Source organism: Pelodiscus sinensis, chromosome 19 (assembly GCF_052426305.1).
Source record: "Pelodiscus sinensis isolate ZL-2025 chromosome 19, ASM5242630v1, whole genome shotgun sequence".
NCBI classification, from domain to species: domain Eukaryota; kingdom Metazoa; phylum Chordata; order Testudines; family Trionychidae; genus Pelodiscus; species Pelodiscus sinensis.
Window position 1 is genome coordinate 21130937 of NC_143070.1, and position 101025 is coordinate 21231961.

The 101025-nt window shown below is 48.3% G+C and overlaps 1 protein-coding gene, 1 long non-coding RNA gene, 2 other non-coding genes and 1 pseudogene across 9 annotated transcripts; 2 read left to right on the plus strand and 3 right to left on the minus strand.

Moving 5' to 3' along the window:
- Positions 1 to 1079: 1079 nt before the first annotated feature.
- On the plus strand, positions 1080 to 1153 carry TRNAI-UAU (transfer RNA isoleucine (anticodon UAU)). Its single transcript has one exon. It is a non-coding gene; the product is annotated as a tRNA-Ile (tRNA).
- A 7395-nt stretch (positions 1154 to 8548) lies between these two features.
- Positions 8549 to 22417, minus strand: LOC102458018 (uncharacterized). Of its 6 annotated transcripts, none has more exons than XR_012898325.2 (5): positions 22217 to 22417; positions 19165 to 19364; positions 17779 to 17895; positions 17377 to 17557; positions 8549 to 15086 (listed from the first exon to the last, which is right to left on the minus strand). It is a non-coding gene; the product is annotated as an uncharacterized LOC102458018 (long non-coding RNA). The 6 variants fall into 6 exon arrangements; XR_012898328.2 differs by lacking the exon at positions 22217 to 22417 and adding an exon at positions 20887 to 22115; XR_003087778.3 differs by lacking the exon at positions 22217 to 22417 and adding an exon at positions 21875 to 22112.
- On the minus strand, positions 12983 to 13125 carry LOC149522256 (U1 spliceosomal RNA; annotated as a pseudogene).
- A 61-nt stretch (positions 22418 to 22478) lies between the features above and the next one.
- On the plus strand, positions 22479 to 46046 carry LOC102457762 (uncharacterized). The gene is given in 5 exon segments (XM_089770990.1): positions 22479 to 22609; positions 24346 to 24524; positions 28629 to 28742; positions 42984 to 44901; positions 44903 to 46046. Coding segments are annotated over 4 exon segments (2271 nt in total). The 5' UTR covers positions 22479 to 22609; positions 24346 to 24385; the 3' UTR covers positions 45003 to 46046.
- A 6446-nt stretch (positions 46047 to 52492) lies between these two features.
- TRNAL-UAA (transfer RNA leucine (anticodon UAA)) lies at positions 52493 to 52574 on the minus strand. Its single transcript has one exon. It is a non-coding gene; the product is annotated as a tRNA-Leu (tRNA).
- Positions 52575 to 101025: the final 48451 nt, after the last annotated feature.

Genomic DNA, 101025 nt, shown 5'->3' on the forward strand with positions numbered 1-101025 from the left:
CCAGGATTCTGTCTCTTGAAAGCAGCCAATTCCATGGCCCCAGAGGGTATCATCAGAACAGACAATTCTCAAGTGTAGCTACCAGCACCTTTTACATATGGGAAGGGCTTGAGGAGATTATTTCTTATTGGTTTGCACTTCACAAACCCTGCACTTTAGCCATGGAGCTGGGGGCCACAGAGAAGCACACACAGACCTGGTCCTTCTGTCTCCCTTTTCAGGCCTTGGGGAGGGCTTTGTGTCAGGCTTATGGCTGAGTGGTTAAGTTGTTGTACCAGAAATCTGTTGGATTTCCCTGTACAGGCTCAAACCCTGCTCGCAGCCAGGCCTGTGTTTTGGCCACAGCAGGTGGGTACTTGGCTCTGTGGCCCAGGCTGCAGGAGTTTGAGGTTCCCCCTTGTTTGTTGATGGCCAAGGGACCTGCCAGGCCCAGGGGAGGTGAGTGATGAGGCACCAAGTGGTGTTGGGCTGAATGTGGCTGCTCTTCACACACTCTGGTCAGTCTCTGGGGGAAGCTGCCTGGGCCTGGCCATGCGAATGTTTGGAAAGGAGACTGGCTGCTGCTTCTGACAGGTGCCATGTGGAGAAACATGAGAAATCTGGAGACAAGGCAAAGGAGACGTAATTGCAGCCACGATGCAGAGCACTGAGCGCTGTCCCCCACACAGAGCAGGAGGACTTTCCCAAAGGCTTTTTCCTCTCACAGGGTCCTGTCTACATCCAGAGTGCATGAGAACAGGGTCCCTGCAGGCCCCGGAGAGCTCTGTTTGGCATTTTTCTGTCTCTGGTCAGTTAGCACCTGCAGGAGGAGTTCAAAGGCTGCACTGAGAGGCCTTCCCAGGACAGGAACCATGGAGCCAAGAGTCTTTCTGGGTAGGAACTGAGAGAGGGTTTCATAGCTCCTGGGAGGAGGTTGACACAGTAGAACAGGCTCTTGACTTTGGCTACCTCCTGCCCTTGCTTCTCTCTTGTTAATTTTGTGCCCTCAGGAAGGGACCAAACCAAAGTTGAGCTGGGCCCCCATATGGTGATGCCAACCCAAACCCTGAGACCAGATAATCAAAAAGAGTGTCAAGGAGGGCACCATGGGTCAGCTGGCTAAAGCACCTGCCTTATAAGCAGGAGAGCTTGGGTTCAACTCCCAGTGGTGCCTTATTGCAGCCTTTTCTTACATTTTCCTATATCCTTCTGGGACACAGAAGAGGCCTTCCCTGGCCACCCATGGAACTGCTGGTTCAGGAAAAGGCTGATGGGAGAAGAGGGAGGCTCCTAAGAGATGAAGCTGCTGAAGGGAGGCAAGGAGAGTAGAGTATCAGCTACTAGCTGAGAACCTCACAGTCTGAGTGGTGTGATGGTCCCATGGTGTCAGGCTGTCACGTTACTGGATTTTGAGGGGAGCAGCCAGATCACTGATGCACCCATAAGTGGGGGTGTTGGCCCCAAAAATGGTATAAAAGGGGGCCATGTGGGGTGTTGAATAGAAGCTCACTGTCTGCTAATCCTATGTACGCTAGTCATGTGATTGTATGTCTGTGTGTGTAGTTAGGAGCCTGTAATCTGTGTAGATACTGAATATTTCTCTGCATGTGGTTGAGCACTGGGCAGAGCCCGGCCTATGGACATGCTAATCAGCGAGGCCCTGTGGGACAATAGCATTCAATGGGCCAAGGACACACCTAAAGAATGAGTGGTGACTCATACCTAAGGGCTACCAGCAGGGGACACAGGAAGAAGCCGTGGGCCAGGTGACCTGCTGTAGCCAAGAAGAGACCAGGAAGGAGGGATAAATAGGCCATGCAGTGGACTCCATCTTGGTCTTCAGCTCAGCACTTCATCCCAGAGGCAGCAATGCAGGGATTGAAGAGCCAGAAAGACCTGTGGACCCATCCTGATCCTAGGATGCGCAACAAGGACTTTTAAACCAGCAGCTGTAACATCTCTGCTAGAGCCTGCATCGAGTACTGGGAGATTCGATGCATGTAATGTACTATTCTTTAACAACCTTACTCTCATGCTTTTCTTTATTGTAGTAATAAACCTTTAGATGTTAGATGCTAAAGGGTTGGCCCAGTGTGATTTGTGGGTAAGGTCCAAAGGGTAAATTGACCAAGGATCTGTGGCTGGTTTCTTGGGACCTGACAAAACTTGTTCGGGGTAGGTGGGATTGGGTGCTAGGACCCCCCACCTGTGTATGAGGCCTGGAGCCATCTGGGGCACAGATATTGCTGGGGTGTCGAAGGGGTTTTGCTCGTGAGGCTTCAGGCAGGCAGCTGAAGTGCTCTGTGGGATTGGTTTGTGGCCTGTTTGGAGAGGTCACCAGGGGGCTGTAAGGAGCCCCGAAGTTGAGCAATTCACCCTGAGCAGATGCCCTCAGCAGTGCCCAGACCGGCCCTGACCGTCACAGGCACAACACTCAGGACTCTGAACCCTGCAATCTGAGCTCAGATCTCAATGGGACCTTCTGGTGAAATACTGGCAGTACAAGTGCTTGGCTTCTTTGTCCTTAAATGCCCAGAGCGAGGGTGTGACTGATTTTGGAAATAAAAGGCAAAGGAGCTTTTCTTCATCCTTGTTACAAACTTTTCAAATTTTGTAAAATATTTTTCTGTGTCTCCCCATTTCAAGTGGAGATTCTGAAACTCAGAGGGGGGTGAAAGAAGGGACCCCACCCAGCCCAACCAGCGGGCCCTGAGCAGAGGGTGAGAAAAGTGAGCTGTAGCATAGTGTGATGGAGGTATGTCTCTGTGCCACCGCTCACCTTTGTCATTGTCTGGCTGGGAGAAACAAACTGGGCTGAATTGGAAATACACAGTCAGAATTGGCTCCCTCTGGGGAAGCGGAGGAGAAAGGGGGGAGGCAGAGGACAGACACAGGGCAGCAGAAAAGAACAATCATGAATGTCAGTGAGAGGCAGAGGTGGCAAAGGGGCGGCAGCATTTTCTCCCACAACACTTCTGGAAAGGGGCAGCCCCAGGAGGCAGCTGGACTCTTCTTTGCTTCTCCCCACTTTTCACTTGCTTGTGTGTAGGAGCAGGCAGGTGCAAGCAGACCTGCCTGTTGGCAGAGACTCATAGCTCCTGGTGTCCAGCCCTGTCTTTCGACCCTTTCCTTGGTCCCATTGGGCCACATACAAGGAGCTGTCAGTTCTGTAAAAGCTGCTCCAGGAGTAGGCAGCTAAAGTGAGTTTGAACTCATAATCTTTGAATGACTGGTCTGGTTAATACACAAATTATCTTATTTCAAATCTATTTAGAAGTAGCTTATTTATCTCTGCCAGCTGAGTCAGAGGTGCCCAGAGAAAGCCCTGATATAATGGGCCCCATTCAGGGTTTTGAATCCTGCAATCTGAGTTCAGATCTCAGTGGGACCTGCTGGTGAGATGTTGGTTTGTGTCAAATCCTTGGCAATTGATGCGTTTGCCTTTTTGCCCCTCTGGCTCAATTCCACTTTCTGGCGCTTGGCTTTCTCAATCTAAGTACATTGGCTAAAACTCCTAAATAACTGCTCCAGTAGCACAATGCGTCAGCACACAGTACTTATATGGCAGTATCAATGGGAGATATGCTGAGGTTATGAGTTCCAGGGTCACCTGGAGCAGTGGTTTTCAGTCCCTACAGGGCTTTCCCTTTGCAGTGAGCCCTGTAAGAGCCGGGATTCCAGCCCAGATGAGGAGTGCAGTGAAAATTCCCCCTTCACTTAATATTGCCTCATCAGATAGATCCAGGGCTGGAACTCAAGGGTTGTTCAGACACATACAGGAGATTCTAATTAGAACAGCTGGGCAGGTACTAACATTAGGTCATATCACAGACAGGCTGTATTTAGGACGGCCACCTCAGATGTCACCCTCAGAAGGGCAGGTGGCGCCTTCATGGGTCCCTATCATTCACAGCCAGCCCCTTCCCCATGACCATAAAATGAGGTATACAGGGTCCTTTGAAAGTGTAGAAAGGGCCAAATACAGGAAAAGCCTCTTTCAGGAAGAAGAAAAAAAAAAGCAGGGAGGAAGTATGTAAATGCAGAGCACTATTTGCATACCTCTTCTGAAACAAAAAAAGCAGTGTAGCCCTACCTTTGGGTAGCCCCTTCCTAAAGCAAAGCTTTTCCCCCTTCCCCAACCTCCTTTTTGGTTCAGAGTTGAGAAAACAAACAGAAGGAATCCACAAAGAGCAATGGACAAAGCCTGCATAACTAGGCACATAAGCTTAAGGACACAATAATAAATCAATAGCGGTTAATCAAAAGAAATTGGAAAGTACTTTTATTATCAAAACAAAACTACTGTTGCAAGAATAGTAAATTACTAGGTATTAGATAGACATGAAGTGACATAGACTCAGGAAAAAATGCTTAGTACCAAGAAATAAAAATAATTCACCAGCTCAGACATGATTTCTAAATCCTTTAAACAAGGTAAATAATAAAACCTGATGGATTAGCTAAACTTTTCCTTCCTTACACTTTTCAAAAAGTCCATTACTAAAACAGCCCAGACTGTGTGGCTTAAAGGATAAGGCATCTGATTTTGGGTCAGAAGATAGACAGGTCAAGTTCCTTTACAGTTGTGTTGGCTTTGCTTTGTCTGGGCCCTGCTGTCTTTTGACTGGAAAGCTCCTATATAACAATATGCTTTCTCTGTAGTCATATGGGAAGGCCTGTATCCATATTGGTAAGCTGGAGTCACATGCTCACATTTCATCTAAATTGCTTTAAAATAGTGTCACACTGTTAGGCTAGGCTGTGAGAAGGGGATCCTATCCTAATGGCACCCACTGTCATCAGATAAGAAACAGATCTCAAGATGGGTGAAGAAAACTTAATTAACAGCATTTCGTCTGGCAAACTACCCCCCCCCCCAAAAAAAACCCACCTGCTTACCACCAGTTGTGGTTGTGGAATCCTAATTCAATGATTATTATCCTCATTTTCCTATTATTTGTCTGTGGGATCTCTGTCTAGGTTGTAAGGATACGTCTACACTTGCACCCTCTTTCAATAGAGGGATGCAAATGCAGACATTCAAAATTCTAAACGAAGCCAGAATTTAAATATCCCATGCTTCATTTGCATAATCACGTTATGGCGCTATTTTGAAATAGGGCTATTTCAAAATAAAAACGCTGTGTAGATGCAGTTATTTCTAAAGAAAACCCTTCTTCCAAAATAACTGTTAAAACTCATTTTATATTTAAATCCCAGCTTCATTTACAATGTTGAATGTCTGCATTTGCATCCCTCTATTGAAAGAGGGTGCAAGTGTAAACATACCCTAACTGTTTCTGTCTCCTGTATGATTAATTTTGCTAGGTGTTAATCAACCAAGATGATAGGGTATGATTGGTTAGGTAATTCTGTTACAATATGTTATGATTAGTTAGTAAAATTATACTAAAATAATTGGTTAAGGTAAAACAAAATACAGGACTATGTAGCACTTTAAAGACTAACAAGATGGTTTATTAGATGATGAGCTTTCATGGGCCAGACCCACTTCCAGGTAAGCGGGACTCAAGTTTTGCTATAAAAACTGGGGTCCAAGAAGGAGACCAGCAAGAAGGAGGAAAGGGGGAAAAGAGAAGAGGAGGAAGAAGGAAAAGAGAAAGGAAGACCAACAAGAAGGGGGGAAGACCTGGAAGAACTCACCTCCAAGACACAGCCTAAGACCAGAGCTGCCAGGATTCATCTGCACGACCGTGACATGCAGCAGCTAAGATCTAGAGAGTCTGACCTTGCCTGTCCAACAGGGGAAGTTAACCTGCCTGTATCAGGACTGGTGAGCATGACACTGTGTGCTTAGCATGTGTATTTGGCTTGCTTGGGAATTGTTAATACATAGAGAATAAGAATATTATCGTATAAGGCCCTTCCAGTGGCAAAAGATCCTGCAAACCCACAGAAAGTTCCGCCCTGAGTCCTAGGAATTGGGTAAGGCTGGGTGTCCTTGCAGTGTGGAAGGGATAGAAAAATGTGTGCGGGTACCACCTCTGACCATTGGTCTGGTGTCAGCTAGGCTAGGGGAAAGAGTTCCTGGTCAGGGGGATCTTTGGTTGCTCCCCCTGGAGCTTTGCTATTTTGACCTTGATAGAGAGAGAAGGGGAAGGACAGGCCAGTGGGTGGGGCAGTCTCTCTCTCCCAGATGGGCCCCTGGCCTTGAGGGGGCTTATTTAATAGCATGCCCAGGCTCTGTGTGTTTCTCTGCTTCTCACTTGTGGGGGAGAAGCCTCTTGGGGCAACATCTCCTGCCCTACTGAGCCCCTGGAGTGGGAGCAGTAGGGGGGCCTGACAGGGGCCTTTCCTGCTACCTTCTCACACTGGTCAAAGTGTCAGCAGCCACCCATGTGCTGGTGGGTGGAGCCTTCGCTCAGCGTTTGGCAGCCAGAGGGCGGGGAGCAGCCCGGCCAGGGTCTCTGGGGCTCTGCAGCCACATGTAGGCCTGGCTCTGCTCCCCTCTTGGCCTGCCTTGCTTGCTCTGTGGCTTTTCAGCCTTCCCTTGGAGCTGTCAGCACCAGCTACCCTGCTCAAGGTACCCAGGGGAGTAAAGGGGAGCTGGGCTCTAGCCTGGGGCTCTTCCTGCCTCCTGCTTTCCCTTGGCTCCAGCCTGACCCTGGGCCTCTTTCCTGTCAGCCCCATGGGGCCAGGGGAAAAGCAAGGGGCCATTTCAGAATATGGTTGGTGGCGGTGACCTGTGTATGCCGTGATGGGAGGGTGGGGGGAAGAGTGTCACATGTCTTTCTGCTAGAGCTGGTATTTACATAAAAACAATAAATAAATAAGCAGCTGAGATAGGGCAAATAGCAGGAAGCCAGGAGAGAAGAGGCCAGGTTGAGAGCTGATAATCACAGGTGCCCCCCAAAAGCACTAGCTGTAGGTCCCATGGTGTAAGGGGCAGCCCTCAGGGCTCTGAAATCTGAGTTGCAATTTCAGTGGGACCTTCCTGGGCTGTTTGCTGCAAAACCCTCCCAGTTCATGTGCTTTGGTTTCCTTCCCCTTAGGTTGGTGAAAACAGAATGTTGTGCTTTCTGCTGGGTGTCTTATGCCCCCTGCTCCTCGGTGTCTTGTCTGGTTGGCTCAGCCTGAGGTTGGGATGTGCTGGGGCCATGGAACCTACCAGCCTGGCTAGAGATGCAGGAGGGCTGAGGTGTTTCTCCCTGCTTCCCCTGATGCCCTCACGTCTAGTCCCATTAACTGCCTGTTGCTGACTGGCATTAAAAGGAGGGAGTCTCAGGACCAGGACTCGGACAGTGTTTGTTCCCTGCTTCTGAGAAGGGTAAAGAAAGCTCCCTGGGGTGGCTCTAGGCTGAGGTAAATTGAATCAACATATGTTGGTTGTGGAGCTATTGCCTTGGGTGTAGGAACTGTCTGGGAAAGCAAGCAGCACAAGAAAGACCAAGATTCACTCGCGTACTTTGTTTTTGTGGATCTGCCCCTCCTGCAATCCTAGGCTACACTGCAAGCTTTTTGCTCAAGAACAGCTATACTTGCGCAAAAACTTGCTGGGTGTCTACACTGCATGCGCATTCTTGTGTAAGTAAATTTATAGTACAGCATTGGAAAACAGGGCTTCTTCCTGAAGAGTTATTCCTCTCTCCACAAGGAATAAGCCCTCTTGTGCAAGAGCTCTTCCACAAGAAGGCAGCGTAGACAGGCAACATGAATTTCTTGCACAAGGAACCCCTATGGCTAAAATGGCCAGCTGAGCTGTCTTGTGCAAGAGAGCGTCCTCACTGCCAGGGACACTCTTGCACAAAAGCACATCTCTTGTGCAAAAGCATGTGGCAGTATGGACACGCTCTTCTGGAAGACCTTTTGCACAAAACAGTTCTTGCGCAAGAAGCCTGCAGTGTAGACGTAGCCCTAGAGACTCTGGAACAAAGAAGACACATGAGAAGAACCCAACTATTTTTCTTTTGCTGTGACATGGATGGAGCTAGCTCATGTTTTGATCAGGGGTCCTTCTGCCTGTGAAACACCTGGGACAACCCCTGTGCTCCTGGGTTCCTTTACCTGTCACCTGCAATGCCATCCACTTGGGGGAGCATGTGCCCTGACACTTGTAGAAGGGCCAACCTGGACAAAGCAGCACCTTTTAGGCCCCCTTTGCTAGCTCTTCCCACCATCTCTCCATGTGTAGTTGGAGTTGGCTTCCTTCAGTCGAGTTTGACGGTGTCCCAACAGCAGGAAGCCAAAGGAAGCATAGAGCAGAAGTACTGGAAGCTGGTGGGAGCAGCTTCTGGTTTTGATTGAGTCTTCGTTGGACTTGCTAAATTAAACTCCATAAGATTGATTGTGGCCATTCCTATCCAGCTGGACGTGGTTCTTGTTCTTCTGCATGGCACAGCCCATGGAGACCAAGGACTTGCCTGTGGGCATCCAGATCACACCCTTGTTGAAATGATGGGAATAGAAACCAGATACACGGGTTTGAACTGGTTTCAGCTGAGGGACAGGTTTGTCTGGTTTATGTGCATTGGCACAGGAAAGCATTATGGCTCTGTAGTCATTTTAAGAATTGCTGTACAACAGAAATCCAAAATGTGACACACCTGGATATGCAATTGTTTTATTTAAGATGATCAGCTTTTTAAGGAGGTATTTGCAGTTGAACTGAAAACCACTTGATTTGCAGTTAAACATTCTACCCCTGAATTACACCTCCATAGCAATCATGCGTTTGCATACAGTATTGGGGAAAAAAGCACCTGGCTGTACTGACTGCAGGAGCAGGTGGTGCCTCTCACACATGGCGGTGGGAGTCCTCTCTGGGGTTGGACATGTAAGGTGGCCCCCCCAGGCTGTGACCAGCGTGACGTGTCACAATAGCACTTCATCCCCTGTACTCCCACCTCCCCTGCCCTATGTAGGTATATCTACACTTGCACCCGCTTTCGAGAGAGGGATGCAAATGCAGACATTTGAAATATTAAATGAAGACAGAATTTAAATATCCCATGCTTCATTAGCATATTTGAGGACGGGTACTATTTCAAAATACTTTATTGCAAAATAAAAAAAATGCTGTTTAGATGCGGTTATTTCAGGAGAAAACCCTTATCCAAAATAACCTTTATTCCTCATACTACGTCCTGTGTCTGGGGGATTGGCTCCAGTGTGAGGGTCACGATGCTCCTGGAATTCTCCTACTTGTTCTGGAGTTGCTGGTCATCAGGTTTGTTGTCCTGAAGCTGAAGCTGCTGCTGCCCAGCTCTCTCCATCCCAGACTCCACAACTATCTCTGGATACAGGGGTTCCCCACCTGCCAGGATTCTGTCCAGTTCCTCATAGTATGCACAGTACTGCGGTCTTTCCCCAGAGCAGGAGCTGTGCTCACGGGTCCTCAGATACCCTGCCACAATTCCTTGACCTTGGCTCTGACTTGGTCTAGGATGTGGGGATGGGGCAGCGAAGTGGCCTTTCTTTGCAAGGCCATCAGCCATTTGGCCATAAATATCTGCATTCCTCCACCTGGACTTCAGGGCCTGCAGAGGCTCCTCATCGGACCACAGCTCCAAGGGGGTCTTTATCTCTGACCCAGACAATGACAGTGCCTGGTGTTTGCTGCCCCATGCTCGGTCCTGTGATGTCTCACTGAAGGGGTCTCTGGGGGCTTATGTCTGATCCCCAGGCCACACAAATGATCCAGAAGTCACTTCCCTACCTCTCCCTTTGCTGCTCTTGAGGTTTAGCCCAAAGGCCAAGAAGCTGTACTCTCCCACCCAAAAACCTCTGGGACTCCTCTCCTGCCCAGCTCCTCATTCCATGGAGAGTGGAGGTCAACCACTATCCCCACCTTGCCACTCCTGATCTTGTCCAAACAGCCAAGTTGTCCTTTACCCAAACCATACAGGCAGCCTTTCACCACCAGCTCGCCTCATGGCAGACATAGGCTTCCCTCACTAATTTTCCCAAAAACAACAAATGCAAGTATTGGTGGTATAGTGGTGAGCATAGCTGCTTTCCAAGCAATTAACCTGGATTCAATTCCCAGCCAATGCCATGTACAGAGAGATCTTGTTGCTGAATGGAAAAAACAGAGAGAGCAAGCTGAGAACCTCAAGTATGTAGTGGAGTGATGGTTCTATGGTGTAACAGGCAACACTCAGGACTTTGAATCCTGCAATCTGAGCTCAAATCTGATGGGACCTGCTGGTGAGATTATAGTCGTTACAAATCCCTGAGAATGGATCTTCTTGCCCCTCTCCTTCAATTCCACTTTGTGCTTCTTTATGTTCTCAATTTGAGGTCTTTGGAGAAAACTCTCACGCAGTGGTGCAATGGGTCAGTGCACAATACTTATAAGGCAGTACTCCTAGAAGACGTGCTGAGGTTGTGACTTCAAACCTCACCTGAAGCAGTGGTTTTCAGTCCCTGCTGGGCTGTCTCCTCCAGTAGGAGCTGGGATTCTAGCTCAGGGAAGGGGATTGGTCAAAATTCCCCCTTCGCATACTATGGCCTCATCAAAGTGAATGGTGGGTGGCCAAGAGCCAAGGCTAACTGGCAGAGAGAGGGTTGGACCCTTGTCCCTCTCACAGCCAGGTTATTGTTGCCCATCTTTTTCCCTGGCATCAGCAGCCACTATCCCTTTCAGCCACTGGGTCAGCTCAGGAAAAGAGGTGGGAAATGGGACAAAGTAGCCAGACAAGCTGAGGGAGGCAGGAAAATTCTGATCTCTGCCTCTCCCTGTGCAAGGAAGTTTGGTATGTGTTTGGTTTAATTGTTCTACCACATTAACATGTAATGGCATGGTGATGTGTAGGTCAGTAATTGGAGCCTCAAAATGGAGTCTGTGACCTTTGATCTAGGGATCCATGTTGGAACCCCTCAGGCATTGGCCACTGTCAGAACTGGACCAGTCGGAACTGGATTTTCCCACCAAGCGGCACAAGGGCTCTATTCTCCTCAGACTTGCCCCACCCTGGCGGCTTTATAAGGGCTGAGTTGCCTCAGCCTCAGGGCTGCCCCTCTCATGGCAGCAGCGCCTGGGTTCCTCTGCTCTGCCCTCTGACAAGGAGGGACAATCCCAGCAGTGCCGGGGGGGGGGGGAGGATTTTATCATCTTCACCCCCACACCCCCTGCCTGTAGCACCCACAACCTGCAATTCCCCTTCACCCACCTGTCCAGGGCAGGGCTTGTGGGACTCTTCAGGACTCCTCCCCAAGGGCCGCAAATGAGCCTGAGGGTAGAAGGTTCTGGGCACCCCCCAGCGCCACTGCCAAGTCCCGAGGAGAGAAAGAGCCCACTACCCGGGGGTTATTCTTACCATTTTAACATGCTGAGCCACAAGGTTAGATTTGGTGGGTCTGGGCTTCAAGTCCCTGTTTGCGCTGCCACCAGAACATTAGCTCTACATTGGATTATCTCCCCATTTCTCTCTTTGCCTGAAGGAGCCTGGAATAGGGGCTGGCATGAAGAAAGGAGGGTGGATTTGTGGATTTGAACCAACACTCTGGTGAGGAGATAGAGAAGTGAAGGGGCATTTTAACTGCTCCCTTCTTCAATGGCCTCTAGGCTAGGACTCCAGCTTTATAAGTTAATTGTCTGGGTAAGGTTAGCGTGAATCACTGCTTTAAGTCAGGCTTAAACTCATAACGAAAACACTTCTCTTCGGAGTCTTGCCCTACAACAGTGATCACCAACCAGTAGATCGGGATCTACGGGTAGATCTTGGAGCCTCTGACAGGTGATCCTGACTGGTTTGGCTAAGAGGCTGTCAAGTGCAGGCACTTCAGCTGCCTCTCTCCCTACTGCTGCGCATCTCCTGCCCTTTGCCGTGGAGCTGCCTCACCCACCCTCGGGAGCCTCCTGTTTGCTGTGCAGTGCAGGGGAGGGAGAAAGTGCCCCCTTTCCCACCCTGTAGCCTAAGTCCACAGACCAAAGAGGGAGCACGAACGCTTGGGATAGAGATTGCTGGCTGCTTTTGGGAGTGGTGCAGGGGCAGGGCAGGGGTTAGCCTGCCTTAGCCCCACTGTACCACCACCCAGGAGCCACCTGAGGTAAGCAGTGCCCAGTTGAAGCCCACATCCTGAAATTCTACTGCAGTCATGAACCCTCTCCTGCACTCCAAACACCTGCCCTCGCCCTGGGCACCCCTGCATCCAAACACACTCCCAGAGCCTGCACCTAGAACTCTCTCTGGCACCCCAATTGCCTGCCCCAAGTTCAGCTCAGAACCCCTCTCACACTCCAGATCCCTTAACCCAAGACCAGAGCCTGCACTCCAACCCTCTGCCCCAACCTAGTGAAAGTGAGGGAAGATGGGGGAGGGAAGGAGGATGGAGTGAGCAAGAGTGAAGCCTTGGAAAAGGGGCACAAAGGAGGCGGAGCAAGGGTATTTGGGTTTGAGGTAGATCTTAGGTTGCACTTAAATTCAAAAAGTGATCTCGTGCTTAAAAAGGTTGGAGACCACTGCCCTACAAGTACTGTCTGCTAAACATCTGGGCTACTGGTGCTAGCTCAAGGTGTTTGCGTGTGTGTGTGTGGGGGGGGGGGGGTGTTCACAGAGGCCTGAGCCAGGCTATTTTCTGTGGCATTAGATGGCAGAACAAGGCACAATGGTTTTGAGTTGCAGTGGGGAAGGTCTAGACTAGGTTGGCTATTAAGAAAAACAGTTTATCTAGGAGGATGGTGAAGTACTGGAAGGGGTTCCTAAGGAGCTGGTGGAATCTCTATCCCTAGAGGTTTTTAAGACCAGGCTTGTAAAAGCTCTGGCTGGGGTGATTTCGAAGAGTTGGGTTTGATTAGAGACCTCCTGCTATCTCTTCCAACCCTCGTGTTTCATAAGTCTCTGAACTCCCTGGCTGCGTCTATACTGGCAAGTTTTGGTGCAAAAACTCCCTTTTGCTCAAGATCCATTTTTCCTTATTTCAGATAGCAATATCAAAGCAGGTAGGAAAAAAAAACAAGTAGCTGAAAAAACAGAATAGCAAAAGCATAAGCAGAAAACAGCTCTATTCCCCCCCCCCCCCCCACCACCACAGTGAGCACCAAAGAAAAGCATGAATGTAGTCACCCCACTGCCAGAAATTGTACAGTCAAGCTTTCACCATTTGGGGAAATTACAGGAGTCAGCACAACCACAGTGCAACAGAGGAGCCTCACCCTGAGAAAACCACCTATTAGTTAAGTATAAGGTCCCCAGGCACAACCACTGCCTGACCCCAAGTACACAAACACTCTCACCTCATGGTGGGCACAGCCCCACATGACCATCCTACACCGCGTCCCTCCTGCCCATTCCCACCCTGCCACCACCCTGATGCCCCAGCCCGACCCTACTTTCCAAATTTGGGCCATGCTTGCCAACCCTCTTCTGCTCCCACAGGGCTGTTCTCATGACAACATCTGCATATGGGCTCACACAGCTCCACCCCTCTCCAGCAAGACCTGCCTCCTCTGCTGTTTAGAGCCTGGCCCCACTACTGCACTGTGACCCCTAACCCCATGGGCACTTGTTCTGCCCCGTTGCAGCCCACACTGTGGAGGTGCTGGCTCTGTCAGGGGCCACCATTTGGGAGGGACCAGGTGATGTGGTTCCCAGTCTCACCCCCACCATCCTCACCCCCAGCTCAGCCCAGCTGGGTATGTCACCCTCTTGATCCAGGCCTAGCAGCCCCTCAGCAGCCAGAGCAGAGAAGGGGCAAGAAGGAAGTGGGGGAGGGAGGAGCCCTCCGCTAGCCAGTCAGAAAGGGGGCACAGGGAGGAACAGGAACACAGACACCCTCCCTCCCCCTAAGAAAAAGCATCTGTCCCTTCTGCCCCTCCCCACGCACAGAACTTCTCCTAGCCTGCCCCAGGCATGTCACCTGACTCTTGAGAGCCTCCCTTCTCCGGTCAGCAAAACGGGGCTTATGAGGCTTCCTGCCCTGGCACGAGCCTTTGGTGGAGAATGACGCTGAAGAGCAGGAGGAGGCTCAGGCTGATGCTCCCAGGCTGAGGTGCCATTAGCGGAGGTTTGGGAAACAACTGAGAAACACCAGTAAGTCACCAGGCCCTGCGTCCCCATCTACAGCCGGATGTGACTCTTAGCCAGCAGGTAGAACAGAAGGTTTGTTACATCACAGGGGGACAGTGTAGAACAGACTTGTTAGCTCAGGTACCAGAGATGCATAATGCGCAGCTAGATTCAGCTTCCCTAGCAGGTTGGCATTTTGCATCCCTTAAGCCGACCTGCCCGGCCTAGTACAGAGCGGGCCTCAGTGAGTCACACCCAGAATTCCCATCCCCATCTAAATAGCATTGCGGTGACTAGGGAAACTGAGGCACACACAGAGAATTACCACAGAACAGCAGGGATCGCACACGACATAGCAGAGTGAACTGAGCTGTGTGCCACTGCCGTGTGACTGCCCCGTGCACATCTTCCCATTGCAGAGTGCTCCGAGCCAGACTGTGACTAGCCAGCCCGTCTCTGGGCACCCAGGGGGTGTTTGGGTTTGTTACCAGCACTGAGCTTTGTACAGTAGCCCGGGGAACATTGTGAAAAGCCAAAACCTTCCAGCCCTGGGTGTCCCTGGCCGGCCAGCAAGTGGCACAATGGTTCCCAGCAGTGCTGACTTTGGGTAATTTGAAAGAAATAACTACAGCTCAAGTGAGGTGGCTGAGTGGTGACAATGATGGACTGCTAATCTGTTGTGCTCTGCACACGTGGGTTCAAATCCCCCCCCCCCCAAATCGGGTGTTTGCAACCGTCTCATGGAGCTCTCCTCAGTTCAATGCCAGCCCCTCCTGTATCCCTGCCTTTTTCAGTCCCCTTCCCACTGCAGTCTGGGGAAAGGGGAAATCTCCACAGACACTCCCAGATGGGACCCTCAATCCCTTCTGCCCTCAGGGGGAAAACTCACAAAGGAGATTATATCAATCCAGAAAGTTCAGCTGGAGTGACGTGAGCACACAGGGCAAAGCAGATCACGCAAGAAATAAACACAAACACCATCTAAGCCTCAGAAACTAGATAGGCTGAGAATGAAGCAGCATCTCACCCTCATACACAGCAGGAACAGTCCCCCAAGCTTTGATACACAGGCAGGCAGGAGCTGAGTTTGTCTGAGACCTCAGGGACCCAGCATGAGGCACCATCCCTGGCATCTCTCTGAAAGTGGCAGAAGGGGATTTGTTACGTTATTTGAAACGGGGATGGGAAGTGTGAAGAGAGTGTCTTGGGGGTTGTGCAGCTTGTGTGTGGCCAAAACACAGACCTCACTGGGAACAGGATTTTTAATCTGCACCGGGAAACCACAAACTCCCACTGTGCTTGGGGAACCAGGTGTGCTGTTTGACTTCTGTGTGGCAGGTGACGTCAGGCCTGGGCACTGGGATTATTTACCAGTTTTCCTTGCCCTAGGGCACTACTGCACTCATAGCTGTAATGCCCGAGTGGTTAAAGTGTTGGAATTGAAATCCAATAGGGCCACAGTTCCCAAACTTTTTGGCATCACGTCCCCACCCTTTTTGATTTTTGACAAACCCTCAGCCCCCCTCCCCCAATAGCAGGGAAACTTAAGCAAAAAAAAAAAAAAGAACTGAGCGGGGCAGCAAAACTTGATGGGGGGAGGCTCACCCCCCCCCTAGAATTTCTTCAGCCCCCCCTCCCCCTCCCAGTTTGGGAACTCATGCAATAGGGTTTCCCTGCACAGGTTCAAAGCCTGTTCACTGTAAGACCTGTGCTTTGGCCATACTCTCTCCACCCCACACACTGTGTTGATGCAAACCTTTCCACAAACTACAAATTGCTAATGGACACTCACAGTTAATTATATCATTACACCTGAGCCATTTTCCTAGTGCAGCAGCTGGGGAGATCAGTTTAACTTACTTTATAAAACAGATTAAGCATTGTGACTTTCTTGTGTTACTCTGTCAAACTCCATTTTAAACAAAGTAAAACATTATGGCCAACATAAAAAGTTTCAATGTTTTCTTTTACTTAAGGCAGGGGTGGAGAACCATTTTTCAGTTGGGGGTCACTGACCCACAGAAAACTCAGCTGGAGACCACACAAGTGAGAAGCCAAAAAACCCCCCAAAAACCAATAGTCTCCAAAACTTCCCAGTGCTCACTGATGTGGCCCCAACTGAGGTACCTCACTCCTCTTGTACCGCATTCTCACAGGGTGAGGGGAGGGGAGGTAGTGAGGTTCAAGGCTTACCATAGGCCAGGTTTTTTTTTCTGCGGTGCTGGAGTTAGTGGACTTTATGGAACTCATTAGGCTCAGGGGTGGAGACAAAAGTGAGGGGTACAGTGAGGGGCTGGCACTGAGGGGTGCAAGACAGGGCTGACAGCAAGCAGAATAGGTTGCAAGATCTGGGAGGGAGCTGCAGTGCAGAAGCATGCTGGGAGTAGGGTATCTGGCCAGGTGGAGGGAGCAGGAAGAAGAGAAAGAGCAGTGCATGGCCAGGAGAGAGGATGCAAAAAAAGGGAGGGTGTCCGAGCAAGCTGGAGATGTTGGGTGGGAGGGAAGTGAGAGGATGGGATGGGATGGATTTGGGAATGTGGGGGAATATTACCTGGCTTCATGCCCCCTTGCAGCGATATCTCCAGCCACTCTGTAATGGCCACCATAGAGAGATATCCTGTTGCTGCTGCAGCCATGCAGTCTAGGGCCAGCCCAGGACCAGAGGCATTGCTGCTGCAGCCACATAGCCCAGGGCCAGAGGTGCTGCTGCCAGAGCCACGCAGCCAAGAGCTGGCCCGAGGCACCCTGCCATGGCCACGTGGCCCTGGAAGCACGGGAGTCTATGGCTGTGGCCATGAGCCAGCCTAACAGGCCAGAGTTGCAGTGGCAGCACTGCCTCCAGCCTCTGGGGTTGGCCCCAGGTCATGTGGCAGAGGTGTGCTGATGCCTTACCAGTGGCTGCCTGGCAGAAAGAAGGGCAGGGCTGAGCTCCTTCTCCTACAGCACATGCCTGTAAGGAGGTGGGGCCTGGCAGTGCCTCACCGGCAGGATCAAAGCCCTAGGCAAGCCAGATTCTGCTTGCTGAGAAGTTTTCCCTACCTCTGGTATTGGGTCTCTCCCCTGTTTGGGTTCTCCAATGTACAACAAGGTTTGAATTCTTACTGAAGCTTGTCCCACACTCAGAGCAGCTGAAGGGTTTCTCCCATGTGTGGGTTCTCATATGGAGAAGAAGATTTGAGCTCTGACTGAAGCTTTTCCCACAATCAGAGCAGCTATAGAGTTTCTCCCCTGTGTGGGCTCTTTCATGTTTAATAGGAGTTGCACAGTCACTGTAAGCACAGGGGGGACTGCTGATGGGGGATTTTCTGTTGAACATTTTCTGTGTTTGTTTTCACCCCTCTGCTCTTGTGACTGGATTTACACTGTCCCTTCCTTGGATGTTTTCCATGCTGCCTTTGTGGGCTACATTGACTCTCACAGGCCTCACCTTCTTCAGGACTCTGAGTAGCATGCCCTTCAGATCCTCCCAATAACATCCCACATGGAGTCATTCACGCTGGTTCTTCTTGCTGAAGATTCTTCTCATGGTTCTCAGTCAGAGTCCCACCATCTGTTGGGACAGGGAATCCATTCAGGAGTCATTCCCTGTGCTGAGCTGAAAGGAAATTCTAAAACAGAAATAGAAAAGGGGGAACACGCTCAAAGAATGGCTGGAAAGATTGAAGCCAAGTTGACTCTTCTTCCACATAACCCTTTTGCCCATCCAGTACCCTAACACTGGAGTTGAAGACAGGCTGAAGGGTCAGTTAGACTTGATGAATTTGCACAAGAGCCACCTGCTACAAGAACAGAGAAAATGGATTGTGAATCAGTTTAGCTGACTAATCACCTGTGTGGGTGTCACTGGTGATCTCTCCTTCTTTACAGCCCTGAAGATCCAGAATCTGCAGCTTTTCCCCTCGGTCCACCCTGGAGAACACATGAGCTTTGGAGACTGGATACCCTGCTTGAGGAGCAATTAAACGAGTTGATCTTGTTCATTACGGTTGGTGACATTACTGCTTCCAGAGCCAGGATCTGAGCCTCCCACCCAAAGAAACTCCTTCCACATCTTACACAGCCAAGATCCCAGGACACACTCACTTTTAGGAAAGGTGCATCCCCCCTACATCGGGAATGGCCCAGCTCATTCCCCAGGGAGCTGAGTGCTTTGATGCACTCTGTAGGGTACACCTAAGTCTCCTTCACAACCTATTCCACCCCCCTGGCATCCAAGGGCAGGGCAGGGCAGGAAAATACTGCTCAGAACGGGAGCTCTAGGGAGGGTTGGCAGGTCTGAAACCGAGGCCCCCAGGCAGGGGTCAGATTGCTGCTGCCATTTGGCAGGTCACTAGGACTTGGAGAGAAAGGACCAAGCACAGCTCTAGAGCCCCAAACGCTCTGTCCACAAACTCCTGGAGGGGGGATCATCTCACCCTGGCTCAGATTGTCTACTTGGGACAGAAGGAGGCAGAGGAAGTTGTCTGAGCAGGAAAATGAACCCGTGGCTGGTTGCTTTAGTCCCTGCTTAAGCTCCATACTCCTGATCCTGACTGCCTGTGCCTGGGTGGGCCCTGCCAGCTGCCCACAATGGCTGACACTTCTGAGGCTAGCCAGGGCAGTGCTGGGCTGCTCCTCTGGCTGGCCTGGGTGGAGACAGGCTGTGCTGCTTCTCTGGCATTTGTGACTGTTGCTGCACCTCAGCTCCCCCTCTGCAGCCTTGGTTCTACTCTGCCAGGGGCAGCCTTTGTGTGGTTTCTCAGCCTCCCTCTTCTGGCCAGTTGGGCCTGCCATTTGGTGCTCCTTTGAGCTGCACAAAATCTACCAGAGACAGGAAAAGATTCTGAGTCCGCGCCTTCCTTCCAGAGGCTCAGCACAACAGCACAAGAGGACCCTGCACTAACAGCAATTGCACCCAGCCCCACAACTCTGGTACCTGCCAGTCCTGCCTGGGCCCTTCCACTGACACCTCCAGCCAAGGCACAAGGGCATGATGGTGGGGAAGCACATGAAGACCTTGGCTGTGGGGAATAGCAGCACCATTGTTATGTCCCTGAATCTGCTTTCCCTGGGAGGGGCTATGGAGGGGACAGTCTCTCACACAGGAGCCAGGAATTATTGGGGTGGATACTCTTGACATCGTGGGTGGAGGCAATGAGGGACCCTGAACCAAACCCATCTCAGCTGCTCCACAGCCCACCCAGCTTCTGATACCCAAGAGGACAGGTATCCTTACTTAGCCAGCTCACAGCCTCATTATTCTCCTGCATCACATCCCAGTATAGGGTCTCTGGCCCAGGTCCAGGTGAGCCTATTCCTCCTCAGAGAAATACACAGCCACCTCCTCAAAGGTCACCGGCTCCGCCACAGCCAATTCCTGTCCCTGGCTCTGCAGGCCAGGGGCTGAGCTGGAGACAGACACGGGAGTTCTGCAGCCTGGCAGGGAGAGAAGGGGAATTGGAGACATTTCAAAAGGGGCTTTTAATCCTTTTCCACACATCCATTCTCTCCAGCCTCTGTCCCTGGTGACACACATGCTAGACTCTGCCATTTTGGGCAATTGCTGAGTCTAGATATTCCATAAACACCACACACAAGCTAGATGCCAAATCCACATTCATTTTTCTCAGCACCTGGCTTGAGTTTCAACATTACTGTGCCTGCAACAATGGGATTTGGTTCTAAGCCCCCAATGTTTTTGAAAAACAAGCCACTAATTATGCTGCCTGAGCATGGTGTTCTAGCAGCTAAAATCTGAAGCGTAATAAGCTCTTCCTACACACTGGGACGTCTGTTAGCCTGTTTGGCTACCCTCTGCAACGGGACCTCGGTCCTAGCAGTAAAGTCACGGACGTTAAACTCTCGGGGCTCCTTTCAGCCTTCTGGGCTGCCCGCTGCAACGAGACTTCGTGTCTTAGCAGCTAAAGACTTAGGAGACACACCCACACACTGCCCTGACCGTCGGCTGACAACCACAGACTGGCAAACCCATTCACAACTTTTGGCAGAGAAGGAACATTTTATTTGCATATTTGTTATGGAAAAAATCAATATGCAAATGAAATGCTGCCAGTCTATAATGGATCAGTTTGCCAATATCTACAACACTAAAAAAATCAAAATGTAAAGAATTCCCCTCTCACTGCTGGGTGGGCGACTGGTGCCTGCAGAAGGAGGGGCACCCACAGAGGCAGGGGGTATTTGGGGCACCCTATTAGCAATTAGCAACTAAAATATTGTCCGGGGCATGGGAGCTGGGGCCCCCTATTGCTACCACCAGTCACCTCTGCCGTCTTCTCACCTGCCCCATGAGGTGGGAGAGCTGCCATTGTATCTCCTCGGCTACGTCTAGACTGGCATGATTTTCCGGAAATGCTTTTAACAGAAAGAAACACTTTTAACAGAGTGTCTAGATTAGCATGGACGCTTTTTCGCAAAAGCACTTTTTGCGGAAAAGCATCCATGCCAATCTAGACGCACTTTTGCGCAAAAAAGCCCCGATCGCCATTTTCGCGATCGGGGCTTTTTTGCGCAAAAGAAATCTGAGCTGTCTACACTGGCCCTTTTGCGCAAAAGGACTTTTGCCCAAATGGGAGCAGCATAGTATTTCCGCAAGAAGCACTGATTTCAGACAGTAGGAAGTCAGTGTTCTTGCAGAAATTCAAGCGGCCAGTGTAGACAGCTGCTTTTGTGGAAAAACTTGCCAGTCTAGACACAGCCCTTCTATACAATCTAGGTCTCTCCCTTCTCTAGCCAGGCTGCTCTTGCTCCCAGCTCTTGCATCCCTCTCCTGCCCCCACCTCACAAATCCCTGTTCCCCTCTTCAACCCCCTTCTGACTCCTCCCAGGGCTTGCTCCCCCACCCTGCACACACTGGGATCTGGTGGCAGTTTCCCTGGGTCCCAGGCAAGGAGCACAACCAGTTCCACTGGGAGCAGCCTTGGGCCAACCCGCTCACCTGCAGCTCTGGGCACCGGGGAACTGCTCCTGGGGAAGGGAGGGGAAACTCTTACATGCCCTGCAAGGCTCACAGGGAGCAATGAGACCTGTGGTATTTAGAAAGCTGCTCCCTGTACAGCTGTGCTACTTAAGGAGAATTTAGGGGCACTGAGCATGCTCAATAACTCTGCTGTAGCCTCTGCCCTTCACCCTGCCCATCCTAAGGCTATACCTACACTGCAAAGAAACGCTGGAGAAAAATATGCAAATTTTGCTTTCTTTCTGCTTTTTTTTTTTAAGAGGCTTTTCTAAAATTTGGCCCATCTACACCCCACCAACTTTCAGTAAAATCTCTTCTTCCTCCTCAAACAAGGTTTAAAGGGATGGTGAAAGAACAGGTCTGTTCTCAGAAATTTTTCTGAAAAAACAGACACATTCCTTAGACGTGGCATAGCTTTTCTAGGATCCCTCCTATATCTGTCCTGTAGTAATGCTCTGTGTATGCCTCAGTTTCCCTGAACACTGCACCAGTATCTCAATGGGGTGATGAATTTGGGGGTGACTCACTGAGGGAGGATGCCCAGGCCAGAATGTTTACAATGACTGAGGCTCATGGTAATCTGAGCCTTGGAGGGGTGTGAATTAATAAACCTTCTTTTTTACCTGCCAGCTGAGAGTCACGTCTGGCTGCAGATGGGGGGTGCAGGACCTGGTGACTTACTGGTGTTTCTCAGTTTGTCATGCCTCGCTATGTGCTGTAATGATCTGAGGGCTCCGGGGGACTTGCTGTCACACTCACTCACACACACACACACCCTCCGCCTCTACCCCCCCAATGAGGTTAAACTCCTGCCTAGCTCCTTCCCCTCAGACTGAGCCAGTTCCAAGAAAGCAAGTGAATGGTGCATGAAGGAGAAATAATGTAGGCAGGATGGTACCATGCTTCTGGAGCCTGAAAGTTGAGGAGATGGGGATGAATGAACATGTCTTCTAGGTGTCTAACTCACCTGTTCCTCAGAAGGAAGCAGGGCGATTCAATGTCTTTCACTTGGGGGCTGTAGGGCTTACTCCAGTCTACCTGAACTGACCCAATGCAGAAACGCCAGGGTGGGGCCCAGCCAGAAAAATTCTCTCTCTGCCCCAGGTAACGAAACCGCCCCCCGCGTCACCAGACTGGTGGGGTGTCATGTGCTCTCTGACCCCCCCCCCCCCGTATGGTACAGCCCCACGCAGCCCGTCCCGGGGAAAACCTCCCCTCACAGGTTCCCCACCCCTCGATCCACCCCAGCCTCAGCCCCCACAACCCCTCCTTAGCACCCCCCCATCGGAAACGTGACCCGCCTCCCCACCTGACTCCCCTCGCCAAGCCCCGCAGCTCCCCCCACTCCTCTGGCAGACCGGGGCTGGATCGCCCTGCCAGGGGCTCCGGGAGCGGCAGCAGCTGCTCAGCAGGCGGGAGGGGCCGGTCCCAGATGCCGGCGGGGCACGTGCTTGGGGTGGGGGGCTCGGCCCCGGAAGCCCCACCCAGCGAGCCAGGCAGCTCCCGGCCGGAGCGCCCCTCTGGAGCTGGCCCGCTGCGCACGCGCGGCCTGAGCCCTCCGGCCTCCTGCCCCGCCGCTGTCACTGCGCATGCGCCGCGAGTACTGCTGGCGCCCTTGGGGCCGTTACTCGCCCGGCTGCCGCTTCTGAGGCGCGCGGGGCGGGGCGGGGCAGGGCAGGACTGGGGGTGCGGAGGAGCCCAGGTGAGGTGCGGGGAGCGGAGCGGCGGGCGCTTGTCACCAGCTCCCCCCCCCCCCGCGTGTCGGTCCGAGCCCCGCCCCCTCGGGACGCGGCAGCCGGGGCACGCGGGGGGTGCGGTTTTGGGCCCGGCCCGAGCGCGCGGAGACCGACACTGGCATCGGGGCGGAGCGTCCCGGGCGCGCGGGTTGGTGCTCACGTGACCCCCGGCCCGGCGCGGGGGGGTTTCTCACCGAACAGCTTCGGTCTCGGGCCGCGTCCGGGCTGCGGGACTGAACCTCGTCCCGGGCGTCTGGGCCCCGCCCCTGCGCCTCGTGCGCTGGGAGCATTGACACCCCCGAACCCCAAACCCCCGGTATCACCCCCACCGGTATCACCCTCCCCCCATGTCACACACACCAACCGATATTACACACAAACCAGCGCGGGACAAGGCTGTGGGGATCGGTGCAGGGCGGTTAGGTTTTTACCTCTTTCTGTCAGAAGCTCAGAGATTTTGGGAGGGGGGGTGCAGAAATCTAGGGCAGGAGCTCAGCCCTTCCCAGGCCTGTACTGTGACTGGAGCCTCAGCCTCGCAGCCGTCCGCCGGAGCACCAGCTCCGGCTTGCTGGAAAGCAGGTGAGTGGGGAAGGCGTGTGCATGTCCCTAGGGCTGCCCTTGCCTGGCCTGGGCATGGAGCTCCCGAGACATAAGGGGTTAATCCTCCCATCACCGCGCTATAGGCTCTACCTCCTGCTTCAGGATTGGGTGGGCTGGGCCTGCTCTGCAGATCAGGGCTGGGTGGCCAGTCACACATGGTAAGCCTGGGCCCTAGTTGCACCGTGCTGCTCTCTGTGAGCTGGGGGTGGGGCAGGGAGCCCCTTTCCTAGCGCCCTGCTGCACCTGGGGCCACAGCCTGCAAGTGAGGGGTGAGCCCTAGTCAAAGGGCTGGGCCAGAGAGGGAAGTGACTCTTTCCCCCTGCTTCCTTGGCCCCTCCTTGCCCCAGCACTGCTTCTGGGGGCTGCAAGTCTCAATACTGTTGCCCTGCCGGTGAGTGTGCTATGGGGAATAGGGATGTGGGGTGAAGGAGGATGCGGGGGTAGGATGGGAGGTGCAGGAGTTGCACTGAGGGGAGATGAAGTGATGCAGGGGGATCAGGCTTTAGGGAAAGGAATCGTGGGGCTGAGAGGCATGAGGCTGGAACAGAGGGTAGGGGGGGGGCAGGGCACCAGAAGAGTGAGGAGTCTTAGCTGGGGTAAACACCAATGAGGATTGGGAGGATTTGGAGTTTTTTTGCTCCTCATTTGTGTGGTCCCCAACTGATTTTTTTTCTGTGGGTCAGTAACCCTGACCCAAAAAAGGTTCCCCACCCCTGCTATAAATACAGAAAACATTGAAACCTTTTGTGATAAACATAATATTTTACTTTATAGTGAAGCTTGAGAAAGTTAAAATGCTTTATCTGTTTAATAATTTTAATTAAACTCTTCTCCCCAGCTGCAGCTGGTTCAGAAAATAAGTTCACCGTACCCAGCCTGCCCTGTCCCCTACTTCTGCCTGGCACACAGATCCGTGAATAGGTTAAAACTTGACAAATCATTTCTGAAATGTTGCCAATCCTTGATCTAGACTCAAGCATTTCCCCAAAATGCCGGAGTTTAGCATGTGTGTCAACAGGAACTAAATCTGGGGGGAATGAGGGTGTGGAAATGAGTAAAGCCCCTTCTGAAATGTCTCCAATTACTGTTCTTCTCCTGATAGGCTGCAGAACACCCACAACCTGCAGAGCCAGAGACAGGAAATGGCTGTGCCGGAGCTGGTGACATTTGAGGAGGTGGCTGTGTATTTCTCTGAGGAGGAATGGGCTCTGCTGGATCCGGGCCAGAGAGCCCTCTACTGGGATGTGATGCAGGAGAATTATGAGGCTGTGAGCTGGCTGGGTAAGGATTCCTCCCCCTTTCAGTAACAGAAGCTGGATGGGCTTTGGAGCAGCTGGGTTGGCTTTGGTTTTTCTTTCACATCTGAAGAAGTGGGCTGTGCCCACAAAAGCTCATGATCCCATCTACTCGTTTTATTAGTCTATAAAGTGCTACCAGACCATTTCTTTCTTTTCCTGCCCCCAATGTCAGGAATATCTGCCCCAATAATCCTGGCTCCTGTGTGACAGACTGTCCCCTCCGCAGCCCCTGCCAGGGGAAGCAGGTTCAGGGACATATCGGTGGTGCTGCTCTTCCCACAGTCAAGGTCTTACTATGCTTCCCACTGTCTTGTCCATGTTGTACCTTTGCCAGAAGTGTGAGTGGAAGGGCCCAGGCAGGAATGGCAGGTACCAGAGTTGTGGGTCTGGGTCTGGCTGTTGTTAGTGCCTGCAGGGTCCCCTTTTCCCTGCCTCTGGCTAAGCTGTGAAATGCTGGTTCTTGTCAGTGGGAGGGATTGAGTGATGGTGGATGAGGCAGTTCACACTCTGCGAGTGTTTTGGCAGAGGTAGCTCTGAGGTAGATAAACATGAGCAGAGCTCTCCTTGCATTTCAGGCACAAGCTGGATTTCCTTTAAAAAATTCAGTTTTATTCTCTCCGGGGCTCACTTGCCTCTGTTGGCAGTGGAGATAAATCACATAATCCGTCTTAACATAAGAACGGCCGTACTGGGTCAGACCAAAGGTCCATCTAGCCCAGTATCCTGTCTACCGACAGTGGCCAGCACCAGGTACCCCAGAGAGGGTTGACCGAAGACAATGATCAAGCGATTTGTCTCCTGCCATCCCTCTCCAGCCTCTGACAAACAGAGGCCAAGGACACCTTTTTATCCCCTGGCTAATAGCCTTTTATGGACCTAACCTCCATGAATTTATCCAGCTTCTCTTTAAACTCTATTATAGTCCTAGCCTTCACCGCCTCCTCTGGCAAGGAGTTCCACAGGTTGACAACACGCTGTGTGAAGAAGAACTTCCTTTTATTAGTTTTAAACCTGCTACCCATTAATTTCATTTGGTGTCCTCTAGTTCTTCTATTATGGGAACTAATAAATAACTTTTCTTTATCAGCCCTCTCCACACCACTCATGATTTTATATACCTCTATCATATCCCCCCTCAGTCTCCTCTTTTCTAAACTGAAAAGTCCCAGTCTCTTTAGCCTCTCCTCATATGGGACCCGTTCCAAACCCCTAATCATTTTAGTTGCCCTTTTCTGAACCCTTTCCAAGGCCAAAATATCTTTTTTGAGGTGAGGAGACCACATCTGGACACAGTATTCAAGATGTGGGCGTACCATAGTTTTATACAGGGGCAGTAAGATATTCTGGGTCTTATTTTCTATCCCTTTCCTAATAATTCCTAGCATCCTATTTGCCTTTTTGACCGCCGCTGCACACTGTGTGGAAGTTTTCAGAGAACTGTCCACGATAACTCCAAGATCTCTTTCCTGATTTGTCGTAGCCAAATTAGCCCCCATCATACTGTACGTATAGTTGGGGTTATTTTTCCCGATGTGCATTACTTTACACTTATCCACATTAAATTTCATTTGCCATTTTGTTGCCCAATCACTCAGTTTGGTGAGATCTTCTTGGAGTCCCTCACAGTCTGCTTCTGTCTTGACTATCCTAAACAGTTTGGTATCATCTGCAAACTTTACTACGTCACTGCTTACCCCTTTCTCCAGATCATTTATGAATAAGTTGAAAAGGATTGGTCCCAGGACTGACCCTTGGGGTACACCACTAGTTACCCCTCTCCAATCTGAAAATTTACCATTTATTCCTACCCTTTGTTTCCTGTCTTTTAGCCAGTTCTCAATCCAAGAAAGGACCTTCCCTCTTATCCCATGGCCATGTAATTTACACAAGAGCCTTTGGTGAGGGACCTTGTCAAAGGCTTTCTGAAAATCCAAGTATACTATATCTACTGGATCCCTCTTGTCCGCATGTTTGTTAACCCCTTCAAAGAACTCTAATAGATTAGTAAGACAGGATTTCCCTTTACAGAAACCATGTTGACTTTTGTCCAACAAATTATGTTCTTCTACATGATTCACAATTTTATTCTTTACTATTGTTTCGACTAATTTGCCCGGTACTGAAGTTAGACTTACCGGTCTGTAATTGCTAGGATCGCCTCTAGAGCCCTTTTTAAAGAGTCTTGTCTTTTTAGCGTGAAATATCTTTGGGTAGAGACTTTTTCTTCCTATGTGAATGTCTGGCTTCATGCTCAGGAGACCTGTGTTCAGTTCTCTGTCCCTGTCACAGACTGCTTGTGTGACCTTGATCAAATCCCTTAGAGACTCTGTGTGTGATTGCCTCTCTCTGCAGTAACTATTATAGTGTTTCCCTGTTTCTCAGGGCTGGGAAGGATACCTACACTAAAGAGGGGTGATGCTTAGCTCCATATGAGCATCCCGCTAGCACAGTGGGGTCCTGATTTACACCGGAGTTCCCAGGTGCTGCTGTTATTGATAATTTTGCTTTCCGTAGCAACTGCGGTGCCATATGAATTGCTACTAGCACCACAGAGAGTCGTTATGGCTGTTCAGGGTAGCTCTTTCTAGAGCTCTGATGCAAAGCGTGCAGCTTTTCCATTCAGCACAACTCAGGGTTGTACCTAAAGAAAGACCCAGGCTCCATTCGGCTAAGGCGCTCGGGCAAGTTATTGTGCAAGGAGAAGGTTGATAGTGTCCCAGCTCCTCGGGCATAGTTAAAGTGAGACTTGTTCCACCCCGACACTGGTACCAAGATGCATGTTGCATTCCATGTGTTGCTATCCCTCTTAGCCTTCTGTCTGTTTGAATAAAACATCCATATCCATTATCCCCTCATCCCTCTCATGTGCACAAGGGTCAATGTGTTCCTGAGCTATCTCTTAGGACACTGTGTTTGCAGTTACTGCAGAGATCAGAGTGTTGATTGCCCTCATCACTGCTTGGGAATGTGCTTGCCTGCTTAATTGGTATCAAGAGCCCCACCATTCTGCCAAAGCCTGGCCTGTTCTTGTTCAGAAATAATGGGTATGAACAAGATAATCATAGTCATCACATCAGAACATTCCCATTGACACGGAACACTTTGCACAAGGTTTCTTGCAGTTGTGTAACAGTGGTAGCACAATGATCTCATGGTCATGTTTTAATTTTAGCACATCATAGGGGGGGGGGGGAATTTTCCAAACACTAAAGGAATGTCCAAGAAGGGGTCAGGTCAAAGCTGTGGGGAACATGGTAGATTGTGTACAGCCCAGAGGAGCACCAAATGGCAGGCCAGGATCACCACAAGAGAAAGGCTGGGAAACCACACACAGGCTGCTGCTGGCAGAGTAGGACTGAGGCTGCAGAGGGGGAGCTGTGTAATAGCCACAAGCACCAGAGAAGCAGCATGGCCCAGCTCTGCTCTGGTCGGCCACGGGCATGGCAGCTGTTGTGAGCAGCTGGCAGGGCCCACCCAGACACAGGCAATTGGGATCATGAGTCAGGAACATAGGCAGGGTCTGAAGCAGCCAGCCAAAGATTCATTTAGCTATTCAGGCAACTTCCTTTGCCTCCTTCTGACTCTAGTAGACCATCTGAGCCAAAGAGCAGGGCAAGCCCAGTCCCCCAGCCAGGAGTTTTGTGGACAGAGCCCTGGGGAGTTAGAGCTCTGCTAGGTCCTTTCTTTCTAAGTCCTAGTGAACTGCCATGTGGCAGCTGCAGTCTGAGCCCTGCCTGGGGGCCTTGGTGTCAGACCTGCCAATCCCCTTCTGAGTAGTGTGTTCCTGTCCTTCCCTGGGATGCTGAGGGGATTGAACGGGCTATGAGGGGGACTGGGTTGTACCCTAGAGAGTGCGGAAGAGTTCTCAACTCCTCTGGGGAATAAGCAGGGCTGCTCTGAGGCAGGGGGGCATGCACCTTTACTGCAGGCGAGTGTGTCCTGGAATCTTGTACCAGCCAGACCCCAGTCTCTGCAAGGTGCGGGAGGAGCCTTTCTGGGTGGGAGATTCAGATCCTGGCTCTGGAAGGAATAACAGCACAGACCTTAATGAACAAGATCAGCACTTGGTTAATTGGTCTCCAAACAGGACTTCCAGTCTCTGAAGCTCATGTGATCTCCTGGGTGGATCGAGAAGAGGAATTGCGGGTCCCAGATCCCCAGGGCTGTGAGGAAGGGGAGATCATCAGCAACACCCACAAAGGTGAGAAATCAACTAAATTGACTCAAACAAATTTCTGTATCTTTATAGCAGGTGTCACTTGTGCGTTTTCATCAAGTGTGGCAAAGTCTGGGCTAAGCCCTGTGGGTCCTGCGCTTCCTGGCAGGCTCTTGTGGGCCTCAGAGGTTCGCAGTGTCCCTAACTACTTCCACGAAGGCAAGGGTACCCTGCTACCAGAGCCTCTTTCATCATTGGTCAGTCCAGTGTCCTTCTTTCTCCAGTCCCTGCTGGTCCTTCCAGCTAGAGGGGAGGGTTGGGAGGAACCCTGTCCCACCCCCTTTCTTCGGGTTCCAGTCCAGGACCCTATAGGAGGGGGGCAGTCCTGAGCAGGCCGTGTAGCTTGGCCCTTACCCCCTGAGCAGCAGCCCCTCCCTGGACCACTTCCCCAACCCCTCCTGCAGTACCTTGTTCCTGATATCACGGAGCAAACTTTCACGTCAGCTCACTCAGGTATGTTTTCTTGCTCTGGGCTGCTCCCTTATTCTTGGCTGTGTCTACGCTGGCGCGATCTGCCGCAAAAGTGGCTGCTCTTGCGCAAAAACTTGCTGCCTGTCACATGTTCTTGTGCAAGTAAACTGACGTTCTAATGTATAAAATCAGGGCTTCTTGCGCAAGAACTCTGATGCTCCTGCTCAGGAATAAGCCCTCTTGCGCAGGACCTCTTCTAGAAGAGGCCAGTGTAGACAGACAACATGAATTTCTTGTGCAAGAAAGCCCTATAGTTAAAATGGCCATCAGAGCTTTCTTGCGCAAAAGAGCATCTACACTGGCATGGATGCTCTTGCGCAAAAGCACATGCCTAACAAAGCACACGCTCTCTTGTGGAAGAGTTTTTGCACAAGAACTCCTCCCTTCCTCCCTCCTGCCCTTGAACAGGCATCTTTTCACTGCCTGCCTTCCCACTCCACTGCTTGTCCCATCCACCCTCTTGGGTGCCAGTGGCTCCCCCCCCCACATTCCTTTGGTTGGGTGCTTGAGCTTCCCCTTCCTTTTTAGTTACTCTTCCCACACACACAGCTTCACTTGTCCCCATGTCCTTTAAATGATTATTTAGCCCTCATCTCCCCAATGCAGCCAAAAGAGTCACACTTTCCATTCTGTGCTGGGGGCTATGTTCCTTACTCCTTTTTCCTATTCCCCTTTCTGAATTGTCACCCTCCACCCCACTTCCAGCCTAGCGGGGGGAGCAGTGAACCTCTTTCCTTCCCTCCCTTTCCCTCCTTGTTCCTTCCCCTGGTGTTTTTGGTTCTCCCTTAATGTTTGTTTTTGTCTTCCCTCCCCATCTATGACGACAATGGAAGGGTTGTCCAGTGACACCCCTGCTGACCCTTCCCCACCCCTCCCTAAAAACAACTCCTCCTCTGATGCTGCCGGGCCCCCCGTCACTATGTTAAAGGGGGCAGACGTAGACGAGGACCCCGGGTCCTTGACTGCTTCTGCCGCAGCGCCTCCAGTCACCACTGAAGAGCCTCCCCTGAGGGGTAGGAAGGGCCAAGAAGGGCAAGTGCCCCTCCCGGAAGGCAAAACCACCTGAGGCGAGTGCTTGCTCCCTGGCTGCGGCCCACGTGCTGGCCTTGGCCCCCCCTCCTTCCTGCTCCCCTGTTCCTTCCACCAGCTCTGGGGGCGACGGTGTCCCGGGCCGCAGGTCATATGCCCAGATAGCCGCCATCCCCCCCACCTGCCACCTCCCAAGCCGCCTCCTGGAATTCCATCCCCAGCGGCTGCAGCCCCTTTCCCACCCTGACCAGGAGGCACGGGTGGTGGGGCCCGCGGCCGTGGTGGAAGCCTCTAAGATGTTCAGAAAGGTGGTATTCTTCTTGGTGTCTGAGGCCGCGGCCCAGGAGGTAGTGGAAAGATGTTTGGCAGTGGGGGGGAGTTCATGTTCCCCTCGAGCCTTTGGAGGACCTGGGCATATGGGTGGTTTTGTCCACCCTTCCTCCCCAATGCCACTCTACTTCCTTTCCTCTCCACCCTGGGGAGGCCTCTATCAGTCCTGAGTCCCCTTCCTCTGGGCTGTAAAGACCCTACCCTTCGCCATGTCCTCTCCTTTCACCGGCAGGTACAAATCCAACTACTGCCGGCGGGACATGGCAGAGAAGCCCTCGAAGGGTCATTTCTGATGCCCCATCAAGGGGCCCGGTACCGGGTGTACTACACCATGGGGGAGGCCCGGTGTTTTCTCTGTTGGGCAACGGGGCATGTCCGAAGGGACTGCCTCCTGGTCCAGTTCGGAGAGGCACCTGGGACCCCCGACGCCCGGGAGGGCACTGGCCCCACCATCACTGGTGGCCCTGATGGTCCGAACCCTGGGGTTGCCCCTCCTCCTACCATGACCATCGCCAAACCCGTTCGGGCTCCGCAGGGCCCAGACAAGCATGCAGGTGCTGTTGCTGCCACCGCCAAAAGCAGCAAGGCCCACAGAGGAGAGGGCGGCGGGGTCAGCGATGGGACTCAGGAATGACCTACCTCGGGGAGAAATCCATTTCCCTTGCTGCCCAAGCTCTGTCTTCCCTTGCCCTCCCACCGCTTCCCTTGTCCTTTGGCTCTTCTCCCATTCAGGCTCAGCCCTTTTCCTCCGAGGGATGGGAGCTTGCCATGGGGAGGTGTTGCAAGCGTGCCCAGCGATCCACCCCGCCTATTAGACTCTCATAGACTTTAAGGTCAGAAGGGACCATTATGATCATCTAGTCTGACCCCCTGCACAGTGCAGGCCACAGAATCTCACCCACCCCTCCCAGAGTAATCCTCTCACCTATATCTCAGATATTGAAGCCTCCAAATACTTTGAAGACCCCAAGATGCAGAGAATACTCTAGTTGTGGTCTGTACCCTATGCTACAGAGGAAGACGAAAAACCTCCAGGGCCTCTGCCAATCTACCCTGGAGGAAAATTCCTTCCCGACCCCAAATATGGCGATCAGCTAAACCCTGAGCATGTGGGCAAGACTCATCAGCCAGACACCCAGAAAGTTCTCTATAGTAACTCCTATCATCCCTCCATTGACCTATTCCCACTGATAATGAATGGTCAATAAGTTACCAAGATCATGTTATCTCATCAAACCATCCCCTTCATAAAATCATCTAGTTTAATCTTGAAACCAGATAGATCTTTTGCCCCCACTACTTCCCTTGGAAGGCCGTTCCAGAACCTCACTCCTCTAATGGTTAGAAACCTTCGTCTAATCTCAAGTCTAAACTTCCTACTAGCCAGCTTATATCCATTTGTTCTTGTGTCCACATTGGTATTAAGCTTAAATAATTCCTCTTCCTCCTTGGTATTTATCCCTTTAATATATTTAAAAAGTGCAATCATGTCCCCCCTCAGCCTTCTTTTGGTTAAGGTAAACAAGCCAAGCTCCTTGAGTCTCCTTTCATAAGACAGGTTTTCCATTCCTCGGATCATCCTAGTGGCCCTTCTTCGTACCTGTTCCAGTTTGAATTCATCCTTCTTAAACATGGGAGACCAGAACTGCACACAGTATTCCAAATGGGGTCTCACCAATGCCTTGTATAATGGCACTAACACCTCCTTATCCCTACTGGAAATACCTCACCTAATACTTCCCAAGATTGTATTATCCTTTTTCATGGCCATGTCACAATGGTGGCTCATAGTCATTCTATAATCAACCAGGACTCCGAGGTCCTTCTCCTCCTCCGTTACTTCCAACTGATGTGCCCCAGCTTATAACTAAAATTCTTGTTATTAATCCCTAAATGCATAACCTTACACTTCTCACTATTAAATTTCATCCTATTGCTATCACTCCAATTTACAAGGTCATCCAAGATCAGCAATAAAAAGATTAAATAAAATTGGCCCCAAAACTGATCCCTGAGGAACTCTGCTAGTAACCTTCCTCCAACCCAACAGTTCACCTTATAATATGACCCGCTGTAGTCTCCCCTTTAACCAGTTGCTTATCCACCTCTCAACTTTCATATTAATCCCTATCTTTTCCAATTTAACCAATAATTCCCCATGTGGTACTGTATCAAATGCCTTACTAAAGTCGAGGTAGATTAGATCCACTGCATTTCCTTTATCTAAAAAATCTGTTACTTTAACAATAAAGGAGATCAGGTTGGTTTGGCACGATTTACCTTTTGTAAAACTATGTTGTAATTTGTCCCAATTGCCATTAGCTTCAATGTCTTTAACTACTTTCTCCTTCAAAATTTTTTCCAGGATCTTACATACTACAGATGTCAAACTAACAGGCCTATAGTTACCCGGGTCGCTTTTTTTTCCCTTTCTTAAAAATCGGAACTATATTAGCAATTCTCCCGTCAAATGGTACAACCCCTGAGTTTAGAGATTTATTAAAAATTTTTGCTAATTGACTTGCAATTTCATGTGCTAGTTCCTTTAATATTCTTGGATGAAGATTATCTGGGCCACCCGATTTACTCCCATTAAGCTGTTCAAGTTTGGCTTTTACCTCGGATATGGTAATATCTACCTCCATGTCTTTAGTCCCATTTGTTAAGTTACCATTATCCCTAAGCTCTTCATTAGCCTCATTAAAGACTGAAGCAAAGTATTTGTTCAAATATTGGGCCATTCCTAGATTATCCTTAACCTCCACTCCATCCTTAGTAATTAGCGGTCCTACTTCTTCTTTTTTTGTGTTTTTTCCTATTTATATGGCTATAAAACCTTTTACTATTGGTTTTAATTCCCTTTGCAAGGTCCAACTCTACTTGACTTTTAGCCTTTCTCACTTTGTCCCTACATGCTCTAACCTCAATAAGGTAGCTTTCTTTACTGATTCCTCCCATTTTCCACTCCTTATATGCTTTCTGCTTTTTCTTAATCACCTCTCTGAGATGCTTGCTCATCCAGCTTGGTCTAACACACCTGCCTATAATTTTTTTCCCTTTTCTAGGGATACAGGCTTCTGACAGCTTCTGCAACTTTAACTTAAAATAATTCTAGGCCTCCTCCACTTTAAGATCCATAATTTCTTTAGTCCAATCAACTTCCCTAACTAATTTCCTTAATTTATTAAAGTTAGCCCTTTTGAAATCAAAAACCCTAGTCTCAGATTTATTTTTGTTTATCCTTCCATTTAATTTGAACTGAATTAGCTCACGATCACTCGAGCCAAGGTTGTCTCCTACAACCATTTCATCTATGAGGTCCTCGCTACTCACCAAAACCAAATATAAAATAGCATCCCCCCTTGTTGGTTCAGCAACTACTTGATGAAGGAATTCATCAGCTATCACATCTAGGAAAATCTGAGCCCTATTATTATTACTAGCACTTGTTCTCCAGTCTATATCTGGAAAGTTGAAATCTCCCATGATTACACAGTTTCCATGAGTATTTACTTCATTAAAAACATTAAAGAGGTCTCTATCCATATCCAAATTGGATCCTGGTGGTCTATAACATACCCCAAGCACTATCCCAGGGGAGGATCTGATAGTTTCCTTCCCCAATGTGATTTTTGCCCAAACAGACTCTGTCTTCTCTATTCCATCACTTTTTATTTCTTTACAATCTACCTCATCTTTGATATACAATGCGACTCCACAACCTTTACCCTTATTTCTGTCTTTCCTAAACAGCACATACCCTTCAGTACCTCCAGTCATGCCTAGTATTCCACCATGTTTCTGTTATTCCTATAATATCTGGTTTCACTTCCTGGACCAATAGCTCTAGTTCCTCCTTTTTGTTACCTAAGCTCCTTGCATTGGTGTACAAACATCTTAATTTTTGCTGTTTGGCCTCATTCACATTCTTTACCCAATTTGGCACGGACGTTATACCTCCAATATGACCTATTAGACTAATATCCACCGCACCCTTCCTCATGTTCATTCTCCAACCCCCAGCTATATCCTTTCTTACTTCGTTTTCCTCCCTCTCAGTGTTAAAATCTGGCGTAGAGATTACCTGTGCATCTCCCAACCGTCTCCCCAAATTCCTAGTTTAAAGCTCTCTTAGGGTACGTCTACACTACAGCGTTAATTCGAACTAAGCTAATTCGAACTAACGGATCCAGACTAAAAAACTAGTTCGAATTAGCGTTTTGCTAATTCGAACTAGCATGTCCACATTAAGTGGACCCTGAACCAGGCTTAAGGATGGCCGGAAGCAGTGCCGACAGAGCATCAGAGGAGGACTTAGAGCGTGGAGCTGCTGTCTCAGGCTAGCTGAAGGCTGTGCTTAAAGGGTCCCGACCCCCACCCTGGACAGACAGTTCTCAGGGGTGCCCTGCTTGCAAAGCAGTCCTGGCTTGGATTGCCCGGAGTACCCACACTGGGCACATCACAGCACTCGGCCATCAGCCCGGCTGCACTTGCCGCAGGCTGCCATCTGGGGAGAGGGGGAAATTGGGGGGCTGCAGGGGAGCTTCCACCCCCAGAAGCCCACAGAGCCAGCCCAGTCCTCCCCATCAGGGGCGCGTAACCCATTCCTCCCTCACCTCCTTCCACTTACCCTTCCCTAGCCCCTCTTCTTGATGTACAAAATAAAGGACAATTGTGTTCAAAAATGGAATCTGTCTTTATTGAACAAAACTGGGGGAGACTGGGAAAAGGAGGTGGGAGAGGGGAAGAGAGGGTGGGAGAGGGGAGGGCAACTAAAATGATCAGGGGTTGGGAACAAGTCCCATATGAAGAGAGGCTAAAGAGACTGGGACTTTTCAGCTTAGAAAAGAGGAGACGGAGGGGGGACAGGATAGAGGTCTCTAAAAGCAGGAGTTGGGTGGTGAGGGTGCATACAGAAAAGTTCCTCATTAGTTCCCATAAAGAAGGACTAGAGGACACCAAAGGAAAGGAATGGGTAGCAGGCTTCAAACTAGTAACAGAAAGTTGTTCTTCACAAAGCAAAGAGTCAACCTGTGGAACTCCTTGCTGCAGTAGGCTGTGAAGGCTAGAACTTGAACAGAGTTTAAAGGGAAGTGAGATCAAGTCATGGAGGTAGGGTCCATGGAGTGCTATTAGCCAGGGGGTAGGAGTGGTGTCCCTGCCCAAGGTTTGTGGAAGACTGGAGAGGGATGGCACGAGACAAATGGCTTGGTCACTGTCTTCGGTCCATCCCCTCCAGGGTCCCTAGGGTTGGCCGCTGTCGGCAGACAGGCTACTGGGCTAGATGGACCTTTGGTCTGACCTAGTACGGCCATTGTAAGCTCAGGGGTCAGGGTCGGGGGTCTCAGTGGACTACCTTGATTTTCATGCACACCTGCTCCTGGGTGGCCAGGCTGGCAGCTCTCTTGCCCTAGCCGGCCACTTTCCTGTGCCTAGTGCGGAGGTCGTGGACAAGGTCCACGATGTCTGCACTAGCCCAGGCGGGTGCCCACCTCTTGCGGTCCTGGGCAGGCTCCCGGGAACCGCCAGCCTGGTCCCGGGAAGAGGGGGAGGACTGGGGGGCATCGGGTGGGTGGCTCGATCCGTGCCAGGTGCAGGGTCTGCTGGCTGGGTGCTGGCAGGCTTGCACCTGGCACGGGCACCGTAGCCAGCCTGTGCCCCTTTAAGAGGTCCGGGGCCGGGAGGGGGGCAGACGAGTTTCCCTGGTGTTGGCCAGAATGGCCACCAGGGAAACCTGGGGAGGGCTAGCCTCCCACTAGTTCGAATTAAGGGGCTACACACCCCTTAATTTGAACTAGCTAGTTCAAACTAGGCTTAATCCTCGTAAAATGAGGTTTTCCTAGTTCGAACTAAGCGCTCCGCTAGTTCGAATTAAATTCGAACTAGCGGGGCGCTAGTGTAGCGCCTATCAAAGTTAGTTCGAACTAACGTCCGTTAGTTCGAACTAACTTTGTAGTGTAGACATACCCTCTATCAGTTGAGCCAGCCTCCATCCTAGAAGTCTATTTCCCTCCCTACTTAGGTGAAGTCCATCCCTAGAGAACAGTCCTCTGTCCATAAATGCCTCCCAGTGACCATACATCCCACAGCCCTGTTTATAGCACCACTGCCTAAGCCATCTATTGATCATCATAATCCTGTCACATCTTAGTTGCCCTTTTCTAGGAACAGGCAGAATCCCACTAAAGATCACCTGAGCCTCAATTTCCTTGAGCATCCTCCCCAGCCTAGCATAGTTCCCCTTAATTCGTTCCAGTGAGAATCTAGCTGTATCATTTGTTCCTACATGAAGGATGATCAATGGATTCCTTCCTGCTCCCTTAATAATCCTCTTCAACCTCAGTTCCACATCTTGTATCTTAGCACCTGGCAGACAGCACACCCTTCTATTATCTGGATCAGCTCTGGTTACAGGCCTATCTATTCTTCTCAATAAGGAGTCCCCAATCACATAGACCTGCCTTTTCCTAGTGACAGTGAAATTCTCTGGTCTATCTCTAGCTTCCTCTGGCTGCAAGTCCTTGCCATTCCTATTTTCCCTTGTAATCCTCTTTAACCCATCCTGTATCCTCCTAATGCTCATTATTGGTGTTGTCTCCATTAAGTCTTCCCCTTTATCTATTGGACTAGCCACTCTTCTCTTCTTCCTCACCCTTCCATCTTCATTATCTACCTGCTGTACCCCTTCTTCATTCTCCAGCTCCACATACCTGTTCTTGAGCTCTATTTTTCCTTCACTGACCCATCTTTTCCTCTGCCTGGTTCTCTGAGTCACATGCTTCCACTGTCCATTTTCTTCGCCCAGCAGTCCCCCCTCTGAGGCCCTTGATCCTGCTTCCATCTGCATATCTAAACTTTCCCCTTCAGCCACGTCATGCCTTTGCCCCATCATCTGCTCAAACCCCCTTCTAAACTCAACCAGAGTTTCCACCTGCATCTCCAGTCCTCAGATCTTTTCTTCCATCAGGCGGCACTTCATGCAAACAAAACTCTTTTCAGATACCCCCTCCAGAATCATTTACATACCGCAGCTACCACATCCAATCATCCTCCTTGTGTTTGCTTCTACTTGGGCCATGGCCACTAATGCCTCTGTGTTTTATCTACTTTCTCACCAAAATCCTATTAGTCCGGTGAACACAAAAACTAACCAAAACACCCCCTCCACAGCAAAAACAAACTCCAAACAAGTCCCACAATCCAAACTCCCTTTACAAACTCCCCTGTTTACAGCTCTGTTTGCTTGGCTCCTGTGCCGCTGCAGCTATCTCCCTATTGAGGGAGAGGACAACCTCCCTGCACCTATAGGGGTGGACGCTGGAGCTGTTACTTCCTCTGAGTCCCCAGACGCTTCACAGCTCCTTGTGGCAGTCGAGGTCACCGCAGTGGTTGCGGGAGGGGTGAACACCTCTTTCCCGGGGTCCGTGCAAGAGGGGGCGTCCAAGGAGGATGCTCCCACTGTTCACACCTCCACTGAGGGGGCAGCCGCTGACCTTGCCACCGAGAAAGATCACCACCTGGCGGGCAGCAGGCTCACCTTCCTCTCTCAGGAGGTGGAGGCTTTGGGATTAATCCCGGCTGCCTCAGAGGGGGATCATCATGTCCTGGAGGGACAACAACTGACCTCTCCTTCTCCTTCCGACCCGCTGCTTTCCCTTCTCCTTGCCTCTGAGTTGCCCCACGGTCTGACCATCTGCCCGGCCATCAGCAGCACTTTGGCCATGGCTACCGAAACCCTGGAGGCTGTCAGCAGGAGGGAGTTCCCGTCACTGTCCATCACCCCCGGCGCTGAGGCCTCTGGTGCTGCACTCTCTGTGGCACTGGAGCCCGGTGCTGGGGAGACTAGAACTACCCCTACTGCTGCCACCGATTCACTGCCCGGTGAGGAGGCACTGCATCCCGGCACCTCCTCCACTGAGGCTTCTCACCCTGCTCTCTCTTCTAACCTCTGCCCCACTCCTGCTCCCTGTTCAAACCCCCTCCCAATTGAACTTCCCACCACTCTTCCTGCTCCCCCCCATCCTTGTCTTTTCCCTAATCCCCCACCTCTTCCTTCCCTTTCTCATAACCCTCCTTTTCCTTATCCCCTCCCTGAACTCTGGAAGGAACTCCAAGCCTTCGAGGACCTTCAAGCCAGGGGTGCCTTAGCATCTTCTGCAAGGGGAATTTGCCAGTACCCCTTAGTTAGGTCTAATGTGGTCAGATATCAAGCGTCACCTAGCTGATCAATTAATTCATTGGTGCGGGGAATAGGATAGGCATCAAAGTGGGAGATCTCATTGTCTTCTGAAGTTGCAGAAACAGGTGGTACCATCAGGTTTAGGAACTAGAACTATCAGGCTGGACCACTGACTATAAGATTCCTCTATAACCCCCATCACCAGTATCTTTTCTACTTCTGATCTGATCTCGTCTCTTTTTGCCACCCAAAAGGGTCTCAAGATTACTTGGCCCAAGGTACTGGTGGTGATATGGTGGACAGCCTCTGATGTTCGGCTTGATTTCATGGAGAAAACATCTTGGTTTCTGAGAATCATTTCCATTACTTCCTTTTTCTGCTTGGGTGACAACTCAGGGCCTATCTTGGGATGCCTGGGCTTCTGTTGGGAGGACTGGTTCCCTCTGAGCAACCACACAAGCCTCACGGTCTTTCCAGGGCTTCAGTAGGTTTATGTGATAAATTTGCTCTTGTTTTTGGTGCCCTGGTTGCTGGACTTTATAATTTACTTCTCTTCAATCACCTCATACGGACCTTGCCACTCTGCTAATAATTTGCTTTCAGTAGTGGGTACTAGCACCCGGTCCCCCGGCTGGAACTGCCGAACTTTGGCCTGGTGGTTATAGCAAGTGCACTGGGCTTCTTGTGCCTTCTCCATATGCTCCCTCACAATTGGGGTAACTCGGGATATGCGATCCCTCTCTAGCAGTACATAGTCCACTATGTCTTCCCCTCAGCTAATTCTTTTTCCCAGCCCTCTTTGGCAAGATCCAAGATGCCATAGGGGTGCCGCCCATATAGTAGCTTGAATGGGGGAGAATCTGGTAGATGCCCGGGACACCTTTCGAATTGCAAACATGAGATAGGGCAGCAGCAGGTCCCAATCTTTCCCATCTGTGCTCACCACCTTTCTAATCATGGTTTTCAGGGTCTGGTTCAATCTTTTCATCAGCCCATCAGTCTGGGGGTGGTAAACCGATGTATACAAAGTCTGGACATGCAGCAGAGAACACAAGTCCTTCATCTGCTTGGATGTGAAAGGAGTCCCTTGATCAGTAAGGATCTCCTTTGGGAACCCCACCCGGGTAAAAATCGCCACCAACTCTTTTTCGATGGTCCGGGAGACCATGTTTTGTAGTGGAACAACCTCCGGGTATCTAGTAGCGTAGTTGAGGACAACCAGTATGTATTGGTGACCCCAAGTCATTTTCTCCAGTGGCCCCACCACGTCCATCGCAATTTTTTCAAAGGGCACATTTATGATCGGTAATGGCACTAGTGGGGCCCTTAGGTGAGGGTGAGGGCTATGCTACTAGCCCTCAGGACAGGAGGTGCAGTATCTCTGGACGTCCTCATACACCCCTGGCCAGAAGAACCGGTGCGGGATTTGTGCCTGGGTCTTCTCCACCCCCAGATGCCCTCCGAATAAGTGGCTATGGGCCAGGTCCAGAATAGCCCACTGGTGCTTTTGGGGGGCCAAGAGCTGATAAACCTCCTGCCCCTGTATGTTGGCCACACGGTATAGGAGGTTCTTCTTGAGTATGAAATAGGGACCAGGCCCCCGGGTTTTCCTTGCTACAGGTACCCTGTCTATTTCAACTACTTCTTTTCTCACATTTTCATACCTAGGATCCTCTGCCTGGTCTTATCCAAAAGTTGCCCTCCCTGGGTTGAGCAACTCAACTCCCTGGGGATCTCCTTCAATCTCTTCAGCTGGCCCTGGTTCATTAGGCCCAAGATCCTCCACTTTCTCGGTGTCCCTTGCTACAGGCCCCTCAGGGCTCTTCCCCTCCTGAGTCTCAGAGCATTCCCCTAGCATCACTTGTGTATCTTGGTCCACACAAGCATCCCTTCTGGCCTGGGGCAGAATGTGCGTGCCTAAAGCCTTGGCCATCCTCCTTGTTTCCTTGTTTTCTTGTCTTTTCCGGGGATAGAAAAGAGTTCTTGGGCCCATTCCGCAAACATGGGGGGAGAAAGCACTTTGGAGTAGGCCACCCCTGAATCAGGGGGCTCCCCAGGTTCCTGTTCCTGAAGGGAAAGTAAGCCCCTAAGCCCTGGAAAGTCCCTGCCGATCAATACTGGGTATAGTTGTGTGGGGTGGCTGCCACTCCCACCAGTCTAAGCAGGGACACTGGCCCCAAGGTTACACTGCATAGGCTCCTCGACATTGGGGTACTGAGCTGCAATATGGCCCCATTCCCCACATCCATAGCATTGGTAGTCTCTTCTCTCAGGAACAGAGGAGAAGGGTTTGGCCTCAGGATTCTTCTCCTCCCCACATGGACCTTGGGTTTCCATCCCTTCCCCCCCTACCCCCCCGTCTTGGGTCCCTGGGACCACGGGGCACTTTATCCTGTAGGGACAGTTTCAGTCTTTTACCTTGTAGTTCATTCTCCATAGGAGGCCAGGCCAGTCCCTTGGCAGCCAGCTGTCACTCTACCAGCATGATTGCTTCTTTGAAAGTAGAGGGGTCATGTTGACCTACCCACAAGCAAAGATCTGGCAGTAACTTTTGGGTGAACTGGTTACTCATGAGGGTCTCCAGGATCTCATCTGGGCTGTGTACATCAGGGCGCAGCCACTTCCGGGCAAGATGTACCCACTCAAACAGCTGGGCACTTAGGGGTTTTCCCTCCTGGTATTTCTGGGCTCTAGCTGCAACAGTTACCCCTGCATGGGCCAGGATCTCCTCCTTCAGCCGGGGGTAGTCAGCTGGCACCTCAGCTGGCAGATCATAGTAGGCTCTCTGAGCTTTCCCGCAGAGGAACAGTGTGAGTATTCTGGCCCATTGCCCCTCTGGCCATGCCTCACAGTGGGCAGCCCATTCAAAAGCCAGGAGATATGCCTCTAACGTCGTCTCCCTGGGTCATCTTGGGTAGGCAATTAGCAGCTCTCACTGTTGCCGAATCCCCTACTTCAGGGCCAGTCAGTGAGTACACTCAACCAGTCCACCACTTCCTGGAGAAGAGCTCGATCTGCTGCTGCCTGGTTCAGGAGCAACTGGTTTATCTCCTGTTGTAGCCTGGTGGCTTTCTGCATGGCCTGCCCTTGCACACAGGTGGCCACCTGCTGGACTGCTGTGGCCTGCACTAAGGCCTTCACTAAGACTTCCATGGTGCTCTGATGTGAACCCTTCACCTATTTGGACACTGCAGTGAGTGTGAGAGTGAGAGCCACAAGCCCAGCAGTGTGTTCCCCTTTCTCCTTCCAACTTCTTTTTTTTTTGAGGGGGGAGTTGCAGACTACCCCACCGTGCTATGAACCAATCCCAGCCCTGACACCAGTTGTGGCAAAGTCTGGGCTAAGCCCTGTGGGTTCTGTGCTTCCTGGCAGGTTCTTATGGGCCTCAGAGGCTTACAGTGTCCCTAATTACTGCCACGAAGGCAAGGGTATCCTGCTACCAGAGCCAGTTTCATCATTGGCCAGTCTAGTGTCCTTTCTCCAGTCCCTGCTAGCCCTTCCAGCCAGAGGGGAGGGTTGGGGGGAACCCCGTATCACCCACTTGCTCTGGGTTCCGGCCGAAGGCCCTATAGGAGGGGGGTGGCCCTGAGCAGGCTGTGTAGCTTGGCCATTGGCCCCTGAGCAGCAGCCTCTCCCTGGGCCACCTCCCAACCCCTTCTGCAGTACCTCGTGCCTGATATCACGGAGCAAACCTTCATGTGAACTCACTCGGGTGTGTTTTCTTACTCTGGGCTGCTACCTTCTCCTCTAGTCTGTCCCTTTTCTCTTTTTTTCTAGCCTTGCCTGGGGAAGTTTTTGTATAGTGCACACATCCACCTTAAATGACTGCAGGTGTTCCAATTAGTCCTCCCGTCAGGCTGATGCCAGATAGGCTTTGGGTGTGGCTGGCTGTCTCTAGTCTTTAACAGCCGACTCAGGGAACATAAAAGCCACATATCCAGCTCCCCGCATATCTGCCCTACATGAAACTGTTCTCAGGCTGCTACACAAGTCTAACTGACCCTTCAGCCTGTCTTCATCTCCAGCCAAAGCATGGTGGCTGGGGGAAGGCTTGGTTCTCTCCTCTGTAAAAGGGTCATGAAGAAGGAGGATAAACTCAGCTCATGATAATTCCAGCATTATTTGAGTGTGTCCCCTTTTCTATTCCTCTTTCAGAATTTTCTTTCAGCTCATCGTGGAGAATAACTCCTGTCTGGATTCTTTGTCTATCCCAGCAGGTGATGGGGCGCTGACTAAGAACCATGAGAAGAGTCTTCAGCTGGAAGGACTGGAACAAATGGCTCCATGTGGGATGTTACTGGGAAGATCTGAAGGGCATGTTTCCCAGATACGTGAGCAGGGAGAGAGCTGTGAGAGTCAGCATAGTCCAGAAAGGCAGCAGGAAAACTATCCAGGAGAGGGACAGAGTAATTCCAGTCACAGGAGCAGAGGGGAGAAAAGAAACATAGAAACCATTCAACAGAAAATCCCCCATCAACAGTCACAGTGCACTTGCAGTGACTGTGAAACTCTTATTGAACATGGAAGAGCCCACACACTAGAGAAGCTCTTGAAATGTTCCTCTGGCTCTGAGAAAAGCTTCAGCCAGCACTCACACCTTAAGCACAATCAGATAATACATACAAAAGAGATACCCCATAACTGCTCTGACTGTGGGAAAAGCTTCCGTCAGAATTCACAGCTTGTTAAACACAGGAGAATACACACAGGAGAGAAACCTTTCAATTGCTCTGACTGTGGAAATAGCTTCAGTGACAGTTCAGCCCTTGTTAGACATAGGAGAATTCACACAGGGGAGAAACCCTTCAGCTGCCCTGACTGTGGGAAAAGCTTCCGTCAGAATTCACACCTTGTTAAACACAGTAGGATCCACACAGGAGAGAGAACTTTCACATGCACTGACTGTGGGAAAATCTTTATGGGGAGCTCAGACCTTGTTCACCATAGGAGAATTCACACTGGGAGAAAACCCTTCAGCTGCTGTGATTGCGGGAAAAGCTTCAGTGAAAGTTCAAGACTTGTTGCACATAGAAGAACCCACACAGGGGAGAAACCTTTCAGCTGCTCTGACTGTGGGAAAAACTTCAGTACGAGTTCAAACCTTGTTAAACACAGGAGGACCCACACAGGAGAGAAACCTTTCAATTGCTCTGACTGTGGGAAAAACTTCAGTAGAAGCTCACACCTTGTTACCCATAGGAGAACCCATACAGGAGAGAAACCTTTCAGTTGCTCTGACTGTGGGAAAAGCTTCATGGAGAGCTCAAGCCTTGTTTTACATAGGAGAACCCATACTGGGGAGAAACCCTTCACCTGCTCTGACTGTGGGAAACGCTTCAGTAGAAGTTCACATCTAACTACTCATATGAGGACCCACACAGGGGAGAAACCTTTCAATTGCTCTGACTGCGGGAAAAGCTACAAATGCAAGTCATACCTTGCTATCCATTGCAGAACCCACACAGGGGAGAAACCCTTCACCTGCTCTGACTGCGGGAAAAGCTTCTATCAGAGATCATACTTCGTTATCCATAGGAGAACCCACACAGGGGAGAAGCCCTTCAGCTGCTCTGACTGCGGGAAAAGCTTCAGGGAAAGCTCCGAGCTTCTTAAACACAAGAAGTACCACACAGGAGAGAAACCTTTCAATTGTTCTGACTGTGGGAACAGCTACAAATGTAAGTCACACCTTGTTAGACATAGGAAAACCCACACAGGAGAGAAACCTTTCACTTGCTCTGACTGTGGGAAAAGCTTCAGGGGGAGCTCGGACCTTGTTCACCATAAGAGAACCCATACAGGAGAGAAACCCTTCAGCTGCTCTGACTGTGGGAAAAGCTTCAGTACGAGTTCAAACCTTGTTAAACACAGAAGAACCCACACAGGAGAGAAACCCTTCTCTTGCTCTGACTGCAGGAAAAGCTTCAGTAGACGCTCACACCTTGTTAGACATAGGAGAACCCACACAGGAGAGAAATCCTTCAGGTGCTCTGACTGCAGGGAAAGCTTTAATCGGTGCTTCTGCCTTACTAACCATGAGATAATACATACAAGAGAGTCACCTCCTAGCTCTGATTGCAGAAAAGGCTTCAAACAGAGGTCAAACTTTGTTAAACATGAGACAACCCACAAAGGAGAAATCATTCTGCTGCTCTGACTATGGGGAAAGCGTCAGTCAGAGCTCAAGTCTTGTTAGCTATTGGAGAACCCACAGAGGGGAGAAACCTATAACCTGAGTTCCCTTTAAGCTGTATGCCCAGGAGGCTGTGCCACAGCCCATTAATTGTCATGCAAGCTTATAGGCCATTTGTGGGGAGAGAGATCTCTCCCACTGGTCTCAACCATGGCCCAGACCTGCAGTGGCCCCAGCCCCAGAGCTGCCATGGTAGGGAAAGGTATGTCTCCCCTCTCCCCCTTCACAGTAGTACCTAAGCTGGGGCGGAGAGAGCTTGTGGGAGTTTTCTCTCCAGAATGTATCCTTTCAGTGGCCTAGATGTCAGTCCCCTCCATCTTTGAGATCACATCCCCAGCTTGAGCCCTCAACCAGTATTCCCTCTATGATTTTCCATCCATGAATAGAGCACATTTTTTCTTGTGCACCGAGTGATATCCTGTGTGCTTGTTCAGATGTGTGCCACCATGGCACCCACCAGTTACTGAGAATATTTTTTCTCACACAAACACCCACACACACATTCTAAATACACCCACACACAATTTAAATGGTTATGGAAGAAAAATACTAAAACAGGGGATAGTTAATAAGATGCATGACCCTGCAGGCGCACGCGCGCACACACACACACACACACACCTTGAAAACTACCCAGCTTGAAACTCAGTGTCATTCCCACCCACCCTTGCTCCACTGTTCCTGCATCCATGGGCTCCCTATCCACTGCACCCTCATCCTGTGCACCTTTTACCACCAACCTTGCATTGTGCCTCCTTTTCCCCTAACTTTTGCAGTGTCCCCTTCATCCCCCCTGCATTTTCCTCCTAGTCTAATCCAGTCAGTGTAGTAATTTGTAAAGGATAAAAAATGAATGCATTGTCATCGTCCCCCCACCATTGATCCTAAAGCTCATTCTGTAGCTGCAAGTGAATGACATTTAGAAGGTAAATTTAGGGATAGCACCAAAAAATTTCATCCAGCTCTTTTTCTTCGGTCTACATTACTATACTGTGTGTAGGATATAATCTAACTAGTTATTATATTTCTTAGAGTATTTTCTTGCTTTAGATCCATGTGAATCATAATAAAATCTCTTTAATATGTCCTGATGATTGCATATTGATTTAGCATCAATACAAAATAATCAATATCCATTAAAAACATTTTAGTTGCCTCTGCACAGCGAACGTGTGTGTGAGAGATTGAGAGAAATAACTTCCACAGGGAGAAAAATAATAATTGGCACAATCAACATTGACATGATTGATGCCTTCAAAAGTGACAAGAATATAGAGGGTTAGAGAGAACTGTTCTCCTTGACATGGTTTAGGCTCTTAAATAAATATGAACAGGGAGCAGAACATTTTCCTAGTCATCTGCCATCTATTTTATCCCTCAGATAATCTGCAGATTTACCTTTTGAGATCCCAAGGTGGAGGTCTTTAGTTAAGAGGATCAGGAACCAGACATCCTCACCACATGGTCCTGGTCACCAGAGTAGCCCAGTCCCCCAACACTGTGTGGCTATGGCTATGGCCTTGGCTGCTGGAGCAGCTGGTGGAGTGACCCTACCACTATGTGGCTCGGGGCCCAAGCCACCCAAGCACTCACTGTCCATGCTGCTGCTGTGGCTCAGGTCCCAGCTGAGGCTGCCAAAGCACGCACCACACAGCTGCGGCTCTTGCTCCAGCTGGGCTGCTGGAGCAGGTGCCGGCTGTGGCTCTTGCTCTGGGGCTGGTAGAACAGGTGCTGTCTGCCACACAGCCCACCCTAGAGCAGTTGAGTAGCCACTGTGTGGCTCTGCTTTGGAGGTGGGTGGGCCTCAACCTTAGAGGGAACCCTGTCCTCAACCCTCCATACTGCAAACCTCTATCTCCTTCCTGAGGCTCTCATCCCCAGTCCTACCCCAGAGCCAGCCCTCACACCTCTGCTCCCCAACTTTTTGCCCCAGGCCTAAGTTCCTTCCCACAATCAAATCCCGAGCCTCACACCTGCTACATGAACTTAATTTTTTGTACCAATACAGAGATGGTATGTCACACATTCCCTCCCTATGGGTAAAATTCATTCTGCACATGTGTGGAAAAAATTCAATGGAAAACTGTGTATAACTGCCCTGAGTGTAAAAAACCTTCCGTGAGAGTTCAGAACTTGTTAGATATAGGAGAATCCACACCAAAGAGCAACCCTTCAGCTTTTCCTGTGCCACAACCAGTACCACACTTTATCCAGATGAAGGTGCAATAAAAACCAATTGCACCAAATCTAAGCAGGTTCTCATGATCCCAAAGGATCTGCCACATTTCCAGGTCAATTTATACTTTAGATCCTACCTGAAAGAGCACGCTGTGCCAGTCATTTAGAATCTTAAAACCAAAAGATTTATTAATAACAAAAGCAAAAAAATGTTGAGAGTAAAATTGTTAAAGGAAACCAATTGAATACACTAATTGAACTGTTCCTGGTGCAGGCTTGTAGCAGAGGTGGAATAAATGGCTATCTTAAATCTCTCTGGTGCACATCCCTTTGTTAGGGTGGGTCACCAGTCCTTTTGGGCTCAATTCATAGCAAAGATGTTCCTGAAGTGATGAGCTGGAATAAAGGCAAAGATGGACGAATCCCCAGGGATATCTTTATACCCTTGTCCATGTGGAGGGAATTCCATAGTTCTCATTGTGTAAAAGTACTTCCCAAAATGGAGTTTGTCACATGAGCAAGTCACCTGTCCATGCATGACTCTGTCCTTTTAGACAAGTAGCCCTGGCTTACATGCTAGTCTGAAGTTACATATCAAAGTCTTCAGCTGTGGATTGGCATTACATGAGGTGCATTGTCAGTCAATAGTTAATATTCATTTGACTAGCAACCCTTTCACAATAGGTGGGTAAAACCTGTTGATAATCCCCCAGAAGCAAACATGTGGAATACAAGTACAGAGCCAATACTCATAACTTCAGGTGAAAAATGTTACATGTACATGAGTCCAAAAATTCTTCCGAAGACAAAAGCGGAACTGGTTATCAAATTCATGGTCCATTTTTGTCAATGTTGCAGTCAGGTGATTTTAAAAGCTGTAAAGTTTCACTATTTCAGATATTTTAATTTCAAATTTCGTGGTGCTATACTTGTAGGGGTCCTGACCAAAAATGGAATTCTGGGAGGTGGAGAGGTGCTACAGCATTGTTGGGGGAGTTGTGGTATTGCTAAAATTCTGTGTTGCATTCAGACCTGGACACCTAGCCAAGAGCCCCACTCTTTGGCCATCTTGCTCTGAAGGCAGTGCAGAAGTAAGGGTGCGTCTAGACTACATGGGTTCGTCAACAGAGCTGTGTAAGTAGTTTACTCAACATAGTCAATGAAGCAGGGATTTAAATAATCCCCGCTTCATTAAAATAAAAATGGCCACCATGCTGTGCTGCCAATCAGCTGATTCGGCACAGCGCGGCAGCCTAGATGCAGTGCAGGCTACAAGGGAAGCCTTTGTCAACTGCGGTAAACCTCGTTTCATGAGGCATAGCGGAGCAGTCAACAAAGGCTTCCCTTGTCAACAGTGCCGCATCTAGACCACCATGCTGTGCCGGATCAGCTGATCGTAGGCACAACGTGGTGGCCATTTTTATTTTAATGAAGTGGGGATTATTTAAATCCCCACTTCATTGACTATGTCAAGTAAACTACTTTACATAAGTCTGTGGTTGGAGCCACGTAGTCTAGATGCACCCTAAGAGAGGCAATATCACAACCCCTCTAAAATAAGCTGCATGATTATCTTGTGTGGACTCTGAGACCCTGCAGTTCTGCCTGTCTACCTGGCCCTGCCTGTGGAACTGGAAGCATTTCAGAGAACACTAACATTGACATCCTAGATTTTGATCTCTTACTTAGCAGCCTAAATTTGCTTCCAGGACCTCTCTCCTATCCTTCCCTATGTCATTTGTACCTACATCACACCACAACCATGGGGCTCCTCCCCATCATTACATATAAGTCTATCTAGACATTCTGAAAAGCTTAAACAATAGTCTAGCAGCACTTTAAAAACTAACAAAACATGTAGCTGGTTTCATGAGCTTTAGTGGGTACAACACATTTCTTTAGAGAGATCCATAGCCCTTTCACAAGGCAGCCACGTTACCTTATGGCTCTCCTAGTCATCACACACTCAGCTGTCTATGTTTCTAATGATCAAATCCCCTATTATTAACACTTGTCTTTTCATAATAACTTCCTCCCCTGGAGGAATACCGTGACATCATCTGGAAAGAGGCTTCCAACTATGAGATCATTTCCCTCTACTCCGGTTGGATGTTCTCCTTCCTTGAACCTTTTACCTTCCTCTGAAGCAGAGGCTTCCTGACTGGGGGTGGAACTGTTCTACTTTGTCCCAGAAGTCTCATCTGTGTTCCTCTCTGCCTCCCTTAGTTCTTCCAATTTAGTCACCCTTGACTCCAAAGCAGGTGCATGGGCTCTGAGGGCCAGAAGTTCCATGCACTGAATGCATACACATGCTATCTGTCCTTAAGGCAGGTAATTAATCGTTCATTAATCTGAATTGAATGCTTGACTGACACTTGATCTTAGGTTCTGCTGCCAAATTTACCTGTTTCCCCCAAACACCCACCCCAGCCCTCTCTCTTCCCGCACCCATTCTACCCCTCTTCTCTAGTAGGTCCATAATAGCTGATCCACATCATATAGGAAGCATATGTTGAGAAGAGAAGCTGATCCCTTGAGTCCCATGGTGCACAGGGTGCAGCAGAAGAGGGTCAGGAGCTGATTGATGGGGCTGCTGGTGGTTGCTGACTACCCACAGTATTTTACCGTGGATGAGGCAGCCCCAGGGTACCTCTGGAGCCAGAGTGTATGTCACTAAGGCTACATCTAGACTCCAAGCTTCTTTTGGAAGAAGCTTTTTCAGAAGAGATCTACCAGAAAAGCTTATTTCAAAAGGGAGCATCTACACAAGAAAACCACAACGAATAAGGGATATGATTTTTTGAAAGATAGCATCCAATCAATCTGGATGCTATCTTTCATTTAAGTTGCAATTAGTCTGGATGGAGTGGCCACCAGGGCACCTATGTTATTTCCTGGAGGCCTCTTCTTTCGAAAGAGCTTTCTCTTCTGCATCCACACATGCCTTTTTCTGAAAAAGCTTTTTTAGAAAAAGGCTGCTTCTTTCTAGAGTGAGGGTTACTGCCGCTGGCAAAACCCTTCCATTCTTTTGACTTTCTGTTGAAAGAACTTAATGCCAGTGTGGACATATTTTTTTTCCTGGAAAAATGGCTGGTTTTCTAGAAAAACGCTGCAGGGTAGACACACCCTACACCAATGCGGGCCCTGCTGAGCCTGCTTGGGAAACATTCCTTGCTTTAGGCAATGTGTCCTGTGTAGGGCTTCATCAGGCCAGGGAGCAAAGGGCAGGCAGCATCCCCCATGATGCACAGGGGCAGGTCCACATCGCTGGCCCTGAGAGTGTGGTCAGGGGAAAACTGCTGGGGGGCATCTTTTGGTAGAGCCCGGAGTTACAAAATATACCGGCATCACGTGCCTTCTCCGAGAATGGACCCACATCCTGAAGGGGACAGAAAGTGGCCTGTGAAGGGCTTGTGTAGCTAAGCAAACACCTCAGGTTCTTGTGTACTTGGTTGTCTAGTGGCTTGGATTCAGCACACTCACTGCTGCAGCCTGGGTTGGATTCCCAGTGAGGGAAAATAGCCTCATCTATATTCATGAATTCTGCTAAATCTTTCCTCTTTCATCATGGGAAGGGCTAGGGTGCCAGAGGCAGGCTCTGACCGGGAGACTCACCTGGCTGAGTTCTGGCAAGCAGCCAAGCACATTTCCCAGGCAGCTCCTTTCCTGCACAGGCTGCAAGTGTCATGTCCTTGGGGGAATAAGCCTGAGTGGAGGGGGAGGGCCTCAAGCAGGCAGCTGCCATTGGCCAGACACAAGCTAGGAGCAGGGACAGAGCATGAAGCTTCTCCTCTACTGCTGTGAAACACAAAGGGCCCAGCAGCTTCTTTTCTCATCGGTGTTTGGGGGCAGGGCAAGCAGGGAATAGATCCATTGGTTTTGTGGACTGGAGCTGAAGTAGTTCAGTTGGGAGCGTATTAGACTGAAGCTCTAAAGGTCCTTGGCTCAATTTCAGGCTTTTACATGTGTCAACCTGTGATAGAAACTTCTCTGCTAACCCAGAATTACTCCTGTGTTTGATCATCATGTCACTTCCTGGCACTGACAAATCATGTTCATGGGATTAGCCCTGGTCCCTCCTAGCTCTTTCTGAGAGTCCCTGCTTCCTTGGCTTAAAGGACACCCAGGCTATGTCTAGACTACATTCCTCTTTCAAAAGAGGGATTTAAGTTAGACACATTGAAATTGTAAATGAAGCTGGGATTTGAATTTCCCATGCTTCATTTACATAACTGCATCATGGTGGGGTTTTTTTTCGAAAAATGCTATTTTGAAAGTGAAACCGCATCTAGACATAGTTCTTTCAAAAAGAAAACCCTTTTTCAAAAGATCCTGTAATCCTCATTTTTTGACCTAGCCCCCTGCAGCATGTACCAGTTGACCCTTCTGGCATCTACATACAAGCAAGTCATTCTGCTGTAGAGAGAGCAGAGGAAGAAATCTCACCTTGTGTGTCTCTGTGGTGCAACGGAAAGCATGTTGGACTACCAAGGTGTGGTGCTCAGTATGAGCCAGGCCAGTCATTCAAAAGTTGTGAGTTCAAATTGCAGCAGAGTCACTTTAGCTGTCTGAGCAGTGTGTACAAGACAGAAAATCTCTTCAAAGGGGCCCAGAAGAAGGGGAAAAATGGCTGCCCCCAGGGGCTACAAGTTTCTGCACCACAGGGATGCTTGTTTGCACCCTCCACCCCACATAAGAAAGAGGATGAGGGGGGAAGAGAAAGGGCAAGTCCAGCTGCCTTCTGGGGGCTGAGGTCTGCTCAATGCCTCCTGGGGCTGCCCCTTTCCACAAGTGTTATGGGGAGTAATGCTGCTGCTGCCACTTCGATCCCTCCGCCTCTCACTGACATTCCTGGATGTTCTTTTCTGCTTCCTTGCCTCTGTTCTTTGCCTTGTCCCTTTCCTGTTCCCTGGTCCTGCCCAGCTCTGGCTCCCTCCCAGCTGTCTGGCTGCCTCCAGGCACTTCCCCACATGAACAGCTCGGCTACCCTGGGGGCCTGTCTCCATCGCTTCTGCCACTGCCAGCCAAAGGGAGGCCACTGGGGCCCAGCATCTTTCTGCCCAACCAGGGATGGCTTTTGGGAGACCAAGTAAGGAGACGGAGGGGCCACTGGAGGCCCTTAGCCCCCTGGCTGCGTCCATGGGGAGGCAACTCTGTTGAAAGCCCGACTCATGTCCTATCAGTTAGGCAGGCCCTGTTATCTACGTTCCCACCTGCTTTGTGTAGCTTCCCTTGCCTTTTCCAGGTGCTTCTTCAGATGGGACAGGGACATTCTACTCTGGGCCCGGGGGGGGGGGGGGGGGGGGGTCAGGTAGCTTGCTGCCCTAGCAATGGGTGTGGCCAAAACACAGGCCTCCCTGTAAGCAGGATTTGAACCTGCACAGGGCAACCCTATTGGATTTTAAGTCCAACACCTTAACCACTGGGCTATCACAGCTATGAATGCAGTGTTGCTCCGGTGCCAGGGAAACAGGTAAATAAACCTAGTGCCCAGCCCTGACAGCACCTGCCACACAGAATTCACACAGCAAACCTGGCTCCCAGAGCACAAAGGATTTGGCAGAGCAAAGGGGGGGGGGCTCTCCTCACCCCAGTGAGTCCCCCTGAGCCTCTGACCTGCCTCCCTCAGCTTGCCTACTATTCTCTGTCCCATTCCTGCCTTGCTTCCTCCTTGGGCCAGTCACATAAGGAGGCAGCAGGAAGAGCTGGCCCCATACGCCAGCCTCCCAGGGTAGGGGACACCAAGTCACAAGCCTCCAACTCATGCCTGGCCCCACAGACCTTGCTTCCCCAGGCTGGCACTAAAAGGCATTCTCAGCTAATGTCACCCCCCTCTGTCACATGGGAGTCGGGCTTGTCCCAGGTATAGGCTGGGCAGCAGGAGCTGTGCTTACCTGGGGAGAGCTGCAATAAGAGGAGACCCTGTGTTTCTGCCTGTCTGTGAACCAGGGACCTTCTGCACGTTAGGTGAATGTAATAACCACTACACCACAGAAACCCACCGAAGAGTTTAAACTTACTCTTTTTCTAAAACCATCTTCTGCAGGGGAGGGAAAACACCTTTTCATGGGAAATTGCTGTGAGCTCTGAGTCTGGCAATTAAGCCCTATATTTACTATAAACAATTGGTAACACACATACTAAATGAAAACAAATATGCCTACAACAAGTCACAGCTGGAGAGATCTCTGAAAACATCCACTCCATGTGCAGCCACAAATGGGATGTTAGAAATTATTTTAAAAGACCTTGACAATAAGACAATGACTATTGTATTACATCTCTATAAATCCATGCTATGCCCACAACTTGAGCACTGACTGGAAATGTGGTTGCCCTGTCCCCCACAAAAAACATATCTTGACATTGGAAACGTTCAGAAAAGCACATAAAAATGATGAAAGGTTTGGATCAGTTGCCATACAAAGAGAGATTGGGACTTTTCACCTTAGAAAAGTAGAGACAAAGTGGAGATAAGATAGAGGTCTATAAATCATGGCTGTTGTTGAGACTGTAAATAAGGAAAGGTATTTTTCTTGTTCCCATAATAGAAGAACTAAGGGTGTGCCATGATATTAGCAGGTTGAAAACAAACAAAAGGAAGTATTTATTCACACAATGCACAGTCAACCTGTGGAACTCCTTGCCAGAGGATGTTGTGAAGACCAGGACTATAAGAGCATGTCTATACTTGGAAACTATTTTGAAATTGCTTAAATTGACTTAATAACTTCCAGTCTAGGAAAATAGAAATAACGTGTCCTCACTATGGAGAAGCCTCAGAATTAGTCCGAGGCAGGCTCTGTTAATGTTCCTTCATGGGGGCATGGAATTAAAAACAGAGAATCAAGACTGGGAGTAGATGAAGCCAAGAGCCCTGTTCTACTTTGTCAATAATCTCTGAGGTGGCATGAAATCCCCTCTCCAGTTTCGAATGCTGAAATATCATCATCTTTATTATGTCATTTCTGGCCTCTTGGTACAGCCTTTGAACTCTGAGTGCAGATGTGCTTACCAGAGATGGAGAGATGCCAAAATAAACTAAGCCATATTGACAAAGGCTTCTACCAAAGTCCAGGATTGAATGACAGACCTTTAGATCATCAGTCTAATACTCTCCAAAGTGAGCTACTTTGGCAACTCCCCCAAGGTTTCTGAGTCTGAGACTTCTCTCAGGCATGTTTTTCTCCACAGCAGTATACAAGAGATGCTGCTGCCTGTGGCCCTGAAAAGCAAGATGAGTTTTGCCTACCCCTCTCAGCCTGACTCACACTTGGCCCCATTCCTGCCTCACTTCCCAGGGTGTCCCAGTGGCTGAAAGGGACAGTGGCTGCCAACAGGGGGAAGAAGATGGGCGGAGGGCCATGTTCCCTCTGAGATTTTCCATCCATGGGCAGAGTGAGTTTCATAATGTGCACCACTAGTGAGGTCGTTTGCCCTTGTGCGGATGTGTGCTACTGTGGTATCCGCCAATTACTCACAAACAGCTTAGCTAAATATAGTTTTATAATTTTATAGACGAAAAAATACTGAAACAAGGGATAATTAACAAGGTACGTGACTTTATGTATTTAATATGAAATCAAATACAAAGAACATAAACACTGCAACACATTCCGTAGTCATTTGGTATCTTACACGGATCTGTTCCTTTGAGGCGTAAAACAAAATTCTCCATTTTCTTTATTTAGCAAGCAAGATATGATGATTCATATCGCTACATGAAATGAAATAGTTGTTACACTTTATGCTGGAAATTAAATAATCTGTTATTTAATGGGCTCGGTTCGGAGTGCTGTTTTGGTATGTCTACATTTGCTCCTTTGTTCGGACTAGGGATGCAAATGTAGGCGACCGAAATTGCTAATGAAGTGGAGATTTAAATATCCCGTGGAGATTTAAATAGTAAGATCTCGCCTGGCGGGTTAGTCCGAATCATAGCTGATTTGAACCAGGAAGTGCTCGCTGGGACGCGGTAGTTCGAACCAAAGCCCTTGGTTCAAACTAACGTTACTCCTCATTTTTTGAGTCAAAGGTGTTGTCCTGGACCATAAACCAGAAAAACCCTGTCTGGGGAGGGCACCATGGCATAGCTGGCTAAAGCACCTGCCTTATATACAGGAAATCCTGGGTGCAACTCACAGTGATGCCTTGTTGGAGCATTTGATCACATTTTCCTAAATCCTTCTGAGACACAGAAGAGGCCTCCCCTGGTCCTCCCCAGAACCATGGAACTGCTGGTTCAGGAAAAGGCTGATTGGGGAGGAGGGTTGGGAAGAAGGAAACCATAAGCCTGGAGTGGTTGCACAGGCCACTGTGACTGGCAAGGCTGTGGGAGAGTTTGAACTCCCTCGATTTCATACTGGAACTCTGCTTAAAGCTGCAGGATTTGACTCCAGAGGCTGCTCTTAAATGCAACGGAGTTTGAGCTGCTTGCAGCTCTGCCTTTGGGAGAGGGAGTTTGTACTAGAAAGAGGCAGGCTGAGTGACTTAAGAACAAGAGGCTGGGCATTTCCGTCATCGAAGGGGCATTAGATCATTATGAGAACATTGCCCGGTACGCCACTTTAAAGATGGGGCAGCAGGGAAGAGTAGGAATGAGACTGGCAGGGGGCTGAAGCAGCAGGGTTGGAGTGACCAGGCCAGCTGTTCAGGGGGCAGGAATGTCTCCACCTTGTTCTCACAACTATTCTGGAGGACACTTGAGTGGCGTTCAACTCTCCAAAGTCTAGCCAGGGGAGCAGACAGCGGAATCTCTCTTTAAGGGACCTGAAGGCACCTCCACATCAATGCGGGCCCTCCTGAACCTGCCTGGGAAATGTTCCTTGCTTTAGGGCTGTCCTGTGTAGGGCTTCATCAGCCCAGGGAGCAAAGGGCAGGCAGCATCCCCCACGATGCACAGGGGCAGGTCCACATCTCCAGCTCTGAGAGTGCGGTCGGGGGAAAGTACTGGGAGGCATCTTCTGGTAGAATCAGGAGCAACAAAATATGCCGGCAGCATGCGCCTTCTCCAAGAATATACCCACATCTTGAAGGGGACAGAAAGTGGCTTGAGAAGAGCTAGTGTAGCTGAGCAAACACCTCAGGTCCTTGTCTCTCTGGTGGTCTAGTGACTATGATTCACCACTCTTACTGCTATCATGTGGTTTTGATTCCTAGTCAAGAAGCCAACCTCATCTGCATTTATGAGATCTGCTAAAGTCTTTGCCCTTTTCCATCATAGGGAGTGCCAGTGGGTTGAGGAAAAGGAGGGGCTGGGTTGCCAGAGGCAGGCTCTGACTGGGAGACACTCCCAGCAGCCAAGCACATGTTTGAGGCAGCTCCTTCCCTGTGCAGGCAGTACAGGTCATATGCCTGGGTGAATAAGAACTTGTGTGGTCCAGCCAGGGCTTCAAGCAGGTATCTCCCATTGGCCACAAACAATCTGGGAGCAGGGATCAGGCATGAAGCCTTCTCCTCTACAGCTGTGAAAAACAAAGGGCCCAGCAGCCCCTTTTCTCATCTGTGTTTGGGGGCAGGGCAAGCAGGGAATCTACCTGAGACTTCTCGCTGCCATGTTGGGTGGCTTCATGGGCTGGATCCAGCCCGCTGGCCTGTATTGCTCAGGCCTGGCTTAGAGGGAACCTTGGCTCTGGGCTGTGAAGGAGTGGTGCTGTGGAAAGGCCAGTCTTACCTTCCTGGGCAGTGCATGACAATATCCATTTTGTGCAGCATGGGTGCCAAACATCCCAGACAGAGAATTACAGGCCAGAGAGATCTGTATCCAGTAATTAAAGTAGCTTAATTGGGAGCGCATTAGACTGAAGGTCTAAAGGTCCCTAGTTTAATCCCATGCTTTGGCATGTACCAACATGTGGAAGGAACCTATCTTTTAACCCAGTGTTACTCCTGTGTTTGATCATCACTTCACCCTTTTTGGCCACAGCTTGGCATTGACAAATCAAGATAATCTGAATAGCCCCGCCCCTGACTTCTACCTGTGAGTTGCTGCCTCCTTGACTAATGTCCATCCAGTGGTGGCCCTAGATATGGAACAGTGGCTATGGGCTGATGGGGATGTATTTGGATAATCTCATGTGACCTTACCTGGGGCCAGCCAGCTAAGCAGGAGGGAAACTCAGTGGCCAGCTCAGGCAGGGCAAAGAAACTCGCTTGTCTCAGGTGGAGACCACGGGCAGCAAGAATTTGGGTCATAAAGTCAGTGGACTGGTGACAGTGGGGGCAAGACATGAGCATCTTCTCCTGCCACTGGGGAAGGGCCCAAGTCACTTTCAGGCCCCAGGGGATGGAGGTGGCTGAGGGAAGAACGTGGCCGGAGCCCCCTCTGTCAGCCGACGGTCAGGGCAGTGTGTGTATGTGTGCTGAGAAAAGGTTTAACGTCCGTGACTTTACTGCTAGGACCGGGGGTCCCGTCACAGAGGGCAGCCAACAGGTTTACAGACGCCCCTGTTTATAGGAAGAGCTTATTACACCTCAGATTTTAGCTGCTAGGATACAGGATCCCTTCACAGCGGGCAGTCTAGGGAAGACTGAGAGATGCCCCAATGGATCTGTCACCTAGGAGTGACACGATCCAAACGCCCAAGCTCCTCCTATACCTATCCCTTATGACTGGCTGAAGTTCTTTTAAATTGTGCTTGGTTCTGTTACAGCAACTGAAGGAGTCAGGTTAAAACTTAAACAGTTACAGGCTTATTTAAAAAAAAGACTTATAAAAGCATATGGTTACAATGGCTATTGCTCTCTTTCTTAACTGTTAGCAAATATAGATCTTAAAAATGGTTACAAAAAATAAAGATAGGAAATAAAAATAATGGTGCCAAATGACAGCTTAATTTTTAAAGAGCTCTAAATCTATGTGTACACTTAAGACAAAGGACCACATCCAGGTACAATTTTTACCCCCTTCTGTGCCTCTCGACTCCAGCGGGTCAAGCCAGGGCCGGTCCCTCAATTCCTAGGAAAGACGAATACGAGGTGGGCGTCCCCGTGGAACCTCAGGAGATCAAACACCAAACCCGACCAGCAGATAGATGGTAGAGTGACACTCAGAGTAAATGTGCTGCTGGACCCATCTTTATACCCCCGGGGGCCCATATCCTCTTTCTTAAGATGCCAAATTGTACTGGTGCGTTTTGTGGCGCCAGTTTTTACAAGCAAGTTTCTAGTTAGTTTACACTTGCAAGAGAGATAACTAAATTGTAAGTACTAGACATTTTATTACTGTGCGAGAGATTCCTCCCCCTGCGGACGGCTGTGTGTTCGTATCAATATAGGTTTAAGTCAAGGGCACTCCTCAGCAGCCTCTTGGTCAGCAATTGGCGTATCTCTGTTTACAGCCATTCACGGTCACAGCAGCCTGCCATATCCAGAGCCTCCTATTCAAGGCTTTCTGCTCTGTGTGCCCTGCATGCTCCAGGCAAGCAAAGATGGATGTTACAAGGGGGGTTCCTGTCTGGCTACACCCTCCCAGCAGGCTGGGGCTACACAGGGTCTGTGTTTGCTGCTCCTTCCTCCCACCAGGATTCCTGCCTGCTCCTTGCAAGCTGCTCAGCCTGTTCCTTGTTCCGGCCTCCCTGCCCCGAGCAGGCAGCTAAAGGAGAACAGGCCACCTTGCCAAAAGCTTGCAGTGCCCAGCAAGAGGCTTGAACCCAGCAGCATGAAGTCATTAGTACCAAAGGCTAAACAGCTGAGTTAGTCAGCCCCCAGCAAAGGGAATCACTACTGGTCATTTCAGAGAAGAGCTCCAGGCAGCTGCAAGGATGTTGTGGGCTTCCGAATGAGGTGGGTGGCCTAGAATTAGTGCAATATTGAAGGGAAAGTAGTTCAAGTAGCAGAGCACTTGTTTTGCATGCAAGAGGCAGTGGAATTGACACCCACATTCTCCAGGGGCATTTCCCCCTGTTTTCATAGCCAGCCAGAGGGCTAAGCTTTTGCAGTAGCCCCCTCCCTGTTTCTTCTTTCTCTCTGAAAAAGACAGACCTTGTGTTAGGTCAGCAAGAGAGCAGCCAATGTGTCACCCCCAGAGAGCCAGCTAGAGATCATATGGATCTCATTTTCCAGTGAGAGTGGTGGCCTCATCCCATCTTCTCATTGGCAGAACCAGCCAGTGAGCTAAGGGCCTCCAGTGATCCCCTCCTTCTTCCAATTTGCCCTCCCAAGAAAGAAAGACCTGGTTTACCTTTCTTTTCCCCCAGCAGTTTCCATGTAGCAAAGCAGACAGAGATGTGGGGGGTCACACAGGCTCTAGGTGTAATGGGAAGTGTGTTAGGCATCTAAGCTATGGTGTTCAGTATCAACCAAGTCATTCAAAAGTTGTGGGTTCAAATTCCACCTGTATTACCTTAGCCGGCTGATCCTTGAAGCTTACTGCTGTTACCCCACTGAGTGGGGGAAGGGGGAGAATTCCAGGGCCATTGTGAGCCAGGGAGTCACACCCAGCCAGCCCTTTGTCTTGGTCAGGCCAGAGGTTTCAGGCCTGGAGCCCAGAGGACAAGGGGGAGGGGCAGGACTTGCTTTGGCCAAGAAGGTTTGCAGTTTAAACCTGAAGGGCCAAAACTGCAATGGTGTGGGGCCAGAGAAGGGGCCTGATGGAGAATTTCAGTATACACCTGATATAGGATTGTTCTTGTTACTGATGTTAATTCTTGTAACCAATGTATTATTGTTGCAGAGAATTGTAACGGTATACAGTGTGCATGAGCTTATGAAAATACCATATAATCTGTCTGGAGATGTACCAAACGACAGACGGTATGTAAGGGGACATTGTGATGTTGCTACTTCATGGTTAACACTTGTAACTAGTCTTGGAACTTCTTACAGGACAAAAAGGGTTCCAGCTAGAAGGTCCTGTGTAAGAAGGGAAACTGAGGCGTGCCACCATTTTGTTGGGGGAGGCCTGTGATGCCCTCAGTGATGTTACTGGCATCACTTCCTGCATCAATTTTGCGTTGGGGGTGTCACATTACTGAGTTGGAGGGAAGCAGCCAGATCGCTGCTGCACCCCTAGGTGGGGGTGTTGGCCCCAGAAATTGGTATTGAATGGGAGCTTGTTGTTTTCTGATCCTGTGTACACTGTTTATGTGAGTATATAATGTCTGTGTGTGTAGATCTGTAATCTGTTTGGAAACTGAAGATTTCCCTGCATGTGGTTAAGCATTGGGCAGGGCCGAGCCTGTGGACATGCTAATTACCTGTGGAACAATGGTTCTCAATGGGCCGAAGACACACCCAAAGAATGGGGGCTGTCCTGAGAGCAGCCAGCAGGGAACACAGAGAGGCTGAGGACCAGGTGACCTGCTGCATACCAGAAGGGGCCGGGAAGGGGGTATAAAGAGGCCATGTGGTCGATGCCATTTTGTTCTCAGCTCAGCACTTCATCCCAGAGGCAGCATTGCAGGGATTGAAGAGCCCGGAAGACCTGTGAACCCATCCTGATCGTAGGATGTGCAATAAGAACTTTTAAACCAGCAGCTGCAACATCTCTGCTAGAGCCTGAATCGAGAACTGGGAGTTTCGGTGCATGTAACGTACTGTACTTTAATAACCTTACTCTCATGCTTTTGTTTCCTGTAATAATAAACCTTTAGATATAGATTCTAAAGGATTGGCCCAGCGTGATTTGTGGGTAAGGTCCAGAGGGTAAATTGACCAGGGATCTGTGGCTGGTTTCTTGGAACCGGACAGAACTTGTTCGGGGTAGGTGGGATTGGGTGCTAGGACCCCCCACCTGTGTATAGGCCCGGGGCCATCTGGGGCACGGATATTGCTGGGGTGTTGGAGGGGTTTTGCTCGGGAGGCTTCAGGCAGGTTGCTGAAGCGCTCTGTGGGACTGGTTTGTGGCCTGTTTGGAGAGGTCACCAGTCAAGGGGGCTGTAAGAAGCCCCGGATTTGAGCAATTCGCCCTGAGCGGACGCCCTCAGCTGTGCCCAGACACGGCCCGGTCCGTCACACAAGCCCTTTACCCAGCTAAGCCACAGTGCCCTTGTTGGCTAGGGCCCCAATACAGAGCTTTTACCTCTTGTATCCAGGAAAAACTCCGCCACATCCATGGAATGGGTCAACTTTTTTAGATCAGTCTCCAAAAAAGTGGGTGTGTTCTTTCGGAAGCCCTGTATTCCTAATTTTATTAGGAATAAGGACTCTTCCGACAGACGGGGTTTGCCCCACATTTGGGCCCGTATAGATGAGCCATATGTCAAGAAAGCCTCTTCTGAAAAAAAAAAAGTGTCTCTAAAACTGTTTTAATTTATAGTCCCAGACAACACATTTGTGAGAACAAGGGGGAGATGTTCCTCCCAGGGTAGGGGCCAGAAGCTGAGCAGCTCCCAAAGGTTTTTCGGCAGCAGCACACAGCTGACATCCAGCAGCCCATTACAGGGCTTGTGCATCCAAGAAGCCCTGAAGGAAAGTTTCAGACAAGGGCACCTGTGAGACTCTCTCCTGGGTGCCCCCACAAGGAGATTCTGCATTGCCTCTCTGTGCCTCCTCCCCCCCACAAACCCTTCCCCTGCCTGCCCTTTCCACTTTCCTCTGCCCCTTCCCCTGATGTTAAAACAAACAGGACTTTTCCCTGTTGAAAGAACAAACTCTCTGGTTTTTATTTGGGGATGTTGAACTGGTAGTTGGGCTTATCCCAGGCACAGGCCAGGCTGTAGGAACTGTGCTTACCTGGGTACAAAGAGGAGCCGCAATAAGGGACGGTCCTGTGTTTCTGCCTGGCTTTGAACGTTGGACCGTTCGCAAGTTAGCAAACATGATCACCACTACACCACAGTGACACCTTCAAGGGGCTCTTCTGTACATAAACATGGAGAAAAAATTTGTTACTAACACTTTGGCCAACTCAGATAGACGCAGGGGAAAGGAATTCTCTCTTGGTAGGTACCAAACTGAAGGCAGCAGGGCCCCCACCTAGGGACTCCAACCCAAACCCTGAGACCTAGGGGTTAGCAAGCCATATGATCAATGTTTACTACACTGCTCCCGTCCCCTCAAGGCCAACTCTGCAGTCCCAGTGGCTGGGGGAGATGTGCATGTTTGATCCTCTGCCCAATGACCTGTAGCTTTCTGTGCCCAGGTGGCCACACACTGCCAGGGCTGGAGGGAAATGGAGAATAGCTACACTTTGGGAGTCAAAGGTGTTGTCTGGGACCATAGAGTAGAACAGTTTTACCAAAGAGCATGAGGAGGGCACCATGGCTTAGCTGGCTAAAACACTTGCCTAGTAAACAGCAGCGCCTGGGTTCAACTCCCCTGATGCCTTGTTATAGCTTTTACTCACATTTTCCAATGTGCTTCTGGGACACAGGAGAGGCCACCCCTGACTACCCATGGAACTGCTGGTTCAGGAAAAGGCTAACTGAAGAGGAGCATTGGAAAGAAGGAAACCACAAACTTGGAGCAGGTGCAGAGGCTGCTGTGACTGGCACTGGCAAGGCAGGGCTCTGACTGCAATTGCTTGGACAGGAGAGCCAGTGCCAACCACCGTTGTCATTATGTGGTAGTGTCCATGCCTAGAGATCCTTCGAGTGCAACCTCTTTAGCTCCTGCAACCATGAAGAGTGATTCTCCTCCCCCCTTCCTTGGGATGGGCAATGGCAACATGTAGAGCAGCTGGGAGAAAAGTCCCAGAGAGCAGCCCCATGACTAAGCTGGCCAAGGTACCTGCCAGGTATGGGGGAAATGAGGGAGGCAGCCCCCAGTGGTGCCAAGCCAATGTGTCTGCTTTTCCCACCATCTCTCAATATGTAACTGAAGTCAGCTTCCTTCAGTTGAGCTTGGCCACACAGCGGGAAGCCAAAGGGAGCAAAGAGGAGACTTGCTGGAAGCTGATGGGGGTGGCTTCTGGGTTTGATTTAGTGAGTCTTGCTTGCTAAATCAAACTCTGTATGATCGATTGTGGCCATTAATCCCCAGCTGGATGTGGTTCTTGTTCTGTACAACACAACCAATGGAGAGCAAGGATGTACCAATGGGAATCCAGATCACACCTTCATTGAATAGCTGGGAATAGAAACCAGACACACAACGGGTTTGAGCTGGTTCCAGCTGAGGGCTGGGTTTGCCTGGCTTATGTGCATTGGCACAGGAACACGTTAGGGGTTTGTAGTCATTTTAAGATACCCTATACAATCCAAATCCAAAATGTGACACAACTGGAGATGCAAATGTTTCAAATGGGCTGGTTATTACAAGGCTCTTGTGCTTCAGGTGCTTTGGCTTCCATGTACTGAGGTTTAACAATAACACTCTTGCTGGGTGTCTGAGGCCCACTGGAGCTCTGTCTCCAGACTTAGCAGGTGGGTGTAAGGGGTCTGATGCCATCACAGCTGCAAGGCAGGTCACCCATCTGGCCCCTGAGCTCAGCGCATGCTGGAGGCAGCCAGACAATGTGAGTTGGTGTGTGTGTGGGGGGGGGGGGGGCGTTGTGTATTTTGGGAAGGGTCCTGAGTCCTGGCTCCCAGCCATGCACCTTGGCACAAAGACCTCATTGGGGCAAGAAAGAGCCTTGAGTCTGGGTATGTCCACACTCGCACCCTCTTTTGAGAGAGTGATACAAATAAAACATTTGAAATAGCATTGATCCATTATTATGCAAATGAAGTGCAGGATATTTAAATCCCAGCTTCATTTACAATTTCGAATGTCTTCATTTGCATCCCTCTCTCAAAAGAAGGTGCAAGTGTAGACATACCTTCAGGCACTTGAAAACACATGGCTCCTGTTACCCTATGACAAGGTATTAGGAAGACACCTGTGAGCAGCCTGGCTAGCTCAGTTGATACAGCATGAGACCCTTAATTACAGTGTCATGGGTTTAAGCCTTAATCTGGGCAATGCCCTTCTTTAACTCATATTCTGAGCCTACAAGCAATTCACTTAACTTTCACCAGGGTTTTAGAAAGAAAAAGTCAAGTCGCGGGGTCCAGCTTAGTAGAACCAAAGAGAGAACAAACTGCAATTTCCATCTTCTGAGGAGAAGGGAAGAGGATTTTCTTCTCCTCAGTTCTATCCATTTCAGCCCAGGGAGGAGAAAAAATAACCCTCCACCAGCTGATTGTCCCGTCAGCTAAAGTTTGTGGATGATACCAAACTACTTAGGATAGTCAAGACAGAAGCAGACTGTGAGGGACTCCAAAAGGATCTCACCAAACTGAGTGATTGGGCAAAAAAATGGCAAATGAAATTTAATGTAGATAAGTGCAAAGTAATGCATGTTGGGAAAAATAACCCCAACTATACTTACAGTATGATGGGGGCTAATTTGGCTATGACAAATCAGGAAAGAGATCTTGGAGTTATCGTGGATAGTTCTCTGAAAACTTCCACACAGTGTGCAGCGGCGGTCAAAAAGGCAAATAGGATGCTAGGAATTATTAAGAAAGGGATATAGCAGCGATGGTTGGTGATGGGTCTGCTGTTGTTACCTGCACAGAGTGTGCCATGTTTGTCTTCCTCCCAGAAGAAAGAACGGATTTCATCTGCACCAAGTGCAAGCTGGTCGACATTTTGGAAGAAAAAATTAGAGGACTGGAGGCCCAAGTGTTGACTCTACGCTTGATCAGAGAGGATGAAGACTTCCTCGATAGAAGGCAGCATTTAATCCTTCAAGCACGGCAGGCAGAAGAGCCAGAGAGGGCAGTACGTGACCAAGAAGAGAACTGGCAGCATGTAACTTCTAGAAGGGGAAAAGGCCAGCACGGGAATCCCCCGATGCTATAGAGGTAAGCAATCGCTTTCAAGCTCTCTCCACAGGCTCTGCAGTGCTGAAAGCTCTGGAAGGGACCTCACAAGGAAGAAACCAGAAGGGAACACCATCTACTGGAAGGCATGGGATGTGTAGTCCTATGGATGGGGGTTCCACGGCCACCACGCCCAAAAGGAAACGACGGGTGGTGGTGGTCGGGGACTCCCTTCTAAGAGGGACTGAGCCATCCCTCTGCCGTCCGGACCTGGAATCTCGAGAGGTGTGCTGCTTACCAGGAGCTCGCATTCAGGATGTCACTGAGAGGCTTACCAAGCTGATTAAACCTTCAGATTGCTACCCCTTCCTGCTTCTCCACGTGGGAACTAATGATACGGCCAAGAATGATCTTGAGTGTGTTACTGCGGATTATGTAGCGCTAGGAAGAAGGATCCAAGAATTTGGAGCACAAGTGGTATTCTCCTCCATCCTCCCTGTTGAAGGGAAAGGACTGGGCAGGGATCGTCGAATTGAGGATGTAAATGCGTGGTTGCGCAGATGGTGTCGCAGAGAGGGCTTTGGTTTCTTCGACCATGGGACTCTGTTCCGGGCGCAAGAATTGTTAGGAAGAGATGGGATCCACCTAACGAAGAGAGGAAGGAGCATCTTCATGGGCAGGCTTGCAAACCTAGTGAGGAGGGCTTTAAACTAGGTTCGTTGGAGGACGGTGACCAAAACCCTGAGGGGAGTGGGAAAGTCGGATACCGGGAAGAAATGCAGAGAGGAAGGGGCAAGAAAGGAGGACCCATGTTTCGAATGGAGAAGATAGGACGATCAACTGGTTACCTGAAGTGTTTGTACACTAATGCGAGAAGCCTGGGCAACAAACAGGAAGAACTGGAGGCCCTGGCCCAGACCAAGAAATATGATTTAATTGGGATAACAGAGACTTGGTGGGATGACTCTCATGACTGGAGTGCTGTCATGGAAGGGTATAGACTGTGCAGGAACAACAGGCAGGGGAGAAAAGGAGGAGGAGTTGCACTATATGTAAGAGAGCACTACGATTGCTCTGAACTCCAGTATAGAAGGAGAAAAACCTGTTGAGAGTCTATGGGTTAAGTTTAAAGGAGCAAACAACAGCATTGATGTTGTGGTTGGTGTTTGCTACAGGCCACCAAATCAGGTGGATGAGGTAGATGAGGCTTTCTTTGGACAACTGAGCGAAGCTTCCAGATTGCAGGCCCTGGTTCTCGTGGGGGACTTTAATCACCCTGACATCTTCTGGGAAACCTATACGGCAGTACACAGGCAATCCAGGAAGTTTTTGGGGAATGTTGGGGATAACTTCTTGACACAGGTGCTGAAGGATCCGACCAGGGGCCGTGTGCAGCTTGACCTTCTGCTCACAAACAGGGAGGAACTAATAGGGGAAGTGGAGGTGGGTGACAACCTGGGGAGCAGTGATCATGAGATGGTAGATTTCAGGATCCTGACGAAAGGAAGAAAAGAGAGTAGTAAAATACACACCTTGGACTTCAAAAAAGCAGATTTTGTCTCCCTCCAAGATCTGATGAGCAGAATCCCCTGGGATGCTAACATGAAGGGGAAAGGAGTCCAGGACAGCTGGCAGTATTTTAAAGAAGCCTTATTGAAGGCACAGAAAGAAACCATCCCGACGCGTAGCAAGAGAGGCAAACATGGTAGGAGACCGGACTGGCTTACAGGGGAAATCCTTGGTGAACTTAAGCACAAAAAGGAAGCTTACAAAGAGTGGAAACTTGGTCAAATGACCAGGGAGGAGTTTAAAGGTATAGCTCGAGAATGCTGGGGGGTTATCAGGAAGGCGAAAGCACAAATGGAATTGCGACTGGCTAAGGATGTGAAGGATAACAAGAAAGGTTTCTACAGGCATGTTAACAAGAAGAAAGTGATCAGAGAGCGTGTGCGGCCCGTAATGGATGAAGGAGGTAACCTAGTGACAGATGATGTGGGGAAAGCTGAAGTACTCAATGCTTTCTTTGCCTCTGTATTCACGGACAAGGTCGGCTCCTGGACTTCTGCGCCAAGTGACGCAAGATGGGATGAAGATGGACAGCCCGTGGTGGGTAAAGAACAGGTTAGGAACTATTTAGAAAAGCTAAACGTACATAAATCCATGGGTCCGGACTTAGTGCATCCGAGGGTAATGAGGGAGTTGGCAAATGTCATTGTGGAGCCTTTGGCTATTATCTTTGAAAAGTCGTGGAGAACGGGAGAAATCCCGGATGACTGGAAAAAGGCAAATGTTGTGTGCATCTTCAAAAAAGGGAAGAAGGATGATCCAGGGAACTATAGGCTGGTCAGTCTTACCTCGGTTCCTGGAAAAATCATGGAAGGGATCCTTAAGGAATCCATATTGAGGCACTTGGATGAGAGGAAAGTGATTAGGAATAGTCAGCATGGATTCACGAAGGGCAAGTCGTGCCTGACCAATCTGATTAGCTTCTATGATGAGGTAACTGGCTCGGTGGACATGGGGAAGTCAGTGGATGTTATATACCTTGACTTTAGCAAGGCTTTTGATACGGTCTCCCACAATATTCTTGCCAGCAAGTTAAGGAATTGTGGATTGGATAAATGGATGGTAAGATGGATAGAAAGATGGCTAGAAGGCCGGGCCCAGCGGGTAGTGATCAATGGCTTGATGTCAGGATGGCAGTCGGTTTCTAGCGGAGTGCCCCAGGGTTCGGTTCTAGGACCGGTTTTGTTCAATATCTTTATTAATGACCTGGATGAGGGGATGGATTGCACCCTCAGCAAGTTTGCGGATGACACTAAGCTGGGGGGAGAGGTAGATACGCTTAAGGGCAGAGATAGGGTACAGAATGACTTAGACAAATTGGAGGATTGGGCCACAAGAAATCTGATGAGGTTCAACAAGGACAAGTGTAGAGTCCTGCACTTGGGATGGAAGAATCCCAAGCATAGTTACAAGCTGGGGACCAACCGGTTAAGTAGTAGTTCTGCAGAAAAGGACCTGGGGGTTACAGTGGATGAGAAGCTAGATATGAGTCAACAGTGTGCCCTTGTAGCCAAGAAGGCTAATGGCATATTAGGTTGCATTAAATGGAGCATTGCCAGCAGATCCAGAGATGTCATCATTCCCCTTTATTCGGCTTTGGTGAGGCCACATCTGGAGTATTGTGTCCAGTTCTGGGCCCCCCACTACAAAAAGGATGTGGAAGCATTGGAGAGGGTCCAGCAGAGGGCAACCAAAATGATTAGGGGGCTGGAGCATATGACTTATAAGGAGAGGCTGAGGGACTTGGGTCTGTTTAGTCTGCAGAAGCGAAGAGTGAGGGGGGATTCAATAGCAGCCTTCAACTTCCTGAAGGGAGCTTCCAAAGAGGATGGAGAGAGGCTGTTCTCAGTAGTGACAGATGGCAGAACAAGGAGCAATGGTCTCAAGTTGTGGTGGGAGAGGTCCAGGTTGGATATTAGGAAAAACTATTTCACTAGGAGGGTGGTGAAGCACTGGAATGGGTTACCTAGGGAAGTAGTGGAGTCTCCATTCCTAGAGGTGTTTAAGTCTCGGCTTGACAAAGCCCTGGCCGGGTTGATTTAGTTGGAATTGGTCCTGCCTAGAGCAGGGGGCTGGACTTGATGACCTTATGAGGTCTCTTCCAGTTCTATGATTCTATGATAAAATAAGACACAAGATATCTTACTGCCCCTGTTTAAAACTATGGTACGTCCACATTTTGAATATTGTGTACAGATTTGGTCTCCTCACCTCAAAAAAGATATTTTGGCCTTTGAAAGGATTCAGAAAAGGGCAACTAAAATGATTAGGGGTTTGGAATGGGTCCCATATGAAGAGAGGTTAAAACGACTGGGACTTTTCAATTTAGAAAAGAGGAGACTGAGGTATATAAGGTATATGAGGTATATATGATAGAGGTATATAAAATCATGTGTGGTATGGAGAGGGCGAATAAAGTAAAGGTATTTATTAGTTCCCATAATAGAAGAACTAAAAAACACCAAATGAAGTTAATGGGTAGCAGGTTTAAAACTAATAAACAAAAGTTCTTTTTCACACAGCGTGTAGTCAACCTGTGGAACTCCTTGCCAGAGGAGGCTGTGAAGGCTAGGATTATAACAGAGTTTAAAGAGAAGCTAGATAATTTCATGGAGGTTAGGTTCATAAAAGGCTATTAGCTAGGGGGTAGAAACGGTGTCCCTGGCCTCTGTCAGAGGCTGGAGAACGATGGCAAGAGACAAATCGCTTGATCATTGTCTTCGGTCTAACCTCTCTGGGGCACCTGGTGTTGGCTACTGGGCTAGATGGACCTTTGGTCTGACCCAGTATGGCTGTTCTTATGTTCATAGCTTCACCTCCTTCCATAGCAGCTCCAGCTTTGAGCTACAAATATCAAGGGGCTGGTGAGAAAATGAGGAGCTGGTAGCTCAGGTTAGTCACTTCCATGAGAACAAGAGGTGGAGTGTTAACAAGGTGCATTCCCCTCCCCTGCAGAGCACGGTGTTAGAAAGAGTTGGTAACAGAACAGACATACAAGTTTTGCCACTAAAGTGGGTTTCTCTGGTGTAGTGGTTATCATGTTTGCCTAACATGCAAAAGGTCCCTGGTTCAAAGCCAGGCAGAAACACAGGGTCTTTTCTTATTGCAGCTCCTCTTTGGTGCTCAGTTAAGTGCAGCTCCTGCTGCCTGCCATGAGCCCAACTCCTATGTGACAGAAGGGTGCTATCAGCTGAGAATGCCCCTTGATGCTAGCCTGGGGAAGCAAGATGGGTTGGGTCAGGCTAGGCGCTTGTGACTTGCCTTGCCCTCCCCTGCGCTGGGAGGCTGGTGTCAACCACTGAGCCCCCTGACAGTGAAAAGAAGGGGTGAGAACAAATCTGTGTGGGCATTGATCTCACTGCTTCTCACACACAAAGCAAGCACTCTGCCACTTGAGCTAATTCCCCTAACTATGAGTACAGCCCCTGTCCCACCAACCTTGTTCCAGAGCCCACAACATTCCCTGTGGCTGCCCGACGCTCCTTTCTGAAAGGGCCACTTGTGAGACTCACACTGTGGGTTGGCTACCTCGGAGGTTTAGAATGTGGTGCTCATATACATGTACGCGTCTTAAGAGCACGCCCCTTATTTCAATCCATAATGGGCTCACTATTCCAATGTCCCTGTAAACCTCATGGCACAAGGGGCATTTCAGAATTGTGATTTATTTTGAAATAAGTGCTGTGTAGCCAGTGCCAAATTACAAAATAAGCTATTTCAAAATTTACTCGAAATAAGCTACACAATTGCATCACTTATTCTAACACACCCCTAGTGAGTTAGAGCCCAGATCTGCCCCCTGCTCCACCTACCCACATACTGACTCCATTGCTGCCATAGGGCTGTTTGCATTGGCCTCTTCGCTCTGGAACCAGGCTTCAGCCAGGACTGAGACTGTCAGGCAGGAGAATGTGACCTGGCTTTCTGTACCTGGGCCCTGCATTTCTCATCCCTTCAGAGACACTTGTTAGTGGAGGAATAAATCACATTCACATGACGAGTATACATTATGATACTTTGTTGTTGTTGCCTTAGAAACTCCCCACAGACCTTTCCCTGGGGGCCCTGGGCAGCCTGCTCACATTGCAGAGCTTACTTCGAGGTGAGGGTGCTGGGCAGACACATCCAGCCTGTTGAAGGCCAGCCTGCTGCGGGGAGGCTCTGGTCACCTCCTTTCCTCTTCTCTCTTAGGCTATGTCTACAGTGCAAGGCTATGTCTACGGTGCAGGCTTTTCCCTCAAGAGCGGCTGTTCTTCTGCAAAAACTTGCAGAGCGTTTATATTACATGCACATTCTTGTGCAAGTAAATTTACAGTAAAACATCGGAAAACAGGGCTTCTTGCGCAAGAGTTATTCCTCTCTGTGGCTATGTCTACACTGGCATCTTCTTGTGCAAGAATAACCCTAACCCTAACCCCGTTGCATGTCCACACTGCTCTCTTGCCCAAGAGCTCTTGAGCAAGAGGACTTACATCTGTTAGAAAAGAGCATTGCTCTTGTGCAAGAAGCCCTCCCTTACCACGCTTTACTGTAAATCATCTTGAGCAAGAGCGAGTGGGCAGTGTGGACACTGCAAAAGAACAGCCCTTCTTGCGTAATAACCCGCCATTGTAGAAATATCCCCTATGGGAATATGCCCTCTTGTGCAAGAACTTGTCCACAGGAAGGCAGTGTGGACGCACAGCAAGGGGTTTCTTGCTCAAGAAAGCCCTATGGCTAAAATGGCCGTCAGAGCTTACTTGTGCAAAAGAACGTCCACACTGCCATGGGAGCTCTTGCAGAAAAGCACTTCTCTTGTGCAAAAGCATATAGCAGTGTGGATGCACTGTTGCGCAAGACCTTTTGCACGAGAACTCTTGCACAAAATAGTTCTTGCGCAAGAAGCCTGCAGGGTAGATGTAGCCAAGGGGTGTTTGGGTTTGTTACCAGCACTGACCTTTGTACAATAGCCCAGGGAACATTGTGAAAATGCAAAACCTTCAGGCCCTGGATGTTGCTGGCCAGCCAGCAAGTGGCACAAAGGTTTCCTGAAGTGCTGAGTTTGTGTGGCTGAAGGAAAATACTTACAACTCAGATGAGGTGGCTGAGTGGTTAAAGCCATAGCTTGCTACTCCCTTGTGCCTTGCTGGCATGGGTTCATATTCATCAGGGCTGTGTCTAGACCAGCAAGTTTTTCCGCAAAAGCAGCTGCTTTTGTGCAAAAACTTGCCAGCTGTCTACACTGGCCGCTTGAATTTCCGCAAGAACGCTGACTTCCTTCTATCTGAAATCAGTGCTTCTTGCGGAAATACTATGCTGCTCCCGTTCGGGCAAAAGTCCCTTTTGCGCAGAGCTTTTGCGCAAAAGGGACAGTGTAGACAGCTCAGATTTGTTTTGCACAAAAAGGCCCCAATCGCGAAAATGGCGATTGGGGCTTTTTTGCACAAAAGCACGTCTAGATTGGTACAGACTCTTTTCCGCAAAAAGTGCTTTTGCAGAAAAGTGGCCGTGCCAATCTAGACGCTCTTTTCCGCAGATGCTTTTAATGGAAAACTTTTCCGTTAAAAGCATTTGTGGAAAATCATGCCAGTCTAGACGTAGCCCAGGTGTCTACAGCCACTTCTCCCAGAAATTCAGTGCCAACCCCTCCTGCCTGCCCCAGTCCCCTCCCACTGCAACCTGGGGAAAGGGGAAATCTCTAGAGGCACTCCCAGATGTGACCCTCAGTCCCTTTTGCCCTGAAGGGGAAACCTCACAAAGGAGATTCCAGGCAGCCAGGCCATGGGGGTCTCTGAGATTGCCCCACCTGGCTGTTGCGATGGACCCTCTGGGAGGTCACTGCCTCCCAGCTAATGAACTGAGGTGCTGCAAAAGGCCCTTGTGATGTCACTACTGCCTGGCAGGGCTCATGTCCTGTACCTGGGCAGCCCCTTTGCATATTTGAGCTGCTGTCCCTGTACCCTCCCCCCACTCACTCAGGTCTAGTTCTGGGGCTCATGCAGGGAACATCAGAGGCTACCTCAGGGCACCACATGCCCCCAAGGTCACTTTTTAAATATCAGGGCAAGCCAGGATCTAACCCATCCCTTCCCTAAGACCCGCTCCCCTTTGTTAAGCTCCTGCCCTCTCCAAACCTTTCCATGGACTATCGGTTGCTAATAGACACTCACCACTAATGATATAATTACACCCCTGCCATTTTGCTAGGGCTGCAGCTGGAGAGAACAGTTTAATTTAAATAATTAAACAGATAAAGTGTTTGAACTGTCTCATGTTAGTTATCAAACTTCATTTTAAAGAAAGTAAAATCCTTATGGCCAGCACAAAAGGTTTCAGTGTTGTTTTATTTATGTCAGGGGTGGGGAACCTTTTTTGAGTCGGGGGCCATTGATTCACAGAAAAATTGGTGGCCACAAAAGTGAGAACCAAAAAAACTCCTCCAAAGGCCCCCAGCCCTCTCTGATATAGCCCCCAAGGCACCTCACACCTCTGGCATTCCAGCCCCCGTGGTGTGAGGGGAAGGGACAGGGAGGACTGAGGTTCAGATTTAATTTTCTCGGGTTCCAGAGCTAGTGGATTTTGTGTACCTGCTTAGGCTCTGGGGTGGAGACAAAATGAGGAGTTCAATGTGCAGGAGAAGGCTCCAAGTGAGTGGGATGCAGGATGGGATTAGGAGGGCAGGATCCAGAAGGGAGTTTTGCAGCAGGAGAGGGTGTGGGGTGGGGGTATGAGAAGGAATATGGGAGCTGGGGGAGGTTGAGGCATAAACTTAGAAGGCTGAGCCTGGAGACCCAGCACAAGCTCCCAGCTGCATGGCAGCAAGGGGTAGAGCTGAGCTCCCACCCCACTTGCCATGGGAAATTGGCTCATTTGCCTCTTGTGGGTTATCAACCCCTAATCAAAGATGTTTGTTAGTAACTGGAGGGTGCCACAGAGCACACGGCCGAACAGGCGCACACGAGCTCATTATTGGCTTCTTCTCTTTGGAACCAGGGTTAAGCCATGACTGAGGCTCTGGGCAGGGGTCTGAGTGTGGGAGGGGGTGCATGTGTTCCTCTGGTTCAGTTTTTCCCTTTCTTCCGCCTCAGCTATTGCCCTGTTGCAAAGCAGAGAGAGGAGATGAGGGGTGAGGGTGAACTATAGGGCTCTGTGGTGCAATGGAAAGTGTGTTGGCTTTCTAAGCTGTGGTGTTTAAGTGTGCACCAGGTCAATCATTCAAAGGTTGTTGGTTAAAATCCCACCAGAGTCACTTTAGCTGCTCTCTGATTTTCAAAGCAGCTTTTACAGAACAGGCTGGACTTGCCCCTGTTGCATGATGGAAGTGACAGGGAGCTTGTGATCCCAGGACCTCTGTGTGAGACTCCCCTGGGTACCACACACTAGCCACCAAGTCCTGCTCCATGGTCATCCCAGTGCTCTGGGAGCAAGAGACGTGCCTGTAACTCCCTGCTGGGAGTGTGGGTCCTGCCCTGCCTGTTGGGGGAAGGGACAAACACAGGCCAGTTGACAGGGGCTCTGACACTCCAGCAGTGGGGCTGTCCAGCCCTTCAGCCGGATTCAAATGAGGCTGGCTGGAGCCTCTTGTACTGGCTGAGGGGGATTCTGCACTTGCTGCCTTGGAAGCCAGGGTCACATGGCAGAGCTCCACCAGGGCCATCCCACGGCAGGCCAGCTGCTCTCCCACACCCTCCACAACGTAGCTGCATTTTAACTTTCCCCTTCAGTAACAACCGGCCATTCCCCGCCCAGCCTCAGCCACTCTGGGACCTGCTGTGGAACCTGAAATAAGGGACTCACACAGGAGCAGTGTGAGTGCCAGCGTGGCTCCTTGCTGAGGCTGCAGCTGTAGGAGACAAGCCCCTGGCATTTGGAGGGAGATGAAACGTCAAGGCATCGATTTTCACCCCATGACTCAGAGTCAGCTGCAGATACCTACTGAGAGATCATTTCAGAGGTGGTGTCATCAGCCCTTCCTGTACATCTGGCTTCTTCAAAGGGGTTCAGTCAGGCACCTAAAATTTGAGGAAAGAATATTTAGAAGGGTGAATTTGTGTCTCTGGTGTGGTTTCCTGTGTGCCCTAATGGACAAGGCACTGGTCTCCTAAGCCAGGAATTGGAGAGTCAAATCTTGCTTAGGGTGACAGGTTTTCTATCATTGGCAAAGAGCTTGCTCTGGGAGAGAATTGGCAAGGGTACTCCACAGTTGATATCTCCCTTGGTACAGGAGCTGTCCAGACCTGTTCACTAGCAAATGCTGATTCTGGTGTTAGGTGCAGATGTGCTTACTAAAAGCCCAGGTGTCCAAAGTGAGAGCAAAGGGGCATATTCTGCTGTTGAAGGCCCAGATGTGGAAAAAGACAAACAGAACAAGCTCTGTCTGGAGATGAAACAGAGCCTCAGGATGAGGCAGAGGTGGAAGGGGCTAATTATTTGGTCAGGCAAACAGACAGAAAATCCCCAGGCCCTGAACATGGTGCAGACTAGGCCCATTGGGTGGTTTGCATGGTTGGGTTTGGGGGCGTGGAGAAGCTGTGAAGCTCTGTGTGTGGATAAGGTCCCTGGCTGTGCTGTGCGACCTGTTGTGTTTGATTCCATCAAACTGTCCCTCGTTCACCTTTTGTGTGTGTGACTCAAACTGTCCCTTGTGCCCCTTTTGAGTGTCTATTGCATTTTCCTCAGGCATGTTCACCTGGCAAAGACCCCACCAGGGATTTTGTATCTTCCTTTGTGCAGCTCAGCCACAGACACAGCAGAAGGGTTTTCCTGCAGCCACCAGCCCCAGCCCCTCTCTCCAGGGAACTGCAGCCCCTTGGACCAGGCAGCTCTTCCCACCATTCAGGAGGCACCATGCCGAAAAGACAACATCTCACTGACACGGTGCTGCCAGGGAGGGGTCTCACTGCTAGTCACTGTTCCTGTTCCATGAGTGGGGTTAAGTTTGTCATATGCACCAATATTGAGGGCATGAGCATCTGTTTGTGTGTGAGTCCCTATGGCACCTGCCAGCTCCTCCTGGGGGGTGAAGGGTCCCCTGGCCCCACAGTTCCTGCTGGAGTGGGGTGGAGGGACCCCAGGCCCCATAGCTCCTGCAGGGAGGGTCCTGACCCCTTATCTCCTAACACATTTTCAGTTTTTCCTTGGCGGGATGCTCCAGACATAAGGATGCTAGGGAAATGTCCTGGCTTGGACACCCCCTCTCCCCCCCTCCCCCAGTGCTTCTCCCCCTCACAGTCCTGCTGCCTCTCAGGGAGGTGGATGAACTGCAGGTGGGGGACATCTCCCTGCCTGTAGGGACAGCAGCTAATGCACTAAATATCCCTGTGTCTGCAGCTAGTGCTGGGAACTTGGCAGGGAACAGGAGGCTTTCATACAACATACATCTCAGGTAGGAGGGACCCTCAGTGACCCCAGACTGTGACTGGACCTAGCAAGGAAAGTATCCTGGGGCTGGTTTTGAGACACTCTAAGACCGTCTATAGTAGGCATAAGATCGATGCTGCCACAGTTGATGTTCTGGGCTCAAGGGAAGACGCTGATTGGAACTGAGCTGTGCACAGGCTCATAAAGGGAAACTGCAATGTCTCTGGCTTTTTGCCAAGTTTTATATGGGGGGTTATCAGAAGGGATGTTTTTGGCTCTGGAACTAGGTGAGTGGGGCAGGAGAGCTGCTTACAGGCAGAGGAATTAACTCAAGTGGCAGCATACTTGCTTTCCATGCGAGCAGCAGTGGGATTGATACCCACAACCTCCAGTGGTAAAGGTTTTGCAGGCAGAGCCAGCCAGGGGCTAAGTGCTTCCAGGGGCTCCTTCCCTCTTCCAAAAAGGCAATGGGTTGGTTTCCACAGTGCAGGGGGTGTTGTGTTTGCCTCACATGGAACAGTTCCCTGGCTAAAAGTCAGGCAGGCAAAGTCTAGCCTCTAACTCTCAGAGAAGGGGACTCTCCTGCTTGGGGAGGACAGGAACAAACCAGCACTTGGGAGCTTGGCTGCCAGCTGCTTAGCACATCTGGACACAGAATCCCAAGACTTGGTTCTCCCAGGCAGCAGTTTCCCCTCTTCCATTTCTTTTCAGCTCACTACAAACTGTCTCACAGCTGTAGGTGAAGCTGTGTGTGTATGAAACCAACTTCACTTTGTATGAGTTTGTTAATTGTTGAAAAAGCCTCACCCACCTCTTCTGCCTGGGGAGGTGTCTGTAACAGATGCCTAGTGTGACATCACCCTTGGGTTTTACCCCTTTTAACCTAACCCAGAGACTCCTGACAAGTCTCTCTCCTGTGTCCATTTCCACCTCAGGCCAAATGTGTGCATGTTTTATATACAAGGAAACTTCTCTCTTTTTCTCTGCCTACCCTTCCCGAGCAAGCTGTACCCTTCTATGCCAATATTCCAGTCATGTGTATTATCCCACCAAGTCCCTGGGATACCAACTTCTTCCTGCTTATTACCCATTGTTCCTGTGTTTCTATAGCTGCATCTAAGACACAGATTAGATTTTGCTCCCCAAAAATCTGTGGTCCCTTGTCCCTTTCTCTCTGCTGTTACAGCCCGTGCTCTCTTCCATTTCTGGCCCACCTCCAAGTTTTCCATGTTATGCAGTTACATGTGAGATTTGGTCATCTGCCCCGTCAAACCTAGTTTAAAGCCTCCTCACTAGGTTAGCCAGTCTGCATCCAAATACTCTCTTCCCTTTCCTTGACAGGTGAACCCCACCCCCTGCTCAGCAGCCCTTCCTGCAACAGCATCTCATGGTCAAGGAAGCCAAAGTCCCCTGCTCTCTGAGCTGTAGCTTGCTGTTCTCAGGGAGCCAGACACCACTAAGGCTGGAAGGTTGGAGGAAAATGGGGAATGGCTGCACTTTGAGATGCAAAGGTGTTATCTGAGACCATACAGAATAGTTTTAAAGAGACTTCAGAAGTGGGCACTATGGTTTAGCTGACTAAAGTGCCTGCATTGTAAACAGGAGATCCTAGGTTCAACTCCCAGTGGTGCCTTGTAGTAGCCTTTGCTCACATTTTCCTATCTCCTTCTGGGACACAGAAGAGGCCTCCCCTTGCCCCCCCTCTCCCCATGGAACTGCTGGTTCAGGAAAAGGCTGGTTGGAGAGGAGCATTGGGAAGAAGGAAACCACAAGCCTGGAGTGAGTGTAGAGGCTGCTGACTGGCACTAGCAAGGCAGGGCTCTGACTGCAATTGCTGGGACAGGAGATCCAGTGCCACATGCTCTTGTGATTCCCTGGGGGTGTCCGTGCCCAGAGAGCCTGAGAGGAACTGCAGATACAGGACAGCAGCCAATGGACCAATTGTTGCTGTGTCTGCAGCCAGTATTGGGGAGCGTGCAGAGAAAAAGAGGCTTTTGTACAACACATCTCAGGAAGGATGGGTCCTCACTGAGCCCAGATTGTGACTGGTTCTAACAAGGAATTTGTCCTGAAAACAGCAGAGCTGTGGCAGTACAGAGAATCCTGAGAGATGAAGCAGCTGGAGGGACACTAGAGCTTGTCTATACTAGCAGATTCTTGCATAGAAACATCTTGCACAAGGATTCTTGTGCAAGAACTCTTGCATAAGAACACTACCACACTTCCATGGGCTGTTGCACAAAAGCATCCATGGCAGTGAGGACTGGACTCTCTTGCACAAGAAAGTTCTGATGGCCATTTTAGCCATAGGGGTTTCTTGCGCAAGAAACCCCTGCTGTGCATCCACACTGCCCTCTTGCACAAGAAAGCTGACACTTGTTAGAAAAGAGCATAGCTCTTGCAGAAGAAGTCCTCTTACCACGCTTTACTGTAAATCTTCTGCAAGAGCGGGTGGTCAGTGTGGACACTGTGAGGAAAAATGGCAGTCCTGGCACAAGAACCCACCAGTGTAGATGTAGCCCAGCAAAGCAGAGGCCAGGCTGAGAGTCACAGGTGCCTACCACAAGCACCAGCTGTAGGTCCCATGATGTAAGGAGCAGTATTCAGGACTCTGAATCCTACAATCTGAGTTCAAATCTCAGTGGCACCTGCTGGGGCTGGATTGGTTGTTTTAAGATCCTCTGCTTTGGCTTCCATACTCTGAAGTTTACCAAAGACAATGTTGTTCCTCCTGCTGGGTGTCTGCTGCCCACTGGTGCTTTGTCTCCAGACTCAGTAGACTGATGGGAGGGGCCCGATACCATCACAGCTGCAGGGCAGGTCACCCATCCAGGCCCTGAATGGGAGGCAGCCAGATGGTGTGAGTGGAACTGAGGGGGAGGGGAGATTTTTATATTTGGTGAAGGGCCCTGAGTCCTGAACTCCCAACCACACATCTTGGCACAAATACCAACAGCCCCTGCACAAAGTGCACTGTGAGACTAAGAGTTTAGGCAGCAGGAAAGGGACTGGCCCCTCAGCACCGGAGAAGATGGGAGAGAATCCTTGTACCTCTCCTATGCAAAGGCAGGACTTTTCCAATGAAGCTAACTGTGCTCTACCTGCAATATGCCTCCAGTGCTCCTGCCACTGTCTGGCCCTGGGGTCCAGCAGGTTTCAGTCCTGGCTTTGTGGGAGGCCAAGTAGGAAGGGGACACTGGAGGCCCTTAGCCCCCTGGCCTCCTCTGTCTGTGCAAAAGAGGTAAGAGGACACTCCTGTAACTTGAGTTACTGATCCCTTTTTTTTCCTATCTGCTAATCACATGCTCTGTCATTTGAGCTAATGCCTCTGTCTTGGTATTCAACCCTCCTGCCCCACCCATCTCATTCCAGGGCACACACCAGCCCTAAGGCTGCCCAGGGCTTCAGTCCAAAGGGGTCACTTGTGGAGTAGTTTCCCTGTGGGCAGGCTAGCTCAGTGGCTTAGCATGTTCTGCTGTTAATGCCACAGTGCTGGGTTCCAGCTGCAGGCTGTCTACACTATGCATTGTTGCACAAGATATGCAAATGAGGCACAGGGATGAATATTACTGGGCCTCATTTGCATACCTAATGAGCTGCCATTTTTGCAGCATGGGCTTTTGTGCAACATGGAGCTGTCTACACTGCTTCTTCTTGCGCAAAACCCCCTTCTTACGCAGAGCCGTACTTCCTGAAAATAAGTGGCACAACAGCTCTGCGCAAGAGGGTTTTTTATGTGAAAGGAGCAGTGTAGACAGCTCCTTCTTTCGCAAAAGCCCATTCCACAAAGTGGTGTCTCATTAAGTATGCAAATGAGGCATAGCAATATTCATCCCATGCCTCATTTGCATATATTTTTGCACAACACTGTGCAATGTAGACATAGCCCTTGAGTTGACTGTCCAGGACAGATGTTCAGAAGCAAAAAAATGAAACAGGCTAAGCATTTTGAAGAGAACAGGCCAAAGTCCTTCTGGGAAAGGCTCCATCATGCACAGACTCTGTGCAGGGTCAGCCTGCTGGGAGGAGGCTTTGGCCACCGTCACTCCTCCCCTCTCTGTCACCTCCTGCACCTGGAGCTGAAAGAGACTTGGGCTGCAGGCTGGTCCTGCCCAGCTGCCTTCCCCAGTGGGAGGAGAAAATGCTTATGGAAGGGCTCACACATTGTCCCCAATACACGGGCCTGAACTTACTGTGAAAGGGTCACTAGCTAAATGAGTATCAATACTTGACTGACAATGCACCTCAAGTAGCATCAATCCACAGCTGAAGAGTTTGATGTGTAACTTCAGACCAGCATGTAAGGCATGGCTACTTGTCTAAAAGGACTGAGTCATGTATGGACAGGTGACTTGCTCATGTGACAAACTCAATTTTCAGAGTTATATTCATACGAGAACAATGGAATTCTCTCCCCATGGGCAAGGGTATAAAGTGAACCCTGGGGGTTCCTCCATCTTCATTCCAGCTCATCACTTCAGGAATATCTTTGCTATGAATTGAGCCCAGAAGGACTGGTGACCCACCCCCCTCTAACAAAGGGATGTGCTCCAGAGAGATTTAAAATTGCATTTTTTTCATCACTGCTACAAGCCTACGCCAGGAACAGTGCAATTAGTGTATTCAATTTGTTTCCTTTAACAATTTTACTCTCAATATTTTCTTTCTTTTGTTATTAATAAATTTTTGCTTTTAGATTCTAAAGGACTAGTACAGCGTGCTCTTTCAGGCAGGATCTAAAGCATAAATTGACCTGGAAATATGGCAGATCCTTTGGGATCGTAAGAACTTGTTTGAAGGCTATAAAAACCAATTGCATCAACTCCATATGTGTAAGGTGTGGTACCGGTCATGGCAGAAGAGAAGCTGAAGGGTTGCACTTCAGTAAGGATTCTCCTGTGTCTAACAAGTTCTGAACTCTCACTGAAGGTTTTTTCACATTCAGGGCAGTTACACACACTGTTCCACTGAATTTTTGCCAGGGCCTGAGCCTGATCTACAGCAGCATCATGGGCACTGAGTTCTTTGGCAGATGAAAGATTTCTCTCAAGTGTGGATTCTCCAATGTCTAACAAGGACAGACTTCTCCCTGAAGCATTTCCCACAGTTGAAGAGTTTCTCTCATGTGTGGGTCCTCCTGTGGCTACCAAGATTTGAACTTGTACTGAAGCTTTTCCCACAGTCAGAACAGGTAAAAGGTTTCTCTCCTGTGTGGGTCCTCCTGTGTTTACAAAGGTCTGAACACATACTGAAGCTTTTCCCACAGTCAAAGCAAGTAAAGGGTTTCTCTCCTGTGTGGGTTCTCCTATGTCTACCAAGCTGTGATCTACAAATGAAGCTCTTCCCACAGTCAGAGCAGGTAAAGGGTTTCTCTCCTGTATGGGTCCTCCTGTGATTACCAAGATTTGAATTTGTACTGAAGCTTTTCCCACAGTCAGAACAAGTAAAAGCTTTCTCCCCTGTGTGGGTCCTCCTGTGTTTACAGAGGTCTGAACTCGTACTGAAACTTTTCCCGCAGTCAGAGCAATTGAAAGGTTTTTCTCCTGTGTGGATCCTCTTATGGGCAACAAGTTGTGAGTTACTACTGAAGATTTTTTTCACAGTCAAAGCAATTGAAAGGTTTCTCTCCTGTGTGGGTCCTTCTATGTCTAACAAGGTTTGAGTTTCTACTGAAGCTTTTCCCACAGTCAGAGCAGCTGAAGGGCTTCACTCCTGTGTGGGCTCTTTGATGTTCAGTAAGAGTTTCACAGTCACTACAAGTGCAGGGTGACTGTTGATGGGGGATTTTCTGTTGATTGGTTTCTGTTTCTTTTCTCCCCTCTGCTCCTGTCATTGGAGTTACCCTGTCCCTCTCCTTGATGGTTTCTGTGCTGACTCTTGCAGGTCTCTGCCTGCTCACGTATCTGGGGAACATGCCCTTCAGGTCTTCCCAGTAACATCCCACATGGAGCCACTTGCTCCAGTCCTTCCTTCTTAAGACTCTTCTTATGGTTTTCAGTCAGCATCCCATCACCTGTTGGGATAGAGAAAAAAATCCAGATAGGAGTTATTCTCCATGATGATCTGAAAGAAAACTCTAAAAGAGGAACAGAAAAGGGGACACTTGCTCAAATAATGGTTGAATTATCATGAGCTGAGTTCATCCTCCTTCACAACACTTCCACAGAGGAGAGAACCCAGCCTTTCTTCACCCACCATGCTCTGACTTGAGTTGAAGACAGGCTGAACAGTCAGACTTCATGAAAACACACAAGTTACACTGGCTATAAACTGGTTTCTGAGTCAGTTTAGCTGACTGAGCACCTGTGTGGGTGTTGTTGATGATCCCTCCTTCCTCACAGCTCTGGGGATCTGGGACCTGCAACTCCTCCTCTTGCTCCACCTAGGAGATCACATGCGCTTCAGAGACTGGAAATCCAGTTTGGAGAGAAATGAACCATACCTTAAGGTCTGTGCCATTACTGCTTCCAGAGCCAGGATTTGAGTCGCCCACACAGCGAAGCTCCTTCCCCACCTTACAGAGAATGGGATCTGGCTGTACGAGAGCCCAGGACACATTTACCTGAGGAAAGGTGCATCCCCCGTCCACTTTGGGAATGGCCCAGCTCTTTCCCCAGGGGAGCTGAGTGCTGCACTCTCTAGAGTACAACTCAGTCTTCCTCACAGCCCGTTCCAACCCCCTGGCATCCCAGGACAGGAACACATTGCTCAGAAGGGGAGCTCTAGGGAAGGCTGGCAGATCTGACACAGAGGCCCCCAGGCAGGGCTCAAACTGAAGCTGCCACATGGCAGGTCACTAGGACTTGGAGAGCAAGGACCCAGCAGAGCTCTAGCTCCCCAAGGGCTCTGTCCACAAAGCTCCTGGCTAGGGCTGGGCTCACCCTGCTCTTTGGCTCAGATGCTCTACTTGGGCCAGAAGGAGGCAGAGGAAGTTGCCTGATCAGCTAAGTGAATCCCTTGCTGGTTGCTTCAGGCCCTGCCTATGCTCCACACTCCTGATCTCAATTGCCTGTGTCTGGGTGGACCCTGCCAGCTGCCCACAACAGCTGCTGTCCCCTTCTCGGACTTTCATTTAGTGATTGGAAGATCCACCTGTGACGTGAGCATGGAGATCATTGTGCTGCCGCTGTTACACTGCTGCAAGGAAACTTGTGCGAAGTGTGCTGTGTGCCATGTCAATGGGAAAGTTCTGATGGGATAACTATGATTATCTTGTTTATGTCCATTATTTTTGAACTAGAACAGGCCAGTCTTTGGGAGAATGCTGGAGCACTAGGTACCAATTAACCAGACAAGCACATTCCCGAGTGGAAGGAGGGCAATAAACACACCGATCTCTGCAGTAACTGCAAACAGAATCCTAATAGATAGCTCAGAAAGAGGCTGATCCTTGTTGGGTCAATGGGATCAGGAGGATTATGGATACATATGTTTTGTTCAAACAAACAGAGAGAAGGCTAAGGGGGGTAGCAACACATCTAAATCTGTGTCTGGAGGCAAGTGACGGTTTGGATGAAGTCAAACTGAGGTTGAACCCAGATAAGACTGAGGTCCTGTGGATCAGGAGGCCATCTGTTTGGGAATGTGGCACGGCACCTGTTCTAGATGGGGTTACTCTCCCCACCTTTAGAGTCCTCCTGGACCCTTTTTTAACATTTGAAAATCAGATTTCTTCGGTGGCCAGGAGTGCCTTTGGGTAACTTTGCTTGATCCGCCAGCTGCGACCCTTACTGAACAAGCATGACATGGCCAAGGTGATCCATGCTCTTGTTACATCCTGACTGAATTACTGTAATGCACTTTATGTGGGGCTGCCTTTAAAGACCCTTTGGAAACTTCAACTAGTCCAGAACGCAGCTACTCGAGTTTTAACTAACATTAGTTATACGGAGCACATTATACCAGTGTTTTGGCAGCTGCACTGGCTTCCAACATGTTTCCAGGCATAATTTAAGGTTTTAGTTATGACCTATAAAGCCTTAAATGAGTTGGGTCCGGGGTTTCTAAAGGACCGTCTTCTCCCATATGAACCTGCCCGGGGATTGAGGTCAGCTGGGGAGGCTTTGCTTCATGTTCCCCCACTTGTGGATGTGAAAGGAAGGTATTGAGGCCTACCCAGAATATGTCAAATGACCACCAGCTTAATTGTAAGTGGAAAGGAAAGGCAGCATTGTCAGATACAGGAGATAAAAATAAAAACAAAATTTGATTGGTTGACCAACAATAACCCCGCTTTTAGGGAAGTAAGTAACTCAGACAGCAGTATGCAACAAAGTGCTGATTACCCCAAATGGAGCAGACGAAAGTTTTTTGTAAGGGCAGAATGAGACAACAAAAATCTAATGTCAGCAATTGTCAGGCGAGTGGAGGAGTACCAAAATACCGAAACAGGGTATATAAGGTAGGCTGAAACAGACCACGAGCGGACGGGTTGCAAATCCAAAAAGCCAGGTCTGATCAACCAGGGCTCCCTCCCCGGCGCTGAATCTCGCTGCCGCACATAAGCTCCGAAAGGGGAACAAATAAGCTCCGAAAGGGGAACGAATACCGGTCGTAAGTTGCAACAAAAAATCCAAAGAAAGGAAAAACATAAAGAAAAGAATATCTCCTGAATCTAAGCAATGCTTCTATCTTTCTTAACGTGAGTATTATATAATTGTTAACTCCATAAATTGTTTAAAGGTAAATCAGGAGGGTATATCTGTAGGAGAAGTTATTATTTCTTGTTTTTTTACTGTGCTGTTTTTTCTACTTTTTCTTTGTATATTATATTATATTATCTTAAAAGAATCAAAAATAGTGAATTGATTTAAATGGAAAATTAATTATAAAGTAAATAGAAAAAATAAATAATCTTTGTTTGACCCTAAAAAGAAGTATTCCTCTGTCTGTGGTTTCAAATCCTTTAAAGAACCAAACCCGGTTACCGAAATGGCGTCACGAACAGGATTTGATGAGAGCAGAGGATGCCCTTTTGATAGGTTAAACAAAACAGAAGGTATAGGACCTCTCAACCACTGGTAATATCATAATAAGGATGAGAGTGAAGAAAACATGCTCAAAATAGGAGCAGTTCTAGCAATAAGTGAAGAAAATCATACATATACCCTGCATGTAACATGTTCAGGGTTAAGATGTTTAATGGCTAATAATGATCTAGCGAAATGGGAGTTAAAAGATTGCAAAGTACCATTACCAGATGTAACACAAAAAACCCCATCTAAAGAAACAGATTATAAAAAACTGCAAAACATATTAGAAAGAACAGCCAATATGACAGATCCGTATTGAAATGGGGTACCCCAGAAATATTAAAATTGCCAAGTTAAACAACTGACAAGTTGATGGGAGAGGTACTAAAGGACCTTATAAGATATGCTAGAGAAAAGAAAAAATTAACTGCCGACAAATAGGATCCAAATAAAGGGGTCCGTGTACTTTGGCACTGGTTGAAAAAAGCCAGAAATACAATAACTAAATTAGAAGGCACAGTAAATACCCTACAAGCCTTATTAAAAAAAAAAACTCAGGAGAGAGAGAAAAAGAGAAATAATGGGAAAAAAGATATAATAAAACCAACAACCCCACCCCCTCCTTATCCTGAATCAGTCATAGAAGAAAATCAAAAGGAAGAAAGGAAAAAAAGTAGAAAAAGGAGGTGTATATCCATGGGATATGCTAACAGAAAGAATATGCACAAGGGAATGTAAATGTGAGAAGGAGATAGGAGAAAAGATTGAAGCTGGAGATGATTTGGTCAAAGCTCATCCGATAACACAAATAATATATAAACAGAGGGGAGAACTTCCACCTGTAGCCACTATGGAATCAAGGGAAAGATCCCGAATAGAAATGAATGACTTAATAAGTCGAACCCGAAAGAGACAGGGAGAGAACCCAGTAGTGTGGGTAGGAAGGCTAGTAATGGAAAATATGAATGAATTAATTTCACAATCAGAGCTAACTATATTAACAAGAAATCCCGGATATTCAGGAGGGCTGATGAAAATGAGTTCAGCTATAGAGAATGAAGACTGGCCGTTAACTTTACCAGCCGCAGTAGCCTTATCAATAGCAGCTACAGGGCAGGGAGGAGCTGTACCAGAGAGTTGCATAAAGACGAAAGAAGATGTTAAAGCTGCAGCTGTTGGAATTTCCTTCCTATTTTACCAACCCACAACAGCAGCCCAAGAACAGTTAACAGCAGCACAGAGAGCTGAGCCTCACCAATTTAAATATATAGAAGATCCAAGTCTGATAACAATAGACAGAGTAACAGCACAAATAGTATGGCAAGTAGTAGAAAATAAGGAAGGAAACCAAAGCCTAAAATTTTGGCTAATAGCCCTAACAGAGAGTAGTGTTTGGGGAATACTAGAAACTATAAATGATTTAGAAGTAGTACGCAAACATACCCCAGCACCAACATACGAACCCCTGAGAGACACGTGTAAAACATGTGAAAGTTTCCAAACCCCAAAGAAGGGGAAAGACCCAAACAAGGAAGAAAAAGCCATATTTAGTTTTCTGTTAAGAAATAGATACAGTAGACCAGATTTAAAAAAGATGACACCCCAAGAACAAAAACAGGCAGCAATAGAAAAAAGATAGCAGGAATAGACAAAATTCCCTAAATCAAAAAACGAATAGCAGAGGCCCCAAACCAAAGGCCCAGAAACAATCCAAGAAAAAAAGATAATAGAATTTATATAAGTGCTGAAGTATTAAATTGGAACACTAAGAATTATGAACAATTTAAATGGTTATTAGATACAAAAGCCCAAATAACCATAGTAGATGAAGCAAAAGTACCACATAGAAAAAGAAAACGTAAAATATGGGTGTCTGGACTAAATGAAGATAAAATGTATCGAACAGAAGTAATAGAAGTAAAACAGAGACAATATGTAACAAAAACCACAGTAGTATTAAAAGAAGAGAAGATACTAGGCATAGATATAATAATACAGAATCCAGCAATACGACAGAATTTAAAAGCAGTATTACCAATACAAATATCCAATGAAAAATTACATATCCCACAAATTGAGGAGAATAAATTAAGGTCACAAAAGGTGAATAGTATACCAACAAAAGCAGAAGGAAAAGAACCCATTAATCAGTTATTAAAAGAGTTACTAGATCAAGGAAAAATTGAACAAGTATTACACACCCAATATAAGAGTCCAGCATAAGAGATACAGAAAAAGGAAAAGAGAAAATAGCGAATGGTAATAGATTATAGAAAAATAAATGAAGCAATACAACCAGTTGCCTTTACCACCCCCTGGGACAAACCAACTATAGAACAATATTTAAAAGAAAATGGAGAATTAAAATGGGGAGCACTAATAGATTTAAAGGATATGTTTTATAGTATACCTATCAAAGATAAAAAAAGGAGCCTTAAATTTTTCAATTGGAAGAAAATACTATAGGTGGAACGTATTACCCCAAAGTTATAAAAATTCACCAGCATTAGCAACAGATGCCATGAGGTATACCTTTAGTCAACGAGGTTTGGAACAAGATCCCCGAATAATATATTATGTAGATGATCTTTTAAGAAGAGAAAAGACACAAGAAAAAACTGAGAAATTAAAACAAGAAGTTATAGAACACTTAACCACTCAAAGATGGCAGATAAACGAAAGAAAAGTAACTATAGCCCAAACTGAATACTCCTTTCTAGGAATTCAGGTGATGGAAAATAAAACAACAATAGGTACAACTTACCCCAATAGTGTAGGTAAGTGGTTAAATAGCCCTCCGAAAACCCGCAAACAACTACAAGAAGTTTTAAGCATGGTAAATTATAATAGAGCAAGTATCAACTGTTAGGACATAAAATAAAACCCTATTGAAATTATTAAAAGGAAGGAAAGATTTAATTAACTAGAATGAAAAAGCCCAAGCAGGCTTAATAGAGTTAAACCAGGATTTGAAATACCCCACTCCATTAAAAAGGTGGGACCCTAAGGGACCCCCAATAGAATTACAAATTAACTGGAATGAAGAGTGGGTAACAGGAAGTGCAACACAAGGCGAAACACAGGAAGAGGTAGATAGATAGATTTTGCAATTTAACAGACCCCAAAGACATTATGGTGAATATGGAAAATTATTATAAGTTTTAAATGAAATAAAAGATAAGTACTTTTTAATGACGAGTGTAGGTCTTACTTTACACACTCCAAGGGTATCAGCTTTAGCATAGCTTACCATGGAAATAATACCACCAAACTTTGAGGGCCAGAAAAATACTTGAGAAAAACTGTATTATAGCTGGCTAGTAAGTTAGTCAAACGTTAAACTGAGAAAAAATGTAGTACCCTGGGAGACCCCAAAAGCTACACCAGGAATAACAGAAACACCCTGGATATTTACAGATAGGAGCACGAAAGGGGGAAAAGCAAAGGCAGGATATTACTGTACCAAATGTGAAAACAAGTTCTTTATTGTGTTAGGTGAAAAAGTGAATGCCCAAGAAGCAGAAGTAGAAGGAGTTAGAATAAGATTACAACATGCACAAGAGAGTCACCCTAACGAACCATAAGAATTAGGCATAGATAGTATGTATTGTATAAAGACACTGTTAAAAGGGAATACAGACATTGAAACACATGCAGGGTGGAGAGAAATATGGACCATAATTAGAAATCACATAAGTAGCACATCAGTGAAACATATCCCTAGCCATAAAGAAGGATACAATCCTGACCACAAACAACTAGATAAAGAAGTGCAAGAATTTGAAGTGTTAGTAGAAAAAAACAAAGAAAAAGGAGAAGAGGATCCATTCATAAAATAGTTACATGAATGTACAAGCCACTTTGAGATACAAAAGGAAAGAGAATAGATAAGACAATATACAGGAGGAGAATCAATAATTGGAGTAAAAGAACATGAAAAAATACATAAAGCCTATAAAATCTGTCACAATACTAAACACTTAATTCACTAAAATATGCCTATAGTGCATATAACCCAGAATATTATAAACCAAGAAACCATTAGCAAATAGATTTAATAGAACCATTACCAAATGCTAAACAATACCCAAAGGGAGTAATTGTAGTAGATTTAGGAAGTCGGAGTACTATAGTAATTCCTTTGAAAAAAACAAAAGCAGAACACATACTAAAAGCCTTAGAAAAAATGACAGCTTGAAGACGCCCACAAATAATACAGTCAGATGGAGGCCCACCATTTAGAAGTAAAAAATTAGAACAATGGTCCATGGAAAAGGGCATAACATAGCATTTAAATCTCCCATACCATCCTCAATCCAGCGGAGTAGTAGAAAAGAAAAGTGATATTTTAAAACAACATTTAAAAATAGCAACTAAGGATGGCACCTTTAAAGGTTGGCACCTAGTATTAGATACAGTTTTATTAAATGTGAATGAACATACAAGCCAATGGCCAGATATAAAACCTAAGCAGCAACCAAACTAGGAGCCCTCCTATAAGCAAGGAGAAAAAATATGGATTGTATGGCCAACGGAGGATAAGGAGAAAAGAGTGGCATTAGAAAGAACAATAATAGAAGCTAGAAAGTTACCATTCACCTATGTAATCACAACAAAAGCAAGAAAAGGATTAGCACACCATAATTGACTAAGTAGTAGAGAATGAAATTAACAGTTACGCAAGATTATATGTTACAGGTTGTTCATCATCACTGAAAATCACGTTAATGGTGCAGGATGGACCAGCTTAGACGGTAAGTATGATCCATTACAACAAAACTGGACCTAAGTCAAAAATAACAACACCCCCCAAACTAAATTAGCTAACAAACCAGCCCAGTCGCAAGTGTGTAAAATAAAATATACCACCCACTAGAAAGAAGAAGTAAATCAAACTCTAGTTATAGTTCAAGAAAATGATACCAGTTAGAATATGTCTCGCTTGTATAGTATTGAAGCTAACATGAACAATTAGGTAAACAAATCATATGATAGTACTCCCCCCAATACAACGATAAGCATACAGGCCCCAAGCCTGGGTGTATTTAGCTTTAGCTTAACACCATTATATGGCGTATAGCTTAATATTAGCAACCCAACAGAAACATGTGGCCCATAGATCCAACCCACATTTGTAACAATTCCACTATCTAGAACCACAGCCTCAGTTAGCTACACCAGATAGTAATACAACCCTTCCAACATTAACAGTTGTAATACCCCCCTCAAAATTACAATCAACAGAAACAGGAGGAGTAATAATAAGATTGCAACCAGCATATGAAAATGAAGGAAAGAATATAAAATATAATATAAATTGCACAACATGGGGGTCACGAAGAAAGAAAAGAGGAGCATGGGATATATAAGCAACCAAAAAAGTATTAAGGCAATGGGAGGAGGATGTAAAACCAGATTTGTTAGCAATTGATTCATTAAGTAGAAAAATAATAGTCACCATGAAAGCTGAAACGGCAAAATTATTACATTGAGTAAATACAGCTGTAAACATATCTAATACAAATGCTGATAAAACACAAGAATAGAGTAAAAATATATCTATGTATTTAAATAATCTTAATTGTATAAGTTTGTATAGTAGTAGTAGTTTTAGAAAAAAATTATTGCAAAAAATTGAAGATGATGAGAGAGGGATAAGTGGAAGGGCACCATTAGTAAAAATACCAAATACAGTACAAATAAGTCATGAAATAACATCCCATAGAATTAAAATAGGATAGGAAGCAATAGTGTACCAACAAGTAAGATATAAAGAAACAAGTGAAGTATGAAGAAGAGGAATGGTTACTACACCTGAGCGTTGGTGTAATAGTTCAGAAAAGTTCAAGATGTGTAAACCAGCATTGTTTAATAGACAGAAAGTTGTGTCCACATTAACAGGTAAAATTAATTAGTTACCAAACAAATGTAAAGAATACATAAGCTCTAACCAAACCCATTTAATTGTTTGTCACTGTAGTGACTCAATTTGGCAATTGTTAAGCAAAAAGATAATGCATAATAAATGTTATGTTGTACCAGTTAAAATGAATGTCACCGTACCTTTTTGTAATGTAAACGGACTATGGAACTTAACACAAATGAGTTACAACTGCACTGGAAAAGGCAATAAGACTATTGAACAAAATACGGTGTTGTGGATCCAATTTTTAACAGGAGAAGTGAAAGCCATAACAAAACAAACTTTCCAAGACGCCCAAGTAATATTACGAGTGGAGCATTTCACAATACAAAAACTAGACTTACAAAAAATAGAAGTTATAAATCTAGACATAGAGAAACGAAATTGGAACATTTTGTTAAAAAGTAGAAAATTTATTGAGCTAGCAATCAAGAATCAAACTTTAAGGAATGTAGATGAATCACCCATAACAATTGTAGACATATTAAATGATTGAGATGGAACAATTAATAAAAGTATAGAAAGTGCAATAAGATAGAGAGCAAGTGTTTGGAACTTTTTATCCATGTTGATATCAGGAAAGTAGTTTTAGATTGTTTGTGCAATAATAATATTAATAATTGTGATAAGAATATTATATATGTGTAGAATATTTTCCCAAAAACAAACTATAAAATATATGAAAATAAAACAAATAGAAAATGAGCAAATAGCAGATGCACAAGCACAGAGGGAAATAGAGTTAGTGTAATTAAAGTGTCTCATTTGACACGGGGGGGGGGGGGATGTGAAAGGAAGGTATTGAGGCCTACCCAGAATATGTCAAATGAGCACCAGCTTAATTGTAAGTGGAAAAGAAAGGCAGCATTGTCAGATACAAGAGATAAAAATAAAAACAAAATTTGATTAGTTGACCAACAATAACCCTGCTTTTAAGGAAGTAAGTAACTCAGACAGCAGTATGCAACAAAGTGCTGATTACCCCAAATGGAGCAGACGAAAGTTTTTTGTAAGGGCAGAATGAGACAACAAAAATCTAACGTCAGCAATTGTCAAGCGAGTGGAGTACCACCAAAATACCGAAAAAAAGTATGTAAGGTGGGCTGAAACAGACCATGAGCGGACGGGTTGCAAATCCGAAAAGCCAAGTCTGATCAACCAGAGCTCCCTCCCCAGCGCTGAATCTCGCTGCCGCACATAAGCTCCGAAAGGGGAACAAATAAGCTCCGAAAGGGGAACGAATACCGGTCGTAAGTTGCAATGAAAAATCCAAAGAAAAGAAAAACATAAAGAAAAGAATATCTCCTGAATCTAAGCAATGCTTCTATCTTTCTTAACGTATTATATAATTGTTAACTCCAGAAATTGTTTAAAGGTAAATCAGGAAAGTATATCTGTAAGAGAAGTTATTATTTCTTGTTTTTTTACTGTACTGTTTTTTCTACTTTTTCTTTGTATATAATATTGTCTTAAAAGAATCAAAAATAGTGAATTGATTTAAATGGAAAATTAATTATAAAGTAAATAGAAAAAATAAATAATCTTTGTTTGACCCTAAAAAGAAGTATTCCTCTGTCTGTAGTTTCAAATCCTTTAAAGAACCAAACCCGGTTACTGAAAGTGGAGAGAAGATTAACATTACGTGGAACAGGGCCTTCTCAGCTTTTGCTCCCAGACTGTGGAATTCTCTTCCTCAGGATATTCGCATGGCGCCAATGCTAGCGTTGTTTCGGTGTCGGGCTAAAGCCACCCTTTTTATTTGTACTTTTATTAATGTTTGAGTTTGCGTGTGTGTGTTCCTCCTCTCTATGCCATTATACTTATTACTTGACAGGAAGAACAGCATTGCGCAAGAGGGTTTTTCTTGCATAAGAAGGGGCAGTGTAGATGTTCCTTCTTCTGCAAGAGCGTCTTCTGAAAAAAATGGTGGCTCATTAGATATGAAAATGAGGCTTGGTGATATTTCACGCTTAGCCTCATTTGCATATTACTCGCGCAAGAAGCCACAACTGTAGACATAGCCGAAATGTTTTTAGCTGGTTATGTCCCTCTGGAGTTTCATATTTTAAATTTTATATATATTTGTATTGTGAGTTTTTTGGTAAGCTGCCTTGAATATTTTAAATAGAAAGATGGGGTAAAAATATTTAAATAAACACATGCAACGCAACACGCATCTTGTTTGTGTCAATGTATGAGAGAAGTCACAGGAAGGGCATGTTGATGCTGGCTGAGGGGCAGCATTCTTGCTGCTGACTTAGCGGGTACCATTACTGGGTTGGGACAAGCCTCACTGTACTTGTGCCCAAGGAGCTGGGACACTAGTACCCTGCTCCTTTCACAATAAACCTGGCCGAGAGCCTTAGACTCAAATGGAACCTGGGTCTTTCTTAGTGGCAACCCTGAGCTGTGCTGCATGGGCACGCCACAGGCTCTGCCATTGCCGCTAGCATCAGAGCTCCAGAAAGAGCCACCCTGAACAGCCATAACGACGCTCTGTGGTGCTAGCCGCAATTCATATGACGCTGCAGTTGCTATGGGAAGCAAAATGATCAATCACAGCAGCACCTGGGAACTCCAGTGTAAATCAGGACCTCACTGTGCTATCGAGGTGCTCATATGGAGCTAAGTATCACCCCTCTTTAGTGTAGGTATCTTTCTCCCATCCTGTGAAACAGGGACACTCTATAATAGCTATTAAAGAGAGAGGTGACCGCACACAGAGAGTCTTGATAAGGGACTTGATGAAGGTCACACAGGAAATGTATGATGGGCAGAGAACTGAACACAGATCTCCTGAGCATGTTGCCAGACATTCCCACAGGAATAAAAAGTCCCGACCCGAGGATATTTAACTCTGAAAAGACAAGATAGATTACATGATTTAACTCCACTGCACACAGAGGCAAGTGAGCCCTAGAGAGAATGAAGCTGAACTTTTGAAAGAAAACCCAGCCCGTGCCTGAAATGCAAGGAGAGCTCTGCTCACGTTTCTCTACTACAGAGCTACCTCAGACAAAATACTCGCAGACCGTGAACTGCTTCATCCACCCTCCCTCAGCCCCAGTATCTAGCCCCTCCCGCTGGCAAGAACCAGCATGTCACAGAGACTAGCTACAGGCAGGAAAGGACTCTGGGAACTGAACCTTCCTTCCAGTGGCTGAACACACTGCCACATGGGGACCCTGCAGGCACTAAGAGTAGCCAGACCCAGAACTCTGGTACCTGCTGTTCCTGCCTGAGCCCTTTTACTCACATCTCCAGTCAAGGCACTAGATGGGCAAGTTGGGGGAAAACAGTGAGACCTTAGCTGTGGGAAGAGCAGCACCACTGTTACGTCCCTGAACCTGCTTTCCCTGGGAGGGGGCATAGAGGGAACAGTCTTTCACATAAGAGCCAGGATTATTGGGTCAGAGGCACTGAATGACCCTGAACCAAACCCAACCCAGCTGCTCCAGAGCCCACCCAGCTTGTTTTACCAAAGGGGACAGGAATCCTTACCCAGCCAGTTCACAGCCTCATAATTCTCCTGCATCACATCCCAATAGAAGGCTCTCTGGCCCGGGTCCAGCAGAGCCCGTTCCTCCTCAGAGAAATACACAGCCACCTCCTCGAACCTCACCAGCTCCGCCACAGCCATTTCCTGTCCCTGGCTCTGCAGGCCAGGAGCTGAGCTGGAGACAGACATGGGGGTTCTGCAGCCTGGCAGGGGGAGAAGGGCAATTGGAGACATGTCAGAAGAGGCTTTAATCCTTTCCACATCCCCATTCTCTCCAGACATGCTAGACTCTGCCATTGTGGGCAAAAGTGTTAGTCTAGACATTCCATAAACAGCGCATCGGAGTTAGATCTCAAATCCATATTCATTTATCTCCATACCAGGCTTGAGTTACATTACTGTGTCTGCAACAATGGGATTTAGTTCTCGGCAGCCAGTGTTTCTGATAACAAGCCACGTATTCATCTGCCTGAACATGGACATAGATTAAATACAGGCTGCTGTACTTAAAACCCCTAGTCTTCATTCATGGATTTGCAGCACAAACTTTGCTCTCATCTGACAGAGATGTTATAAACCCTTTCTACAACAGAGAGTCAGTGAAGTTAACACCACCATTCAGATACTTATTATTAAACATGTGTGCTGAGTGTTAGCAGGATGAGATCTTAAAATTCATGGATTCATGGGATCAGATGTCCTTAGTCATGCAGTCTGACCCTCTCTGTGGCAGAAGCCATTATACTTAGTCCAGTTACCTAGGCACAAAGCTCTGTTTCCCCACAGCGTATTCTCTAGAAAGTCCCCCAGTGATTTGAAACAACAACAAAAGACGGAAAATCCACCAGTTCTTTACTCATTTGTTTCAGCACCAACCCCGTCACTGCACCAACAGACTGAGGTGCATCCCAGGTCTTGGCAAACAGTGCCCAAACCAGCCGCTGGCATCCCTAGGGTGTCTGGCACTCACACCCAGGGGTCAGCACAGATCTCCCCTTAGCCTGACCCTGCCACATCTGAGCACATGCAGCAGCTTGACAGACCTCACCCCTACCCCCCACGGGAGAGAGGCAGAGCCAGAGGCTTCTCCCAGCCAGCCTAGGATGAACCCACCGAACCCAGTGGGAACTAATGCCAGGGTCCCGCAGGAGCCTGACCCATAAGCCAGTGGGGGTCACTGTCCTGATTTACACCAGGTAGCTGCAAGCAGAGGCTGCCTCCCACAGGTTGAAGTGGCCCTGAGCTGTGTTCCTGCATCAACCCTGAAACCCTTTAACCTTCCGATGACCCAGATACCAGCCAGCACAGAGACCCCCCCCAGCTACTGTCACTGCCCCCCCGTGCAAAGCGTCTGGGCAGGGCCGGGCATCTACCAGGAGCCCCTCGTTCTCCTTGGCCCAGTTGGATTCCAGGCCCCAGAGTGCATCTCCCTCCTCCCGCAGACGCTGCCGGAAACTCAGGGTTTCCTCTTGCAATCACAGAGGCTCTGGGGGCTGCTTGGGGCCATTGGCTTGTGCCCAGCAAGAACAGTGCCATGGAGCAGTCAGGCTGGAGGAGCAGGTTCCCCTCTCTCCAGCCCACAGTAACTCCTCATCAACGCTGCTAGGCTTGGCCCAGCTCCACATGGCTGGGTCCTGTTCCCAGGCAGGCCCCTGGCTCTATCCAGGGCAGGTCAGACACATCCAGGGGGCTCTGTTGCTGCAGAGAAATTGCCCCTTTAAGTCTGGTCCTTACCTTGCACTCCTGGGCAGCCTCCTCGATGGGCACTGCCATGTGGGTGTGGTGCACCTGGGACTCTCTGGAGATCACACAGATGGGGGCTTGATCCTCCTGGTAGGAACCAGGAACATTGGCAGTGTAACAATTAGCAGGTTTTCTTGTTGGCAGTCGATCTGGGTTCAGTCTCCAATCAGGGTTGTAGCTCATCATTTCTTCTGATTTTCCGACAGGAAAGAAGGCGTAGATTTGCAATAGTGAGGGTCACTGACCATCAGAATAACTCACCAAGGCCTGTGGCGGATTGTCCCTCACTGGGAATTTTAAATCAAGATTGGATTTCTTTTCCTGTAAATTATCACCTTGTTCTGGACCTCATGTGGAAGAGGTAGAACTTCAGACTGATGGGGCAGAACCTTTAAACAGCAGGAGTTGAAATGGTTCATGCTTCCCCTGCGGCACCCAGGCCTCACGTTAGCTGGGAAGGAGAGCTACAAGCTCTTTCAATTCCACCTACTTAAAGGGTTTGCTGCTCCCAACCTTGCTGCCAGTAGATTGCCTGGGAGCCGTGGATGCTAGAGCCCTTTCAACTGCTTCTATTTAAAGGGCCCGCACCTTCCCTGGGGCTGTTGCCTGGCAGGTGCAAGAAAGGCGAGAGCCCTTTAAATAAACACAGTTAACAGGGCTTGCATGGCTCTGGCTCCCAGGCAATGGGGAGGGAGTAGGGACCCTTTTCAATTGCTTCTATTGAAAGGGCTTGCACTTCTGGGTAGCTGCCAGGCAACACAGCCACCTGGCAAGGGAGAGCCCTTTAAATAGAAGCTGTTAAAAGGGCTCCCAGATCCCACCCCACCGCTAGTGTCTGGCCAGGGAGCTGGGATGTGCCAACCTTGTTAACTGCTTCTACTTAAAGAACTCGCACCTTCCCAGACCTGTCAGGCAACATGTTAGCCCTTTAAATTGAAGCAGTTAAAGGGAGTCTGCTCTCAGCAACGCACTAGGGGGTGGGGCCTGGAACAGCCTCACAGGCCAGACCAAAGTCCTAGACCAGCTGGATCCAGCTCACCAAGTGGCTTTTGTCCGCTCCTGTGTTAGGGTATATCTACACTACCCCGCTAGTTCGAACTAGCAGGGTAATGTAGGCATACCGCACTTGCAAATGAAGCCCGGGATTTGAATTTCCTGGGCTTCATTTGCATAAGCGGGGAGCCGCCATTTTTAAAGCCCCGCTGGTTCGAACCCCGTGCAGCGCGGCTACACGGGGCACGAACTAGGTAGTTCGAACTAGGCTTCCTACTTCGAACTACTCGTGAAATGAGGAGTAACGGTAGTTCGAAGTAGGAAGCCTAGTTCGAACTACCTAGTTTGTGCCCCGTGTAGCCGTGCTGCACGGGGTTCGAACCAGCGGGGTTTTAAAAATGGCGGCTCCCCGCTTATGCAAATGAAGCCCGGGAAATTCAAATCCCGGGCTTCATTTGCAAGTGCGGTATGCCTACATTACCCTCTTAGTTTGAACTAGGAGGGTAGTGTAGACATACCCTTAGAGACTAGCTTGTGCCTCAGATAAGGAGCTTTTATAGCCCTGCCAAACTTTAGTGTCTTCTTAATCCTTCTTATTGCCAAATGGAATGTTCTGACTCCACACAAGCTCTGAATACTCCCACATTCAGGGCTTTAGTAATACCTTGTGACAAGGAGTTCTGGTGACAAATTTTGCACTGCCTGGAAAAATATTTTCATCTGATCTGAATTGGTGGCCTTTTATTTTCATTAAATGTCTTCTTGTTTTTGTACTAGTGGAAAGGGGTATGTTAAATAATGCTACCAAGTGTCGAAGCAAAAACACGCTCCTCTCTGTTTAGGCGGCTAACAACTGATTGCTTTATTGATCAGTAAAGCAAAGTGAGCCAAACGTGGTCCCAGCAAAGTTGGGCCCAGTAAAGCTGCTTAATACAATCAATCCTAGTATCTTTATACCCTTAACCAAACAGTCTGACGTCAGGGCATCCAATTACAGAAATAATCAATTAAACTAGGAAAAACAAAGCCTTATCAACAAGATGGCGGACAGGTATGAGGGAGTACCTCTCCTCTCTGAACCAGCCCAATTAACACATTCCAATAGCACGTGGCTGTGTCTACACTGGCATGAATTTTTGGAACTGCTTAAAATGGAATACTATTCCGTTTTCAGTTTTTCCGGAAAAGGAGCATCTACATTGGCAGGCTGCTTTTCCAGAAAAGCCCTTTTTCAGGAAAAGTGTCTGTGGCCAATGTAGATGCGCTTTTCCGGAAAAGAGCCCCGATCGCCATTTTCGCGATGGGGGCTTTTTTCCGGAAAAGACTACTGGCTGTCTACACTGGCCCTTTTCTGGAACAGTGTTCCGGAATAAGGACTTATGCCCGAGCGGGAGCAGAATTGTTCTTCCGGAATAGCGGCTGATTTTGTACAGTAGAGCATCGTTGTTTTTCCGGAAATTCAAGGGCCAGTGTAGACAGCTCGCAGCTTATTCCGGAAAAGCGGCTGATTTTCCAGAATAAGTGGCCCAGTGTAGACACAGCCCATCTGTTTAGGCCTGGCACATGGGGTGATAGAAAGTTCACTCTGGCCTACGTGCAAAGACAAAAAGCTGAAATGGTTTCTGTTATACAAGATGGCTTCTAGCTAAACATAAAATAGCTTCTACAGCTTCTACAACTCCCCCCTTTTAGCCTTTTAAAGGCTAACCATGAAACCATTTTACATCTCCATTTCCATTAAAGTATATACATTTCTTGTTCCTCTCTCTGCTCATCATATTTTAACATCATTACTTCCACATTCCCTTTAGTGAGGGTCTGTCCCTTGTTTTCCAGAATACAAGAAATATAGCATTTGATTAGCAAGAAACAAAAATAGGCACAAAAGAATATAGCTAATACTAAAACTATACTTTGCAGAATCCAAGTTCCCACATGTCCAAACCAGCCTCCCAACCAATCCCAGAGGGTCCAGTCTTCCTCCTGCCTTAGGCGTTCCACAGTTCTTTCAATCTCTGAGGCATCTTCCTCCACTTCCTTGCTGGTGTCAGTGATATACACACAGCATTCTTTACCCACTAAGGCACAAACCCCGCCCTTACTAGCTAGGACATAGTCTAGGGCCATTCGGTTTTGGCTTTTTCTCACCCTGGCTCTTGAACCATTACATGTCCAGCAGTACTTTCCAATTGGGGTCAATGCTAGGCAGATATACCCTGGGTTAGTAAACCTTTTATCCTGCCAGGTATCATTTGGCTTTAGCTCACTAAACAATGGGCCATTCATTTGAGTGTTGTTCAGTGGGACTGGAACCATTTGGATGCCTCCTTCTGAATGTACAGGACTGTGAACACATATCCAGCAACCTGTGGAATTAAATTCTTGAGAAACTTGGTTCATTAAAAGCATAAACACATTTGAACCATATAGGTTATAACTACTAGGTATTAAAAACAAGACTAAGCATAAGCTCAGCATGAATTGTTTGTCCAGCCTCATGCTGGCTGTTCTTCAGGACTTCGTAGATTGCTTCACCTATCGCTGGCAGGTCCTTCTGTGCCACAGCTGGTACCTTGGCATCGGTCTTTCAGGATCGTCTGCTTCAGGGCTTGGATTGCCGGTACCAAGCCTGAGCTGATCATCGTCTACTTCTGGACCTGGGTTTCTGGTACCAGGTCTGCGGTGATCCCCGTCTGCTTCTGGACCTGGGTCTCCGGTACCAGGTCTGTGGTGCTCCTTGTTGGGGACAACTTCTGTAAAGGCCGTAACGGGTTTGCAGTGGGAGGCGTGAATCCAGGTGGGTAATCCTTCGCACTTTACAGCAGTATGGGTGGTCAGAAGAACTTGGTAGGGACCTTTCCACCTGGGTTCCAGGGCAGTCTTTCACTGGTGAACTTTCACGCAAACCCAGTCTCCTGGTTGTAGTTTATGGCACGGCTCAGTCGGGGCCTCTTGGAAGGCGTCCTTAACCTGTGAATGATGGGACTGTACACACCTCATAAGTTCCTGACAATACTTGACTATGCTTCCTTTAATGACTGTGGCATCACCCAGGATAATGTCTGGGCTGCTTAACAGTCTCATAGGTCGGCCACATGCAATCTCATGTGGACTGAGTCCAGTTTTCTGATTAGGAGTGGCTCTCATGCTCATTAGGGCAATCGGGAGTGCTTCTACCCATGTTAAGCCAGAGTCCTCACATATCTTAGCAAGTTTGTTCTTTAAAATCCCGTTACGTCTCTCTACTGCTCCTGCGCTCTCTGGGTGTCGCGGGCAGTGCAGTGCTTGTCTGATAGAGTAGTACTTTGTCAGTTTTTGAACAATTTGTCCAGTAAAGTGGGTACCTCTATCACTGGAGATCACCAGGGGTATTCCCCATGATGGGAAGTAATGATTTAGAAGTTTTTTAGCTACTGTGATGGCATCCACTTTCCTGCAGGGATAAGCTTCTACCCATCCCGAAAACAAACAAACAATAACCAGTACATGTTCAAAGGATTGACATTTAGGCAATTAAATAAAGTCCATTTGTAAATTCAGAAATGGTCCTAAAGGCGGAGGTCTGGTTGCTGGAACTGTCTTTACAGGTTTACCCACGTTGTGGGCTTGCCAGACAGTAATCTTTAGCTGCTCAGGAGAATTTGGGAGCAAACCAATTTTGCTTTAGGATTGCCACCATCCCCCCTTTGCCAACGTGCGACAATCCATGGAGCACGGAGGCAAGGTGAGGTAGCAAGACCACTGGGGCAACAATGCGGCCGTGAGTGCTGCTCCACAAATGGTCTGGGTGCAAGGTGCACCCTGCCAATCTCCACTCCTGCTTTTCTGATTCTGGGGCTTGGTCCTGCAGGAGGGCCAGTTCTGACAGAGATAGCAAAGGAGCTGTGAGAGAAGGTGATGTGAGAGAAGGGTACAATGCTTCAGCCCGAGGAGGACATAGGGTGGCTGCCTTAGCAGCCCGATTGGCCATGTCATTTCCTAATGCAACTTCATTAGAGGAAGAGGAATGAGCTACACACTTAACAATAGCAAGAGCCGAAAGTAAAAGTACTGCATCAAGTAAAGTGGCTACATAAGGCCCATTCTTTATAGAGTGGGCAGAGGAAGTAAGGAAACCTCGCTGCTTCCAGAGCATACCAAAATCATGAACTACACCAAAAGCATAC